This window comes from Balaenoptera borealis, assembly GCF_965194805.1.
Source record: "Balaenoptera borealis genome assembly, chromosome: 7".
Classification (NCBI taxonomy): Eukaryota; Metazoa; Chordata; class Mammalia; order Artiodactyla; family Balaenopteridae; genus Balaenoptera; species Balaenoptera borealis.
In genome coordinates, this window is record NC_138864.1 from 106,689,441 (window position 1) to 106,819,658 (window position 130,218).

General features: G+C 39.2%; 1 protein-coding gene across 6 annotated transcripts; it reads right to left on the reverse strand.

Moving 5' to 3' along the window:
• Window positions 1-999: 999 nt before the first annotated feature.
• TNPO3 (transportin 3) lies at window positions 1,000-83,773 on the reverse strand. Of its 6 annotated transcripts, XM_082399154.1 has the most exons (25): window positions 81,422-83,769; window positions 69,704-69,864; window positions 68,836-69,029; window positions 55,816-56,016; window positions 54,732-54,805; window positions 53,279-53,435; window positions 43,143-43,286; window positions 40,494-40,669; window positions 39,823-39,961; window positions 38,466-38,612; window positions 35,962-36,069; window positions 34,164-34,255; window positions 32,062-32,201; window positions 29,489-29,680; window positions 27,725-27,816; window positions 26,759-26,835; window positions 25,202-25,262; window positions 24,189-24,329; window positions 21,363-21,479; window positions 20,401-20,495; window positions 18,661-18,817; window positions 16,959-17,126; window positions 10,903-11,015; window positions 3,030-3,121; window positions 1,000-1,402 (listed from the first exon to the last, which is right to left on the reverse strand). In XM_082399154.1, exons 4-24 carry the CDS (start codon window positions 55,936-55,938, stop codon window positions 3,061-3,063), a joined length of 2,574 nt encoding a protein of 857 aa, XP_082255280.1. In that variant the 5' UTR covers window positions 55,939-56,016; window positions 68,836-69,029; window positions 69,704-69,864; window positions 81,422-83,769; the 3' UTR covers window positions 1,000-1,402; window positions 3,030-3,060. The 6 variants fall into 6 exon arrangements, with proteins under 6 accessions (XP_082255280.1, XP_082255281.1, XP_082255283.1 ...); XM_082399155.1 differs by lacking the exon at window positions 68,836-69,029; XM_082399157.1 differs by lacking the exons at window positions 68,836-69,029; window positions 69,704-69,864 and adding an exon at window positions 73,045-73,096 and having other exon boundaries at window positions 81,422-81,552.
• Between the last annotated feature and the right edge of the window lie 46,445 nt (window positions 83,774-130,218).

A 130,218-nucleotide genomic window follows, 5' to 3' on the forward strand; every position in this document is an offset into this window, starting at 1 on the left:
ACCAGAAGGATAAAAGATGCAGAAAGAGCCACTCCCCTGAAATATGAAGGGTCTGGGGCAGTAAGGGCAGGGGCCTGAATTTCAAACTCTGTACCCAGACGTCTATTAGAGAACAACTAAGACTATTCACTTAGGAGGTTTAGCCGTACCATTTCAGATCTATAAGGCAGTAAAATGAAGTAAAAACAAACACTGATTAAATTTTTTAAATTTATTGGTTTTTTTTTTTTTTGGTTGCTGTTGATTTGTTCTTGTGATGGCTACAACACCAGACAGAACAGTGCCCTAATATCTAATGCCTGTGCAGGGCTGCAACTCCTTTAAAATATTAGGACTTGCTTTGGGCCTCCCTCTTCTGCCTCACTCCCCATGAAGTCAAATAATTTCTGCATTTTTTAGTAAAATACAGTTAGCCCTGTAAACACTTTCTTCCATTCCCCCACCCTGTTTTCCTCTCTCATGTCTATGGGTGAAAAATTAATTAAAAAAAAGAAAAAAAATCTTAAAAAAACTACAACTTAGAATATATATTTATATCCCATTCACCCTAATTTTGGCTCTTCTCTCCAAAGATGACGACAACCCAATGTAGGTGGGAAGTGGACTTAAGAGACTGAATAGGGTCAGGATGGGGATATACATGAATTTTGGCCCTGGCAGGTCCTAGTATCATTGATGTGACCATGATATAAAACAGAACAGGCTCCTTGCTTATTTCTCCTTGTCTGAAGAACTCTAAAGGTGAGAAGAAAACAGTTGGGACAGTAGGAAAAATTTCTACTCACTTTCATTAAAAGAGGAGAGGGAAAGGGAAAGAAGAGAGGGTGGGAGAGAAGGAAAGGACAAAACAGCAGAAAACCTTAAGAGATGATCCTGACCCTTTCTTTCCAATTGCAGTTATTTAATTCATTTGAATTCCCATCTTCCCTAAGTAAACGTTTTTGTTTCACAGAAAGTTTTGTACTTTTATTTTTCTGTGTGCACACATGCGTGTTAGCATGTGTGTGTGTGCGTGCGTGTGTGTGTAGGTACGTATGTGTGCGTGTCATTTGCTACCAGGAGAATGTTTCAGTTCTGATTTCAGTTTAGTTTTCCTTTTTTTTTTTTTTCCTTTTTTATTTCTTTAAAATTATTTTTCCTTTTAGAAACAAGTTCACCAGGAAACCAGCTCACCTCCCACCACGCTGCACAGGCTGCAGCCATCTTTTTTAAACCGCGCTGATTTTCCCTTACACCCCCAAACAGGAACTCCTCAGGATGGCCTTGGAAGGCTGGAGTCTCTCCCTGTCTGGCGGGAGGCCCTGGTGGCGGTGAAGGCCCCTCTGCCACAATGGAGGTTTCTGATTGTGGGACACAGTCTGGTTTTTGTTTTCTTCCTGTCTTCTAATTAAAAAAGACATTCCTGACAAAAGAGAGAAGATAGTCAATAACTGTGGTCCAGGAGATAGCAAATACTTCAGAAAGTCAACCTCAAGACAGAAGTTTCTATACTTGCTCAGGCACCTCATTCTGGCCTCTGCTGTAAGAACTCAGTTTAAAAAAAAAAAAAGAAGTTGGATTTTTTCACTTGGATTTTAAAGGAGCTACTGTTTTAATGAAATACGTCTGTGGTGCTTTTCCAATTCTGAGTGTCCTCAGTGATAATATGTGGGGGTAAAGAGTAGGCCAGCAGGTCCAGGCTGCCCACTCCAAAGTCAACCAGAAAACCTCCACTTAAGTCTTTTTAAGTATTGGGGTTTCATGCAAGATTTTATTTTGAAAGAAGGCTTTGCCTACTAAGAAAAGGTTTAAGAGCCACTGATTTACACTCTATGTAAAGGGTACTATGTAAAAGTATTAAGTAGAGTGGTTAAAGGTGAGGACTCTGGCACCAGAAAAGTGAATTGTGGCTCTATCAATTACTGACCGTGACATCAAGCAACTTACTTAACATCTTCGAACCTCAATTTCCTCATTTGTAAAATGGAAATAATAATAGTAACTAATCCAGAGGACTGTGTGAGGACTATCTTATAGCTAATACATAACGTGCTTTGTACATAATACAAAGCACTCAGAACAGTATCTGACACACAGTAAGGGCTCCATAAACATTAGCTATGAACATCCACAGCTATGCACAAACAACCCTATGTGTATCAACGTTAGCTATTACAGACACTGCAAAACCTGAGGATCCCAAATGATATCACTACTCATCAAAGAACCAAAGTTTAAAAATAATTTCTGGTATGGTGAGGCATTGCTCAACAGCATCTTCACCCGCAAATGCATTTAATCACAAAACCACCAGTGAGAGGGCTGCACATTCATCGAGAATTGCCTCCAGGGAGAATAAATTCTGCTTAAGACGTCAAAGGGTGGGCTTACAGGAGAGATGCCTTTCTTCTCTCAGTCAAGAAACTGGCACCCAAACCCCACCACCCAGTCCTTTCCTTCCTCAGCTAAGCTTCTTGCTTTACTTCAGAATCAGAAGCAAACGGAGAAAACTGATGATCAGGGGCTAGACAAAGAGGCTAGCTCTTTTCCTTTACCTCCTGCCTTGGTCAAAACCCTAGCATTTCAGCGTTAAAATTGTAAAAAATGATAAGAACAAGCATCTTTATTTATCAAATCTGAAAGATCAGTTTTAGGAAGGCAGTGCCATGTATCACGGTCTACTTTAGGTCAGCACTGTTTTCACCAAAGTTGCCAGGTTGAAAAATATTCATTTGTTACCACACATACTTACCATCCTAGAGGTATCTGTAAAGAGAAGAGGGGAGGAATTTTCTTTTTGAGATATTCTGCAACAGTAACTTTCTTATGGGGGTAAAACTGGCATCCAAAAGAAGCTGACAATTATTTGGCTGCCTTGACCCAAGAAAATCAGGCCTGTGCATTTCTCAGCTGTGCAGCAGCGTTCAACTGTTAAGTCCTTCCCTGACTCTAGCTATAGTACTAGTCCCATGATGGGCATTAAAAACCTATGCCCATCCCCAAGTACTCCCGACAGCCAGGGGAAAAGCTGGGAACTATATACCACTCACCTGGGTGACAGGCACAGTGCAGGAGTATGAGCTATCGAAACAACCTGGTGAAGTCTCGCAAGGCCCAGCAAACTTGTTTACATTCCTCAGCACTAGAAAAGAAAAGGTAGGTTGGTCCCTGACTGATGAGAAAGATATAATATGTTGAAAAGCAACCACAACCTTGAGGTATACCGAGAACTGTCCCAGCTCTGCTCTCTCCATCATCTCTTGACCCCACTTTCAATCTTTCTGTAACTCAAGAGTAAATATTAACTATTGTACATGAGAATAATTATAAGCTGTGTGGTTGTTAAAGAGTAGGCTTTGGAGAAAAATTGCTTAGGTCTGAATCTTGGTTTCACTGTGTCCTTGAGCAAGTTACCAATCTGCCTCAGTTTCCTCAACCATTATCTACCCCATGATGTTTTGAAGATTAAATCAATTCCTATATGTAAAGTGCTTAGGATAATAGAACAGTGAATAAAATAGTATTTGACAATTGTAGGCTGCTACAACAAGAAAACCTGGCTATTCCCTGGCGGTCCAGTGGTTAAGACTCTGCGCTTCGGACTTCCCTGGTGGCGCAGTGGTTAAGAATCCGCCTGCCAATGCAGGGGATATGGGTTCGAGCCCTGGTCCGGGAAGATTCCACATGCTGCGGAGCAACTAAGCCCGTGCGCCACAACTACTGAGCCTGTGCTCTAAAGCCCGCGTGCCACAACAAGAGAAGCCACCACAACGAGAAGCCCACGCACTGCAACAAAGAGTAGCTTCTGCTCGCCGCAACTAGAGAAAGCCCGCGCACAGCAACAAAGACCCAATGCAGCCATAAATAAATAAATAAAATTAAAAAAAAAAAAAAAAAAAAGACTCTGTGCTTCCACTCTAAGGGGCACGGGTTCGATCCCTGGCCGGGGAACTAAAATCCCGTGGCCAAAAAAAACCCAAAAAACAACAAAATCTGGTTAAAGTCCTTGACATAAATAAAAGAAAGCCAGAACCCTCAGAGTAAAAAAGCAAGCATATTCACCTAAGGTTGATCATTTTAACTCTATGAGCTGAGCTAACTTAGGTACCCTGGTTTCCTCATTCTTTCCCAAGAGCAGATTTTGTTTATAAAGCCCAGTCCAGAAAGTGAGTCTCAATCAGCGATTTTCTAGTTGAACAGGCTGCTCAAGGTTTCCTCCTGTGGGAGGAGGAGGGAGAGGAGAGAGGAAAGGGTTAAGGCATGAAGAAAGGGAGGAGGAGGAAGCAGGTCTTGGTCCTCTGGCAAGCAATGAGATGCCTAGGTGGCATGAATAGCCCAATATTCATTTGACCCTGTTTTTTCAAAAGGCTTCCTTTATCTAAGATTGTCACCAAGAAACCAGCTGATGCCAGCTTCATTCTTTTGTGTCAGTCTTCATAATAGTTTTTGGTAACTGAACATGAGGCTAAGCTAAAAACAGTGGAAAAGAAAGCACATCCTGGGCTTCCCTGGTGGCGCAGTGGTTGAGAGTCTGCCTGCCAATGCAGGGGACGCGGGTTCGAGCCCTGGTCTGGGAGGATCCCACATGCTGCAGAGCGACTGGGCCCGTGGGCCACAACTACTGAGCCTGTGTGTCTGGAGCCTGTGCCCCGCAACAAGAGAGGCCACGATAGTGAAAGACCCGTGCACCGCGATGAAGAGTGGCCCCCGCTTGCCGCAACTAGAGAAAGCCCTCGCACGAAACGAGGACCCAACATAGCCAAAAAAAAACAAAAAACAAAAATCCTTCCCTAAAAAAAAAAAAAGAAAGCACATCCTAATAATATGCTCACCCTTCTGTGGCCCTCTCTTTGGCTCAGAAAAACTCAGGGAGCACAGCCTATAGCCTAGCATTCAATGTCAGAAGAAAGCTCTCTCTCCTTCTTGTAATGGTTAAAAGTCAGGGAGGGAACCACTAACAGTGATTCAACATAAAAGAAGGTAATGAGAGCTATCTTCTTAAGAGCCTACATCTGGATTTCCCCAGCTATTATAGGGTCTGAAACATCACTAAGAACCTTGATTTAGACTCTAGGACTTGATTCAACAGAGGCTTTCTTCTAGTCTCCCTCCATCCTAAAAATGTAAGGTAAGTAAAGAACGTCTTCTAGTTTTATTGGAATTCTGCCATTTGCTCTGTGAATTTAACATGCCTCAATAAAAGCATTCCATTTCTCTATTTCCAAATCAATACTGACTATAAGGAGGCACCCTTGGTGAGTGAGCCCGATCACTCCTGCTTCCCAATGTCATGAAGGAGGAAGATATGTAACCCCAGAGAAGTCACTGTGTGGTGTATTATTATAAGGGACTAAGACGACAGGAGAGAGATAAACTTAGGATAATGCTAGAGACTCAAGATTCTTCTGCTATCTTAATGCCTTACATGTTGTTCAATACTACCCTTCTTCAACCAGAGATCGTGGTTAAATCTGGAAAAGAAATGATAACTCCACTCTTAGCCTCTTTCGTAACATGAGAAAAAGTACTGAAACCAAAATTCTAGTACAGGAGAACTGTGGTGAGACACGGTGAATGAAATGAGCGATGGGCCACAATCTCTCAAATCAACTCAGCTTCTGCTCCCAATCCTGTCAGCAACTGCTCTGGTGTCAAGCGCTTTAGCCAAATGTTTAACTTAAGTGTCCCTGGTGATTAAGCCCAAAGAAATGGATTTTTAAACAAACAAACAAACCTCCTTAAAAACTAGAACTATTTTCTGTTTCTGCCTCAGTCCTCCTGGCACTTAATATTTCTGGGTTGTTTTTATATTCATTTACACTTATTTATTTATATTCATTCATTCATTTAAAACTGCCACTATTTTTGTAAGTTCTATTTTCTGGCTTCTAGTCCCACCATCCCAATCCTTCCTATACTTTTTTTTTTAATTTTAAATAAGCCAAGTATAGTTGATTTACAATGCTATGTTAGTAATTTATCCCTCCCTGATCCCCTTCCCCTTTGGTAATCGTAAGTTTGTTCTCTATGTCTGTGAGTCTGTTTCTGTTTTGTAATTAAGTTCATTTGTGTCATTAGATTCCACACATAAGTGATATCATATGGTATTTGTCTTTCTCCTTCTGACTTACTTAGTATGATAATCTCTAGGTCCATCCATGTTGCTGCAAATGGCATTATTTCATTCTTTTTTAAGGCTGAGTAGTACTCTATTGTGTATATATCACATCTTTAACCATTCATCTTTACATGGACATTTAGGTGGCTTCCGTGTCTTGGCTATTGTAAATAGCGCTCCTATGAACTACTGCACTATTGCATGTATTGGGGTGCATGTATCTTTTCGAATTATAGTTTTCTCCAGATATATGCCCAGAAGCCTTCCACTACACTTTTGAGTAATTTTATGGTCACTATTCCTCAAGCCCCGTAATCCTAGTGGTGCGCTGAGAAATGCAGCCCTTTTCCTCTGATGTGCATAATGGAGAGTAACCAAGCTCTAAGTAATGACTTCAGCAAGAAGACACTCCCATACTGGCCCATTCTAGTGTCAATGCTCCCTATGCATGTCTTTGACTTTGAGATCCTCATGCAAGTGACAGTCACAGAATAAATACCAAGACAGAAAAATGGGAAATGATGGCAAAATTTCTTCTAGACATAATTAGTGGTATTTGGAAAGCAAGAATGATATTTCAGAATGTAAAATTCCAGCTTTCTTCAAGTTAGCCAACTAAAAATGCCAGGGAATTAATTAATTACCAGTACCATTTGAGAAACAGGCTTGGACTTGCTGAAATGACACTGAACCAGTTTACCCTCCCTGCTAGGATGGCAAACAAAGTAGCATGTTGAGGCAGGAGTAACAGGACCTTAAAACCAAAAGGGAGACTGAGTCATGCATGGAACAGAAGGTTCAAGGGCAATACACACACCAGAGAAAGAGAATTACTAAGAGGAGGTGAGCAATCTCAAATCCTTTCTCTAGCACCTCAACATTTCCTCTTACTTCTGTTCATTTCCCACCATTATGTCACAGCTTACTACAGGAGGAGCTGCAAAACTTGTTTAGTGGTGAGAGATCAAGTAGGCCAGGATGGTAAATACCTTATTTTCCCATATCACAGGACAAAGATCACAGATATCTTTGTTCAAAGCAATGCATTATTTGGGTTCATTTTCCTAGCCTCAAGATTTTCCTTACACTATGGAATGTCCATGACTTTTATTTCAGACTTACACTTTGTTTCTACCTGTCATATATTAGCCTGGATGAGGAAATATGAGCTTGGTGGAAACTTATTCCAGAATGTGTGGGTGGTTGCCTTACAGCTGAAGGAGACATGCTCTAGCTAGTTTTGCAAGTATGTAATGACATTCTGGCAGGTTCTTCTGCAAGGAAAAAGTTAACATTCACTGATCACCTACTACGTACCAGATCGTCTTTAAATTTCCACTTGGTATTTCACAATAACCCTATGAGATAGGTATTACTAACCCTATTTTACAGATAAATAAGCTGCAAAGTAACAGTAAGTGGCAAGATTCAAACCAACAGCCTTGACTCTAAGCCCAGTCCTCCTTTGAGGGTTCTCCTCAGGCTCTCATTCGCTCTAATCTAGAGTCAATATGATCCTGCCCTTCTAATGAACAACACTAGATAAAATAGAGCAAAACAGAAGCAGGGAGAAACAACTGTTATACTTCTTTCCCCTGAGACAGTTTGTAGGTAGAATATTACTTCTACTGGGAAGATTCATAGTAAAAAAAGATAAAATAGTTTTTTAAGGTCATCCCAATAAATATATGTCTACCTAGTAGAGGGGAAATCCCCTCTTTTGGCAAAATGTGTCATGAAGGCAGTCACATGCTATTTTAAAGTCATGCATGTCACTTGATCTATGGCCCAAAGTCAGTTACTTCCAGGACATGAAGTTAGACCACTTAGTAAACTACAAAAAAACAGCACTCAAAGATTAGGGATTATACCATTAACAGAATTATTGGAAACTCTTGGGAATAAGAAAGTAAACCATTTTGGAGAGTGACAAGAAATCAATTCTCAGAAAAAAAGATTAGCATTTAATTTTCTCTCCCTTTTAAAAACTAGGTCTGGTTTTAATTGTAAAAGCATACCATGCTCATGAAAAAAATGCAAATAGCACAGGTTATGAAATGAAAAGTTCTAGTTATATATCTTTCCAGAAATTTACTATTCATAATAAAGTAGCTTGCATATATATATCACATATAATAGAATAGCTTTTAAAAGTACATGTTGGTTCATTTACAACAGCATCAAAAAGAATAAAATACTTAAGCTATAAAATGTTGCTGAAAGAAATTAAAGATACCAATAAATGGAAAAACATCTCATGTTCATGCACTGGAAAGCCTAATATTATTAAAGGTGTCAATACTATACAAAGTGATCAGATTCAATGTAATCCCAGTCAAAAATCCCAATGACATTTTTTTGTGGAAATAGAAAAACCTATCCTAAAATTCCTATGAACACAGTTCTCCCAGTTGTGCTGGTATTCACTGTGGTCATGCAGTTACCTTGGCAACGTGTACATTGCGTTTTTGGCTTTTATTGTATAGTCAGTACTATAAATTTTCTGTTTTGAGTTTTGTAACTTTGTAGCATTTTAGATAATGTCGTGTTTGTACTTTGTTGTGTAGAGTAAAACGATTGTGTTGAATAAACCTAGGATTAGAGTGAAAAAAAAAAAAATTCATATGAAATCTCAAGGGACTCCGAATAGCCAAAATACTCTTGAAAAAGAACAAAGCTGGAGGTCTCAATTTACCAATTTCAAAACTTATTACAAAGCCATAATAATCAAAACAGTATGGGACTGTCATAAAGACAGATACATAGACCACTGGGATAGAATAGAGAGCCCAGAAATAAATCCCTTACATATATGGTCAAATGATTTTTCAATAAGGGTACCAAGACCATTCAATGAAAAAAGGACAGTGCAGGGAAAACTGCAAAAGGATGAAGTCAGACCCTTAACATACATCACATACAAAAATTATCTCAAAATGGATCAAAGACATAAATGTAAGACCAAAAACTATAAAACTCTCAGAAGAAAACATAGGGGAAAAGCTTCATGATATTATATTTTGTAATGATTTCTTGAATGTAACACCAAAAGCACAGGCAACAAAAATAAAATAGATATGGAGAAATTAGAACCTTGTGCACCGTTGGTGGGAATGCAAAATGGTATAGCTGCTACTGAAAAGAGTGTGGCGGTTCCGCAAAAAAAATTAAACATAGAGCTGCCATGTAATCCAGCAATTCCACTTCTGGGTATATACCCAAAAGAACTGAAAGTGGGGTCTTGAAGTGACATTTGTACACTCATGTTCATAGCAGCATTATTCATAATAGCAAAGAGGCAGAATCAACCAAATGTCCATCAAAGGATGAATGGATAAATAAGATAGGATATATACATACAATGGAGTGTTATTCAGCCTTTGAGGAAGGAAATTCTGATACCTGCTACAACATGAGTGAACCTTAAGAACATTATGCTAAGTCAGTCACAAAAGGACAAAAACTGTATGATTTCACTTATATGAGGTATCTAGAACAGTCAAACTTAGAAAGTAGAATGATGGTTGCTAGGGGCTGGAGGGAGGGAGATATGGTCAGTTGTTTAATAAGTATACTTTCAGTTTTGCAAGATGAAAAAGTTCTGGCGATTAATCCCACAACAATGTGAATGTACTTAACACTACCAAGCAGTTCACTTTAAAATGGTTTTAAAAACAAGGTTAAGACAGTAAATTTTGTATTTTATCAAAATTAAAAATTAAAAAAAATTTTAAGTACAAGTTGGGTTATACAAAATTGTTATTTTTTTCCCTTTATAATATATCTTATATATTTTTCTGTATCATCACATGCATTTTTTTCCTTCTTCTTTTTCACCATTACCAAGCTCACTGCAACAACTCATTCTTGGACCTATAAATCTTTCCACAATTGTATGAATATAAGCCATTGCCTAAAATTTAGTCAAAATTCTAAAGACTCTACATAGAAAAAGGAATATCAGAGGAAGGTAACACACAGTTACAAAATCCAATTTAAGTTGCTGTCATTAATACTATCAAGGACCATAAAAGTCTCATAACTTCTCCTTCAGTGATTGCATTTTAAGGAAAATAATCAAAAGAAGGAAAAGGCTAGACATTCAATATTATCCATAATACTGAAAAAATGAAAATTAATAGAGGCACTGTAAGGAAATCAATCAACACCTTATAGCTATAAAACTGTAATTAGGAAGACTATGTAGGTATATTTTAAATGTTTATTATGTTTACAGTAAAAAAAAAAAAAAACAACCCACACATGTACAACTTAACATTTTAACTAAGCTGTAAGCAAGTGGCTCATGGGCCTAATGCATCCCAGAGAGATGTTTTAGTTGGCCTGAATTAAATTAGAATTTGAATATCTTTAGGCACAGCAAAAATTTCCTAATTCACTGCAGTCCACATCACTCTATAATATTTTACAACCAATGCTTCACCTATTCAGACACCTGCATTCTTGACCCCTGAATACGGATAAGAACTGGGAAGGAATTTAAAAAGATACAGACAGATTTCCTGAAGGGTAGTGGGCTGTTCAACGCACTGTTCTTTTGGAAGAACATCAGGATATGTATAATACATATGTACAATAAAACTGAGGCACACATGTACAGCATGGTGATACTTTCCCCCAGATTGGTTTCCAATGCCAATTTGTGCAATTCAAGGCTAAACAGACACAAAACTTTGAATTTACAAAGACACACAAAAAAATACTCCTGGGTACATCTATAACTAAGGTGGTATAAGAAACAAAGATATTTTTTCTGCATACCTCTGCTGCTGATCATCACTCACCTAGTGACTTGTTTGTGGAAATCTGTAAGTTGTTTGTGTGTCACTGTGACAGCTCCCACGGTTGTCTCCTTTGGCAAACCTTTCAAGGAATTCTCTAACCATCGACAAAAAGTCTGTACAAAGAAGAGGGAGAAGCGTTTTAAAAGAAGGCAGGGCTTACTCAACTGAGATCCTACAGGTGATAACCAAAACCCACAGGTTTTCCTTAGTAGCATTAGCTCCCCAAACTTGGAAGCAAGTAAAGGACTTAACAGAAGTACTATTTCTGGCCTTCCAACCCACTGGGGGTTGGAACAGCCTACAAAGGCATGCCTAGACTCCCTTCAAGGGGGCAGCAGGCATCATTTCAAACAGAGCCTTTCAACCTTGGAAGTGAAGTCACTTCTGGATAAAGCTATTGTTCTGTTTCTGTCATTAAACTTATGTAATATTTTAAAAATTAAACAGCTGCCAGAAAACTCTTGAGCTTAGAGATCAAAGGCAATCCAAAGCAAAAGTTCAGGTACCAGAAAGAGCAGGGACAAAAAGTAGAGTAAGTAAACATTTTTAAAAGTGTATACACGTAATATGAATCCAGAATCTAAAGGATTTTAAGGTCACTTCTCTCAGTAGGAGTCATATCCAGTCAGTTCCTTTGTGATACCTGCCTGTTCTGTGGGTTAGAAAATTCTTTTTTTTTTTTTTTGCTCACTCTTGTTGCTCTTTTTTTCTTTTTCTTTTTTTTTGGCCACATGGCACGCAGGATCTTAGTTCCCTGACCAAGGATGGAACCCATGCCCCTTGCAATGGAAGTGTGGATGGAGTCTTAACCACTGGACCACCAGGGAAGTCCCTCTTGTTGCTCTTTAAAACAATTTACTTACATCTGAGCATAGTCTCTTTATGTCTTTCATGTGTACAAAAACTGTTTGCTCCCATTCCCCTTCCTCTTCAAACTTAAAAATCAAAATTCTAGAGACTTCCTCTGGGTTCTTATTTTCATTTGAATTGTTATTCTTTGAAAAAGCTCTAATTTTTCTTCATGCCTTTCTTAAGTAGGATGTATGCCTTGGTCACAGTTTTCAGTTGTAAAATAACTTTTTTATACCTAAATTTTTTACATTATGTGTTTTCCCATTGTTAATTTATGAACACGATAGACTAGAGCAAAAGTAAATATTCCACTATAAATGCTTAAAAAGTACTGCATAATTCTCCAAGTGTTGCCCCTTCTCAGCAGAAGACAACATTCTACTCAGACAAAAACAAGCAGAGGCAAACAGCATGAATGAACCCTTAACTGACAAAGCTTTGGCATCCAAAACGACCCACGAGTTAACTATAAGTATCCCCCCAAACAAAAACAGTAAGAAACTAAACTATATACTGTCAACTAATATTTGACAAAGGAGATGAGAATACCCAATGTAGAAATGACAGCCTTTTCAATAAATAGTGCTGGGATAATTGCATACTCACATGTAGAAGAAAGAAACTGGACTCATGCCTTTCACCACTCACAAAAAGTAACTCAACATGGATTAAAGACTAAATGTAAGACCTGAAACCATGAAACTCCTAGAAGAATACAAAGGCCTAAAGCATTCTGACATGGGTCTTGATAATGATTTTTTGGCCATGACACCTAAAGCACAACCAGCAAAATAAAAATAAACAAGTGAAACTACATCAATCTAAAAGCTTCTGCACAGCAAAAGAAACCATCAACAAAGTAAAAAGACAACCTAAGGAATGGGAAAAAATATTTGCAAACCATATATACCTGATAAGAGGCTAGTATCTAAAATACATAAAGAACCCATACCAGTCTAGCAAAAAGCCAAATAACTCAATTAAAAAATGGGCAAAGGACCTCAATAAACGTTTCTCCAAAGAAGAAATACGAAAGGCCAACAGGTACCTAAAAAAAACGCAAATTAAAACTATAAAGAGGGGCTTCCCTGGTGGTGCAGTGGTTGAGAATCCGCCTGCCAATGCAGGGGACACGGGTTCGAGCCCTGGTCTGGGAGGATCCCATATGCCGCGGAGCAACTGGGCCCGTGAGCCACAACTACTGAGCCTGCGCGTCCGGAGCCTGTGCTCCGCAACAAGAGAGGCCGCGATAGTGAGAGGCCCGTGCACCGCGATGAAGAGTGGCCCCCGCTTGCCGCAACTAGAGAAGGCCCTCGCACAGAAACGAAGACCCAACACAGCCAAAAATAAATAAATAAGTAAATTTAAAAAAAAAAACAAAAAACTATAAAGAGGTATCATCTTAACACCTGTTAGAATGGTCATGATCAAAAAGATAAGAGATAACAAGTGCTGGTATGGGTATGGAGAAAAGGGAACCCTTGTACACTGTTGGTGGAATTGTAAATTGATACAGCCACTATGGAAAACAGTTTGGAGGATCCTCAAAAAATTAAATATATATACCATATGATCCAGCAATTCTACTTCTGGGATATATCCAAGGGAAACAAAAACACTAACTCGAAAAGATATCTACACCCCATGTTCACAGGAGCATTATTTACAGTAGCCAAGACATGGAAACAACCTAAGTGTCCATGGATGGATGAATGGATAAAGAAGTTGCAGTATGTGGTACACACAATGGATATTATTATTCAACCATAAAAAACGAGGAAATCCTGGGCTTCCCTGGTGGTGCAGTGGTTAACAATCCACCTGCCAATGCAGGGGACACGGGTTCGAGCCCTGGTCCGGGAAGATCCCACATGCCACAGAGCAACTAAGCCCATGCACCATAACTACTAAGCCTGTGCTTTAGAGCCTGTGAGCCACAACTACTGAGCCCACATGCCACAACTACTGAAGCCCGTGAGCCTAGAGACTGTGCTCCGCAACAAGAGAAGCCACTGCAATGAGAAGCCCGCGCACCACAACAAAGAGTAGCCCCCGCTCACCGCAGCTAGAGAAAGCCCGCGTGCAGCAACGAAGAGCCAGTGCAGCCAAAATAAATAAATAAATAATAAATTTATTAAAAAACCAACCAAACGAGGAAATCCTACCATTTCTGACAAAATGGATGACCTTAAAGGCATTATGGTAAGCAAAATAAGTTAGACAGAGAAAGACAAATACTGTATCATCTCACTTATATGTGGAATCTAGAAAAACAAAACAAAATTCATAGAAAAAGAAATTAGACTTGTGGTTACCAGAGGCAAAAAGTGGGGGGAGAGAAACTGGAGGCAGTGGTCAAAAGGTCAAACTTCCAGTTATAAGATAAATAAGAACTAGTTAAGTAAGTAAATCCTATGAGTTTTCAACAAAAGGAGAAAATTTTTTTCCTTTTTTCCTTCTTTTCTTTTTATTGTGTCCATAGGAGAAGATGAATGTTAGCTGAACCTACTGTGGTAACCATTTCACAATATATGTAAATCAAACCATTATGCTGTATGCCTTAAACTTACACACTGATGTAGATCAATTATTTCTCAAAATATTCAAGTCAAGAGACAAAGCTGGTACGTCATCTTCTACTGAAGAATCTGTGTTGAACTTTGAAAATGTATGATTGAGAATGTGCTCAAGAATGTTAATTTTCTTCAGACTTATACCCTTAGTTACGATTTCAATCAGTTTACAGAGTACAGACAACCTAAATTTATGTATGAGTTCCTTTACAAAAACTCAGTTTTAAGTTGGTGTTTATAGAAAACAACCACTTTTTAAAAAAATTTTTTTATTTTACACTGGAGTATAGTTGATACTTGATTAACAATGTTGTGTTAGTTTCAGATGTACAGCAAAGTGATTCAGTTATACATATACATGTATGTATTCTTTTTCAAATTCTTTTCCAATTTAGGTTATTACAGAATATTGAATAGAGTTCCCTGTGCTATACAGTAGGTCCTTGTTGGTTATCTATTTTAACAATCACTTTAAAATTATTTAGCAGGGCTTCCCTGGTGGCGCAGTGGTTGAGAGTCTGCCTGCCAATGCAGGGGACACGGGTTCGAGCCCTGGTCTGGGAGGATCCCACATGCCGCGGGGCGGCTGGGCCTGTGAGCCACAATTACTGAGCTTGTGCATCTGGAGCCTGTGCTCCGCAACAGGAGAGGCCGCGATAGTGAGAGGCCTGCGCACCTCGATGAAGAGTGGCCCCTGCTTGCCACAACTGGAGAAAGCCCTCGCACAGAAACGAAGACCCAACATAGCCATAAATAGGTAAATAAATAAATAAATAAATAAATAAATAAATAAATAAATAAAAACAACAACAAAAAAACCCATTCATTTGGCCCACTATCCCCTATTAAAAAAAAAAAAAATTATTTAGCAATTCAGTGGGTACACAGTAAACTTAAGAGCACAGGGCTACTTGGTTTCTATTCCTGCCCCAAATTGCTGCTCTCATTTTCTTCTTTAGCCCTTACCTGTATGCTTACAAACCCAAAATTTTTTGTAAGGTTAAATGTACATAATAAGTTTTTTGCTACCTGGAAACCAAGTATATTTATTTAAAAGTAAGAGTATGGAAATTTTATTTCTCTTATCAATGACGTTTGGAATAAACTTGTTGGTCCCCAGGGGTTCACAGAATACTTTTTAGAAAAACAAAAAATACTACTGTATTAGATTGAAATAGAACAGGTGTCGTGAACAGCCAGCAAGGGAACTACAGGTACTATTCATTCCTGAAGCACTTGAGCTAATGGAAGAACTGCAGAGCTATCTGATGAAACCAAAGTCACACAGGAGCCTCACAGAGTTTGATGAGTAAGAATTAAGGTTCATGGAGGGGACTTCCCTGGTGGTGCTGTGGTTAAGACTCCGTGCTCCCAAAGCAGGGGGCTCGGGTTCTATCCCTGGCCAGGGAACTAGATCCCACATGCATACCGCAACCAAGAGTTTGCATGCCGCAACTAAGGAGCCCATCTGCCACAACTAAGACCCGGAGCAACCAAATGAATAATTAAAAAAAAAAAAAAAAAGTTAAGGTTCATGGGGCTGTTTCTGAAGTAGAAACCTAGAGAAAATGTTAGAAATCCATTACACATCTACCATCTACCCTACATGTGATTGTTTTTCATTTGAGTGAGCTAACGATCAAGTAATGCATATGCCTAAGACAATTTACACTAATCATTGAATTTTGGAGATGAACACACAAATCCAAGACTAGGCAGAACTTTTGGCTCAGTAACATTAGGGCCTAAGAGTGAAAGTGTACTCTTTTTTTGTGAAACTGCTGAAATTGAGGCTAAGAACTGCAATCAGTGATATAAAATAGGAGATAACATTAAGATGTACATGGACTTAAAAGTTATAAGATACTTATGTATCTGGATTTCTGTGGTTCAATCAAGTCAGCTCACGTTAGGTCCAACTGTGTACTTTTCTGAACTGCTTTTATATTAATATTACAAATTATAAACCTCATTTAAAAAATAATTTACAGGCTATACACTATATGCTACCATTATGCTCAAAACTTTCATGTAGTACACACAACCTGATTTATAATCATGCGGCCCAGTACTAAAATTAGTTGGACATTACTGGATAGCCTAAAAAAAACTTGCATGCTCAGGTGATAAAGAACCTGGTTCAAGAACTGAAACAGGATATAAATAAATCCAAAGGGGAAACAAATCCAGCTATAGATTGTAGGCTAGTTTTATATGCATATGCCTCCAAACGCTCTGGCTAGATTTATTACCAAGGAACCATATAGTGAGTGCTATTTAAGGAACCTGAAATGAATTAACACTTCTTGAATAACCTGTAATATGGGCATCTCTCACAAGTGAACAAATTTCCCACTGGCCAGCCACATAGCTGAATTCAATGCTTAGTATTCACTTTTGGTAATAAATAAACCCTATGACAGTGACACAAACATATTTTCAAGAACCCTTCTATAGGCCCCTTCATTTAACAATTAAACTTAGCAATATACCTAAATCAGGTTCCACAAACATACAACAGGACTGGTTTCAAAGTTATAGTCAGCCTCTCAAGGAACTGTTTAGGACTTGTTAGGGTTAGGGACTAACCCTAACTCTAACTCTTTAAAAAGATTATGAAAACAATCTTACCGGTCTGTCAACCTGCATGATCTCCCAGAGCACTTCGGCCACATCTGGTAGGGTGTATGGGGGGAGACAGAAGCAGCACGTGTGAAGCAGCTGGCTTACAAGTTGCTGTCCAAGCTGGTTCATCACCTGTCCAATCAGTTCTTTCCGTAATTCAAAGTCTTCTTCATGCTGTAAGAAAACAGGAACAGGAAAATTCTAATTTCAACTTTCCAAAGAGCAAGTACTCTTTCCCCTTTAGTCTAGTAATCTCTCTTTCCCAGGGAAGAAAATATATATAACAGCTGGATTCACAAGGTCCACTAAATGTTCTGTCACCAGGAAGAAAACATTAAGAGTTTAGTTTCAAGGAAATGGGCATGGGCTTCAGCAGAGATTAACTTTAACCCTTAGGTTTTTTTTAAGTTTTTTTTTTTTTTTAAATAAATTTATTTATTTTATTTTTGGCTGCATTGGGTCTTCATTGCTGCGTGCGGACTTTCTCTAGTTGCACAGCGAGCGGGGGCTTCTCTTTGTTGTGGTGTGCGGGCTTCTCATTGCGGTGGCGTCTCTTGTTGTGGAGCACGGGCTCTAGGCACGCAGGCCTCAGTAGTTGTGGCACTCGGGCTCTAGAGCGAAGGCTCAGTAGTTGTGGCGCACGGGCTTACTTGCTCCGCGGCATGTGGGATCTTCCTGGACCAGGGCTCGAACCCGTGTCCCCTGCATTGGCAGGCGGATTCTTAACCACTGCACCACCAGGAAAGCCCAACCATTAGGTTTTTCATGAATAGAACACAGAAGAGAAACAATGGTTAGAGATTAAGGGTAGCAATTTTCTTAACCTTTTTTTTCTGTTAAAAAATAATTTAAAGTATCTGTATTTTCTTTTTTAAAAAGCAACTGAAAAAAAGAAGACTTCTATCAGGTATCTAATCTCTATCAAAAAAAATCTTACTTATTTTCTTCCTTCTTAGTCTTTGAATATACATATTTCTAATATGTTGAAAAAAAAAAAAACTTTTAAAGTGCCTTTCACGTCTAGTTATTTTCTTCTTTTCCCTCTCTCTTTTTACTGTCAAAATTCGTCAGTAATTAGCCTAGTCACATACTTAATTCTTCACTGCTCTCCCTTACCTTCAATTCTACTCCACATCTAGTCAAACCTACCTTTGAAAATTTTGTGAACCACTTTACTCCTCCAGCCAAAAAGGTCTCTTAAGTGTCTACTAGTATATTTAATACTATCCTGACTTTCTCTGATTTTGATTTATACCCCAGTTAGATTTTCCTCCCCTCTCCAATCCATCCAAATAGCTCCACTGAGGTCCTTCCTCTTCCAGAAAGTTATCCCAACCTACTTCTTTCCAAAGAGTTTTCCCTCCTCTGATCTCATAGCAATCATGACTTTTATCACTTATCTGACAATCAAATACTGCCTTGTTGCTGTTGTTTAATTCTTTATAACCGTATCTGTTTCTCTCTTCAATTAGACACCAAATGGCTTGGGAGCAGAGATAATTTCAGACTAGTTGATACAGCTTACAACACTTAGTACAGGTTGTCTTAAATCTACTAGTTGATATTTTGGTTACTGAATGATCCACTATGGAATATGCCTACTAACACAGATCAAATAAGGAGATGCTGGTTTTCCCCTAAGGAATGAGAAAGAGATATGAGAAAACAATGAGCTACAAAGTAGAAAGACTACATTGTTTATACTTACATCATTGGCTACCCCTGTGTGGATGAGGTCTCGTAGGAACCTCATGACACTACAGTTGGCATCCCGGTGGTCCAGGGTAGTAGAGGCAATGGCCCATTGTAAGATAGGGATGACAACCTGGCTCCTCAGCAAGGTAACAGGGCTGCGCTGAATAAACCTGGTGTGGAAAGACAAGCTAGGTATAAATGACAGGATTAGGCTATAAAAGCAGCCAGTGTAAAAGGCAAAACTATGGAGACAGGAAAAAGATCAGTGATTGTTAGGGATTGAGGGAGTGGAGGGTAGGGGAATGAATAGGTGAAGCACACAGGATTTTTAGGGTAGTAAAACTATTCTGGGCTTCCCTGGTGGTACAGTGGTTGAGAGTCTGCCTGCCAATGCGGGGGACATGGGTTCGAGCCCTGGTCTGGGAGGATCCCACATGCCGCGGAGCGACTGGGCCCGTGAGCCACAGCTGCTGAGCCTGCGCGTCTGGAGCCTGTGCTCCGCAACAAGAGAGGCCGCGATAGTGAGAGGCCCGCGCGCCGCGATGAAGAGTGGCCCCCACTCGCCACAACTGGAGAAAGCCCTCTCACAGAAACGAAGACCCAACACAGCCAAAAATAAATAATAAATAAATAAATAATAATAATAAAAATTTAAAAAAAATTAAAAAAAAAAAAACTATTCTGTATGATACTATAATGGTGGATATATGTCATTATGTCATTACACATTTGTCCAAACCCATAGAAAGAACACCACCAAGACAGAACCCTAATGTAAACTATGGACTTTAACAATGACGTGTCAATGGAGGTTCATCAATTCTAACAAATGGGCCACTCTGGTGGGGGATGTTGATAGTAAGGGAGGCTGTGGGGAAGGAGGGGGGAAGCTAGGGGTATATGGGAACTCTATACTTTCCACTCAGTTTTCTCAGATCCTCTAATGTTTACAGAGAATCTCCAAGAAAAAGATAAAACACAGTTCCAAATTTATTTTACCAGGCAACCATTTGTGTAAAGAGCATCTCTAGAGATTGATTTTTCAAGGAACACACCAGGAAAACAGGTTGACAACCCACCCAACAATTCTCTCATACCAACACACACACACACACAAAGAAAAAAAAAAGAAAAAAAAAAAAAGGGTTTTCTAACTTGTCCAAAAATTAACAAAAAAACCAGTGTTCATTACTAACTGATCTGGTTCAAATTCCTGAGCTAAGGACTAAGAATGAATATAAATGTCAGTGTTACTAGTAAAAGGAATTTAAGCAAAAAGTGGGGTGGCTGGCTAGGGGTAGAGGTGGGAAGTACATACCAGATAACTTCTAAGGCACATTAAAAGCCTAAGGATTTTTTATTCTGAGATATGATTATATCTAAAGGATGCTAAGCTTCTCAAGGAAAAAGTTTAAGTAAAGCATGACATCATAGTACCATAAAATGTTAAAACTACATGGGATTCTACAGACTGTCTAGTCAAATATTCTTGCAAAGCTCATTTTTATTGTCTTGGGCATGCTCCCTCCTTCATACAAGGAAATCAGTTATTTTCCCCTGTTCTCATCCAACTCTTCTTCATTTATGGGAATATTCTGGTTCACGATTTAACTTTGGGTTATGAACCATTAATCTACCTACTCCTCTTACCTCACTTTACAGAGAAGGAAACAGTTAACTGTTAGGTGACAAGATCAAGCAGTGATGAGGATGAGCAATAAAAAAAAAAGGGTTGCTCTTCAGAAGGACTGACCTGGTGGCTAGCCTGAATAGGTCGTCCACAGTGTCAGGGTGATTCTGGAGCCCATTCTGCTGTTCTAAGAGCTGAAAGGTGGGCATGCACAGTGCCTAGAAAAGAAGTGATTTTAAAACAAATGCTTGTAAATTAATGCCATGGGATTCAGACTTGCTAAATATCATAACATATACAAAGAGAACAAAGAGGGAAAGCACAGATAAGTAAGAAAAGAAAAAGACTTTGATGAGAGATCAAGAAAGGGAAGATATAAATCTTTCTCAGTTGACAAAAACAGTCTTCACATATGAAGTCCACATTTCAGAAGGGGTTGAGGGTACAGATTTCTGTTGATGAAACTGGGTAGATGTCACCTCAAATTTTTAGAAGCTTCTGAAAGTGAAGACTGTGCTTATGTACTAGATATGGTCTGGTCCACTAAGGGAGTAGTTGATGTTTTAATAATAATAACTATGAAATGTCAATTTTAAAGGGAAAGACGTCTTGGGAAAAGGAGCATTATGATTTAGCTCCCTAATATATTTCCCCGCCCTGTGAATAGGAGAGGGTAAAAGCAGTGTATCAGGAGACTTTTCCAATGCCTGCTATTTACCCTAAGACCATCCCTCCTAAGTAAACTAGTTCATTGGCTGTTCCAGGCAAGAAATTAAAAACAGAATCGTGCTTGCGCTTAGAGATCCTTTATTTTAAATCCACTTGCCCACCTTCCCACCCTCCAAAAAAATCCTATCTCTGGATAGCATAAATCAGACAGTAATAACTGTAATGACCAGTACATTTGTGTGGTCAATCTCTCTCTCATTCTCCCAAGCAGGCCTGTCCAGAGAACAACTAGGAAGTTCTACCTCCCTATTATTAGGACATCATCATGCCTGGGAAGGAAATATGAAGAAGCAACAGAATTAAAGACATGGTGAAGAACACACTGCTAGGCCTTTAGACCCTCCAAGAAAACATACCTGGAGCATGTCTAGTAGTCCCTGCCGACAGCCCTCTTCCATGCCATACTCATCCACAAGGATACTACCAAGGTACAGGAAACAGGAATGCTGATGTACATGGTAAACATTCACCATCTGCCAAGGGAAAACCCAATTAGTTCAATTCTTTACCCCTCAAAAAGTATCAGCTTAGGACTTCGCTGGTGGCGCAGTGGTTAAGAACCCGCCTGCCAGTGCAGGGGACACGGGTTCGGGCCCTGGTCTGGGAAGATCCCACATGCCACGGAGCAACTAAGCCCGTGTGCCACAACTACTGAGCCTGTGCTCTAGAGCCCGCGAGCCACAACTACTGAAGCCCACCTGCCTAGAGCCTGTGCTCCACAACAAGAAAAGCCACCGCATTGAGAAGCCCGTGCACTGCAACGAAGAGTGGCCCCTGCTTGCCATAAGTACAGAAAGCCCGCGTGCAGCAACGAAGGCCCAACGTAGCCAAAAATAAATATTAATTAATTAATTAATTAATTTTTTAAAAAAAGTATCAGCTTAGGTAGCTGTCTGGAGGAAGAAATTCTGAGATACACTGGTCTCTTCTCTTTAAGACAACGTAGTAAAGCTTGTTGGCAACATTTTCTAAAACATAGGGCTCAATTCCTCAATTATTTTCAAGTACTCTATTTAGAGTTCTTTCAAGCCTTTGACCTTTTTTTATCTTTCCAAAACAATGTTGTAGGAGAGTTGTGTAATATTTACTTCAAGCTGGAACCATTAAAGAGTTATTATCCAAGGCTTGTGTAATATTTACAAAACCCTAACAATATACCTTAATTTTCCAACCTACAAGTTGCTCTTATTTGCATCAAAGATAATTCTTTTTTAAAAAAACAACCACAGCAGGAACAAAATATCCAATGCCCTTCATATTAGAGGAGACTCTGAAAGCATTGTTTAAATTGGCTTCTAAACCCCTCTATTTAATCTTTTGAGTAAAAACAGCGTTTCCAATCAAGATATCTGAATCTCTACAGAATAAAAATTTTAATATAATATAAATATTTAAATTAAATTATTTGTTTAGGATTTTTACCCTACTATCCTCCAAAAATTAAGAGGCCACCGTACATTCATCTATTTAAAATGCCATCACATGGGAATTCCCTGGCAGTCCAGTGGTTAGGACTTTCACTGCCATGGGTCCAGGGTTTGATCCCCGGTCGGGAAACTAAGATCCCACAAGCTGCGTGGTACAGCAAAAGGGAAAAAAAAAAGCCCATGCAACACGTATGTATTCATCTTATTATAAATTCAATTCTTTGAGCTTGGTGGGAGCGGAAGGGTAGAGTAACGGGCGCTTATCAGCATATACCATGAAAAGAACACGAGATGGGAGCTATGAATCTGTTCAGTGTTGTATACTCAAAACTATATGCTGTACTTAACGAACGATATAAGTTACGGGTGGGCAAACTTTTTCTTAAAGGGCCAGATGGTAAAAGTTTTAGGCTCTGCCGGCCTTACAATCTTTTGACTACTTAACTTTGCCACTGTAGCACAAAAATGGCCAATAAGCAATAATTAGATGAATAAGCATGACTATCTCTCAGTAAAACTTTATTTACAAAAACACGTGGCAGGCCCACTGGCTGCAGTTTACTGACCTCGAATTTATGGGATTTTTGTCACATAAGATGCTACCCTATGCTACTGGAATAAAAGAATAACATAAAAGTCATGAAGGTATCCTCCAATAGCAAAGGGGAGTTAAATCACATTGTAATGGACCCAGAACGTATTGCACTGAAGGGGACACTTGACCAGAGGTGGACACAGCCTAAATGCAAAACATATACTGTTGTACTCAGGGTACAGTAAATGCAGAAAATCACTAAAAATTAAAATTCTGTTAAAATATTTACCTGTACAAACTTTAATCAAATCTACAATTTAAGGAGGCATGGTCATGTAAGTACCAACTGACACTGCAACAGCATGACCCTGGCTCGGGGTAAGAGCTTCCTTAAGAGTGAGGCAGAACTTGAGGGGGCACTCACTGTCAGAGTCAGCCTGATAGATGCCCAGGTGGAGAAGGGTCACTTCAGGTTGGCTGGGTGGGGTCTAGCCTGAAGCCCTGTGGTAGTTCTCCTCACAGCATGAGTGCAAAATTTGAGAAGGTACTTGCTCAGAGTCCTGCAAATGCAGGACTGGCACTTTGCCTCACCTCCGTCAATTTTGTGCCCATGGCACCTCACTTGCTTAAATCTAGTTCCGGCCCTGCTGTAAGGTTAACACCAACATAAATTACTTAGTGAATTAAGTCACTAGTCATAGGTGTCTCATACAGAATATTCTAGACATGAATATGATCTCAGAGAGCCATGTACAGTGAGGCACACCATCATAATTACATACCAATCTTGGTGACTGAAAGAGTCAAATTTATTTCTCGACAAATAAGACTTATGTAAATAACTAACTATGGTGAAGAAAGAAGAAAATCTCTTTGGGCCAGAAATAGCAAAGTTTGACTTGCCACATTTTTAAAAAGGAAATTAACATAAAATGCTTAACATGGGTATGTAAGAGCTGAGCATTAAAGTCATTCCCATTTCTGAATTCCACACTGAAATGTGCTGCTATTTAGACTATCACTATACAGAACAGATTACAGGCTATTTGCCTTATAAATAACATACTTACCACAGGCACTACTTATCTCTTTCAAATATATTTTAGTTTGTATTTAAGAAATACAAAAATGTTTCATTTCATCAGCAGAGTTTTTGTTCTAAAAGGCTCCTATTTCAAAATTCTGTATACTCTACATTTTCCCTCTTGTAGAGAACTCACCTGTGTGACTAGTGGCTGCAGCAGGGCTGCAGATCCTTTGCCTACACAGCGAACAGCAAAACGGAGGCACCTGCAACAACGTTCTACAATCCGATTATCAGCCCGGTGCTTATTTAGAGTCTCAGATAAAACTGGCCATATCTGAGTCAAAAGTGAAAAGAGCACAGAAAGAAAATGAACAACTAAGTGCTGAAAAAAATGCTCCCAAGTTGGTAACAACTTATTTGGCTTTTAAATAATTTGGAAAAATCTTTCTTTATAGAAACACACATGGCCTGATTCTGGTCAGTGGGTGTGTGTATATGTGCTGAGGTTCAATACACTACCCATCACTGAAACAACCACTTCTTAACGGAAGCACAATGACTCTTTACAACACAAGAGGAGCATGTCTAACTTTACGAAAAGACAAAGATACATATTTTCCTAAATTCTGGACTTCCTGATTTAGGATGGGAAGAAGCAGAATGAATTATAGAGGAAGAGATATTTAAAGACAGTTCCAAGAAGTTGGAAGACCTTGAACAAAAGGACTAGAGCTAAGGAAATGGCAAGATTTGATATCACTGAACACTTAAGGATATTTGGTGTTTCCCCCCTGAGGTCTGAAAAGCACTTCTCAAAACATGTCCTCTGATCCTCACATTACCCTCAGTTTTTAAAAAAAGTACAAAGGAAGTACCTTATCAAAGAGGAAACTAACTATGATGGCTAATTGGCTTTGTCAAAAACATTTTGCCGGTAATGATCACGCCTCCCAGCAACAATAAGATTCACACAGTTAATCTCTCCCTACTTTGGCCTTTCAGTGCATTTCCCCACAGCCTGTTTTCTTACCAAATCTAAAATCAAAAATATTTATCTGGATGGTTCTGTTCCTCTTTTCATTGATATTTAAAGCATATCAACAAATTGAATCTTCCTGTGAACCTAGAAGACAGTACCTTCTCACTTTAGTTACCCAGAGCCTTATAAGGAAAAAGGAAGCTCCACGGGCATACATTAGCACTTACTTCCTGTATGACTTTTTGGCACGGATGAGTCTGTCCATTTTCCACAATGGGATTGGTGTGCCTGGGGAAAGACAATGGCCCAAATTAGCGAAAGAAGAGCAATTTCATCAAGGACCCAGGGCCCTAATCCCTGTTAGTTTACTTAGTATCATTCTCACCAATTAAAGAAAACCAGAGTATTTTTAAGACTCAATACCTTTTTCTCCCACTCTGTTCAAACACAAGCACAGTTTTAATCATCCCATCAATTTTTTCTCACCTTTAAGCCTCTTCTACTGTAACATGTAAATTCAATCCAACTCTGGCTACGTGGCTGTGGGTGTGGGGCACTACAACTATCCTTTCCATCTTTTTTCCCTTAATAAACCTGAATATGTAGTTTCTTCCAAACTAATAAATATATTCAGATTGTCTGAATCCACTATGAGAAACCAAGTACTGCTTCATTCCCAGCATTAAAAGGCAAAAGCATTAGGAACCCTGGTCTACCAAAGATGTTTCTCATGGTTCTAGACTAAATCCAATGATACACAACATGGGCCCACCCACAGTATATCCAATCCAACTATTTGTCTAGTTCTAGAATCCACTAATTTGAAGGAAAGCAGGAAAAAAACAAAAAACAAAAAAACACTACGATTAGCTACCTACCTCTTCAAAGGAACAAAATTCTTTAATTTTAAAAAGCTCAATAGCAACTCAATAAAAATCTAATTTTTTAAAAATCAGGGCATGTCCACCTTTTGCAGATTTTCTTTCATTTATTGTGAAATAGGAGTTATTGTTAATAGGCTCTCAGAATGGTATGCAACAGGGCTCCCCTAATTATATAAGGAAAGCATTATACCAACTCAGAAAAAGATACTTGTAGACAAGAACTAACAAGCTAAAACAACAGCTCAGTTTTAATTTCTTCCACATAGGTTTTTATGCAACTATTAACTGATATTCCAGTTATACCTACAGGACTCGCAAATTATATTATGCAACTAAGAAAGGATCACTCTTTGAACACTGTCACTCTAATGCTGTTTTAATCATTACGCTCCTCTTGACTTCAAAGAAAGTTTAATTTCACCTGGTTACTGAAGAGGCTTCATTATTTTTTTGCACCCATACACTATATAGCAATGACTCTGAAAGTGTAGTCCTTGGAATAAAAAGCAACAACATCTGGGAACTGATTAGAAATGTAAATTCTTGGGTCCTATCCAAGATCCAATCCATCAGACACTCTGGGAATGCGACCCAGCAATCTGTTGCCTTGGTAATTTAAGTACTACAGGCAACTTTGATGCATGTTAAAGTTTGAGAATCACTGATCTAGAGACCTAGAGAATTAATTACATTTTAAAGGGTCTTTTGACAAAGGTCTACCAAAAATAAATTCTTAGAATTTGCCTTTGCAATTTTAATAGGACTAAATTAGTCTCCTGACAGAGGGAGTTTATAGGAGGTACTCGGAAGTTGGAGGAAAAAACACTTCCTTACTTCAATACATAATGGTCTCATTTGAGCTTTTAACCCAGGGCAGGAACCTGGCATCTCTCTTCTTACCTAAATATCACTGCAAGGCGATCTAAAAACACAGTGGGATCTGAGGATATGCCGTTGCTGGGCTCCTGAGACAACAGCTGAAGAGACAGATATTAACACCCAGTCATTACACATACAAACCTACAGCAAACACTGCAATATATATACCCTTGTACATCAACCTCTGTCTCAATCTCTGATTATTTCCTTATAACAGATTCCTAAAAGTTACTCAAAATGGTAAAAACTTTAAAATTCATATTAGCAAATTATTTTCCTCCATCTTACTGCATCCTGGCCAGGAATGCATATTAACTTTTACTATATGATCATTGTGGAGTGGAAAACAGTATCATTTAATTTTTTCCCATTTACTTTTACAATGATTAGGATATTGTAGACATTATACATTATAATATAGATTATATGTATTATACTATATAATATATATTTATATTATACTTTTATAATATAAAGCTTCAAAATCATTATAGCTTTATAATATATTTTAAGAGGTAAGGCAAGTTGCCACCTCTTACTCTTCTTTCCTAAAATTTCTTAGATACTTCTACCAGCATATTATTAGAGATAAACTTTAGAGTCACTTCGTCAAGTTCTCCTAAAAATCCCACTGGTATGTTCATTGCTATTGTACCATAAAAGTAATATGAGAAGAGCTGACATTTTTACAATACTCTTCAAGGAAACATGGTAGGTTATGGTTTTAGTTGTTAACTTGAATGGTGTTTTTCCCACTGTCATCTTGTAAATGGTATTTCTGATACAGTGAAAATCTACTGATTTTGGAATACTTATTTCATATATATAGCTACTTTGATAAACTTATTAATTTTAATAACTTCTCAGTTCATTCTCTTGGCTTTTCTGGTTAGATAAAAGATCACCTGCAAATAAAAAATTTTGTCTTTTCCTTTCTAACATGTAAACATATTATATTTGTTTCACCCCTTACTTAATTGGACTCACCTTTTTCAATGCCATAACCTGAACAGAACATAGTTCACTAAGACATTCAGTAATCTTATCCAAAGGTAATCTGGCTAGGACAAGTGCTGTCCCTGAAAGACAAAAGAAGATACAAATGAAGAAAATAAAAGCTGAACTGAGGTAATTCATTGGTCTACATCATATAGCTAACAGAAAAGGATGACTGGTTCCATTCTTTCAAAAAGATCAGCACTGTTTTTAAATTATAATAGTTTGTTATTTATGGTTGGGTTTTTCTTCATTTGGCTTAGAAGACCATACTGACTTTCACATTGACATTTACAACTGAAGTTAATATTAAACTATTTCTCCTCAGCAGCCATTGGTTTAAAGATGTTTAAATACATAGCCCCACTTCCAATTCTTCAAAGACTTAAATGAGTGCTTTGAACAGAAAAGTAATAGTTAAGTTTGTCTTTCTTTCATTTTTAAATAGTTGCAAAAATCTCCCCTCTCCTTTTTTCCCCCAAATAAACAGTAATAAATCCATAAACCTTCACATTTGAATAAAAAACTGAATGATTTTTCTTGACAGTCTATAAACCATGGACGAATTAGATTTTTTATTTAAAACTAGGGGGAAAAAATCTAACAAATACAATTTTCTCCTTTTAATTCATCTCTATAGAAAAGAATGTTACTAATAAGTTTCCTATATCTAGAAGATACCACTGATATAGCTGGGATGCCACATTCTATTATAAGTTAGACGTCACATTAGCATCAAGGTTAAATTTCACTAGAAAATGACAAGATGGCAGCGATACCCACTGGCAGTAGTTAAGAAAAATCTGACCTGATTTAATGCCAGAAAATGTGGCAAAAGAAGATTGAAAAGAAAAGAAAATCTGTCTTGAAAATGCATAGTTACATTCGCTGGTAGGGAACCTGACCGTAGAAGTGAGAAAGAACAGTTAGTTGACATTTAACAGTCATCTAATCTGGACAAGGCTGTCTGCCACTCACAGAGACTTAAAAGATGCTGCACAGGCCGTATTACCCAATCTTTTATTTGATATACCCCAATAAAAGATTGCTCAATCTTTTATTTGATATACTAGCTTTAAGGATTTCACTACCTCACAGGACACCCCAATTTGTTTTCAGAAAGTATGGTTACAAAGCATTTTCTTTCTAGGAGCCAGTAAACTGTCAACAATCAATTCCTCATAAAATAAATCTGTTCCCTCTTTTCTAAGATAATCTTTCAAATATTTAAAAATAGCCACTATGTTAAAGTCTCCTCTAAGTCTTTTCCCCTAGCATAATATCTCTAGTTCTTCCATTACTCTGAGTTTCACCACCACCCTGGCTGTTTGCCTCTTGATCAGTGTAAACTGATCAGTAATGGTTAAAGACCATTAAGCGACCAGAACCCTTGGCTTCTAGTTATAGGACTGAGCCAGGCACACTACCTTTAAATTTCCACTTACTTCTTTGGTATAGCAATGCTTATTTGGTCTCCATTTTTATTCTTTGCCCCAACTCAAAAAGGAACTATGTTTAGTTCCAATGTGTTGTCTCCACCCAAAATCTAGGTTCGTGCTATAAATACTGTAAGCACTTTGTATTAGTTACATAGCCTTAAAATATTCTAAGAATGCATGTACACATAATCAACACCCTCCCCTCTGAGTGACCTTCCCCATAACTGAGTAAACTGCACTGAAAAGTGGGATACAACTGATATAACCCCTAGAATTGGCTTAGAGACTGTTCCTTCTTAATATCTTAAGTAAATACCTTTTAGCAAGCCCACAGCAGCTTCTGGAGACAACATGAAGGAATCAAGGGAACGGGCAATCTCTAGGAGTCCATGAAAGTGCTGAGCCATGTGGTCTCGGCAGACAGAGCAAATGTTATGAATGGCTTTGGCTGCAGCAGAAGCCAGAGGTTTTTCACACAGTCCTTTCATCAAATAGCCCAACACAGGGTCTAAGGAGAAAATCCATACGTAAAGATTACATTATTTGAAACTCAAGAAAAATTTCTATTTGTTAGAACAAAGGTTTTACATTCACTTTTTAAGCAAAAGAACCATTTTTAAAAAATGAAATGTGTTTAAACTCCAATGTTTTTACATATAAAAATGGAGCTGATCTCACTGACAAGTGGTGTCAGAGAGAGTCCTATCTATTTATCTTCCATTTCTTTCCTTGTGGAACTCAACTGTTGCTTGTTGCTAGGGCTTCACAGAGCACGGTTTGAAAACCACTGATTCAGTCTGAAACCACTGGTGGATATAACCATCAAGTATTAATAGGGTAATGTAAGAAAGACGATAAAGCTCAGAGAGTACCATTATACTCAGAGATTAGTCACTTTGTTAAAAAAAAAAAAAAAAGCAGTCTACATTAATCAGGACAATGACAGTTATCTAAAGCTGACACTTTTATACTTGCTTCTTTATAATTATAAAAGGCCCCCAAACCACACAGATGGATCTTTACCACTTCTAAAAGAATTAATTCATTATGTTTTACTTTCTGCCAAATGTAAGTGTTCTAAGAAAAGTGATTACAATGGCGAATTCCTATAAAGCAAATCCTAGTTATCCTTTACCTTGCTTCATAAAAATCAGAATGTTTTTCTATGAAAAAACCCTAAGAAAAATCATACATGGTTAAAGAGCATTTTATGTGTACTACAGAGTAACCGCATACCAAACCTTATAAAAGAAGTAATCTCTGAAAGCCCATTTAAAAGTTATCTCCATTTCTAGTCTAATGACAAAAACAATGCACCAACCCAGCATGAACCTGCTCCCCTCCACAAAAAAAAAAAAAAAGGTCTGTTTAGCATGGGAATCAGAACTAGAATCTAAAACCTAGCCCACACAACTCTAATACTATAGGCTTCAATGATTCTCAAATTAAATATTTGTGTTTTTGACTATTCTAGAGTAAGTATGAACACTCAGCAATTTGTCTTCTAACTGAGGCACAAATTTGAATGAGATACTACAGGTGGTACTGAATGGTAAGTCTTAACAAACAGATAAACCCACTTAGTTTCTTTGTGGAAAAAGTGTTCAGAAAAGAAAGCCAAATTTTGAGACAGATAATGGAAGTGAAGAGATTTAAGAATTAGAAAATAGGTATTTTGAAAAAATTTTTAAATGGTATGTTGAACTTGAAAGTGGCTCAGCTATGATGTAATAAGCCTATCTATCTTATATGCTCTGTATACAGAAACAAGAAAATAGGAACACACACCTCTTTTTAAGTAAGAGTTTCAGTCAATAAAAAAAGATCATGTGTAAAATAAAATCAAGTCGAAAGGTGGCAATAAAGATTAGTACAGCACAAACTTAATGATATTCACGAATTTGAGAATTCTTAAAATTCTCAGAATATATCAGTCTTGAATATCAGGTGGACTTAATATATATTAACCTAGATAAATTATTTAGTCTCTCTGGATTTCAGTTTCCTCATCTGCAAAATGAGGGGATTAGAAGAAATTATTTCTAAACTTACTTTCAATTCTAAAGTTATTTTATATGATCTTTAGTTATTTTTTCAAGTCAGTAAAGGCAGCCAGAGGTTATATAACACAACATTCTTCATTCTAGTTTGTACTTATTTATTTTCAATAATAATTCTTGGGGCTTCCCTGGTGGCGCAGTGGTTGAGAATCTGCCTGCCAATGCAGGGGACAGGGGTTCGAGCCCTGGTCTGGGAAGATCCCACATGCCGCGGAGCAACTGGGCCCGTAACCGACAATTACTGAGCCTGTGCGTCTGGAGCCTGTGCTCCGCAACAAGAGAGGCCACGATAGTGAGAGGCCCGCGCACTGCGATGAAGAGTGGCCCCTGCTTGCCACAACCAGAGAAAGCCCTCGCACAGAAACGAAGACCTAACTCAGCCAAAAATAAAATAAATAAATAAATTAAAAAATAATAATAATAATATTTCTTAGTTTTTAAATGGAGCATGTATTTAACACTGAAATAACACCCCCCACCCCTTTGCTTTAGCCTATTAGCAGCTTCTAGTTTAGAACTACAGGACAGTCTGATTAGCTCAAGCCTATGCCAAAGCCTAACAAAGACAGAAATAGTTATGTTGAAGCAGAGTACTAGTAGCAAACTGTTTCCCTATCTAGAGATCTAATCTTTCAAAGGTCCTTTCTCCAAAGTCTGATCAGATTATAAAATGTTGTATCAACAAAGCAATAACTCATATATTTAGTCTCAGTGTCTAGAAACATTCTACCTATCAATAAAAGAGAAAGTAGGAAAACAAAAGCAAATGTAAGAGAGAGAAAGAAAGAAATCAGAAGCAGCAGCTGCAGAGGGGAGTGTTCACACATACCAAGGAACTGAGGATTTCGATCAACCACTTCGCTCATCTCTCCAACCAATTCAATGCTGGTGTATCGCACAGCTGTATGTACGGTCTCTGGGAGACGGACAACTCCTTCTAGGACCTCCACAAGTGTTGGATTGTTCTCCCTGAGTTTAGAAGGCAAGTACTCAGAGTTACCAATTTCAGAGGTTAGGTTCTGGCTAAAAAACAGGCTGCAATGACACAAATCATTGCTAAAGGGTTTCTTTCTAAATAAATAACCATTTGGATAAAAGTGCTTAACATCTGGTATGAAAGTTTTTTAACCCTCAAAAAGGGGGAAAAGACAGAAATGGAAGATATCATTGTTTCAGTTGAGAAGCATACTACTGCTCCTTAATCTTCTGAATGTCAGTGAAGTGTCTAAAGACACATCCTGCTATCAAATAAGGCTCTTCAAATTGGAGAGGCAGGCAGTTACTGTGGATCAATGTCTTCTTTTAATGAATCCATTTTATTTATTCCTATATCTGCAGCACCTAGAACAGTGCCTGGCACACAGTGGGCACTCAATAAATATTGCTGAATGGCTAAATGAATGAATAAATAATTCTAGACCACTTGCTATTAGTTGTTATTCTCCAAAAGATTTCTTATAGCTGGATAATGGATACTTTAAGAACAGGTAAGCATGGGTAGGCCAGCTCACTAATTTAAGAAACAAGAACACAAGCTGTAGGAATAAAGGTGCCCTGACTTAGAACATGAGGGAAAATTAAAGTTATCCAAATACTTTCCACAGCTCCATGAATTAACTTTTTCCCTTTCCTTCTCTTTTTTTCACTCCCCAAGAATACTGGCTGAAGTTCTTTAAGCAGAGTGGAGGATGCCCCCAAAGTGGTAGAACGTAATCCAGAAATGAAAGATGTTTAAAACGCAAATAAATCCTGGATTAGTGCAAGAGCACTCCTTGCTGATACACTAAGTCTATTAAGTCCTTCATACACTAAAAAAAATTGTAATCATGCAGTTGGCTTGAAATGTGGATAAACAAAAAACAAAATAAAATCTTCTCTCATTTATGCCTTATGCTTCCTATGGGCACTAAGCTAATTATTGAGACTCTCTTCCCATCCTTTCTCATACCAACACAAATCAGTTAGATTATTAGTGTAATAATCTTCAGACTGTTACTGAAGGTTCCAAAAGATACCAAATGGGTTTAAGAGCAAATAGTATGATATGTGATTCAGGACCAGAACTTCTTAATAGAGAAAAACAAACCTACTCTATCTCCTTAAATATTTACTGGATTAGAAACAACATAAGATTTCATTGACTAGACCCTGTAAGACAGCTAAGAAAGAAGCACGGTACATTTTATGAATACATGCCTTAACCATCTCTCCAACCAAGGCATGGACAGAGAGCTCAACTGCAGACATCTGATTACAATACAGGAAAACTTGACAGATACTAGCATCGATTTATAAACTCACAGAACAAAGTAAATTGTTTTTAAGGATTCATGTTGAAATAATAAATAGAATTTCTATGCTAAGCAATTAGAAATCAAACTCTAATAATTTAAAATTTTCCAATGACAATAATAAAAATAATAATTGCCCTTTAGAGTTTGCTATTCTTTTAGGTGAAATGGTACCTATGCCTTGCCTCTCTGAAACTTACAAATGACTCTCCAAGACAGGAAAAAAGGAGAACAATATAATTAAATATTTGTAAGGATAACTCACCCAAGGTCACAAAAGCAGGTGAGAGCCAAATTAATGCCTATTCAAATGCTTTTAAGCAAGTGCCAACAATTTAACAGTCTAACAAATTTTTGATTATACCAACTTGCACAAGGGAGCCTAGGTTGGGAAGATAAATCAGCATTCTTTTCCTAGCATCAAGAACAAAATAATTTTAACTCTAGGAAATGTGGTTAAAACATGGATATCAGCAATGCATGCTACTCTGGACTAGACTCTAGAAGTCAGAAGACTAGACAGCATTATAGAAGTAAGAAGTTCTAAGAGTTTCCAAACATATCCCATACGAGAAAAATGTTGTAATTTTCCTTCCTCTGATATTAAGAGTTCCCAGCAAAAGACTTATTAGACACTCACGGATCAACACTCTTTGCTATAGCAGCCATGATAAAGAGAACCGCTTCTGTCACCTCCCAGGGTGGGTTGCCTTCTTTCAGAGTAGAATATAACTAGAGAAGAAGAGGTGGATTATGGATCCATTAAAAGGAAAACAGAATAGAATTCCAAAACAAACAAAACAAAAAACTCTGTTAGTTAAAATAAATCTAGCCCCTTGTTTCTGAATTTATCTCTCAGAGCCAGGGAAAAATAGTATCTTCATTTCTCAAATCTTCACTAACTCTAAGTAATACTATTTTAATATTTGAAACAAACTCATTTAGGTCCCCAAGAGTATATCAAGATTATCGTCTACCCCCACAAAATGCGTATTATGGAGAAAACAAAACATATTACACGAGTGTCTTTTCCTGGTCCTGATAATAACTCATAAATACATAAACACACTTAAAAATGAGATATAATGTAAAACCTTGGCATATGCATTGGCTTTACATTTCTATTATTTTAACTACTTGTCTGCATCAACGCTAGTAGCATAGATTAAATTCCTAAAAAGTAGCTGTTCTGAAGCACCCATCACAATACCATGTCCAAGCAAAGGGAGATGGGGAGAGACCAAGCAGAATACTCAGAGATGTCCAGAAACTTCCCAGGGTATATCCATCAGTGGAATGTGACTGGGTGTTAGTCTAAATAAGATTTCTGTAGTCAAATAACACACTGCTAGTTAAGATAAAATTAAACAATTCTCTTGTACGACTTCACAGAGCCTTTAAATATACTATTTAAGTCATTTTCCAGTTTTAATTGACAGAACTGTTTTTTCTGGCAAAGAACATCTCATGAGACTGGTGTCCCACAGTTCACATCTTGGACAAGACTAATAATTTATGTAAATTTGTAAATTGAGGTCTGGAGAAGAACAAGTAACTTGTTCAAAGCCGCAGAGCCAGGGAGAGAAGAGTTGAAATCTGAGCACAGGTCATCTGCCTGTGATCTGGGGATCTCACTAAATCTGCTTTCTAAGAATCCCCAACCCTTTCTAGTTAGGTCAAGAAACATACTTTGTTTAATATAAAGAAATATAGTTATAATTTTATTAACACTTTCTAGATCAGATGATGCCCCAAAATACACAAAATGCCTGGATTACCCATCCCCCCAAATTAGGTTAGTTCAGTATTGCTGACAAAGCATTAAAACTAGTATTTCAGGATTCAGAGCATGATCCAGCAATATGAAAACCACCTGACATTATGCTAATGTTAAGTGATGTGGAATGGTGATCACTGCAACCTTATGATGTAAAATGTTACTCACTGATTGTCAGGAAAACCACAGGACTATGATTCTTCTACTCTAGTATAGTCACCTCTGGGATGAAACTGCAAAGGAATCTAACCATAAATGTGAATAAAGGAAATGCCAAATAACTAAGAGTTGCCAGGAGTTGATACATAATTATTAAAGCAGAAAAACTTGTCTATTTTCCTGGCTAGGTCCAAATTCTCTGTAAGTATCTTGGGGGCTTTAAGGCTTATCCATGATCTTCCATTTCAACTGAACAAGTGGAACAACTCTCACTAGCAAGATTATAGTGTAAACCATAACTGAACTGTTCACTGCAATTGGCTTGTAAGATACTAAACAAACATAGCTACTATATGCCAGGCAGTGTGCTAGGCACCTGCATATCTACTGTCCCATTTAGCCATCAAGATTGAAGAAAAAGATGGAACACTTAGAGAAGACATAGAAGTTAACACAATTAAAGTGATTGGTCAAACTGCTAAGAATCTCCAAACAGGCTTACCTGAGCAAAACACTCCATAGACCCAATCAAGAAAATCAAGTCCTTCACCAGGTCTGACACCCTCATCCGAAACTCCCCAAAGTCATCAGTCTCCTCAGGAACCCCCTCCTGAAATTTCAAATCAGATAACATTTGTTTTAAACCAAGGCTTTCATTTACTTTATAAAATCAAGAATAAAAAAGCCATTAAGCAGTCCAGTCCCAATGAATAAAAAGATGAATCGCCTAAATCACAAAGACATTTTACTATAGAGGGTATCCCAAACTTTTAGGTGTGTCAAGTCAATACAACCTATCCTCTGCCTTGACTATTAGAAACGCTTCTCTTTTTTTGCATGTCCCAGCTACATCTTGCCTGCTGTTGGAAAAATCTGGAGTGATGGGGGTGGGAAGTGACCTAGAAGATGTGGTAACTTAAGAGTTTATTAGGGCTTCCCTGGTGGCGCAGTGGTTGAGAGTCTGCCTGCCAATGCAGGGGACACGGGTTCGAGCCCTGGTCTGGGAGGATCCCACATGCCGCGGAGCAACTAGGCCCGTGAGCCACAACTACTGAGCCTGTGCGTCTGGAGCCTGTGCTCCGCAACAAGAGAGGCCACGATAGTGAGAGGCCCGCGCACCGCGATGAAGAGTGGTCCCCGCTTGCCGCAACTAGAGAAAGCCCTCACAGAAACGAAGACCCAACACAGCCAAAAATAAAATAAATAAATAAATTAATTAATTAAATAAAAAACTGATTAAAAAAAAAAAAGAGTTTATTAGCGTATCTAGATAAGGTCTAGCTTTTTATTACTGAATAAGCCTCTGAAGCTTTATGGTTCAAGATCTACCAGAATCAACCATTATCACAAGAACTAGACACAGAATAGAATATTAGACTTTAAAAAGAATTTTATATAGGTGGACAGATACATAATAAGACAGGTACAATAAAATATTAATGGTAGAATTTAGGTAGTAGGTATACAGATATTCACTATAAAATCATTTTCCCTTTGCTGTATATTTGAAATTTTTCATTAAAAAATACAGAGATCATTTACATTTCATGCTTAAGTTTTTCTTATTCCAACACCCTCCTGTGAGTAAACTAAGGCTTACCAATTGTGAGATGGTTATGGGCATGTATAAGAATCTTGGACCATGGGTATCTGGGAAAAGCCCTTAGTATTATTGCCAATTGCTGATCTAGTTCAACCTCCTTGCTTTAAGATGAAAAAATTAAAGTCAAGGAATGAGGAGGAAACAATGGCTGTCTCAGATGAGATAATGAATTATAAAGCACTATACACCTACAAGTGTAAGGAATTACCTGCCAGGGAAATGGTGTCACAGAACTAGCAAAGGGAAGAAACAGATCAAGCAAGCAGAGCCATTTAAACCAGAGTAGCCCGGCTTTTATTTACTTATCAGGCTTCCAAGCAATATGTAGTTGAAGATAAGATTCCTCAGTTTAAAAAAAAGTAGTGAAAACCACTAAACTAAATCATCACTAAGGTTCTGTGGAAATACAAAATACCATAACTCAAATAACAACATTAACATTAAAATGAATAGACAGTTTTCATGTCAGATTTAATAGTAAGCAATAGGGAAAAAAACCCACTCCAAGTTATAGGTTGAAGGACAGGGGTATTAAACCAACCAACCAAAAGAATGAAATAAATGCTACAAAATTTGAAGTGACTAAGCAAAGAATGAGATTGAAGAGTTTTCCAATGGACTGTTTTATAATATTTCTAGTATATTTTCTTCTAAGCAAATGGATTATATTTTATTTTAACTTATAAAATTAGTATAAGTAATATAAAGAAAAATGTGCACATATGTGTCAGGGGGGAGTCATAAGTTATTTTCCACATCCTCACACAAATATTTCACCTTTGTGTTAGTTTTAATCCAACCACATATTTTATGCTATTATAAATACATATTATAAAATCTGACATTATTTTTTCATTTAGCATACCAACTATTGCTACCTCAAGTTATTATTTTTAACTGCTGCATTATGATCCATCAGAATGCTACATAATAATATATGTAACTCTTTTTCTTTTTTTGTGTGTGTGGGGGGGGCCCATGCCACACAGCTTGCGGGATCTTAGTTTCCCGATCAGGGACTGAACCTGGGCCGCCAGCAGTGAAAACACCAAGTCCTAACCACTGCACCACCAGGGAATTTCCTCTTCTAATACTCTTGTACGTGGGTTTACCATTTTTTACTTTTATAGATAATGCTTTGTACATAAAATAGCAATTTTTTTCTTCTGCAGAATTATTTAAGGTGAATTCCCAGAAGAATTACTGGCTCAGCAGGATTGAGTTCTTTTTACATAGACCTAGCACTCTTCATTATACTGGTACTGACTTCTTCAGTGTAAGCTAGAGTGACAGAAAACCTGCAGATTCCATTAGCTTTATTCTCTATCTTTTCAGTTCCTTTTCAAGTTAGCATTGAAAAGAAGAGGAAATCAAGACTTGATTAAGTAGAGAAGAAAACTTACATGGTCTGGTTCCAGCTGGCAGTGGCGAGCCAAGGCATGAAGCAGCCTTTGAATGTAAGCTTTGAAGATGCCATGAATAACTTCATCATTAGTTTTGTATAAATGCTCCCCTAGTCGGTACCAAAAGTTAAAGGAAATTTCTACTACCTATCAAATTAAAAGAAAGAGAAAAGATGGTTTATTTGAACAAGAAAAGAAGGCAATTTTATTATTACTAGGGCCAATAGGAAAGAAACACTTTAAAACAATATGAGTGAAACCAGTTAAGAAGCCACCTTTTTTCTAGCAGATTTATTATTATCCTCCCAAATTATCTTTCCATGTTAGGCCCAAAACTCCATTTAGGATGACTGGCTTTACATTCTCTGTCTAGCCCTGGGATAACTTCTCCAACAGTATATTGGATTCTGAATTTAGAGAAACAGATACAGAAATGGAAGTCTCTTTAAAAGTATTTTTTCCTAAATTCTGAAATTATTCCATTTTATTTTTGAGATTAAAACACTTCTCACCAGATAAACCATCTACAAATACCTGTACAAACCACAGCTCATCTTACATATGGCACTGTTCAGAGGAATGATAATTATTAGGTAGTACAATATTTCTGCCCAAAAATGTTTTAAGTTTCAACAAAATCTAGATATCCTCATGAGATTACGTCAAACAAATACGCATTATCTTTTATATGATCAAAGAAAAAGGATTGAGACTCACAGGACTACTGAGCCCCTCCCTAAGAGGGGCCCTACCATCCTTTCCCATCAATAATCTAAAATGGAGCAATTTAAATAGAGCTAACCCAGCTTGGGAGTTCTTTCTCACTTCTTATACTATTAAGAGGAGATAAAGCTTCTTGAATAAGAGGAGGGTTTTTTTCTTTTAATCTAGCAAACTTAAAAGAGGCAGCATGTCTTAGAAATTTTGGGATGAAGAAGATTCTTTAAGTCCTTTCAATGCCATTCTCATTTTCATCCATAATTTGGAGAAAACTTTTTTATGTTAAAACTTGTGGAGGTACAGTTAAGATTTGGTATGCTTTCTTTAGCTGTAAAGCTCTAAAGAATAACTGATGCTAGAGAGGGGGCCTCAGTGGAAAAGTAATAGGCTTTTTTTCTAACAGGTTCCTATACCAGTCAGCCCAGCTAACCAAGTAGGAAAATAGAAAAGAATCAAAGCCGAAGCCCAAATATATATTTAAAAAAAAATTCAAAACAGAGGAAACTCCCCATCACATTAATTAAAAATAAAACTATAATTTCCCACAAATAAAAAGCTGGACAGGAGAAAATGGAATGCAGATAATATGTGACAAACAACTTGGAAAATAATGGCATTAGCATAGAATAAACACTACCTCATATTGAGGGTGTCCTGCACAGATAAGAAGCAGTTCTAGAGTTCGTAGGTCCCCAAGGCCTTGGCCTGGAGTACAAACAATTTTTTCAAGAAAAGTTTCACACAGTTCAGTGAAAATACGGCAGTAATTCAGAACTCTGTAAATGAAAGAGGAATGAGAACATCAAGTCAGAAATCTGGATATTATGTGTACATACTCACAGACACAGTTAATCAAATAAATAAAAGCAATCCTCAGCCTAAGGGACATGTAGTGATTATTTGCCATGTTGTATCACAATTTCCATAACAAACATCTTTCCTTAAATCACATACTTTTATACATATAAGCAAATGACTCATAAGTCAGTTAAAATTCTCAATTATTAAAACATCTGAATAAAATTCCCATCAAATCAAACTTGATACTTCAAAGGTCATCCCTAATTCTTAGAGCCTTACCCTTTTAAGTGCAAAAACTTACTACTACCCATGATCACAACCTCTCCCTCTGCATTTGATTTGCCACTCTTGGTTCAGATGAGAATAGCAGAGCATCTTGAGGATGCAATGTATATATTTACACAGAGTCACGAAGAATCACAAAGGATAGATAAATAATAAAAGGTGACTTAAAAGAACACCAGACTGTATATGAATCCAGGTCTACTGCCTTTAATAATTACTCACTTGTCTAAATCTTCACGTGCCACAGCCATATGATAGGCAGTCTCCAATGTCAGGACTCCTTGAAAAAGTTGCATGGCTAATGGCAAGTTGGTTTCCACATTCTCAATGGCGTACAGAGCTGAGCATACGCAGTCTGAAGCAGCTTCATGTAGGTTGGATGAGGTCTTATCCTGTTGCTGGGAGGTAGCAGGAGTAGGGAAGTAAGAAGTTTGATCATTAAGCTGTAATCCAAGTAACAGGAAAGCAATTATAGCCTGTTTCTGAACATGTACTTTAAATACGTAACAGCCTAATAGTCATGGCCTTCAACGAGACAACATCCATCAATCTTCCTATTTCTGACTATTATTTCCTTATATGCCAAGCAAATCAGCCTTTTTGTACCTCAATCATGGTCATATGACTTCTAAAATTCATATTTTCTTCCATACCAGTTCCTCCAAATGGAATTCCATGTGTTCCCTGCCCTATTTTAGTCTATGGAAATTTTCTCCATCTTTTTTCTGATATTCAAGTACTATCTAAAATGAAAGGGCCCAACAAGTATCAACACATCATTGTGCTATTTCAGAATACTAAGGTTAAACAGAGATTCTTAAAGCTTCGGGGGAGGAGAGGAGAAGGTAACTTAGAAAGGAGCAAAAATCAGTTTATCCACCTTCTTATTAGCAATGATGCCTGCCAGTACCATAAGAAAGCAAGGTCTTAGAAATTTTGAAGAAAAAAGAATAGTGAACCTAGAACTCTATACCTGGCTAAATCATTGTTTAAGAATGAAATAAAAACATTTCTCAGGAATGCATGCAAAAACTCAATATTTATTTCCCACATATCCTTCTGAGGAAGGTATTTGAGGTAGGTCAAAAAAAATGGTTAAACCAATCCAGAGGCAGAGTAAAGAGAAGTCCCAGGGTGACAGCTGGGGAGCAGATCAAAAGAGCAACTGATACAAATTAGAGAATATTAGAAGGTTCAAGGAGGGAGGCCTCCAGGGTTTCTATTAAGGACAGTACAGTTGAGAGGTTGGATAAATTTAGTGAAGGCATATTGGTCTTCTGTGAATAATAAAAAAAACAAGGACATTTAGAATCTCTGCGGGGGGGAGCGGGGGGGCGGGGGGAGCTATAAAAGCAGGGTTGGGAAAGCACAAAGACACAACTTATTCATTAGGTTATTCTTAGATTGAGTGACAGTGAATTCAAAAATATTCACTGTATTAACTATGTTTCAAAAGTTAAATGTTCAAATTTATTCTTTTGTATATATCAAGTATTATTTTAAAAATATTTTTTAAAAAAGAACTATAGGGGAAAAGTTATATAATAAGGTCGTGGTCCAAGCATAAAGCAAACTAAAATATTTAGTTTTATGTGGCATGATTTCGAACCACTGAAAAAAATGTAAGAACGAGAATACATTTGACCCTGACTCTAGAAACACTCTTAAGTAACAGAGGACCTAACACTGGATCAGTAGAGAAGACAATATAACCCTAGCACACTCCTTAGCTTGTTCCTTACCCCGATCTCAGTTCCCAAGAGTCACCACTGTTTTAAGTTTGAAGTGTATTCTACACTGTCCTCCATTCATATGTAAACTTATTTACACACTTTTTAAACAAAAGTGGGACCTGAATTTTTTAATACTGACTACTCTTCACACAACTTGGTGAGATGAGAATCAAAATTACCATTATTGAGGTATGGCATCAATAGACATGGAGACAAAGACAATGATTAGCAAAACAATTATTAGCATCCTAAGTTTCCTGAATTTTAGCTTCTGATCCAAGAATGACAGCAGAAATACATGAACAACAGTACAATACCAAAAATGTCTCCTTGAACAATGTGTTTTCCTTTTCTTTCTTTAATTCACAGTGATATCAATCTAGTATCATGCTAAATCTTCTAAATTATAGTGCACCAGCACACAACCAGTATGGAAACACAGAGTTTCCATACTAATATGTGTTCATGGAAGGAAAACCATCAGGGAGAAAAAGACAAAGTCACACCCACCTCCAAAGACCTGTTTAACATTTGTGCTTGAGGTATTGCTGTTTCTTGTTCTAAAAACTAGTCTTATTCTAAGCACTCACTTACTCTTTGTCTACCAAGACAGAGGAATTTATTACTAGGCAATGTTACTTTTAAAGTTTAAGGAACAAATGCACAAGTATATAGAAATACATTACTTCTGATCTCAAAAACACAAAATTCATCCTATACATACCCTGATGTTTAAGTAAACTACCTCAATTACAAAGATAATATTCTGATTTGTAATTGTCTCAAACATCCAATGGCCATTATTAGAAACACACAACTTAACACTTTTAAAATAAGAAAAAGAGACCTATGGTTTTTTTGTTACTTGAATTTTAATATGTAAATCATTGATCTATACATATCTACATATAAGACTGCTTTCCTCTTAAACCTAACTACATTTTATTCTGAGCACTAAAACTAATATCTTAATTTGGTACTTAGCAACAAGGAAGTGACAGTGTTGCTTTCTTACCATACACTTTCCACTCTCTGCAAAACTCTGAAAACACTCTTATATCCCAGAAGGGCAGTTACACTAAGTGACTATGTGCCAGAAACAAACAAAAACCATTTCATAAACAAAGCCATTACTTACCAAAACCTCAAAAAGGAGTGCTAGTAACTTATTGTTAGCCATGAAGTTACTGTCCAAAACTCCTAAGTTAAACCAGCTTCCCAAACAGCGAAAGACCTTCATAAGCATTTTCTCTTCTGTTCCTGCTTTTTCTACACAAGTCATCTGAAAAGAAGGAAAAAAAAAGTTACAACAAATAATGTCAATCTTTATATTTAAAATATTATTACAATCACCTTACAGGTGTAATGATGAGAAGGATAACAATAACAGCTAACAGTTAAAAGTGCTTTTTAATTGCCAGACACTGTCTCATCACTTTTTTTTTTTAATTAATTAATTTTATTTATTTATTTTTGGCTGCGTTGGGTCTTCGTTGCTGTGCACAGGCTTTCTCTAGTTGCGGCGAGCGGGATCTGCTCTTCGTTGCGGTGCACAGGCTTCTCATTGCGGTGGCTTCTCTTGTTGCGGAGCACAGGCTCTAGGCGCGCAGGCTTCACTAGTTGTGGCACGCGGGCTCAGCAGTTGTGGCTCGCGGCTCTAGAGTGCAGGCTCAGCAGTTGTGGCACACGGGCTTAGTTGCTCCGTGGCATATGGGATCTTCCCAGACCAGGGCTCGAACCCATGTCCCCTGCACTGGCAGGCGGATTCTTAACCACTGCACCACCAGGGAAGCCCTGTCTCATCACTCTTAATTCACTTAATCCCCACTAAAACTGTATAGGTATGTACTATTATTATCTCCACTTTCTCAACTGGGAAGCTGAGGTACAGAGAGGTTATAGACTGGTTCAAAGATAGATATGTTTCAGAAACAATTATCAGTATATTTCTTAGATCCAACTTTTGCATTAATGTAATCTTATCAATAGAATTGTCTTTAAAGTAATACTCATCATCTCAGCCATGAAAAAGAATGAAATTTGTCATGTGAAACAACCATGGATGGACCTGGAGAGGGTATTATGCTTAGTGAAATAGGAAAGAAAAATACTGTATGTTATCACTTATATGTGGAATCTAAAAAATGAAACAAACAAATGAATGTAACAAAACAAACAGACTCATAGATACAGAACAAAGTAGTGGTTACCAGTGGGGAGAGGGGAAAAGGAGAGGGGGGAAGATAGGGGTAGGGGATTAAGAGGTACAAACTACTATGTATAAAATAAATAAGCAATAAGCATATATCGTACAGCATAGGGAATATAGCCAATATTTTACAACAACTTTAAATGGAGTATAATCTATAAAAATTCTGAATCACTACGTTGTACACTTGAAACTAATATTGTAAATCAATTATATCTCAATAAAAATTATTAAAATAAATAACACATCTATACACTCAATTTTATAGAGTAGAAATAAGCTGGTTGTACTATTGTATATTGCTTCATGAAAAGCTGGTATTTCAGCTTCAGCACTGGAATACTCTAGCAAATATACCATCCACAGAAAGTGATATTACTATAAATATGATAGTTTATAAAAGATAAAATGAAAAGTCAGACTAAAACTCACCATTGTTTCTCTTTGTAAACTGCTTTTGTGATGTATACTTTTTCCAAAGTAAGGTGTAATGCAACTTTTTCTGGATAAAGAATGTTTAAAAATAGGGACTTCCCTGGTGGCGCAGTGGTTGAGAACCCTCCTGCCAATGCAGGGGACACGGGTTTGATCCCTGGTCCGGGAAGATCCCACGTGCTGCGGAGCAACTAAGCCCGTGCGCCACAACTACTGAGCCCGTGCGCCACAACTACTGAGCCCGTGCGCCTAGAGCCTGTGCTCTGCAACAAGAGGAGCCACTGCAATGAGAAACCCACACACCACAACGAAGAGTAGCCCCCGCTCACTGCAACTAGAGAAAGCCTGTGCGCAGCAACGAAGACCCAACACAGCCAAAAATAAATAAATAAATTAAAAAAAAAAAAGAATGTTTAAAAATAACTTTTGCAGGCAATGGATTAGAAATATCATAACTGCCATGGCATTTAGAATGCATGGGGGTGGGTGGTAGTGGTATGTAATCCCATAATGATCTAAATGCTGACAATTATACTTCCAAGTAGCCATGTTCCCCCTATGTTTGCAGTATCAGGCAATAATAATTACATACGTATTAATTAGTTTGAATTACACTGAACTGAACTGAAATGAATGAAGAAAAAAGAAAAGATTCAAGTAAGTGCATGGCAACCACACACCCACATCCACACCAACACACACACACACCTAAATCTTTGAAGCTCTTGCTATAAACTCATGACACAATTGCTTGGCCTTTATGCTTCCTGAATGACATTTCAATTTTAGTAAGGCGTGATGTTTACAAATGGAAGGACTTGATTATACATTCTAACTACTGACTCAAACTTAAGACAGAATTTTGGAAAAACCCTACATCTAAAACTAGCTGCTCTGAAGAGAAGAAATTCTATTAATTAAATCAAACACTCACCACAAAGCTTCAGAACTAAGAGATGCCTTCAGTTTCTCTTTGAGAACTGTATTATTAAAGACTCTTATCTCTTACTAAAGTTAAGACCTCAAAAGCTAAAAGATAAATACCAGAAGAGCTCACCAGTAAAAATATAGCAGAGGTAAATAATAATAGATCTTGAATTAATGAAATGGAGAATAAATGGAGAAAAATATTAGAGGCCAGGCTCAGTTTAAGAGCAAGAAGAAGAATATTTTTAAAAATTATAGAGTTCAATACAATGTTTAGGAATAAGTCCATTCGAATAGACCACAAAAGTATAATACTGACAAGAAAATAAGATAGAATAAAACCATTAAAGAGAACGTGGGGGAACTGAATGAAAAGGTTCTAAGAAGCCTTTGGTATCTATTACAGCGAAATACCTATTTTTCTTGGTAACTGTGGACTAATTTCATGCTCTAGGTTCTATAACATGACAAGCTTCACGGCAAAATTATAGACCTTATTAAGCACCACAAGGATATATTTTTCAGATTTCATGATGATAAATCAATCTTAACACCTGTTGCCAATTGTGATAAAGTGCTAAGTCAAGTCCAAGTGGCTAATTGCACTTGCCCATCGTGGCAGTAATGATGACTGTAAGGACTACAGTGGCCACTGAACTTTTTTTAGTTCATTTGAGTGCTTACAAAAAATGACAAGCTCGGGTCGGTTAACCCAACTCAAGTCACAGTCTGAGAACTAGACAGCTTCCACAGCAGCTCCAAATAAAGCTCTTATTTTTTGTAGCTGCAGGGCTAATACTGCTGGAACTCATATACAAAATTTAATTGTGTGGCTTGCTGAATTACAAACAACAGTTGAATTTATAAGTCTCACCAAGTTTCTCATGTGAAAGTTCTGAAACTGGTAAAGAATGGACTTCTGGGGGCTTCCCTGGTGGCACAGTGGTTGAGAATCTGCCTGCCAATGCAGGGGACACGGGTTCGAGCCCTGGTCTGGGAAGATCCCACGTGCCGCGGAGCAACTGGGCCCGTGAGCCACTATTACTGAGCCTGTGAGCCACTATTACTGAGCCTGCGCGTCTGGAGCCTGTGCTCCGCAACAAGAGAGGCCGCGATAGTGAGAGGCCCGCGCACCGCGATGAAGAGTGGCCCCGCTTGCCACAACTAGAGAAAGCCCTCGCACAGAAACGAAGACCCGGGCTTCCCTGGTGGCGCAGTGGTTGAGAATCTGCCTGCCAATGCAGGGGACACGGGTTCAAGTCCTGGTCTGGGAAGATCCCACATGCCGCAGAGCAACTGGGCCCGTGAGCCACAATTACTGAGCCTGTGCGTCTGGAGCCTGTGCTCCGCAACAAGAGAGGCCGCGATAGTGAGAGGCCTGCGCACCGTGATTAAGAGTGGCCCCCGCTTGCCACAACTAGAGAAAGCCCTCGCACAAGAAACGAAGACCCAACACAGCCATAAATAAATAAATAAATATTTAAAAAAAAAAACAACAACAAGAATGGACTTCTGATGCATGGAATGGAGACATCTGGTTGGACCCTAATGAAACTGATAATCCTGAAACCCCAAGTCACTCTGAGTCTACCTTACCAATAAAAGTGGCCTGCCTTCCAGTGTCTGAGACTAGCCTTCCTCAGCTTGAAAGCCCTGTAATAACCCCATCTGAGACAGATGCCTTGAAAGAGGATGCCCAATCTCTTCAATACCTACCACAACCATCCCCTGTACCACTCATAACTAGGATCAAATCTCAGAAGGTTCTAGGGGAACAGGTACATGCAGGAGGAAATAACTTATACACCAAGAGAACTGTAAAACTTTGCTTATATGTGTCTGAAGAAAGCTGGGATACATGCAGGAGTGTATTCTAAAGGCGTTAGACCAAGGAAGGCTGGAATATAACACTAGATTGAGCCAAACTCATTGATACGAGTGTACTTCCTTGAGATTCTGGATTTAATGAGTATATGGAGTCTCTGGGAAGTACCAATAGGAATGTTGTAGTGCAAATATCTAGGATTTTGGAACAAATCTATGCTCTCTTCTGCAGGTAACTATTTTCCTTTTGAGAAGCAGCTTCTGGTTTGCTACTGGGCCTTGGTAGGCCTATCCATAGGACACCAATCTCATCAACACCTGAGATTCCCATCATGAACTAAGTATCATCTGAACTACCTAGCCATAAGGTTGGGCATGCATAGCAGCAATCTGTCATCAAATGGAAATGATATGAGACTGAGTGCGGGAAGGTTTGGAAGCTACAAAAACACTGCATGAGTAGGTGGCTCAGATTCCTTTGACACCCTCTTCTTGCACTGATTCATCCCCTTCAATCCATGCCTGTGGCCTCCTGGGGTGTTCCTTACAAACCAGATAAGTGAAGAAGAAAAAATTCAAGCCTGGATTACAGATGGCTCTGCATAATATGCTGGTACCACCTGAAGGTAGACAGCTGCAGCATTACAGGCCCACTCAGGGGCTTTAGTGAAGGCCAGTGCTGAAGGAAAACCCTCCTAGTAAGCATATCTTCAAGCAATACGCATGGCTGTCCACCATGTCTGGAGTGAGAGATGACCAGAAATATGGATCTCCACTTACTCATGGACATTTGTCAATCATTCGGATGGATGATCAGGGATTTGGTAGAAACAGGATTGGAAGATTGGTGACAAGGAAGTCTGAAGAAGACGTATATGAATGATATATTTTTTGAATTTTTGAATTTATTTTTTTATACAGCAGGTTCTTATTAGTTATCCATTTTATACATATCAATCCCAATCTCCCAATTCATCCCACCACCAACACCCCCACCCGCCACTTTCCCCCCTTGGTGTCCATATGTTTGTTCTCTACATCTGTGGCTCTATTTCTGCCTTGCAAACCGGTTCATCTGTACCATTCTTCTAGGTTCCACATACATGCGTTATGAATGATATTTAAATGGGCACAGTCTGTGACGATATATCTGTCCTATGTGAATACCCACCAAAGGGCATCCACTATAAAGGAATCTCCCAATGACAGATGGACAAAATGACAAACTCTATGATGTCAGCCTCCTTCCCTAGCCACCCAGTGCTTGCTCGATGGGCTCATAAACAAAGGAGCCATAGTAGCAGGGATAGAGGCTAAACATGGAGTTAACATGGATTTCCACCTACCAAGGCTTAACTGGTAAACACTACTGATGAGTGTCAAACCCATCAACAGCAGAGACCAACACTGAGTCCCCAGTGGCACCATTCCCCATGGGGACCACGTTCGTTGATTATACTGGACTTCCAACATGGAGGAAGCAGAGATTTGTCCAGAGGATTAGACCCATATTCTGGATGTAGAGTTGTCTTATCTGCTTGTAATGTTTCTGTCAGCACTATCATTCATGGACTCACAGAATACCACATGCAACCATCATGGTATCATAGCTAATCAAGAAACTCGTATCAGAGTAAGGGAAGTACAGCAACTTTGAGCTCTACTGGTTTGGAGATCTTGGTCCCAAAGAAGGAATACTTCTAACAAGAAACACAAAAATAATTCCAGTAAATTGGAACATAAGATGGCCACCTGGACAATTTGGGCTTCTTATGCCACTGAACCAACAGGAACTTTACAGGCTGGAGTGAAAGATCCCAATTACCAAGGAAAAACTGTGTTGCTTCTATATAATCAAAGCAAGGAGCTCTAGGTCTGTAACCCAGAGGATTTTCTAGGGAGCCTCTTCGTACTTCCATGCCCAAAAAGTTAATGGAAAACTACAGAAGCAACAATCCACAAAGGCAGGATGATTGAGGGCTCAGACTCTTGGGGAATGAAGGCTTGGGTCACTTCACAGAGTAAAGAACCCCAAGCAGCTGAGCTTCTGGCTAGGGCAGGTGTCTTAGTCCATTCAGGCTGCTATTAACAGAATAACACAGAATAGGTGGCCTATAAACAACAGAAATCTTTCTCATAGTTCTGGAGACTGGAAGACCAAGATCAAGGTACCAGTATCTGGTGAGGACCTGCTTCTTGGTTCACAAACAACTATCTTTCTACTGTGTCTTCACATGGCATAAAGGAGAAGGGAGTTCTCTGGGGCCTCTTTTATATGGGCACTAATCCCATTCATGAGAGCTCCACTGTCATGACCTAATCACCTCCCAAAGGCCACATCTCCAATACCATCACCTTGGGGATTTGTTTTCAACATATGAATTTCCTGGGGCAGTGGGGTGGGGGGTTTGGACACACAAATGTTCAGCCTATAGCAGCAGAGAAAAGATGAAATGAGTTGTGGAAGAAGAAAGCTGTCGATACCAATTATAGCCTTTGTTAATCAATATATACTTAAGGGCCGTAGTAGCTCTGCATATTTCCTATTTGCTTATTACACCACTGTACTGGAGTTTAAATGTATGTAAAAGAGTACATATGGAGCTTCCCTGGTGGCGCAGTGGTTAAGAATCTGCCTCCCAGTGCAGGGGGACACAGGCTTGAGCCCTGGTCCGGGAAGATCCCACATGCCGCGGAGCAACTAAGCCCGTGCATCACAACTACTGAGCCCGCGTGCCACAACTACTGAAGCCCGTGCTCCTAGAGCCTGTGCTCCGGAACAAGAGAAGCCACTGCAATGAGAAGCCCACACACCACAATGAAGAGTAGCCCCCGTTCGCTGCGACTAAAGAAAGCCCGCGTGCAGCAACGAAGACCCAATGCAGCCAAAAATAAATTAATAAATAAATAAATTAAAAAAAAAAAAAAAGAATGTGCAGCTTCTTCAGCCCCAGACTCCTAGCTCCTCTGGTGCCAGCTCTTGCAGTGCACTGACCAGCAGTTTCTCCAGCAGCGCCCTCCCTCACCCCCAAGAGTTTTATAGCAAAGTGCTTCTGGCTCCTAAGAAATGTGCAACTTCTTCTCCAGCACCAGATTCAGTGCACTCAGAGTCTCCAGTGCCTCCAGTGCACAGTAGCCAGCAGCTTCCCCTGGCACTCCCACGCCCAGGTGATTTTGTGGCAGAATGCCTCTGGTGAGACACCTTCCCTAACAACTTTCTTGGGCTTCCTGGAAAGCAGATTTCCAGCAAGCTTGAGAGGACAGATTTTCAGCGGCATGCAGCACCACGATGACTTCTTTACCATAGCTATACCGTCACCAACAGGGTCTGAATCTCAGTCCTGGGAGGGGGGTGAACTCTTCCTTCCTTGGAAACTCTATCTCAGCGTTAATGACTGCTCCTTGTATCTGCTTTATTTCTATATTCTTTAGAGCTCTCTTTACCTCTTACTAGACAAGCCCTCATTACTACAGATGCCTGTTATAGTTAAAGATTCTTTATATTAAAAAGCCCCAACAAATTACTAAGTGGTTTCTCTCTCCTGACTGGACCCAAACTGATACTAAAAGGAACTAAGGATTCTAGATCTGGGGCATGAAAGTAACTAGATGAATACTAGTCATCTTTTTCTGTTAGGAAATAAAGAAGTGCTCCAGTAGCCAAAGTTACAACATTTAAAGCATCAGAAGAATAACTTAAGCGGACACCCTGAATCAATGAAAATTGGGTCCATGGGTCCATAATACAGCATAAAGAGAAAGCCAGGGAAAAAAAGTAACATTTAAGGCATCTTTAAAACAAAACTCTTATATTGAAAACAGGAAATTTAAAAGTTAAGATTCATCCTGCCTTTCTAGTGGGTACTCAGAAGAATGCTAATATATATGTAGAAGGAAAGACAGAATTAGCAAAACATTATTTTGCAAACCACAATGAAATTATTAAGGCAAGGATTATAAACTAGAATTTAACATTCGTACAAACTGCATTATATTACAAGGGGGGGAACAAACTTTATAAATGGAAGAATCAGACTATCATCATCCTAATCCAGTCAATCCTAGCATCACTAACAGAAGGTCAACCAAAAAGTATAACTTCTGATAAATTGCAGCATGAAGTATCTAACACGTTTTCTGGCCAAAAATGTTGAACCTTTTAAAATTAATCCATCAAGCCTTTCAGTCTTTCTTACCAGGGTTCTGGGAAAGAATTAAGTCCTGCAGAAAATGATCTGAGTGCCTATTTTCTCAATCATCCTATGGATGGTATACAGGAGAAAATTCATTACAAACAATGGGTGCCTTAGGGCATTTGAGGCTTAGTTCTCTTGAGGAATTCCTACTGAGTAGGGCTGCTTTAGATATAACTTCCAATTAGAGGAATTACAGAGAATAGAAAAACAAACTAAATGAAACAAAGACAAGGCAACAGAAAATCCAGGAGGTAAGAAGATGCTTTATAAAACTAGTCCAATCTCTTCAACAAATCAGTGTCATTTTGAAAAAGAAGAAGGGGGACTGTGATTAAGTCATAATAATTTGATACAAGGTATGGTTCTAGACTGGATACTGATTTGGAAAAATGCTGTAAACGCTATTTTAGGACCAACTCAGGAAATGTGAATATGGTTTAGGTATTTATTAGATGATATAAAAACTTACTGAAATAGAAAGATGAAGCTGGATGACTGGAAAAGCAGTCTGCAGAAGGGTAGAGCATATTTTCATTTGGATATTCAAAATCTGTATATATGTTCACAGAGGATATGTGCTAAAGGATTAATAAATAGTGTGATCCCAGGTGGTTTGAATGTAATTTGCTTATCTATATTTTCTAATTTTCTATTACACTATTTCTTTAATATAAATGGTTAATTGAAAAATACATTTAACTTAAAAAAGTTTCCAATGAATTTCTAACACCAAACTGAACACAATTTTAAACAAAATTTGGTTTTTTCAAATAAAAAGTTCTATGATGCTGAAGTACTGAAACACATTCCTGAAAAATAATCTATTATAAAGCACATTGTTGAGAAAATTGAGCTGGACAATAAAGACCTAAAAATGAGATGTGAGCTAGATAATCAATTTAATACCATCTAGTAGTTCAGAAATCAGCAAAATTTTTCTATAAAGGACCAGACAGTAACTATTTTAGGCTTTGCAGACCATATGGTCTCTGTGAAAACTACTCAATTCTGCCGTTTTAGCCCAAAATTACAGACACAGACAACGTGTAACTGAATGGGCATGACTGTGTTCTAATAAAACTTTATTTACAAAAATAGGTGACCAGCCCATGGACCATAAATTTATCCACCCTGGCCTAGGGCATTAAAATTTCCACCTAATCAAAAATTAACTCTTTTTTAAAGGATGGTGTAGTATTAGCTAATCTATAATTGTGATATGGCTCAAAGGTTAAGTAAAGTCCTGTACCACCACCCTATCAAAAAATCTCAATTCACCCCTTAGAGAGGATCCTTTCCTTAAGTAAAGTAAATTTATACACACTTCCCTTAGCACAGTCCTTGATCAAGAGCCTACAGTCGGTGGCATGAAGAAGCAGAAGAGCAAGGGACATGTAATCAGAAGACCTGAGTTCAAACTCTGAATTAGCAGTGGTGTCACTCTAAAGCCTGTTTCTCATTCATAAAATGGAGAGAACACCACCCTGAAAGCATTACTTAGAAGCTCAAAAAGTACAGCTTCTGAAAGTACTTTTTAACTGTAAAGTATTATATAAATGCCACCGTATTATCATTGTCAAATTTTGCTAAGAAAGCTATTTCACAATAGTGCAATTGAATTACTAAATAACCACCAAGGCTTTTTGCCCCTAGGCAGCAACTCAGTATTTCAAACATACTCACCAATAGAGATACCACTGTACTAGAATAGAAGGCCAAATCTTCTATAATTTCTGTACGCCGGTTAGCTCCAATTCGTAAGGAACGACTATGTACTTCTTCAGGTAACACTGTAAGGATCTCCAGCAGAAAAGGCAGAGAAGTTACATCATTGCTATATCTAGGAAAGAAAAGAGGAGAGATATAAGTTATTCAGAATGTGCCCCACACTCACAATCACAGCCCCACACAATCACATAAGATAACAACAGCCATCAGAACAACCACAACAACAAAAGTAGAATTCTCACTACTGTTAAAGGGGAGAAAAATAGATATACTTTTTTGGAAAGATATCTAGAAATCAAAATTTCAACTTGCATAATAATCTTTGACCCAGCAATTCCACTTCCAGAAATTTATCTTGTCAGAAAAATCTCACATACACATGCAGATGTATATGCACAAGTATTTTTTTATAATAGCAAAAATACTGGAAAAATATAAAGGTCCTCCATAATTAGACAGGATAAAAAAGGTTACAGATATCATACAATGGAACATATACAACCATTATAACAAGTACCTATGTCGTAACGTGAGATGTCCACAACATATTAAGCAAAAAAAAGGATATGAAACATATTTTTACATACAACTGAAAAAAATACATACGTATATGCATATTAATATATATGCACTTATTTATTTTAAAATGCTTAAAGGGAAGTCTAGAGGGCTATACAGTCAATCACCAATAGTGGTTACTTATAAAATACAGGAATAGGAAGAGGGGAAGGTATTTACTTTTTACTTTGAAAGCTTCCATACTGCTAAAATTTTTTCAAAGAGCATATATTAATATTATTAATAAAAAGTTTATTAAAACAAAAAATAAATTATCCACGTAAAGGTTTTAATGACACACTATAGTTGGTGGTAAAAAGGACATCCACTTTGCTCAAAAATAATTTCCTAACCAAATGCCAAAATGCAAGCAAATATCAAGATTATCTTGCCAAGACCATGAGGAAATACTTTACTCGAAGCAGCAAGATCCATATATCTAAAAATAATACTGTCCCTTTTATAGACATGAAATAAACCCCAATTAGTAAGAATGTATACTCATAACAACTTTTAATTTAATATAATCTTAAACATTCTGACAATGTTTTTTATAAAAACCACTGATATGACAGTGGGAGTGATCCACAAGGCAATGAAATACGTTGTTGTAGTTAATTCAAGAAGCGTGTGTGTGTGCGTGTAAACTATGAAGTTCTTTTAAGTCCCACATGACATATTTCTGTAGTATTTAAATTTTAAATGATTTTCTTTTAATCTAACAAAAGTTAATAAATAATTCTACATTAAGAGTTTTGGGGGAATAGTCCAAATGTCTAGCTATTGCTAACAGATTTCTCTGTGTAGGTTAATGGTAAACGCTAGCATATAGTCAATACAAGTTACTTACTTTTCTACCAATGTTTGTACACATCCCTTCCAGGAAGGCATCTGTAGAGCAAGGTCTGCTATTGCTAAAGCCAGCTGAGTAAAAAGAGATTAAATAAATGAATAGACAGATGAACAGAAATAGAGTAAGCATCAATATTAACTGGAAAGCAAAGAAGCTAAATTTCTTCCAAAAAATATGACAACTAAGACTGTGACACCACCCTCCTTCTCACCCCCACAGCTACATATCATGTAAATTCTTCTGGGTTAACTATAAATTGCTGGGACTTAAAAGTTAACCTTTAAAAATGAAAAACCAAACCAAAAAAAATAACAAAAAGAAGTCAGAAAGAACAGACTCTAGATTTTCCTCAGAATATATCAATACTTACTTTTATTTGGCAATACCATAGAACTTCATGGACATATAAATTATACTCTGCCAAAAAGCCAAAGCTACTGACAAAGTCAGCCCTTTGACTCACTCCTCAAGTAATGGATTGCCATTTCCCTTCTCTTCATGTCTTATCTTGAAGGCTTATGCAAAAGCCTACTTCCCCTTCAAGGACACTTCCATGACAGGCAGAGAACACATGTGAGTATGTACTCACTGAAGCTTCCAGTTTTCCTTTCTAATGTATTTCCCTACCTAAGGTGGAAAGGCCAGATGCTCTAGTTCACCACTTCATTCATGAGACTTTTACTAGCCAATCAGTCTAGAAAGGATTTTTTTAAAAGACAGGAATGTAGACCTCTGACCCAGGACAGTACTTTACCATCTACAATTTTAACAGCGGGTGTGTGTGTGTGTGTGTGTGTGTGTGTGTGTGTGTGTGTGTGTGTGTGTGTGTGTGTGTGTGTGTGTGTGTGTGTGTGAGACCTCCTCCACTTTTTGGTATTCAAGTTAGTTTGGTATCAAATGAATTCTAAGATGAATACAAAGATTTAAATATTCATTTTCTATTCACTTATAAGAATATAGCAATGAGTCTGTAAAAAAGTTAACATCACTTCACATGGGTTAGCAAGCAATGTCAATCAAAATTAACTTGATAAATCCAAATGGTCTTACAAATTTTCCTAATGAGAAGCATAGGATTTACCTGAGTTACAATGACAGGTGACAAGTCTTTCAAGTTCTGGATATGGGTTAGTAATGAGTCCCGTAAAGAGGCATGAGAGTCTGTGGGGAGCTCATAAAATGAGGTCTGAATCTTCATTTTCATGGTCTGTGCAGCAAAATAGCATGATTCCACATCTTGCCGGATCTGTAACAATTGGTCTGAAATCTCCCATGCATGAACCTGAAAGTAGATCAGACAAAAAAAAAAGTCTTAAAAACTACTTTTCTAAACAACGTTTATGCCATACAACCTCAATACATATACAAACTTATTTAGACCAAAGTATAATGAAAGAAAAATCTGACAAGCTAAATTGCCCACTAATTCAGCCAAAACTTCAAACTACGGTATATATTTATAGGCCATGCTCAACAAAAGTATTACCTAAAATCTTCTGATTGTAGGAAGGCATGAGAGTTATCAACTGAATAAATAGATCTAATCTTGCTGACTAGAATTATTAATTGTGTAGGGGGGAGAGTATAAAGAATGTCCCAAAAGTTTCTACTAAAACTAAAATGTCATTGTATAGCTTCCAACCCTAATCTATAGGTTGGATGTTTCTTCTCTTTTCCACTTAAAATAAGTAAGCTTTTGTTCACTCTAAGAATTGAGTCTGGAAGCTATTTTAATATATCTATAAATAGGAGAATATATTTCATATTGGTCTTAATAGGCCTACATTTCAATCTTTAGTTCCTGACTAAAACAGTACAAAAACTATTTCACATACTTCAATTATTTTCTAATGTTTTTATATTTGGCACAGTGCTGTATATGCTACTAAAATCATTTCCACAGGAGCATCTATGGAAATAATAAATAGAACAAAAGCATAGAATTTGGTCTCTAACAGCTAGTCACAGTTATAAAACAAAGCCTTATTTTGAAAGATAACTTTCGGAACAAACTCATGCAGTATAAAGTAGGCAACTAATCAACAAGTGATAAATTCTAATCCAATTCTATACCAAACTGCCTCTTCATGGGAGTGGGAGCAGGCTAAAATGGGCTGTTAATAATGGACTGAAAATCTTTTTCAATCCCAATTCAGGAACAGAGCCAACTGTAAAGAAAGATCACATAGATTTACCTACTCAATTTCTTATGAAGATAGAGCACTTCACAAGTAATACACAATGATTCTTCAAGATCTTTCCAAAGATAAATGGCAAGTCAAGGAAATGGCCTGTATGAGTTCCCAAAGTAAACTGAAAAGAGACTCTAAAACTCACAATGATATGTCTATTGACATAAAACTTAGCTTTAATCAAGTAATAAGTTGGTGAAAAAACAAGCATGAAACATTAACTTCCTTCTAGATAAAATGTATTTATTAATTTTTTGTACTTTTTACCCCAGCATACTGTCACAAAAAATCTTCCAAGCCACAGTTTTTAGCCATTCATTATCTAACCAGTAACCCAAGCACATCTACGATTTAATATGCCATCAAAATATACCACCCTCAAGTTGATATTTTAAAAAATAGTAGCAAATAAGCAGCCTTGGAATCACCATAAATGTCCTCATAAAAACAGAGCAATTAAAGAGCAAAACCAAAGCACTACAGACATTTACAACAAAACTAGGTATTATCTAATTATCTCCAGGAACCCCAAAATATAAGCGGATGGGGACAAGCCAGTGACATCTGTAAGACCTGTTTCAACTTCAGTAAAAGGCAGAAGCAGAGGGAAACAATAGGGTATCTAATGGATCTAAGAGCAGAGGATACCAAAAGAGTCAACAGGTATTCACTAGAAAGCACAGGGAACCAATCTGAAGACTGTAGTTGAAAACAGAAAAGGTTTTGCCCAATCCAAAAGCAAATGAGTTAAAGAGGCCTATGTAAGGTCTAAGGAGATGGAACAATCTAGCCTCTATGCATTCTTAAAACTGAAAAGCCAGAGCAGGGCCCCAAACTGAGGAGAAACTGCTGTGAAAAGAGTCAATACTATACAGGACAAGTACAACAGAGACAAAGGAAAAAAAGGAGAAGGTAATAACAAAGCTTGGAAATCTTAGAAATCAAACCACCATATCTGTAAATACTATCTGAAAACAACAGAAAAGGAAGCTCTATGAAGTTGGAAATACTATCCTTAATTATGCCTCCTTCCAAAAGTTCAAAAAACTAATTTCACAAGAAATAAGCCATTGAGCTCAAATGCCATATATATAGCAACTGGGGGTGGGTGCGGGTGTCGATAATGAGCAGAATAGCATGCTTACAAAGAAAGTAGGCCAGAAAAACATTTTAAAAACTAGCCTAGGAGCTTCCCTGGTGGCACAGTGGTTAAGAATCCGCCTGCCAATGCCGGGGACATGGGTTCCAGCCCTGGTCCAGAAAGATCCCACATGCCGCGGAGCAACTAAGCCTGTGCGCCACAGCTACTGAGCCTGTGCTCTAGAGCCCACGAGCCACAACTACTGAAGCCCGCGCACCTAGAGCCCATGCTCCGCAACAAGAGAAGCCACCACAATGAGAAGCCCGCGCACTGCAACCATGAGTAGACCCCGCTCACGACAACTAGAGAAAGCCCGTGTGCAGCAATGAAGACCCAACACAGCCAAAAATAAATAAATAAATAAAAATTATAAATAAATAAATAAAAACTAGCCTAAAGTCCAAAGGACATAGGAGCCAACTGAAAAAGCTCCCAGTGGCCTAAACTAGAAAACCTGGGAGTAACAAATTATGACAGTATTGGATTATAATTCAAAAACAAAACAATATCCATGAGTCCATACTGATGTGAATAACAACTGAATAAATAACTGGGGAAAGGTTATTTGCAGGATATAAGACATCTTTTTTAACAGAACAATGTTAGTTAATAAATGTGGAAGGAATGAGGGAAACAGAAAATCACCACCATTAGAACACACCAGAAATAACTGCTACAAGCAAGATTCATGGATAAATGATAAAATACAACAAACTATCTCCCCAAAATATTCATTGGTTACTGTGGTGGTTTTAATATATGTCCACAAATTCTTTAACACTTACCATTAAGAACTCTGACTACTCTAGTGGAGAGACAACATGGAGACTTTGCTGGAGAGATAATGTAAAGAGACCTAACACTACACGGAAAGCAAGTGGAGCCCAGTTAAGTCAAGCCTTCCAGCCATTCCTACCAGAGTGTCAGGCATGTAAGTGAAGCCATCTTAGAACCTCCAGACCACCCATCCACCAAATGGATGCCTTTTGGAGCAGAATCATTCACAGAGCCTTGCTCAAAAATTTCCTCAAATTCATCACCACAAAGACAAGAGGATCAAATCTGCATCTCATTAAGCCTCTGGATCTAGCAGGCCATTTGCAGGAAATAAAGAGGAAAGCAGAACTGCATCCTAACTATGTAATCAACAAAATCAAGACTGTAGGAAACTCAACAGGTCAAAAGGCCCAGATTCCTCAACACAACAGGGAGAGAAAGAACCTGCAGATTAAAAGACACTCAAAGACCTACCTTAATTCACCAAGTTACACATTTGTTTTGTGTGGTTTTTCTGTATCTGTGTTTAAAAAACAAAATAGAACAAAACAAACAAAACTCAATATTGCCTATTAAATTAAACTAGTATGAAGTCTTTCTCCCTAGTGAAATCTAACTGTCAACCCACCAGGTCAGAACCCTTGTGAAAAAGTTCATTGATTGTACAGTGTCATGTTGTGCTTTAATTTGAATGGCAGAAACTAGCAAAAAAATACCAATTATATTATTCTTATTATCTGTACTTCTGACAAACATTTCTATCTCCTTAAAAGTAAAGATCTCAAAAATGAAGGGCAGAACCAAAAGTCAAAACAAAACAAAAAAAATATTTCCTTCTGCGGAACTGTTAACCTGGGCGTAGGGATGCAAAGAAGATTTCTTTTTCAAGCACCTTTGACGATGTTTGAATATTTTTTAACATGTCCTTTGGAACTGTCTTGAAAAATAAATATAGATTTGTAGTCCTAATATGGAAGTATCTCCAAGATATACATTTAAAAAACAAAGATGCAGATGATATCATAAAATCTTTTTTGTAAAAATTTAAATTACACTTTTTTTTTTTGGAAAGCATAGTGAAGCTTTTTAACATACAGGAATTAGTTTTATACCTGAAGCCTTAGCGTTCATAGCATTCATCAAGTGTTTCAACTTTGTTTTTACCACACTAGCTGGCTGAACACCAATTTTCCAGCCAAAAAAAAGTAGAAAAAAATTGATTAAATATCAAAAAGAACTTGTTTGAAGACATCAGAACTACCAAGACATCTAGAACATGAGGCCACAGATTCCAGAGAGTTCAGCCTAATATGTGGCTCCACCTTTCCCCACAGGCATTTGCTTGTTTGAAAGTAGAAGACAAGAGGCTAAAAAGCTGAAGAGATTTGGGCAGTCACACAAGACTGGGGAGGTGAAAAGTAGAATTCAGAGCCCACCAAGGAAGAGGGGGCCTGGAAAATAGTCCAGATTTTCAGCTAGGACCCAGTGCAGGAAACAGGAAATGTACCTCAAAAAGGCTGAAACTTCTCCAGGATAGACCAGATGTTAGGCCACAAAATAAGTCTTAATAAATGCAGAAAGACTGAAATCACAGAGAGTATGTTTTCCAATCAAAAATGAAATGCAACTAGAAATTAACAGAAGGAAAACTGGAAAATTCACAAATATGTAAAAATTAAATATCAATTCTTAAACAACCAATGGGTCAAAGAAGGGAAATGAGAAAATATTTTAAGACAAATGAAAATGGAAATACAACATACCAAAACTTGTAAGATGCAGTGAAACAGTGCTAAGAGGGAAATTTATAGCCATACATATACACTTAAATTAAAAAAAGAAAAATTATCTCAAATCAACAACCTAACTTTATACCTTAAGGAACTAGAAAAAAAGAAAAAACTAAGCCCAAAGCTAGCATAGGGAAGCAAATAATAAAGATTAGAGCAAAGATAAATAAAATAGAACACAGAAAAACCATGATTTGATTCTTCAAAAAGATCAACAAAATTGACAAACCTTTATCTAGATTTTAACCAAGCAAAAAGAAATGAAACAAAGATGGGGACATTACTACTAACTTTACAGAAATAAAAAAGATTACAGGAAATACTATGAACTGTACACCAACAAACTGGATAATCCAGATGAAATGGACAAATTCCTAGAAACATACAATGTACCAAGACTGAATCGAGAAGAAACAGAAAATGTGAATAGACTAGATTACTATACTTAGTGAACAGACTGAATCAGTAATCAAAAACTTCCCAACAAAGAAACGCCCAGGATCAGATGGCTTTACTGGTGAATTCTACCAAACATTTAAAGAAGAATTAACACCAATCCTTCTCAAATTCATCCAAAAATTGAAAAGGAGGAGGAAACATTTCCGAATTCATTCTATGAGGCCAGGATTACCCTGATACCAAAGGCAGACAAAGATACTACAAGGAAAAAAAAAAAAAACCCTACAGACCAATATCCCTTATGAATACTAATGGCAAAAAAAACTTCAAAAAAATAGTAGCAAACTGAATTCAACAGTATATTAAAGAATTACACACCATGACCAAGTGGGATTTATTCCTGAAATGCAAGGGTGGCTCAACATACAAAAATCAAACAATGTAATGCACCACATTAACAGAATAAAGGGGGGAAAACCACATAAATATCTCAATTGATGCAGAAAAGCATTAGACAAAAGCTATCACTCTTTCATGATAAAGACACTCAACAAACTAGGTAAAGAAGGAAACTGTCTCAACGTAGTAAAGACTACATATGAAAACCCCACAATGAACATCATATTCAATGTTCAAAGACTGAAAACTTTTCAAAACTCTATAAGATCAGGAACAAGACAAAGATGCCCACTTTTGCCACTTCTATTCAGCATAGTACTAGAAGTTCTAGCCAGAGCAATTAGGTAAGAAAAACAAATAAAAGGCATCCCAATTGGACAGGAAAAGGTAAAATGATGACTGGTCACATATGACATGATCTTATATGTAGATAAACCTCAAGATTCCCCAAAACCTGTTAGAACTAATAAACGAATTCATCAAAGTTGCAAAATACAAAGTCAACACCCCCAAATCAGTTGTTTTTATATACTGACAATGAACGATCTGAAAACGAAATTAAGAAAACAACTGCATATACAACAGCTTCCAAAAAGAACAAAATACTCAGGAATAAAGCAAGCTGTACACTGAAAACTACAAAATACTTATGAAAGAAATTAAAGAAGACACTAATAAATGAAAAGACATCCTAGGTTCAAGGATTAGAAGACTTACTACAGTTGTTAATACTATCCAAAGTGCTCTACAGATTCAGTGCAATCCCTATCAAAATCCTAAGGACTTTTTTTTGCAGAAAGAGAAAAATCCATCGAAAAATTCATATGGAATCTCAAGGGGTCCCAAACAACTAAGACAATCTTGAAAAAGAACAAAATTGGAGGTCTCATATTTCCTGATTTCAAAATTTATTATGAAACCACAGCAATCAAAAGAGTATGGTACTGGCATAAAGACAGATATATAGACCAATGGGAAAAAAACAGAGCACCAATAAATAAACCCTCGAAAATATAGACAAATCATCTTCAACAAGGATGAGAAAACTACAAGATGGGGAAGGGAGAGTCTCTTCAATGAATACTGTTGGGAAAAGGGATATCCATAGACAAAAGAAAGAAGTGGACTCTCATTTTACACCATATACAAAAATTAGCTCACAATGGATTAAAGACCTAAATGGAACACCTGAAACTATAACTCCAAGAAGAAAGCACGGGGGACAAGAAATATCATGACACTGGATTTGATGATGACTTCATGGATATGACACCAAAACCACAAGAAACAAAAGCAAAAATAAAACAAATGGGACTACACCAAACTCTAAAAACTTCTGCGCAACACAAAATCCAGAGTGAGAAAGCAATTTATGGAATGGGAGAAAATATTTGCAAACCATACATCTGACAAGGAGTTAATATCCAGAATATAGAAAGAATTTCTACAGCTCAACAACATAAAAACCAATAACCCAATTTTAAATTGGGCAAAGGGCTTGAAAAAAACATTTCTCTAAAGACAGTATAAACATGGCCAACAAGCATAAAAAGATGCTAACATGACTAGTCATCAGGGAAATGTAAATCAAAAGCACAATCAGATATCACTTCATACCTGTTAAGACGGCCACTATCAAAAGAAACCAGAAAATAAGTGTTGGTGAGGATGTGGAGATATTGGAACTCTTATGCACTGTTGATGGTAATATAAAATAGTGCAGATACTATGGAAAACTGTATGGAGGGTCATCAAAAAATTAAAAATGTAACTACCATGTGATCCAGCAACTCCACTTCTGGATATATACCCAAAAGAATTGAAAATAACATCTCAAAAAGATATTTGCACACCCATGTTCATTGCAGCATTATTCACAAAAGCCAAGAGGTGGAAGCAAACTAATTGTCCATCAATGGATGAATGGATAAAGAAAATGTGATATATACATGGAATGGAGTATCTATTCAGTCTTAATGGATTATCACTTAGTCTTAAAAATCCTGTCATGTGCTGCCAAGGCATAGATGAACCTTGAGGGTATTGTGCCAAGTAAAATACGTCTGTCATAAAACGGCAAATGCTGCATGATTCCATTTATATATGAGCTATCTAAAGTAGTCAAAATCAGGGGCTAGGAGGAGGAGGAGGTGGAGAGTTGTTCAGTGGATGCAGAGTTTCAGTCATGTAGGATGTGGGGGATTCAGGGGGATCCGCTACACAACATGCATGTGGTCAACAATATTGCACTGTATGCTTGCAAAATATTGCACTGTATACTTGCAAACTGTTGGGAGGTTGAATTTCATATTATGTGTTTTTGCCACCAAAAAAAAAAAAAGTTTAGTACTGGCATAAAGACAGACACAAGACCACTGGAACAGAATAGAGAGCCCAGAAATGAATCCGTGCATATATGGTCAAATGATTTTCAACAAGAACAGGACATCATATACAAAAATTAACTCAAAATGGATCAAAACTTAAATGTAAGACCTAAAAAGAAAGAAGTGGACTCTAAAACTATAAAACTCATGGGGGGAAAGCTATATGTGCATTAAATTTGGCAATGATTTCCTGGATCAAAAGCACAACCAACAGGGAATTCCCTGGCGGTTCAGTAGTTAGGACTCTGTGCTTCCAATGCATAGGGCACGGGGTTTGATCCCTAGTCAGGGAACTAAGATCCTGCATGCCACGGAGCAAGGCCAAAAAAAAAAACAAAAAAAACCCCACAAGCAACAAAAGTAAAAACACATAAATTGGACTACATCAAAATTTTAAACTTCTATTCATCATTAAAAGATATAATCAGTATGAGAAGGCAACCCACAGAATGGGAGAAAATATTTGCAAATGACGTATCTGATAAGGGGTTAATATTCAGAATATATAAAGAACTCCTACAACACAACAACAACAACAAAACCAAACAACCCAATTTAAAAATAGGCAGAGGTACTTCCCTGGTGGCGCAGTGGTTAAGAATCCACCTGCTGACGCAGGGGCCATGGGGCCGAGCCCTGGCCTGGGAAGATCACACATGCCACGGAACAACTAAGCCCGTGCACCACAACTACTCAACCTGCACTCTAGAGCCCGCAAGCCACAACTACTGAGCCCGCGTGTCACAACTACTGAAGCCCTCACACCTAGAACCCATGCTCCACAACAAGAGATGCCACCACAGTGAGAAGCCCACGCACCACAATGAAGAGCAGCCCCCGCTCACTGCAGCTAGAGAAAGCCTGTGTGTAGCAATGAAGACCCAATGCAGCATAAAATAAAATAAATAAAATAATTTAAAAAAATAGGCAGGGACTTCCCTGGCAGTCCAGCAGTTGAGACTCCACACTTCCACTGCAGGGGGTACGGGTTTGATTCCTGGTCAGGGAACTAAGATCCCACAGGCTGCAACGTGGCCAAAACAAACAAAACAAAAAATAAAACAAAACAAAAAAAACCAAGTGTTGATGAGGATGTAGAGAAATTGTTAACAATGCACATTGCTAGTGGGAATGTAAAATAGTGCAGCCAATATGGAAAAGAGTATGGCAGTTCCTCAAAAAATTAAAAATAAAATTACCACATAATGCAGCAATTCCACTTTTGGGTATATAGCCAAAACAATCAAAAGCAGGGACTCAGATATTTATACACCAATGTTCATAGCAGCATATTTCACAATAACCAAAAGTTGAAAACAACTCAAATGTTCATTGACAGAAGAATGGATAAACAAAATGTGGCCTATACATACAATGGACTATTATTCAGCCTTAAAAAGGAAGTACCATTACATGCCATAACATGGATGAACTTTGAGGACATTATGCTTAGTAAAATAAGCCTGACACAAAAGGACAAATATTATATGATTCCACTTACATGAGGTACCTGCAGTAGTCAAATTCATAGAGACAAAGTTAGAATTTTGGTTGCCAAGGGTTGATGGGAGGGAGAATGGGCAGCGTTATCATTTAATGGGTACAAAGTTTTACTTGTAGAAGATTAAAAAATTCTGGAGATTGCTTGTGTTGGTGGTCATAAAACAACATGAATATACTTACTCTCACTGAGTTGTACACTTTAAAATAGTTAGAATGGTAAATTTGATGTCATGTATATTTTACAAAAAAGAAACACACAGTTTAGAATCTGCTCAATCCCTTCAGACTAAAGGAATCTGGTCCTATCATAAAGACCTGCCAGAAGCAAAAGAAATTACCTCAGGGGAAAAACATCATTTATTATCTCTTCAACTTTTCATAAACAATATATCCAGTATTTATCAAACGAAAGCAAAAAAGGGAGGGTTGGGGGTGGAAACAGACAATAGAAAATAACCTATCTAGATAACGGAATTATCAGATGAGGACTAAAATAACTGTGATGTCTCAACCAAAATGATAAAACTTAACATCACCAATAATGGAACAAACAGATTTTAAGTGACTCTTGATGTGATTCACTGAAAACAACAATTTTGCGTTCATGTAGTATTCTTCCAAAAACTGTTTAAGTTGAATACAATCATGAGGAAACAACCAAACAAAGCAAAATAGTGAGTGGGTCATATTAAAAACAAAGACAAAATGGGCCTGGATTTGTTTTTTAATGTCACTATCATAAAAGGAAAAAAAAAAATATCCCAGGAAACTAAAGTGACATAACACCTAAAAGCAATGCATTATCCTTGATTGGATCCTGGATTAGGGAAAGAAAATTTTTTTAAAAGCTAGAAATCTGTAACTGAAACACCTGGGAAATTTGAATATGGACTGTGTATTAGATAATATTATTGTATATTAATGTTAAATTTCTTTAATGTGACAATGGTTTTAGTTTAGTAGAATGTCTTGTTCTTACGAGCTATACGTCAAAATGTTTAGGGGTACAGCATGATAAAATCTGCAATTTACTTCCAAATGGTTCCAAAAGGGAGAGTAAGAAAGAAAAAAGAGAGAAAGCAAATGGAACAGGCAATTTGAGAAGGACTTACCATGAATCAGTGTTCACTATACAATTCTTTCAAGTTATGAATTTTTCAAAATAAACAGTTGGGAAAAATTAAATAGCTGATTAACGTATTCAAGAAATTAGAAGACGAATTGGAATTTGCATTAAGAAATGGAATCTAAAAAAAAGAATCAAAGGGAAATTCTAGAACTGAAAAATACAGTAACTGAAATTAAGACCCAAATGGAAGGCTTGAATAGCAAATCAGACAACTGAAGAAAAGATTACTATGCTAGAGAATAGGTCAATAGAAAATAAGACCTGAAGCACAAACTCAAAAAAAGAAGCAAAAGAAAAGAATAGAAGGTAAAGAATAGGAAGAATGCAAGTGACACATGGGACATAGTGAAAAAGTCTAACAAACATGACTGAAATCTCAGAAGGAAAAGAAAAAAATGGGGCACTATTTAAACATAATGGCTGAGGAATTTCCAAACTGATAAGACACCAAGCCACAGTTTAAGAAACTCTGTAAACCCTAAGGATAGAAAAACCAGACCTAAGCACATCAAATAACACTGCTAAAAAACTGCTAAAGACAAAAAGGAAAATCTTAAAGGCCAGAGGAAAAAACATGTATTACCTTTAAAGGAACACTTAGACTGATAGCTGACTTGCCAAAATAAAAAATGGGAATCAAATATCTTCAAAGTACTGGAAGAAAATAATTGCCAATTGGTTACTTGTACCCAGCAAAAAATCCTTCCAAAATGCAACAAAATTAAGACACTTTGGGACCAAAAGAAAAAAAATAAAAGGAGAGAGTTCATTACCAATAGAACAAAGAAGAAAATACTAAAGGGTGTTCTTCAAGCAGAATGAAAATAATTCTGGATAGAAACATGGAAATCAGGAAGGAATGAAGAGTAATGGAAAGGCTAAGTATGTAAGTAAATCTCTGTGAACACTGACTATATAAAGCAACAGTATCTTGTAGGGTTTAAAATAAATGAATCTATACACCTGAGAGGAATTTCACATTCTCCTAAGATGCAGAAAGTGGAAAAGATCATTGCTTTGGAGTTAATAAACAAAAGCAAATAAACTACAAAGTAACTTTTCTTAAATGCATCAGAAAGCTGAGGTCCCAGGACAACCAAGTAGACTGAAATTTAAAGAGACCTCACCAAGCGTTGGCTCACCTGTGGCAGAACAAAGAAAAGAGATATGGGGCACCAGACGACCAGGTAATAAAAATTCAATTAAAATTATTAACAAATTGATTAAAAAAAATGTATATGTGTGGGCTAGTATGAACATATAAAACCCATAGGACTCTTGGACACAAAGGGAATTCACAACCACCTACAGGCTCTTATCCACACACCTCCACCAAATACTCAGGAGAAAGAATGGGGGTAGGGCAGGAGACCAGAGAAAACCTCTTTGGTGGTACAGTCTTGGAGGACAGGAGTAGCCACAATAGCAGAAAGGACACAAAAAGCTCTGACTAGACCCTTCTCCCCTACTGAACAAAAGCCTTAACTGGTATGGGAAGGGCAGCAAATCATGTTACCCTCAAGGCTTATAGGTTAAGTGAGACCCATTGCTGTTGCAGTAAGGGTAAAAGAAAAAAACCTCTACTCCTACAGGACAGGGCATAAAACCGTCTTGAGCCCGTGATACTATAACAATAACACCACAGAGGTCTCCTACCACTGAAGGAAGGGCAAAAAAAATTTATCCTGCACAAGATCTGCCAGATGCAAGGCAGAGCATGAATGCCACAGGGGAGGACAGAATCACTGAGAAAGCCCCACCAATGAGAACACTGGACACTGGAACTGCTAAAGACTACAGTAGACAAGGGCAACAGAGACTATTACTGTCCCCCACCCCCCCAAACAAACAAACAAATGCTAAACACATCATATTCAAACTCCTGAAAGCCAGAAATAAAGAGAACATATTGGAGGAGTAATCCTTTTTCCTTACTACCAAGGTACCCTTGACTGTAACAGCTCAATTGTAGAACTTTATATTGTAATTATTTGGGCTTTTGTTCATCTTTTTCAATAGACTGTAAGCTCTTTAAAAGTAAAAAACAACCTTAATTATTTCTGCCTCTCTCAAAATCTCCTGGCAATAGAGCCATTTAAGCAAATATATGTTAAATTATTAAATATGAAGCAAAATGACAAGATACTATCATCTCATAAATCTATAACACCTCTTTGTTTTCCCAAACATGAAGCCCATTCTTTTACTAGGTAGCTGAGATACTTACTGGATTGGCACTAAGCTATAAGAACAGAATCCACAATGTTTAGAGAAAGGGCAAGAGAAAACAAGCAAACCAGTTTACAGATAAAGAAAACAAAGGCCCTGAAAGGACCTTTTTCATTCAGAGTCCTTATTTGTAGAACTTTGCTTGCCTTACTTACCCAGTTGGAGCCTTGGTTCTGTTTTGTTTTAAATATATATTTTGCTTTAGCAATGAGAAGAAGCTCAATATTTTCCTAGCCAAAATTGGAAGATTTAAGAATCTCAGAAAAATTTCAGTGAAGGGAAACTTAAAGTCTCCCCAAAATGGGAGTCTTTTCTGGAATGACCTTACTTTAAAATATTACCAGTATTTCTGAAATAGAAAAAAAGGAGAATAGCAGTTAACCCCAGGCAACTAAACCAAATATAAACTTTGCATCTTCTAACACTCATTATGTTATCATAGTTTTCTGTTTTTTAACTAAACTAAAATATAGATGGTAGCTATATGTATTTCCTAGGACAATTCTATGAGGAATCGGTCTTAGGAAAATTCCCATACTGCTCCTTGTGTAAATGTGTCAAGTAGAACCGAAGTGAAAAAAGAACTGTCTTCTCATTTCAAGCATCCTTATTTATCTTGACGCTGCCTCACCCACTGGTCAAATGTGCCTCTCTTTTCAAATATTTGTCTTTTGGAACAAGAACGAAATACAAAACTGACCTCTAAAGAAACCTGGGAAACTTGAATATCACAGTCTACTAAGTAAACTGTCAGTGAAAAATTACCCAGGATGATACTGCCAGTACTATATATATTAAGGGGTCATAATTTGTCCCTTTATTTTGAATTCCAGGAGGGTTTAAGAATTGTTGGCATCCAGAAAACAAGTAATCCTGTTTTGATCACTGAATCATTAAGAAAATGCAACCAAATCCTGATACCTCAGATACTACAGTACATTGCTCACTGTTCTTCCCCTCTGCTAAGCTGCAGAAAGAAGAAAGGAAAAGGGATTCTTTACAAGGAGAGAATAAAGCACTTACACTTCATAGGACTTTCTAGCCACAGATGCCAGGTGCTACCCACTGAAATCCAGGCTTGGACTAAGCTCCACATTTCTGAAAGGACCATCTCAACCGAAGCCTGGGGCTCAGAGTCAGCAGGAGGAAGCTGCAGCTCCCACTAGCAGCACATTTCAAAGAGGCTGCAACAAGAGAACATTTTCCATTTAAGCAACTAATTCCAATCTTCCATTTCACAAAGCAGTAGCAGAACAGGCCTTTATATCAGTCTTTTCAAAAGATATTTCCATGACTATGTGATGAATATGAAGCAGGCTATGGCCCAGCAATCCTTTCACTAACATGCTCTAAGTCTTTCATTATACTTCACAGCAGATCCTAAAAGTACTTGCCCTTTTTTCTTTAACGGTCACGACTGCTCCAAGACTCACTTCTACACTAACAGTTCTAAAACTGCCTAATCAACGGAAATCACTGAGCAGACCCTTAACATTGCAAGTACACACCCAGATAGGGGGCCTAAGGATTCATCAGCTGCCAAGAATCAGAAGCAGACTAGAGCTGCTAGTTAATCCTATACAAAAACTCCTCAAATTAAGCAGCATTACCTAAAAATACTTCACTGAAAACAGAAGAGCTCTGGCAAATAGAAAATTAGGTTCTGGAAATACAAATATTTCAATGAAATTTGATAAGTAAGAATAAATGTGTAAGACTGCTGTACTTTTTAAAAACGTTTCAATTAGTGAATAATACATCTATTAAATAAAGATTTATAGTATACTGGAAGGAGGGGCAGACCAGGCAAGAGCACAGTAAAAAGAACCCCTAAAAAACAGTCAATCAGACACTGCAACATTATAGACACATGCCTTGTACCAATATGGTATAGAGCTAGAAAATCAGAATTTCCCAAATCAAGAAAAAGTCATTTTCATGAGACAGGTAAAGAACAAACTAGTCTTTATTAACCTGAAAAAGAGAAAGGAATTTTTTGTCAGTCAACTATCTTAAGTTTTTGTATCTAATCCTTTATGAAAATTTTACAAATTTAAGATAAATTGCTAGGTCTGTCACAAGTTACTTTCTGATGGTTTTCTTAAACAGCGAGGAGAGAAAATGATACGAATGGATATTAGGAAAAATATAAGCTATAGATCTCAAAAGAAAACCATCACTACCTAAAACTGTTATCTTTCAAAATAATTTGTTTTGCAAGATGGTCTGAAATACAGAAACTATGATGAAATGAAACTTAGCTAATACCTTCACCACAGCAGTGATGAGTAAACAACTCCCAACTCCAAAAGCAGAGTGTAAGTGAAAAATAATCATAAAGCCCCAAGCAAGCTCCCAGAACCATAGACTACCCATGTATGCATAAACAAGTTTTCTAGAAGCAAAAAAGCTCATTTATAGAGATAAGTTCAGCCAATTTACATTTTCACAGCCATCCCCATAATAACTGAATAGATAATTAAGAGGGAGATATTACCAGAGATTCCTGGCTAAAAATAATTCTTTAAAACATCATAGGCTATTCAAATTCCAGGAGAAATACTCAAACACTCTTACCTTCAAGACAATGTTGGAAGATGGTAGTGCCCATATGCATTACTCTATCTTGATCTCAATGAAAGGAATCAGTAAGACCAAATGACTACAGCACTGCACGCTGTGGTCTCCTGAGTTTCTGATGAAATCCCAGTATTTCTGGGACAAGCATTTTCAAACAATCCTGTGTCATAATGGCCTCTATCAAATAAACTTTGGCTCAAATCTGTAGCTGTTGCTCACACATAATATGATACTAAGAAATTTTGCCAAAATTTTTCCTCAACAACTGTAAAGAATCCCTATCCATATTAAAAACCCTCAGCCACATATGCATGTGAATATTAACCTCAAGAACGGTCCTGAAAAAAGATAAATAAATCTGGATCCATAAGGTCAGCTTGGGTCTGGAGTGACTGAAGCATGCATTCCTTGATAATCAATTCACTGTGGGCCTTACTAATTATATTAGGCAGCCCTGCTTTAAAAGTAGAAAATGCCAAGCTTGAAACCATTTCATTTGAAGCAAATGGGTAGTCCATGTGAAGGCTTCCTGAAAGCCAAAATATAGAAAATGGATTTCCTTTAATCACCGGTCTCTATTCCTGCCTATCTGAGCAATTTTTATAACAACTCGTATAAACCTGGAGAATGAGAGTACTATCAGACATACTAAGCATACACTAACACAATGCTGAAGATTCAAGTTTCTTAATTGTATAGAAATATAAGATGTCTAGCTTAAGGTTTAATAAAAAATGCATTATAGTGTCAGAAAACTCTGAGTGCTTATGTAAAAACATGTACCTTTTTAAGACTAGTTCTAAGTGTATTCTTCTGCTTTAGGGCCATCTGTATAAATGGTATTAACTATGGCTGAGACAGAAAATACAAGTGAACAGTTAATACGGAGAAAAACTGCAGAGGGGCTGTGGGCTTGAAAAAAAAAGTAAAAAATATAATGTAAACTCTGTTAACAGAAAATTTCTTACCAAAAGAAAAAAAAAATACAAATTTCATAATATTTTAATTCTGGGAAGTCTAACCAGAAAGAGGAAAATTAAATTGGTACTTTCAAGGGGTTCTACATGCCAAACACTACAAAATTATCCCCATTAGCAGTACTGTGAACTTCCAGTAAAGAGAAATAAAGCTTCTCTCTGGAACTTCACCTATATAACAGTACAACACTCTCTGGTAATATTTCAGTACCAGGGTACAAGCTAGGGAAACACAGGAGAGGTAATCTGAGCAAGCGCAACTTTCTAAGAATTAAATGTTTTTAAGTTCAACAGAGCTTATGGGACTTCTCTGGCGGTCCATTGGTTAAGACTCTGCGCTTCCACTGTAGGACACACAGATTCGATCCAGGTCGGGGACTAAGATCCCGCATGCCACATAGCTCGGCCAAAACAAAACAAAACAAAAAAAACAAGAGCTTAAAATTCTGTAAAATCTAGAAAATAGTATGTCAGTTCCTCAAAAAAAAACACAGAATTACCATATGATCCAGCAATTCCCCTTCTGGTGATATACTCAAAAGAATTGAAAGCAGGGACTCCAACAGATATTTGTACACCTGTGCTCATAACAGTATTCACAACAGCCAAAACGTGGAAGCTACCCAAGTGTGTATCAACAGATGAATAGGTAAACAAAATGTGGTACATACAATATTATTCAGCCTTAAAAAGGGATGAAATTCTGACACATTCTACGACATGGATGAACCCTGAGGACATTATGTTAAGTGAAAAAAGCCAGTCACAAAAGGACAAATACTGTATGATTCTACTTATATGAGGTACCTAGAGTAGTCAAGTTCATGGAGACAAAAAGCAGAATGGTGGTTGCCAGGGGCTGTAGGGAGAGAGAAATGGGGAGTTAGTTAACTGTGTTTAATGGGTACAGATTTTCATTTTTACAAGATGAAAAAAGTTCTGGAGATGCATGGTGATGATGGTTGCACAACAATGTGAATGTACTTAAAGCCACTGAACTACACACTTAAAAATGGTTAAAGCGGGGCTTCCCTGGTGGCACAGTGGTTAAGAATCTGCCTGCCAATGCAAGGGACACGGGTTCGAGCCCTGGTCTGGGAAGATCCCACATGCCGCGGAAAGACTAAGCCCGTGAGCCACAACTACTGAGCCTGCGCGTCTGGAGCTTGTGCTCCGCAACGGGAGAGGCCGCGACGGTGAAAGGCCCGCGCACCGCGATGAAGAGTGGCCCCCGCGCACCGCGATGAAGAGTGGCCCCCGCTCGCCGCAACTGGAGAAAGCCCTCGCACAGAAACGAAGACCCAACACAGCCAAAAGTAAATATAAATAATTTTTTTTTAAAAAAATGGTTAAAGTGGTAAATATTATGCTATGTGTATTGCACCATAATTTTTAAAAAGGAATGTAATTCTGACATAGTCTACATGATGAACCTTGAAGATATTATGCTAAGTGAAATAAGCCAGACACAAAAGGACAAATATTGTATCATTCTACTCATAAGGTAATAGGAGTAGTCAAATTCCTAGAGGAAAAAAAAAGTAGAATGGTGGTTACCAGGGGCTGAAGAGAAGAGGGAATGGAGAATTATTCTTTAACAGGTAGAGTTTTAGTTTGGGAAGACGAAAAAGTTCTAGAGATGGGTGGTGGTGATGATTGCACAACATGAATGTACTTAATGCCACTGAACTGTACGCCTAAAAATGGTTAAAATGGCAACTTAGAAAATGTAGCAGTATCCAGATCATTTTATATCCTGTTTCAAACTATTGACTCTGGTCCAAGGCCTGGGAAGATGAGAAATAAACTAATCCAAATACAGATGAATGCCACCAGATAACAGACTATCATGCCAACAGAAATACCATCACAAATTCTCATTCATAAGCTCCAATACAGCAAGGACATGAAATGACTATATTTGCACTGTCCAAGACTTGGAATGTGGCAGTGCAACTAAGGAATTGATTTTAACTTCATTTTAATTAACTTAAATTTAAACAGCCACAATAGCCATGTGGGTAATGGCAATCATATTAGACAATATAGCCAGAGTGGTATACTATTCAGTTGAAAGGTCTTTGGTTTTCATCATTTACTTACACACTCCCATTTTCCAGCAATGCAAAGTATACAGTATTCCTATGTTCACTGAACTAACTGACCCCAAAGAAGTTGTACACAAACATTTTCTATTTTCTAGAAGGCTTGCCCTTCAAAAACATGTCTATGTTTTAAGAGTCACTTGACTGGAGGATGAGAGCAGAAACATTAAAAGATGTCTAGATTTTCAGGTAAATCAAATCAATGACTGCATTACTAGAGCAAAAACAAAGACTCTAGGTTTCAGAACTAGGCTAAAGAGTCAAGAAACTCCAAAGAGAAAAATTACTAGGAAAGAAGTCTGAAGCTGATACTCCATGACCCATGACCTTCTTGATATATTTAGAAGAAGAAAATTCTCAAGGATATGTGATAAACCAAACACTACAATGCCATCAATTCCAGTTGATTTATGCTTTTTTTTTCTTTTCATCATTCCTTTTCAGTTTACAGACTGAACTATGAAACTTTTGAGATAACCTCTAACCCACAGATGGTCTCTGTGAAAGTAGTCTCCTTCTTATAATCTAAATTACAAACTTAGAACAAATGAGTAGCACAATTAATTAGCCCTATAAAGAGATGGTCTTTCCTTCCATTGGTTTCTGCATTGTCTACTAATTTTGGTTACTAGAGGTGGACAAAGGAAACTACTAAGTATTCAGAGTAGTCCACTGTTAAATAGGCTTCCTTTAAGATCTGTCTCAAAATAATTTTTTCTTTTAAAACACTTTGAAGACATCAGTGATATCCGCCTATCCCATAAAACAAAACCATGGCTGTAGGCTGTTTCCAAGAATTTTGGTGGAAAAAAAGTTTAATGAATATAGATTCTTCAGAAAATGGCTGTTTTATACAAATACCAGAGAAAGAGAAAAGATGCTAACTCATAGCATGGGCTGAACCATGTCCAAATTATACCGTTATACCAAATCTATTGTCACCAGGATCATTATAACTATACTAAAAGACTCTAAGATTAGTAAGTATGGGGAAGAGGGAAGTAAGGATAATAGTTTTTCAAAACGTATATTATTCAAAGTGGTTTTGAAACAAACCAGGCAAATTCTGTTCCTTACCAATTTCATTTTTTTGTTAAGTTTCTTAGGGACTGTACAGTTTTGGATGCTACTTTATATGGCATAATTTTAGTTACTACATTTTCTGTTTTCAACTAAAGTAGATTTTTTTTTTTTTCCCAGCCACGGTGCGCGGCTTGTGGGATCTTAATTTCCCAACCAGGGACTGAACCTGGGGCCCTCTGCAGTGAAAGCACAGAGTCCTAACCACTGGACCACCAGGGAATTCTTTACCAATTTCAAATTGAAAATTAAAACACTATGCTACTACACTGCATGTTTTGTGACTATTCTAAAACAGATTTTTGGTTTAAAATGTCACTTAGTGACCACTTCAAGAAAGGCTTATTGTGTCAAAAAGTTCCTCTCCTTTTCTGTACTCAAGTCGTTCAAAGCATAAAATGAAGGTAATAAAAACTTATCTCATAAAGACTGCTTTTTAAAAAAAGATTGGAAAGACTGAAAACAGAGCATCATAGGAGGCTGAATAATATTGTTTATTTTCAATCATCCATGGATATGTTAGAGAGAAGCAGCAAAAATAAATGAAATTCATAGAAAAAGACAAATCTGAGTCATCCAACTGCCCCTCTGGAGGTGCTACAAGCAGCTATGCATTCAGGAACATTTTTAAGAAACTGTGTGTCTACAGACTGCCAACAAACACATGAAAGAATGCTCAACATCACTAATCATTAGAGAAATGCAAATCAAAACTACAATGAGGTATCACCTCACACCAGTCAGAATGGCCATCATCAAAAAATCTACAAACATTAAATGCTGGAGAGGGTGTGGAGAAAAGGGAACCCTCTTGCACTGTTGGTGGGAATGTAAACTGATACAGCCAGTATGGAGAACAGTATGGAGGTTCCTTAAAAAACTAAAAATAGAACTACCATACCACCCAGCAATCCCAATACTGGGCATAGACCCTGAGAAAACCATAATTCAAAAACAGTCATGTACCACAATGTTCATTGCAGCTCTATTTACAATAGCCAGGACATGGAAGCAACCTAAGTGTCCATCGACAGATGAATGGATAAAGAAGACGTGGCACATATATACAATGGAATATTACTCAGCCATAAAAAGAAACGAAATTGAGTTATTTGTAGTGAGGTGGATGGACCTAGAGTCAGTCATACAGAGCAAAGTAAGTCAGAAAGAGAAAAACAAATACCGTATGCTAACACATACACATGGAATCTAAAAAAAAAAAAAAAAAAAAGGTTCTGAAGAACCTAGGGTCAGGACAGGAATAAAGACGCAGACATAGAGAATGGACTTGAGGACACGGGGAGGGGGAAGGGTAAGATGGGACCAAGTGAGAGAGTGGCATTGACATATATACACTACCAAATGTAAAACAGATAGCTAGTGGGAAGCAGCCGCATAGCACAGGGAGATCAGCTCAGTGCTTTGTGTCCACCTAGAGGGGTGGGATAGGGAGGGTGGGAGGGAGACCCAAGAGGGAGGAGATATGGGGATATATGTATATGTATAGCTGATTCACTTTCTTATAAAGCAGAAACTAACACACCCTTGTAAAGCAATTATACTCCAATAAAGATGTTCAAAAAAAAAAGAGAAACTGTCAGACATCTTGATCATTTCTTAATAATCATGGTTTATTCCTTCAACTATGGGTATCAGATTATATAAACATCTGAAAGGATCCTACTGTCTATTGGGGGAGACAAAACAAATTTTCAAAAAGTTTAAAAAAATGATAAATGCAATTAAAGTGCTTTCGGTGTTGGGGCAGGGGCAGAAATGACTTTCAGCAGAAGAGAATCTGTTAAGACTTTAAGGAGAAAGAATTTAAGCTAGCTAGGCTTTGAAAAGATGGGCTAGTTTCTTCATTTGAAGACAGGAGTGGGAAAAAGTAATAGTAAAAGTACAAAGGTAAGAAAAAAATTAAAAAATCATAAAACCAGACAAAGGCTGCATCCTCTCCCCACACAAAACCATTTGCTTATTCTGGGAGATACTACAGCTGTGTGAATGCTGATGGGAAGGATCCAGTAAACAGGGAGTTTGAGGATACAAGTGAGACACAGGATAACCAAAAGATCAAGGTTCCTGAGAATTCAGATAATAAGATGCAGAGCACTAAAATCGGACAGGAGAAGCAATTGGATACACATGCTCAAGTTCTACCAAATCAGAGGTGAAGGGTTGGTGGTATATTGAAGAAAGGGATGAGAACGACAGTCCCTGGAAAAAGACAAGACCTAACAAAGAAAAAGGGCCAGTCAATGGAATAAGGTTTTGATGAAATTCAAGAACTAAGACTTCTGTTTAACACAATTTAACTGATTGAAACATCTGTTTGCCCTCAAATTCCCTCCAAAATCAGAGTAAAAAGATTTTTTTTTCCCCAAGGATGAGGGAACCCACAAGGACAGAAAATGGAAACACGAATGATATTAACAAAACTGTGAAAAGGAGAAAACTGCTGGGCGAGTGTTAACTCTCAGAGCAGGTCTGAGAAAGCTAAAATTTGCCTGGTAGCAGGGAGGAGGAAGGGATAAGAATGGGGGAAGCCAAGAGGCAAACTAATTCATTTGCAAAATCCCAGTAAGGCTCAAGAATTAGAAGTACTGAGGTACACCTGAAGACAGATGCACAGATAGAACAAAAAACAAAGGAATGGCTTCAAAATCTGTGTAAGCAGTTTAGTTTCCTAGATTTTCTCCCTGACTCTGAGGGGCCAGGCTACTATCCTCCCACCATCACAGAAAACTCAAGGTTTACTTTGGGGAGACTGAAGTAGAGGGACTCTGGACTCTTGGACAACAGACTCACCTAAGGACAGGAGTATCATACTGAAAACAGATTAAATAAACTAAAGTCTACATACTTAGCGGTTAGATTCACCCTCCAGTTCATTCTCCTACCTGCCACTGGCAGCCTAGTCATAACCTCCAGGCAGAAGACTAGAGAACTCTCAGGGTAAAAGTGGTCCAAGAAAAAAGACCAACAATGAGAGAGAAGAGATGAAGGCTCCCCTCTCAATTATCTGTCAAATGAGGGAGTAATTCAAGAAAAGATCATGGGATCCAGGATTCAGCACATCCAATACAAGAAAGAAAAAGGAATTCCCTAGGACAGTGAGATCCCAGGATAATAATTATGCAAGAGACCTGGAGAACAACCGGGCCAGATTGGAGCAGGGAGATGGAGGGCTCTCGGGAGAGGTTTCCTTCCACCAAAAAAGGAAACGGATTACCAGTGTGAACATACTAAGAGGATATTTACACCTACTAACAGAGAGTTTGGGATGAATTACTGTAGATATATAGAAAATAAGGCAAACGTGAAAAAAAGAAAAAGGTAATGATTACCACCAAAAAAAAAGTTGCACAAAAAAGAAATTATCATGGTATACACACTTCATGATTCACAATGTGTAATGATTTAACCAGAAATGTGGTATACCTATGTTAACCAAAAATGTGGTATACCATAGGTATACCTATGAGTGATGGGGTGTGAGGAAGCGGAGGAAGCCTAAATCCTCATCTTTCATAGGAGAAATGATGAAACTGCTCTTTTTCTTCCTAAATCTTGTAAAACTATTCCCATTTTATAACTTTAGAAAGTTTTTAAAGTTTGGCTTAAATCTCTAAAATTTTAACAATAATAACTTTTATTACTAAATTAACAATAAATTAATAAGTTGTTAATTTTGATAAAATTAAAATTATGTAAGATTTCAAAAAAGTAAAAACTATTACATGACATTACTTGAGATTCCTGAGCCAGCAAACTAGAAGAATTTCAGTTGGTTGTGTGATCAGAGCTCAATGCGTGAATTAGTGATTTAGGGGGGGGGTTGGTGACTTCTTAGCAATGACAAGATCCAAGATGTGACTGTGTGACCAGGTGGCTTAGAAAAAAGTAAAGGAATTAAGAAGCCAAAGTGTTAGCTGAATTGTCAATCCAGATGCTGAAGTTGCCTAAAAATGATAATGTGTGACTGTGCTATTTTCCAGGTCCACTTTTCCACTCTTCTCTACCATGTTTTCTGCCCCAGTATGCTGACCTCTATGGAACAGATCAACAGGTTCTTGAGTCCCCTAGATTAGGGTTAGGTTTGCCCAATGGGGAATCCCAGGAGGAAGTTAGGAGAATAAGGTGTAGATATTTATTCCTCCAGCTTCCACCCTGCAGAATCACCTCATGCTGGCTATGTCCCTTCAACAGAAAACTACAATTCCTCTCAAGGCAGCCAACTCCATATTTCTCCTGAGAGTCCAAGAAGTAACCACTCTCTCTCTTGCCTCTTCTGGTTTAGGGCTGTTAACAGTTTGGCTACAGGGTACTACACTATCTTTTGTGGCACCCCATTATATCCACATCTTTATAAACAGTACCTTTATAAAACAAACCCTCCTCAAATTAGCCTATTTCAAGTGTGCCATCTGTTCCTGTTGGGACCCGACTGTAAATAGTGATGATAATGATGATGGTGATGATGTAAGGCTGTAACAGAGACTAGTGGAAACTAAGTGACTAATATTTAAATAACAATTACTAACATATTTTGAGTTCTAGGTTCCAAGAACTTTGTTAAGCTCTTTGTAGGTATTAACTCGTTTAAACATCACAAATATCCTGTGCCAAGCAAAGATTTTTTTTGTCTGGTTCATTTCCATATACCAACACCTAGCAGTTGCTGGTACATGGTAAGCACTAAAATACTGATTTAAAATACATACAGCAATAAGCAGGTTTAGTAGGGAAGGCTGACTTTTGGTATGGTGTAGCATTTCTCCTATTTTTACTCTGAAAACTTTAAGATCAGGGACGTGTGGCTCCCCAGATCACAAAAACTAACTAAACACTAAGACAGACCACATATGAATGATTTTCTCGTGTAGCTTACAGTGAGTCCTATTCCTTTCCCTTCCCATGAGGTCACCCAGGACTTGGGTTCCCGATTTTTTTTTTAAAGTATAATATTCAAAGTTGCAAATTTTTAAATACTTATTATGCACTCACAGACTAGGAGCTGATTCAAAAGGGCAGAGCATCTTTAAGTACTAGTTATGAGTTTAAAAAAAGAAATGGAAGGGGAGGGAGCAAATTTTAAAACATACTTAGGCTATAAAATGCAAAAATAAGAAAGGTAAAGTCAGCAATATGACCAAGTACACATAATCACACTGAATTAAAGAACTGCAAGGGTAAGTAGGAAAATTAGAGGAGGAAGCATAATACACGAGATTCAAAGAACGCAGAAATACAATAAGTATAATAGGTTGCAATTAACCCCCTCATTGGATGCTGACACAATTATCTGTAATAATCAAGGCAGCTACGATACCCGTATCTTATAAAGAAGCTAAAAATCAGGGGAAAGAGAAGGTTAGAAAACCAATATGCAGCAAAATGAGAACTGCAAAGATTTTCTGAAACGAGAACTGATTTTTTTTCTTTACGTTATGTTGCACTCCAAAACACGGGGAAAACTCACGTGTATAAGGATCTAGAAATCTGAGAAGTTTCGAGAATAATGTACTCAAACTAGAGAGAAAAGCAGCAAGAAACAGTGAGATGTAAGGCTATGAGTGGGAAGGAATTGCCGGAGTAACACCTGGACACCGAAGAGAGACGGATAAAACATCCTTAAGTGGAAGACAGAGAAAGACTGGGATTGGATTTGGTTGAAGAAAGACAAAACGGAAAAGCAAGGCCTAAGAAGCAAGTAATAGCAAGGGTGAAACTTAGAGGACCAGATCGAAGCCACGAGCGAGAAGTACAGGACCTACAAACCAGATTCTACGGGGTGGGGAAAGGGCCACTTCGCGACCGACCAGCCGCAACTAGTTTCCGAAAAGCCGCGTAGATGTAGCTTCGCAGCCCCACCCCGCGGCAGCAGCTCCTCCCCAAGGAGGACCTCAGGAGGCCAACGGCCGGGCGCCGGCTCCAGCCGAGGTCCCACCCCGCCCTTGCCCCGCGGCGCAGAATGGCCTCTCTCGGCCCCTCACCGAACGCTGCAGCTCCCCAAGCCAAAACGAGGCGCGCTCCTTTCCGCTGGGATCTGGGTCGTGGTAAAGCGCCTGCACTGCCTGGTACACGAGCTGCAATGTCGGCTTTGCCCCTTCCATGGTGGTAGCGGTGGTGGCGGCAGCGATGGCTCCGGTGTTTTCTCCCGAGGCTTCTCCGGCTGCTCTGCCTTCGCGCTTCCTCACTTTGTCGGCCACGGCCGCTCCCTGACTGGCGCCATCTCCTCTTTGGCCGTTACCAGGGCAGAGGGGTTCCCCGTGGAAGTTACCCCCTCGGAAACAGAGGTTAGATCGTATTCAAGTTCCTGGTTGTTTTTCCGATCTTACCACTAGACTCCAGACTTCTGAGTCTACACGCCGGTGCTCGCCTCTTGACCCGCTGACTTGCCCTCAGAAAGCTGTCCCGGCCCGACACAGACCATGCAGCGTACCTCAGCAGCCTTTACCCGGACCGGAAGTGGCAGCACCAAAACCTTCGGCACACTTCCGCCTGGTGCAGCGTAAACTGCCTCCTTCCCCGCACGCCTCCTCTTGTCTCGCCGCCCCCTCCCGGAAGTGACCCTACCGGGCCGGGAGAAGGGAAGAAGTGGTTCTCTACTTCCTTACGTCGGACCGAAGCTCTAGGACCTTCGTGGCTCCCACACCTGTGCAGCTCTCCTCTCCTTGGCAATGGATCCGAGGTCTTTCCTACCCCTTCCGACTTCTCCATTCCTCTACATACACTCCTTTCGGACCCCCGTGGACAAGGCGCATCAATTCAACCATCTGTGGAGTGTCTACTGTACTGCAAATTCAAAGATGATTTAAGACAAGATTTGTATGCAGACCCTAATGGAGGAGACAGACACGTAATCAAATAACTATTGTACAAACCTGAAAAATGTGCCACACTGAAATAAATACAAAATGCCTAGAATCCCCTTTCCACTAAATTCTGACACCCAAAAAGGTATTTCATTCTATTGCCCAGGACGCTCTGACTCCAGAGTATTTGCACAAACACACTGAATTGTGTTTTAGTGTATGCTTTTCTTTCCGAATCAAACATCGATGGTATAACAATTCTCAATTCACAAAAGAAAATATAAATCTTGGAATCTGTACTATGGAGAAAATTTCCAAACATTGCTGCTTCTCCTTTGCAATAATAAGTAACTACTACTGGGACTTCCCTGGTGGCACAGTGGTTAAGAATCTGCCTGCCAATGCAGGGGACACGGGTTCCATCCCTGGTCCGGGAAGATCCCGTGTGCTGCTGAGCAACTAAGCCCATGTGCCACAACTACTGAGCCTGCGCTCTAGAGCCATGAGCCACAACTACGGAGCCTGCAAGCCACAACTACTGAAGCCCACGCGCCTAGAGCCTGTGCTCCGCAACAAGAGAAGCCATCACAATGAGAAGCCCGTGCAATGCAACGAAGAGTAGCTCCCGCTCACCGCAACTAGAGAAAGCCCACATGCAGCAACAAAGACCCAAGGCAGCCAAAAATTAATTAATTAATTACTTAATTAAATAACTGCCACCGTTTGATGAATGCTTACAATGTGTAAAGCACTGTAGTTATGAGGTCTTATTTGATCCTTTTAACAATTATACAAAGTAAATCCCCATTTTAAGGAATAAGAAATAGGTAATTAATCTGCCCAAGGTTACACATTTCTTAAATGAAAATCAGGATTTGAATCCAAATGTTTTGCTCCAAAGCCTGTTAAGTTGTACAATCCCTGTCATCCTGTGTATTAGTTTGTTTCTGAATTGTTATTGTCAAAAGATTTTAACTACCAATATCACAATGAAAACAGTGTTACTGTACACAGTTGATATAATTTATGACAAAAGGAAAGAAACTTGATATTTTGGTTGTCTAATTCATCCATTCATTAAAAATTTAGTAAGACCACCTTGGTGTCTGCCCTCATGGAGTTTACAGACCAAATGCAAAGAAAGACAAGTAACTCAGTACAGCTTAAAAGGTCTATGAATATCCACAAGCAAAAGAATGATGTTGGACCTACCTTGCACCATATACCAAAAATAAAAAAGAACCTAAATGTAAGAGATAAAACTATGAAACTCTTAAAAGAAAACAGGAGTGTATCTTCATGACCTTGGATTAGACAATGGTTTCTTAGATATGGCACCAAAAGCACAATTAACAAAAGGGAAAATAGTCCAATTTATCTATTTTAGTTCATCAGTTTAGTTAATCAAAACTAAAAACTTGGGCTTCCCTGGTGGCGCAGTGGTTGAGAGTCCGCCTGCCAATGCAGGGGATGCGGGTTCGAGCCCTGGTCTGGGAAGATCCCACATGCTGCGGAGCAACTGGGCCCGTGAGCCACAACTACTGAGCCTGTGCGTCTGGGGCCTGTGCTCCGCAACAAGAGAGGCCGCGATAGTGAGAGGCCCGCGCACCGCAGTGAAGAGTGGCCCCCGCTTGCCGCAACTAGAGAAAGCCCTCACAGAAACAAAGACCCAACACAGCTAAAAATAATAAAATAAATAAATAAATAATAATTAAAAAAAAAAAAACTAAAATCTTTTGTGTGTCAAAGAACACTATTAAGAAAGTGAAATAACCCACAAAATGAGAGAAAATGTTTGCAAATCAAATATCTGATAAGGGGTCAGTATCTAGAATATATAAAGAACTCTTATAATTCAACAATGAAAAGACAAGATAGGGGTTGGTCACTTGAAAGACTAAGCATGTGATTAGAGAGTTGCAACTTTGGACCAGATTAAGTGCAATCACTTAACACTGGGATAATCATCCATGCCTAGTAATGAAACCCTGATCAAAACTCTGGACATTGAAGCTCAGTAGAGCTTTCTGGTTGATGAACAGGTTAATATGCCAGATGGGTGATATACCCTGACTCCACCAAGAGAGGGCATGGGAGTTCTGTCTTCTTCCCAGACCTCCTGCTATGTATAGCCTTTTAAATAAATCTTTAATTATACGTGTAGCACTTAACTGAGTTCTGTGAGTTGTTCTAGCAGATTATCAAACCTGTGGGGGTAGTGGGAACCCCTGAATTTGTAGCCAGTTGGTCAGTAGTGCCGGTGGCCCGGGGACCCCTGAAGTAAGGCTGATATTTGAAGTGAAGGCAGTCTTGAGGGGGACTGAGCCCTTAAGCCTGTGGAGTCTGATACTAACTCCAGGTAGTGTCAGAATTGACTTGCCCTTCACCCCACTGGTGTAGAAACAGAACAGGTAAGATGTTCACGAAGTCTGTAATTTAGTTTAACAGATATAAGCCTTTCCCCCCCAAAAACAAATGAAACAAATATGTTAACAATTATTAAATGTAGGAGACAGGTAATTGTGGTCACTATACCATTCTCTCTACTTCTCTGTTTGAAATTTTCCAAATAAAAAAAAAGTCAGAACTGGAAAAAAATTTTGTCAATTTTTATTTATGACATGAAAAGATGTCAGAAAATATTATTGGAAAAAGAAACAGGTTATGACTCAGCATGTGAAAATACTCATTGACATGAAATTATATCTATGTTTCTATATAGGTAGAGAGGTGTCTGGAAGGATTTTCAACAAATTGTTAACAAAGGTTATCTCCAGGGATGGGATTTTGAGTGGTTTCTACTTTCTTTTTTGTCTGTGTTTCTTCATAACATTTATCACCCCTTGACATATTCCATATTTTTATTATTTTTTGGCTACTCCCTACATTAATGTGTAGACTCTAGGTCACTGTCATATCCCCAGTGCTTTGAATGGTGCCTGACATATGGCAGGGACACGATAAATATTTGTTAAATGCATTAATAAAGCTATGATTTGAATTTTTCTTTATAATGATTATTTTCACTTTTAAAAAACACAGGTGTTTTTTTCCAAACAGTGACACTATAAACTTGAAGTCATAATTGTCAGGAGCCAGTGTTGACTGAATCTTAGTGGCTGTTTGCCAAAAGGCTGCACAGCACAGACCTCTCCTGGCCCAACTTCAACCCATAGGGCACATATTCTATACCATATTCCTCCAGCTGCACAACCTGAGACGGCCATAAACCCAGCATTGAACAAACCTCTTTCCTTCAATTAAACCCACATTCAGGGCTCACGTGCTGAGGATATCGCCTTCCTTTGTCTGGTTCTTCAGCTCAGAACTGCCCTCAGTCGTGGCCAGATTTCCCCCCAGTTTCACTTGCAAAGCAAATTCAAACTGGTGAGAGGGGCTGGGAGAGTAGGATGGTGAATAGAGATCATGAATTTCTATGGAATACGGAGAGCACAAATTAACTGTCCACAGTCAAAAGGAGCCTTTAAAGTTTAAAGACGGATGTCCTGAGGGACAGTTCTGATAAACAGAGATGGGAAAACAGAATAGGTTTGAATTTTTCTGAACATTAACAAAGTGAAATTCATTTCAGAAAAATAAAAAAATACTGTACAGAGAACCCAGGGGCAATGGTAGAGAAAAAACATACACAGTTCAGTAAAGGTCCAAGCTGCCCCGATTCCTTCTCCTTAATCCCTCACAAAGTCTTCCTTCACCTGTTGAACTCTTCTGTTTGGAAGCCAGACATAGAGGAGGGGAAAAGTAGCTTTCTCCCAACAAGATTAATTTCTATAAGTCATATTATATCCATAGGTTTTTGACTTTTAGTCCAGTTTTACTTCAGGGTATTAAGCAATACATTGGGGTTGGTATGATATGGGTCAAACTGTAACCCACCCAGGCTGACAGATTACACTTCCCTCACAAATGCAGAAGACTCCATTTGGCTGTAGGGAGAAAAAAAATAACTCTCTCTTGTACGGCATGGTGGAAAGAGGGCTATCCTAAAAATTAGACCTCCTGGTGCCAGTCCCAGCACCACCACTTTATGGCCATATGACTCTAGCCAAGTAACTACCTTCATAAGCTGGAAAAAGGGGCATGATACCTGCCCATCCAACACACAAGGAGGACCAAGTAAGATCACGTGAAAGTGCTTTGGAATTGGCTCATTGTAAACAACTGTGAAGTAATTACCGTTTTACAAAAATATGGAGTCAAACTGTCACTTCTGGTCTTATTGAGATACTGGTAAATATTGAGATACTGATAGCTTAATGAGCTACCCAGGCTGTAAACAAGCCAAAGGCTTGGCTACTCCACCAGCCAAGCACCAGTAAACACTGTCACACCTGTCACAGTGCCTGCATCTCCCTGATTCCTGGGGTCAAAGTGTTTACCAGCTGGCTCTTGCTTCTGGAAGAATTTAGATATTTAGATCCACCTTCCCTCCCACTCTACTCTTAGTAGACACTGAGCACGCACCTGCTCTGGTTCCATGCTGCTGGATCCAGACTCCAGGGCCTCTTTCCATGAACAAACCCAACGCCCTCATCATTGTCCTCCAGCCTTCTAGATCTCTCTACATCCTCAGACATCCCAACTTCCCTCTTCCCCCTGTGCCCCAATACTTCACCTCCCAAGACTTCAACTCCCACAGCTCAGCCCTCCCTGATGTCACTTTGATTCTCAATGGTGCCTATCAACCCAGCTGCACATTAAAATCACCTGGGTGGAGGGAGGGGGAACTTCCCTGGTGGTCCAGTGGGTAAGACTCAGTGCTTCCAATGCAGTGGGCCCGGGTTTGATCCCTGGTCGGGGAACTAGATCCCCTAAGAAGTCTGCATGCCGCAACAAATACCCCACGTGCCGAAACGAATATCCTGCACAGCCCCCCCAAAAAAAGAAAAAAGAAAATCACCTGGGGTGGTGATGCCGGGGTACCTCTCTAGACCAGTTAAATCAGAAACCCTGGGGCTAGGTCTGGGGCTCCAATCTTGGTACCTTAAAGCTCCAGGTGATTCTAATGTGCAGCTAGGTTGCTGGTCGTGCCTTCATTTTGTCACAGAAGGGTTTCTCAACAGGAGAGCTACTGGCATTTGGGGCAGGACGATTCTTCCTTGTGCAAGTCTGACTCAAGCATTGTGGAGTGTCGGTAGCATACCCCAGTCATGGCGACAACCAAAAATGCACCAACATCTCTAAATGCCCTCACTTGAGAATCTTACCAGCTCCTTCTCTTCCTTTTGTGCCCACCCCCAAGTGAAAGCCCCTCCCTTCCCGCCCCACCCTTCAATTCTCAGGTGACCAGTTCTAGTTTGCTCAGGACCCAGGGTTTTCCCAGGACGTGAGGCTTTCAGTGCTAAAACTAGGAAAGTCCCAGGCAAACGACAATGGTTAGTCATCCTAGATTTTCTTCTCTTGCCTCCCATGAGGGATACCCCTTGTTTTTTCTGCTTCCCTCACCTCTTTTCTGGGAACTGGCCCTTCCCAATCCCAACCTTCCTCCATTCAAAGGTTACACTGGGAACAACCTTGAAGAGGTTGCTTACACAAACTGGGCCCCCTGAGTTCCTCCCCCAGAATTTGCAATTGGAAGTGGATGCTAGTCACAATTTGGCTAGTGCTCCAAAAGAGATTTAAATTCGGGAACGGTTGGTGGCCATTTCCTATCATGAAGACTGCTGTGAGGTGTGGGAGAGGATGGGCAGTGCAGAAAATCTGTCTGTAACAACAGAGGATACACGTGCCCTGAAAGAAACACATACAGAGGTGAGGTAGAAGCTTCCTGGCTTCTGCACAGCGCTCAAGTGATTCTCAAACTTGAGCCTGCATCAGCATCCCTCATGTAGAGGCGTCCTTAAAACGCTGTTTTCTGGGCCTCGCCCCCAGAGCATGTGATTCGGTAGGTCTGCGTGTGGCCCAAGGATCTGCTTTTCTAAGGCACTCCCGGGTGCTGTTGATGCTGTAAATTAGGGATTATGTGAGGACCCCTCCTCTGGGCCAGAGTTCCGGGGCCTCTGAGGGCCCCGCAGGTTCAGCCCCACCCTAGGGTTACATGAGCCTGTATCTTTCTAATAAATTCCCCCCCCCCTTTTTTTTCTTAAACAGCTTTATAGAGATATAATACATATAGGGTATAATTCACCCACTTAAAGTGTCCAATTCAATGATTTTTAGGAGATTCACAAATATGCACAGCTATCACCAATTTTAGAACAATTTTCATCACCTCAAAAGAAACCCCATCTCCTTTAGCTATCACTCCTCTCCCCATGCCCTTCTCTCCCAACCCTTGCCCTAAGCAACCACTAATCTATGTTCTCTACATAAAGATTTCGCTGTTGTGCACATCTCATATGAATGGAATTATATATTACGTAGCCTTTTTTGACTGGCTTATTTCACTTGGCATGATGTTTTCAAGATTTATCTACACTATAGCATGGATCAATACTTCATTCCTATTCAGATGCTTTGCTCATTTTAAATTGGGTTATCTTTTTTATTATTGAGTTATAACAGTTCTTTATATGTACTGGATACAAGTCTCTTATCCAATATGATTTGTAAATATTTTCTCCCATTCCGTAGGTTGTCTTTTCACTTTCTCGATGGTGTGTGCTGAATGTTTGTGCCCCGTCGAAATTCATATGTTGAAACTGTAATGCCCAATGTGATGGCATTAGGATATGGGGCCATTGGGAGGTGCTTAGGTCATGAGAGTGGAGCCCTCATGAATGGAATTATGCTTTTATAAAAGAGACCCCACAGAGCTCCGTAGCCCCTTGTGCCATGTGAGGACACAATGAGAAGTCTGCAACCCAGAGGAGGGTTCTCTCCCAGCCATGCTGGCACGCTGATCTCAGATTGCCAGCCTCAAGAACAGTGAGAAACAAATTTCTGTTGTTTATAGCTGCTCAGTCTGTGGTATTTTGTTATAGCAGCTCAAATGGACTAAGACAGTGTCCTGTGAAGCACAAAATTTGTAAATTTCGATAAAGTCCAATTTATCTATTTGTTGTTTTTGCTCCTCATGCTTTTGGTGTCAAAACTAATCAAAAAATGGGCAGAAGACCTAAATTGACATTTCTCCAAAGAAGACATACAGATGGCCAAGAGGCACATGAAAAGCTGCTCAACATCACTAATAATTAGAGAAATGCAAATCAAAACTACAATGAGGGATCACCTCACACCGGTTAGAATGGGCATCATCAGAAAATCTAGAAACAACAAATGTTGAAGAGGGTGTGGAGAAAAGGGAACTCTCTTGCACTGTTGGTGGGAATGTAAATTGATACAGCCACTATGGAGAACAGTATGGAGGTTCCTTAAAAAACTAAAAATAGAATTACCATATGATCCAGCAATCCCACTACTGGGCATATACCCAGAGAAAACCATAATTCAAAAAGACACATGTACCACAATGTTCATTGCAGCACTATTTACAATAACCAGGTCATGGAAGCAACCTAAATGCCCATCGACAGACGAATGGATAAAGAAGATGTGGTACATATATACAATGGAGTATTACTCAACCATAAAAAAGAACGAAATTGGGTCATTCGTAGTGACGTGGATGGACCTAGAGACTGTCATACAGAGTGAAGTAAGTCAGAAAGAGAAAAGCAAATATCGTATATTAACATATATATGTGGAATCTAGAAAAATGGTACAAATGAACCGGTTTGCAAGGCAGAAATAGAGACACAGATGTAGAGAACAAACATATGGACACCAAAGGGGGAAAGCCGTGGGGGGGTGGGGATGAACTGGGAGATTGGGATTGACATGTATACACTAATATGTATAAAACAGATAACTAATAAGAACCTGCTGTATAAAAAAAAAAAGAAAAAAAAAGAAAAAAAAAAGAAATGTGGCTAGGACAACAGTGGAATTTATATTTTAATTTTATTTAAACATTAATTTTTAAATATGACACATTTAAATGTTTGGAAAATAAGCATGTTTGGAAAAAATCAAGTATATGAGTCAAATAATTTGATTATAAACTTTATGAAATCTAAATACAGATAAAGTCTTTCCAATCAATATTTAACATGTGTGCAGTAAGTGTAAAATGCACAACAGATTTTACAAACTTAATCTGAAAAAGGTAAAATATCTCATTATTAATATGTTAATTAATTTTAAAATGACAATATTTTTATATATTACATTTTAAAATATATTATTATAAGTAATTTCGCCTGTTTCTTTTTACTGGTTAAAGGGAAAATTGGAAAATTTCAAATTACATATGTGACATTTTATTTTCATCAGAGAGCTAACTCAAGCTATTATTTAGATATTAAAGAGCAGATTTGACAAATCCCCCTATTCTGTAGGTACATGAATATAATTCTTAATGTTATTGACTTATGATGCTTTACATTAAAACAGAATAGAGTTTCTGGAAATAATAAAATAAAGCTGCTGGGGACTTCTCTGGTGGTCCAGTGGTAAAAGAATCCACCTTCCAATGCAGGGGATGCAGATTCAGTCCCTGGTCAGGGAACTAAGATCCCACATGCCGTGGGGCAATTAAGCCCAGGCACCACAACTACTGAGCTCGCTCGCCCTGAAGACTGCATGCCACAACTAGAGAGAAGCCCGAGTGCCGCAACGAAGACCCAATGCAGCCAAAAAAAAAATAAAGAAAATAAATAAATAAAATAAATAAATATTTAAGAAAATAAAGCTGCTATAAGGAACTTCCCTGACGGTCCAGTGGTTAAGACTACAAGTTTCCACTGCAGCGGAAACTAAGATCCCACATGCCACAATCCCTGGTGGGGGAACTAAGATGCTGCATGTCACATGACATGGACCAAAAAAATAATAATAATAAAAATAAAGCTACTATGAACATTGAAACATAAGTTTTTGTGTGGACACATGCTCTCTTTTCTTTTAGTTTAATATGCAGGAGTGAAATGGCTAGATCATGTGGTAGATGTACTTAACTTTTTAAGAAACTACCAAACTGTTTTCTATAGTGCTTGTACCATTTCACACTCCCACCAACAATTTATGAGAGTTCCAGTTCCTCGACATCCTTGTCAACTCTTGGTATGATCAGTCTTTTTAATCAGGCATTCTATACAATAATGGGTATGCAGCAATATCTCTTTGTGATTTTAATTTGCATTTCCTTAATGACTAATGATGTTGAGCATCTTTTCATGTGCTTATTTGCCATCCATATATCTTCTTGGAAATGTTTGTTCAAATTTTTGCTCACTTAAAAAAAATTGAGTTGTCTCTTCTTATTATTGAGTTTTCAAAACTCTTTATATATTTGAGACACAAGTCCTTTATCAGATATGTGTTTTGCAAATATTTTCTCCCAGTCTGTGGCTTGTTTTTGCATTCTTCTCACAGTGTCTTTTCAAAAACAGAAGTTTTAAATTTTGATGAAATCCAATTTATCAAAATTTTCTTTTATTGATTGTGTTTTAGTGTCATATCTATGAAATATTTGTCTAATCAAAGATCACAAAGATTTTCTCCTATGTTTTCTACTAGTAGCTTTATAGTTTTAGATTTTGCATTTAGGTCTATGATCTATTATGACTTAATTTTGTGTATGGTATGAGGTATAGATTGAAGTTCATTGTCCAGCCTCATTCATTGAAACAACCGCCCTTTCTCCATTGAATTGTCTTGTCTTTGGATATTTTTCAAAAATAAACTCTCTCTCTCTCTCTATATATATATATATGACAATGTATATATATATGTGTGTGTGTGTGTGTGTGTATACTCTCTATACATTGTTTTATAAGAAGTCTTAAAACTCAATAATGTTAGTCTTCCAACTTTGTTATTCTCTTTCAAAGTTGTTTTGGCTATTCTAGGTCTTTTGTGTTTTCATATGAATTTTAAACAGCTTGTCAACTTCTACAATTCTTTTTCTGTAGAGCAGAGACAGAAATATGGCATATTAATGAAAAACCCAGTGCTCTGTGGTCAGTCTGCCTAGGTTCAAGACCCAGATTTACCTCTTCTTAGCTGCTTGACTTTAGGCAAGTTTCCTAACTTCTCTGAAACTCCACTTCTCATTCATAAAGCTGAAATAATGTTGCGATAAAAATAGAAGACAGGGGGCTTCCCTGGTGGTGCAGTGGTTGAGAGTCTGCCTGCTAATGCGGGGGACACGGGTTCGAGCCCTGGTCTGGGAGGATCCCACATGCCGCGGAGCAACTGGGCCCGTGTGCCACAGCTGCTGAGCCTGCGCGTCTGGGGCCTGTGCTCCACAACGGGAGAGGCCACGACGGTGGGGGGCCTGCGCACCGCGATGAGGAGTGGCCCCCGCTTGCCGCGACTGGAGAAAGCCCTTGCACAGAGATGAAGACCCAACACAGCCATAAATAAATAAATTTAAAAAAAAAAAAAGAAGAAGAAGACAGGGTTTTTTTTTTCCCCCCCCTCTCCTGAGAACAAGGAAAATAAAGGGAACAGTGAACAGGCTAGAGAAGAAACATAACCTGGCCTGAAAGAGTTAATCGCTCCTAGTTTTATTTTAACTGTCACTAATCTATAGTGTCTGTAACTAGGTTTGTACTTCACCAAGCTAACCTCACTCCCTGACACTATGTAAATTACTTTCTGCACCTATCACCGCTGACTCTGTGTGAGTTACATCCTGTGCCTATCACTCCTTAACCTATTGCATCCCAGCACCATACATTCCCTACGCCCCCTTGTAACAGATCACCCCCTGTAGCTTTTGCATTTCAGAAAGAAGGTCACCAGCCAATAAACCAGACAAACGGACCCAATTACCAAGCTGCCGGACCCCAATTACCAGGCTGCCTGACGCCAGCTATGACTGTTTTGAAATAACGCAAGGGAAAAAAAGAATGCAACACCTTCACTACTTTGATCCTTATCATATACCCCGGACTGCGAGCCCCACAAATAAAATCTTGTCCGTTTCCCCAAGAAGGGGGGCACAGTTCTTCAGGCGCTAGCCTGCTGTGTCTTCCCTTCTGCCTGGCAGAAAAATAAAGCCATCTCTCTCTTCCTCCAAAATCTCTGTCTCCGTATTTCTGTTTGGCATCGGTGCACAGGGAAGCCAATATTTCGGCAACTATAATAATATTAACAATCTCATGGGGTTGTGATGGGACTTAAGTGAAACACGGCATATACTGCTGAAAGACTGAAAATACAGACAGACAATGGCCAGACCTTATATGATAACTGAACCCTGACCCACAGCAATCAGTCTAGGAAGTCAAACCACAACCTCTGCAGGGATTGGCCCAGAACAGTCAGGACTTGACCAAGTCAATGACTGCCAACTTCTCTAATTTTTGCCCTGGCTTCCAACTCAGGACCAAGCAGAGAAAGCCAAATTTGCTCCCCAAACCAATCACATAGGACACCCCATATCTAGTCAGCCCACCTCCAGCTTTCCCAGGCCAACAACCTCCTATCAGGGCTTCCCTGAAGGCTTCCCTTTTTTACTATAAAGCTTTTCCACTCCCCTGCCTGCCTTTGAATCTGCCAAATACACATGATGGTGGCTGACTCCCTAGCTACAGCAAAGCTGTGAGTAAATAGCTTCTGTTTCTTCTCATTTGGGTGGTCTTTATTTATTTCCACAGTGCTTAACACTGTGTTTGTGGAGTTTAATGAGTGCCCAATAAATTTCATATAGAGCAGCAGAATTGTTTGTCAAATGAAATTTTACACAGAATCCCAACATATAAAACAGACGAAAGTGGCATTACATAGTTTATTTTATTTAAGCCAGTTAGTACTAGCAGTGGGACTTTTTTAAGTTTTTTTTTTTTTTTTTAATTTTTTGGCAGCATTGTGTCTTCGTTGCTGCACACGGGTTTTCTCTAGTTGCAGTGAGCGGGGGCTACTCTTCGTTGCGGTGCGCGGGCTTCTCGGTGGTGGCTTCTCTTGTTGCAGAGCGCAGGCTCCAGGCGCGCAGGCTTCAGTAGTTGTGGCGCCCAGGCTCCAGAGCGCAGGGTCAGTAGTTGTGATGCATGGACTTAGCTGCGCGGCATGTGGGATCTTCCCAGACCAGGGATCAAACCCGTGTCCCCTGCATTGGCAGGCGGATTCTGTTGAGTGGTTGCACTGCGTCACCAGGGAAGTCCCTAACAGTGGGCCTTTTGTGGTGATCTCAGTAATATTAAATAGGAATAAAGGATACAATTGCTAACATGATTTTTTTTTCAACATCTTTATTGGAGTATAATTGCGCTACAACGGTACGTTAGCTTCTGCTGTATAACAAAGTGAATCAGCCACACGTATACACATATCCCCATATCCCCTCCCTCTTGCATCTCCCTCCCGCCCTCCCCATCCCACCCCTCTAGGTGGTCACAAAGCACCGAGCTGATCTCCCTGTGCTACGCGGCTGCTTCCCACCAGCCATCCATTCTACATTTGGTAGTGTATATATGTCCTTGCCACTCTCTCACCTTGTCCCAGCTTACCCTTCCCCCTCCCCGGGTCCTCAAGTCCACTCTCCACGTGTACATCTTTATTCCTGTCCTGCCCCTAGGTTCTTCAGAACCACTTTTTTTTTTGACATAATATTTTTAAAAATCCTGATTCACACTATAAGAAGTCGCCAATGGTAACAGGTTTTTGTTTTTGTTTTTTTCTTTTAAGCAGGTTACCTTACAATCAAATATTTGTTGAACCCCCATGGCACCGCTTCAAAACTCTAGGGCTCTCAGAAAAGTGGAGCAAAGGCTACTAGTGTGAGGTCAGGGTTCAGGGTCTTTATTTAAGTTGTAGGGATGATGCAAACCAGCTGGGTAACCTTGGGCAAGTCACTTGACCTTTGTCTGAGTTTTGTTTCTTCCTCTGCAAATTGAGGAGAGGGAACTAAATAAGAACTTCTCAAAATTTAGTGTCCACCACCACCTGCGTGTAGTGGAGGGGGCATCAGTGCATGTGCCTGTTTTAAAAATGCAGGTTTCTGGCCCAACCAGTGGTTCTAACTCAGTAACTCCCGGGTAGGGTCCTATCTAATTTTAAACAAGCACCTAGCTGATTTTGGTGCTGGCAATCCTTGTGCATAATTTGAGAATCACATGAGTAAATGATCATTTAGGCTCCTTTCGGCTCTGGTGTACGTAATTTAGGTGGAGTTGGAGAGGAGAAGTCACAGGGCTGGAGCGTTGGGGAGGGTAAAATCTCTCAACAGGGAAAATGTTGATGAGGAGTCTTTTGTATCAATATTCCGCTTTTGAAAGCCCCCATGAATCTAGTCCAGAGAGGCTTGGGTTCTGCGAGGAGTTCTTGCAAAGGCTATTCTCCTCTAGCAGGCCATAAAAAAGCACCCCTGAACTTCCCAGTCCCATGCTATGCATTTGAATACACCAGAGATGAAATACGACGTGCAAAATGCTTCCATGCCCTCCAACTCCACAATTTCCCCACGACTCGCTTGGGGTAGGACGGGACAAAGGAGGATTTGCCCAGTTTGCGGTCTTGTCCTCAAAACCGGATTAAACCCAGGCCACTCCCTCAGCGCTAACGGTAAAATCCTCTTAATTCTGCAGTTGAGACCCCAGCTCAGTGTAGCAATACCGCCCTCTCGCGGCAGAGAACGGGACTCCACCTGGCGAGGAGAACAAACGCCAGGGACGGATACAGCCCCAAAAGACTCAAAGTTCGTCCGGATCTGAGGGAGAGGGAAGAGAAGGAGGAAAATAAAAATACCACCAGAGCTATTCGTTGTCTCTTTCTAATTTACCGTTCTTTTCTGCCTCCCAAAGCCAGTCATCCCACTTACCCTTGCCCTCTATTAATAACTTTTTTCCTAATGCTTCCCAGTGTACAAGGTGTTTTCACAAACATCTCGTGTGATACATTCTCACTTTTCACATCACCCGCCCCGCCTTCCAGAATGAGAAGGAAAAACTGAAAACTAACAAACTATGTAAATGCCTTTCTAGTATTTTGCATAAGGGTGGACCTGACCTCCCCTTATTCTTGGATTGCAGGACCTTGAAGCTGACTTTGACCCCTGTAGGAGCCCATTAAATTTGTTCTGCTGTGTGGTCACAAATGGAACCTCAAACATGCCAGGGCTTGGTCACAAGGAGAAAAAGCAAAGCATATGACCAAAGCAGCACAAGCCTAGGTACACACTATTTTTTTCTTTCATCAACTCTTTAAAATTAATCAAATTAAAATAAACATAGAGGAGACCTTCAAAATGGAAGAGGAGTAAGACGTGGAGATCACCTTCCTCCCCACAAATACATCAGAAATACATCTACATGTGGAACAGCTCCTACAGAACACCTACTGAACACTGGCATAAGACCTCAGACTTCCCAAAATGCAAGAAACTCCCCAAATACATGGCTGTGTAGCTGACAGGGTCTTGGTGCTCCGGCTGGGTGTCAGGCTTGTGCCTCTGAGGTGGGAGAGCCGAGTTCAGGACATTGGTCCACCAGAGACCTCCCAGCTCCACGTAATGTCAATTGGCGAGAGCTCTCCCAGAGATCTCCATCTCAACGCTAACACCCAGCTCCACTCAATGATGAGCATGCTACAGTGCTGGACACCCTATGCCAAACAACTAACAAGACTGGAACACAACCCCACCCATTAGCAGAGAGGCTGCCTAAAATCATAATAAGGTCACAGACACCCCAAAACACACCACCAGACGTGGTCCTGCCCACCAGAAAGACAAGACCTAGCCTCATCCACCAGAACACAGGCACTAGTCCCCTCCACCAGGAAGCCTACACAAGCCACTGAACCAACCTTAGCCACTGAGGGCAGACACCGAAAACAACAGGAACTACGAACCTGCAGCCTGCAAAAAGGAGACCCCAAACACAGTAAGTTAAGCAAAATGAGAAGACAGAGAAACACACAGCAGATGAAGGAGCAAGGTAAAAACCCACCAGACCAAACAAATGAAGAGGAAATAGGCAGTCTACCTGAAGAAGAGTTCAGAGTAATGATAGTAAAGATATCCAAAATCTTGGAAATAGAATGGAGAAAATACAAGAAACGTTTAACAACGACCTAGAAGAACTAAAGAGCAAACAGACAATGAAGAACAACACAATAAAAGAAATGAAAAATTCTCTAGATGGAATCAGTAGCAGAATAACTGAGGCAGAAGAATGGATAAGTGACCTGGAAGATAAAAGAGTGGAAATAACTACCACAGAGCAGAATAAAGAAAAAAGAATGAAAAGAATTGAGGACAGTCTCAGAGACCTCTGGGACAACATTAAATGCACCAACATTCGAATTATAGGGGTCCCAGAAAAAGAAGAGAAAAAGAAAGGGACTGAGAAAATATTTGAAGAGATTATACTTGAAAACTTCCCTAATATGGGAAAGGAAATAGTCAATCAAGTCCAGGAAGTGCAGAGAGTCCCATACAGGATAAATCCAAGGAGAAACACGCCAAGACACGTATTGATCAAACTATCAAAAGTTAAATACAAAGAAAAAATATTGGGCTTCCCTGGTGGCGCAGTGGTTGAGAATCTGCCTGCCAATGCAGGGGACACGGGTTCGAGCCCTGGTCTGGGAAGATCCCACATGCCACGGAGCAACTGGGCCCGTGAGCCACAATTACTGAGCCTGCGCATCTGGAGCCTGTGCTCCGCAACAAGAGAGGCCGCGATAGTGAGAGGCCCGCGCACCGCGATGAAGAGTGGTCCCCACTTGCCGCAACTAGAGAAAGCCCTCGCACAGAAACGAAGACCCAACACAGTCATAAATAAATAAATACGTGAATTTCTTTAAAAAAAAAAAAAAAAGAAAAAATATTAAAAGCAGCAAGGGAAAAAACAACAAATAACACACAAGGGAATCCCCATAAGGTTAACAGCTGATCTTTCAGCAGAAACTCTGCAAGCCAGAAGGGAGTGGCAGGACATATTTAAACTGATGAAAGGGAAAAACCTACAACCAAGATTACTCTACCCAGCAAAGATCTCATTCACATTCGACGGAGAAATTAAAACCTTTACAGACAAGCAAAAGCTAAGAGAATTCAGCACCACCAAACCACCTTTACAACAAATGCTAAAGGAACTTCTCAAGGCAGGAAACACAAGAGAAGGAAAAGACCTACAATAACAAACCCAAAACAATTAAGAAAATGGTAATAGGAACATACATATCAATAACTACCTTAAATGTAAGTGGATTAAATGCTCCAACCAAAAGACATAGACTGGCTGAATGGATACAAAAACAAGACCCATATATATGCTGTCTATAAGAGACCCACTTCAGACCTAGGGACACATACAGACTGAAAGTGAGGGATTGGAAAAAGATATTCCATGCAAATGGAAATCAAAAGAAAGCTGGAGTAGCAATACTCATATCAGATAAAATAGACTTTAAAATAAAGACTGTTACAAGAGACAAGGAAGGACACTACATAATGATCAAGGGATCAATCCAAGAAGAAGATATAACAATTATAAATATATATGCACCCAACATAGGAGCACCTCAATACATAAGGCAACTGCTAACAGCTATAAAAGAGGAAATCGACAGTAACACAGTAATAGTGGGGGACTTTAACACCTCACTTACACCAATGGACAGATCATCCAAAATGAAAATAAATAAGGAAACAGAAGCTTTAAATGACACAATAGACCAGATAGATTTAATTGATATTTATAGGACATTCCATCTAAAAACAGCAGATTACACTTCCTTCTCAAGTGCGCATGGAATATTCTCCAGGATAGATCACATCTTGGGTCACAAATCAAGCCTCAGTAAATTTCAGAAAATTGAAATCATATCAAGCATCTTTTCTGACCACAATGCTATGAGATTAGAAATGAATTACAGGGAAATAAACGTAAAAAACACAAACACATGGAGGCTAAACAATATGCTGCTAAATAACCAAGAGATCACTGAAGAAATCAAAGAGGAAATCAAAAAATACCTAGAGACAAATGACAATGAAAACACGATGATCCAAAACCTATGGGATGCAGCAAAAGAAGTTCTAAGAGGGAAGTTTATAGCTATACAAGCCTACCTCAAGAAACAAGAAAAATCTCAAATAAACAATCTAACCTTACACCTAAAGGAACTAGAGAAAGAAGAACAAACAAAACCCAAAGTTAGCAGAAGGAAAGAAATCATAAAGATCAGAGCAGAAATAAATGAAATAGAAACAAAGAAAACAATAGCAAAGATCAATAAAACTAAAAGCTGGTTCTTTGAGAAGATAAACAAAATTGATAAACACTTAGCCAGACTCATCAAGAAAAAGAGGGAGAGGACTCAAATCAATAAAATTAGAAATGAAAAAGGAGAAGTTACAACAGACACCACAGAAATACAAAGCATCCTAAGAGACTACTACAAGCAACTCTATGCCAATAAAATGGACAACCTGGAAGAAATGGACAAATTCTTAGAAAGGTATAACCTTCCAAGACTGAACCAGGAAGAAATAGAAAATATGAACAGACCAGTCACAAGTAATGAAATTGAAACTGTGATTAAAAATCTTCCAACAAACAGAAGTCCAGGACCAGATGGCTTCACAGGTGAATTCTATCAAACATTTAGAGAAGAGCTAACACCCATCCTTCTCAAACTCTTCCAAAAAATTGCAGAGGAAGGAACACTCCCAAACTCATTCTGTGAGGCCACCATCACCCTGATACCAAAACCAGACAAAGATACTACAAAAAAAGAAAATTACAGACCAATATCACTGATGAATATAGATGCAAAAATCCTCAACAAAATACTAGCAAACAGAACCCAACAATACATTAAAAGGATCATACACCATGATCAAGTGGGATTTATCCCAGGGATGCAAAGATTCTTCAATATATGCAAATCAATCAATGTAACACACCATATTAACAAATTGAAGAATAAAAACCATATGATCATCTCAATAGATGCAGAAAATGCTTTTGACAAAATTCAACACCAATTTATGATAAAACCTACCTCAACATAATAAAGGCCATACATGACAAACCCACAGCCAACATCATTCTCAATGGTGAAAAACTGAAAGCATTTCCTCTAAGATCAGGAATGAGACAAGGATGTCCACTCTCACCACTATTATTCAACATAGTTTTGGAAGTCCTAGCCATGGCAATCGGAGAAGAAAAAGAAATGAAAGGAATACAAATTGGAAAAGAACAAGTAACACTGTCACTGTTTGCAGATGACGTGATACTATACATAGAGAATCCTAAAAATGCCACCAGAAAACTACTAGAGCTAATCAATGAATTTGGTAAAGTTGCAGGATACAAAATTAATGCACAGAAATCTCTTGCATTCCTATACACTAATGATGAAAAATCTGAAAGAGAAATTAAGGAAATACTCCCATTTACCATTGCAACAAAAAGAATAAAATACCTAGGAATAAACCTACCTAAGGAGACAAAAGACCTGTATGCAGAAAACTATAAGACACTGATGAAAGAAATTAAAGATGATACAAACAGATGGAGAGATATACCATGTTCCTGGATTGGAAGAATCAACATAGTGAAAATGAGTATACTACCCAAAGCAATCTACAGATTCAGTGCAATCCCTGTCAAACTACCAATGGCATTTTTCACAGAACTAGAACAAAAAAATCTCACAATTTGTATGGAAACAGAAAAGACCCCAAAGAGCCAAAGCAATCTTAGGAAAGAAAAACGGAGCTGGAGGAATCAGGCTCCCTGACTTCACACTATACTACAAAGCTACAGTAATCAAGACAGTATGGTACTGGCACAAAAACAGAAATATAGATCAATGGAACAGGATAGAAAGCCCAGAGATAAGTCCATGCACATGTGGTTACCTTATTTTTGATAAAGGAGGCAAGAATATACAGTGGAGAAAAGACAGCCTCTTCAATAAGTGGTACTGGGAAAACTGGACAGCTACATGTAAAAGAATGAAATTAGAACACTTCCTAACACCATACACAAAAATAAACTCAAAATGGATTAAAGACCTAAATGTAAGGCCAGACACTATAAAACTCTTAGAGGAAAACATAGGCAGAACTCTCTATGACCTAAATCATAGCAAGATCCTTTTTGACCCACCTCCTAGAGAAATGGAAATAAAAACAAAAATAAACAAATGGGACCTAATGAAACTTAAAAGCTTTTGCACAGCAATGGAAACCATAAACAAGACGAAAAGACAACCCTCAGAATAAAGAAAATATTTGCAAATGAAGCAACTGACAAAGGATTAATCTCCAAAATTTACAAGCTGCTCATGCAACTCAATATCAAAAAAACAAACAAGGCAATTCAAAAATGGGCAGAAGACCTAAACAGACATTTCTCCAAAGAAGATATACAGATTGCCAACAAACACATGAAAGGATGCTCAACATCACTAATCATTAGAGAAGTGCAAGTCAAAACTACAATGAGGTATCACCTCACACCAGTCAGAATGGCCATCATCAAAAAATCTACAAACAATAAATGCTGGAGAGGGTGTGGAGAAAAGGGAACCCTCTTGCACTGTTGGTGGGAATGTAAATTGATACAGTCACTATGGAGAACAGTATGGAGGCTTCTTAAAAAACTAAAAATAGAACTACCATATGACCCAGCAATCCCACTACTGGGCATGTACCCTGAGAAAACCATAATTCAAAAAGAGTCATGTACCACAATGTTCATTGCAGCTCTATTTACAATAGCCAGGACATGGAAGCAACCTGAGTGTCCGTCAACAGATGAATGGATAAAGAAGATGTGGCCCATATATACAATGGAATATTACTCAGCCATAAAAAGAAACGAAATTGAGTTATTTGTAGTGAGGTGGATGAACATAGAGTCTGTCATACAGAGTGAAGTAAGTCAGAAAGAGAAAAACAAATACCGTATGCTAACACATACATATGGAATCTAAAAAAAAAAAAAAAAAATGCTCTGAAGAACCTAGGGGCAGGACAGGAATAAAGACGCAGACGTAGAGAATGGACTTGAGGACACAGGGAGGGGGAAGGGTAAGCTGGGACAAAGTGAGAGAGTGGCATTGACATATATACACTACCAAATGTAAAATAGATAGCTAGTGGGAAGCAGTTGCATAGCACAGGGAGATCAGCTCAGTGCTTTGTGACCACCTAGGGGGGTGGGATAGGGAGGGTAGGAGGGAGACGTAAGAGGGAGGGGATATGGGGATATATGTATACGTATAGCTGATTCACTCTGTTATAAAGAAGAAACTAACACACCATTGTAAAGCAATTATACTCCAATAAAGATGTTTGAAAAAAGGAAAAAAAATAAACATAGAAAAATGCACAAATCATAAATGTACAGTTCAATCAATATTCACAAGGTGAGCACACCCTTGTAACGAGCACCCAGATCAAGAAACAGAACATTATTAGCATTTCCCTAATGCTCCCGTCCAGTCACATCTCACCCCCACAGGTAACCACTATTCTGACTTTATTTTTTGGCCGGGCAGCATGCTGGATCTTAGTTCCGCAACCAGGGATCAAACCCGTGCCCCCTGCAGTGGAAACGCAGAGTCTAAACCATTGGACCACCGGGGAAGTCCCACGCTGTTCTGACTTTTAACATCATAGATTAATTTTGTCTGCTTTTGGATTTCATATAAAAGGAATCAAACAATAGGTACTCGTGTATATGACTTTTGCTGAAAGTTGTGAAATTAATCTATGTTGTTGCATATGGTTCACTCTCATTGCTTTAATATATATAAACATATATATGTATAAGTGAACCACTTTGCTGTACACCAGAAACTAACACAACATTGTAAATCAACTATACTTCAATTTTTGAAAAAAGAATGCTTCTATTAACATTCTTCTATATAACTTCTACATAGCTTTTGGGAAATGTAAGTACACATTTCTGGGTACTTCTTCTGGCTTTATAACTAAAAGTGGAATTGCCAGTTTGTAGGGTTGTTTTCACTGATACTGCAAACAGATTTCCAAAATGTTGTAGGTACTAATTTACATTCCCATCAGCAGTGTATGAGAACTTCTGTTGCTTCATGTTCTTGGCAACGTTGGTATATTGTTTTTCATTTTAGTCATCCTGGTGGGCGGGTAATGGTATTGCCTTGTAGTTTTAATTTACATTTCCCTGATGACTAATGAAGTTGAGCACCTTTTCAGGAGCTTATCAGACATATGGTTTGGATATCTTCTTTTGTCAAGTGCCTATTCAACGCTTTTAGGCAAACAATTTAAGCCTAAATTTACTTACCCTGAGTGATAAGAGCATTGTTCAGTATTCAATTTAATTTCCAAAAAGCATGTTCTATTCATGGGCTACATTGGAAGATGATCCTTATACCTGTGTGCTATTTACATGATGTCATTTGGTTAATACAAGCACTCTGAAAAGTAGAAGGCTGAGGTTATGTTTGTTTTACAGAAGAGGAAGCAGTCTCTGGGAGACTGTGACATGCTCAAAATAAGTGGCAGGACCAAGATCCTCGATAAAGGTTTTGCTGTTTCCTGGCCAAGTGCTCACTCCACTATAGTGGTTTAATCTCCCCACCTATTATAACAAATATTTTGTATCACCGCCCCCCTTTACTACAATGAAATTAAATCTACAGATAATTTCAAAAGATAATCAGTCTGTTGCCCCCATGGTATAAAGGAGAAATAAAAGAATAATGGTTTATAGTAAATAATTACTATAATTACAAATAAAATAAGAATCTGATAATAGTATAATTGCAAATGAAACAAATGCTCAAGTACAACTATACTAGAACATGTAATGAAATAATAGATGCTTAAAGCAGACTCACTATAAATTCAAACAGCCACAAATAAAGACAAACACAACTGGTTGTACTGACAACTCTAATCCCATACATTGCTGTCCCTGACACGATGTTCCAAATCGGTGAACAACTTCAGACAAAATTCTGAACAAAACAAAGTACCATCATCCCTTAACTTACATAGTTGTTGTATTCCTGAGAAATTCACTGTACTTTTAAACCATGTAAAAAATATTTTGTGTTTATATACAAAAGAGAGTTAGGCTTTAGGCTCAGAAACCTTTGGACAGTTTTTCACCTGCATGAGTACTGATACATTCAAAAGTTGGACAGGATGCAGGACACTTCTTCATTTTGCGGGATTGTCACGTTCATTGCAGGATAACTTAGCGGGCCTGGCCGTGCCCTCTAAATGGCAGTAGTGTCCCCGCAACCATTGTGACAACCCAAAACTTCTTGGAGCAGTACTGCTCGTACTGAGGGCATTATACTACATGCTCTGTACGGCACAGCCCCAGCCTGAAATACGGAGTGTGACCAAAAAGCTGGGCTTTGGACTGGGAAAGATCTGAGTTCAGTGGTCAGCCATTCATTCTCTGTAAGACGCTGAGCAAAGCCACTTAACATCTCTGAGCCTCGAGTCTCCAGCTATGGGGCTGGTCTCTGCCCCCCACAGCAGGAGCGGCAGTTGCTACGTCTCCCTTGAGCCTGTGGCAGGATGTGTGGAGAAGGCTTCCATCCCTCACACCCCATCACTCAGCCCTCCAATCGGCCCACCACCCCGCGTTGCAAGGTTGACCAGTTACTTCTGCGTGTCGTTCTTTTTTTTTTGGCCATGCCGTGCGGCCTGCAGGACATTAGCGCAGAGTCCTAACCACTGGACCACCAAGGAATTCCTATGCATGTAGTGCTTTTGATCTTCCCGGTCCCTGTTGATAAATACATTCAGCAGTAGATGCTATGGAAGATATTAGCATGTCTCTCAAAAAGAAATATCAAAATACATATCTATTGCCTCAGTAGAAAATACTCCTTAAGGCTTCAGCTATGAAAAAAATACACTGTTTGACACTTTCCCAAGGCTAATGAGTTACCTCATCCTGGTCAAAATCTTGGTAAATGTAACCCCTTCCCATGGAGATCCCAACCGCAGCCCTTGCTAACACATGCCTTTTTGAAATTGGTGATAATTGGCCTACTTGAAAAATAGAAATCAGATTAGTGAGGGATATCACAGTGGATTCAAAAGTATTACTAGAGCTTAAATTCAAAGGCACAAGGTACAGCGTATGAACATAAGATGAATGTATATGAATTATACTGGAGTATAGATTTTTTAAAAATTTAATAACATGGGCTTATGCAAATATAAAATTAACACGTCAAAGACTTTATTCAACTTATTGATGAATGAAAAAAACCGATAGGATGTTAAAATTCAAATGAGAATTTAACACGGTAGACAGCATATTTTTATAGTTCTATGAACAGAAATCATTTGCATAACTATGGACAGGAAGCATTTGTATTTCTCTCAATTTTCTACAATTTAACTTCAACCTCTACAGGTTGTAAAACCAACCAACCAACCAAACAAACAAAAAAACAAAACCAACCCTGGTGTTAGTTTTCTGCTGCTGCTGTAACAAATTACCAACAACTTGGTAGCTTAAAACAACACAAATTATCTTACAGTTTAGTTGGAGTATCTTACAGTTGGAGGGCAGAAGTCCAAAATGGGTTTCACTTGGCTAAAATCAAGGTGTCAGCAAAGCTATGTTCTTTCTGGAGGCTCTGGGGGGAATCCGTTTCTTTGCTTTCTCCACCTTCTAGAGGCCACCCCAACTCTTTGGTTTCTGGTCCTCTTCCTTCATCTTCAAGGCAGTAATGGTTGGTTGAGTTTTTTTCACTCTGCAGCACCCCAGGTTCTCTGATTACATTGTCACATCTTCTTCTTTGACTCTGACTCTCCTGTCTCCTTCTTTCACTTTTAAGGACCCTGGGGATTATACTAGGCCCACCTGGATAATACAGGATAGTCTCCCCATCCCGAGATCCATCAACGGTGCTAACTCCTACGAGAATCAGATGATCCCTGAAGAGTCCACAAGAGACCACACCCTGTGGTCCACTGGAAGGATGCAGTTCACTGAAAGGACACAGTCCACTGAAAGGATGCCCAATAATCTCTTTTGCCCTTTTCCCAGTCTTGGAAAATTTTTCCTGATGATGCCAAGGCTCATAACAAGGGTGACTATGCAAAACACAAAATCAGGCAACCCTGGAATCATGTCCCTGAGCAGGGAAGCAGCTGCCCCTTTAATCAGGCCGTGGTCATTGCTCTTGCCCAGCTGATTTGGCTTGTTTCCCTTGGCCTCTGCTAGCGTTTGAGCTTTCTAATCCTGGTTACTGATTGATCAAATTTCCTTTCCTCAGCCCTGGAACAGAGCAGAAACATTTAGTCCATAAACTGGGAAAAAGTTAGAAGGCGACAAAGAGAGAAAAGAGGCATATAGGTAGGGCACAAACAAAGCCAGACCTTAACCACTTTATGGTTTTGTGTCGACCTGCATTGTCCCAGGGCTGGGACAGGGAGTGGATGCAATGGAGAGTGGGGTAGAGATGTCTCTCCACACTGCCCTCCTCCTCCCACCCATTTGGCTCTCATGGAATAAGGGCAAGCCAAGAACTCCCCTGTAGTAAGTCCAAGATGCCTTCATGCTATTAACTAAATGGTCACAGTGAACAGGAAGTAGCCGGCCACTCTTGATCAATCCAACAATTTTCCAACTACTCTTGATCAAACTCCTGCTTAACACTGAATTTTCACATTGCTCAGTTAGTTATTCATCTTCTCTCTCTAAAGAAAATCCTCTTAAATAAATGGCAATCAACCAAGACAGAATGAGAAGCTGCCTGATGGAGGCCAGAAGGTCACTTCAGTCAAAGCCAAAGTAACTCATTCCTTCCCTGAGCAAAAGCTGATTGAGCCTTTGCTGAGTGCAAGGTCCCGGGTCAGGCTTTGCTGGGAGTACAATTAAGTCCTGCCTTCAAGGAGCTTCCAATCCAGGGGGTGGAGAGGTAAGGGTGAAGTCGCATGTCCAAAAGCATAAAACGGGAAGAAAAGGATTCCAGAGTGAGGGGACAGCAGCAGGGAAAGCACGAAGATGTGGTCACAGCAGATGCATTCTTGGCTGGGAACTTCAGATAGAAAGAAGTTCAACCTATTCGCTCAAGCTCGGGAGGAACGGAACAATGTCATCAGAGATGAGACTGAAGAAAGGGAGGAGGATCAGATTATTGCTTGTGTACCCTCAGTCTTGGGTTGAGTCCTTCATTCACTAGATATTTATTTAGCACTTTCTATGCTCCCAACACCAAGTCAAGCACTTCTAATGGCTCTACCTCCAATAAGCCACAGTCTAGGGAGGGGAAAGAGCTATGCAAATAAATACTCTCAGTAGAGCGAGATACATGCAAAAAAGAGGTGTGCTTTAAGTGCTGAGCAAGAGACCCCCAAACTCTGCCCACAGGATTGGGAAGAGGAAGGAAGGCCACTCAGAAGATTTTGCAAAGGCTATATAATTAGTAATATACTTCCTGGGTGAAAAGCAGAAGATGAAGACTCATGGAATGACAGCTCATAGTCTGCTCCAAGGCTCCATGCTCATAGTCATTCTAAAGGCACAGAACTCATCGCGTCCAGTCGGATCAGGTCCCTGATGGCTCCGTTCCCATTGCATCAAGACAGTCGAAGCCAGATTTCAATCCTGCACAAATTCACTTCTCTCCTGCTCCATTCACCTGCCTCCTGCATCACATTCCTTGGACTGGTTTCTCTCTGCCCTGTAGCTCTGCAATTTAGCCCAGGATTTGGTTTCCTCCAGTTTTTGACCTTGGACTCACTGTCTGCCTGCAGCTCTTTAAACTGCTGATTCTATGAAAGGCCTTAGGGTCACATCAACTGCCTCTATCAGTTACTCAGTAACTAACTTGCAAACTCTGAGATTCCCAGTCAGGCGAGAAGGAAAAGCTTACAGGCACTTTGCATTCGCTCCGCTTGGCTAACTCGGCATTATAAAGAAAGTTTCTCCTTCCAGAGGTGAATTCCAGCTTTCACAGCCAGTGGAGCCCACAGTTCTGAGCCCATAAGCGCCATTGCCAGCCTTCCCCAGTGCTGGCCGTGTCCAGGGTGTTTTCCCCTTACCTTCCCAACTACACCAAAGACCCTGCAGTTTCGTGGCATTCTGCTGTAGCTGCCTAATTTTTTTGACCCTCCAGGCCCCATGTTTTTTGGGCAAGGATCATCAGAATTATTTCTGTTTTCCTGCCTTACTGGGAAACTCTGAAATGGCAGAGTGCAGCCAGAAAGACCCTGTACGGAATCCACTTTGCTGGATTCCTCATGGGACGATTTGGAATAAAAAATACCCTAGCAGGCATTGGCCGACGACCACTGCAGCTAACAAAGGGGTTAGTGAGCCTGTCTTTCATGGAATTGGCTTCCTAGCTCTGGATTTGACCTGTGTGAAAATTTCCAGGAAGGACTACACATAATGATGCTATAAACCAGCTTGGATGCTGAAGGAGATGGCCTTACAGAAATGGTGGCCCCGAAGGTAAGGCCCAGAAAGGCAAGCTGGCTAACTGCCTACACCTGCTCACCAGTCTGGCCAAGCCCAGAATCTGGCTGGGGCCTGTCCACAGCACAGAGTTCCAGGGGGATGATTATAACTGTGTGCACATAACTGTAGAGACATATGTCATTGATACTGCAATTGGGACTTGCTGCATGCATCTCCCCAAATAACCTGACAGTTCCAAACCTGTTTATACCTTCCCGCTTTTCTTCATGCCTCATTATTTATCTACAGGAAATTATCCATGGTTCAAGCTACACAAGTTTCTAGGTATTGAGTCACCTTATCAAACAGAGCCAGTCCACTGGGTCCAGATACCAACACACCCAGACTTCTGATTTTGGTGAATGTCAATTCCGTATGTGCTCTACTAGGGATGAGAGGTGCAAAAGGGGTTCGTCACACATGAGAACCCCTGACAGCTAACCGTGGAACTTGGGAAGCCACTGACATTTTTATCATCCACTTGTCATGATGATATCAGCACTTACCTGTTTTAAGATCCTAGGGTCGTGCCCTGAGACCTCAGGTGGCAGCCACTCTTAGCTACCTGCTGCTTGTCAGCACTGCTTACAGGCTTTGTAGTCGAGTGCGCGACCACCCTCCCAGTCCCACCTCACTTCCTGATCCCTGCTCTCATCTGACCCATCCCAGACCGCTGGCCAAACACATAAGGAGTAAATAACTCCTCATGGGACAGCGACTGTCTGTGTCATCACCCTTATGCCCACTGCTGCTTATATTTATATATACTGTCCAGCACAAAGGAAAGCACTGTGTAGGCTCTGTATAAACACTATGTATTTTCATTACCATTATGCTATATGATGATCCCTAAATAGACAGTTTTTCAATTCTGGGACCATCTTTCTCCTAACTATCAGCCGCACATTCCTAATGTCTTGCCATGACTTCGAGTTCAGCATGATTAACCTATTCCTTCCAAATCAGGTGTTTCCTTCCAACTTCTCTATTTCTGTTAACATTCTCTCAGTCTTTGGGATCAAAAACCTGAGTCCCCCCTCCAAATCCTCCCTAACAATCACATCTCATATTTTACCTGTTACCTGATATTTCAGATTCCTTTCGAATGCTTCCCTAACCCAGCAGTTGTCAACCCTGCTCATGCATTAGAATTATTAGAGGAACAGTCTTAAAATAACAGATGTGGGTCCTGCCTGGGGTCACCTCTCTCATACGGTTGTGCAGATCATTCGGTGTAGAAGGGTGGGTGGGTGGCTGAGGCAGTTCATGTGCTGCTTGCTAAGCCATTGACCCTGGCATGGAGCTACATTTGATGAGAGGAAGAGGAGCCTTTGAATTCACACAAAGGCACAGTACAGACCAAGAAAGCTCTGGCCATCCTCTGAAATTCTGATTCAGCAGACCTAGAGATTTATATTTTAAATAGTTCCAGTGAAATATGGAGACTTCATTCCTAAATAACTGCATCCCCTTCTCTCTCTTTTTTGTTTTATTATTGTTACATCTATGTATGTTATAAACCCAATAATACATTGTTATAATTATTACTTTTAAAGAGACTTAGAGAAGGAGAGCAAGTATATATTACAGAGTTTGTTCTACTAACCTTCTGTTCTACTATATCTACTATATAGATATAGTAGAATGTCAGAACAAACTGATATTCCTGTTTCTCTTTATTTCTTCCTATGGATTCGAGTTTCCATCTGGTGTCATTTCCTCACTCCAATACAGCTTTGCTCCCACCAGCTTCCTTCACACTGTTATTGTCAAACATGTTACATTTTTACATGTTTTGGCCCCAACAATACAATTCTATACATATTATTTTATTCCATTACTTTTTAAAACGATATATAACTCAATACCGTAAAATTCACCCTTTGATGACTACTAATGACTAGTGCTTACTGACCATTTGTGTATCTTCTGGGGAGAAATGTCTATTCAGATCCTTTGCCCATTTTTAATTGAGTTATTTCTCTTTTTATTGTTGAGTTGTAGGATATTCTAGATACAAGTCCCCTACCAAACACATGATTTACAAATATTTTCTCCCATTCTGCAGATTGTCTTTTCACTTTCTTGATGGTATCCTTTAAAGCACAAACGTTTTTAATTAAAAAATGTTTTAAATTTTGATGATTCTAATTTATCTACTTTTTTTTTCTCTTGTTGTTTTGCTTTTTGTGTCATACTTAGGAAATGGTTTCTTTTTCAATTTATGTCTTTCCTCTTGCATTTGGCTATGAGCTACAAAGAGAAACCAGGCCATGCCTTGGCTATGTCAGCTAGTGCTTTGCATCAAATCTGGGAAGTTTTCAACCATTATTTCTTTGAATATTTTTTTCTATCTCTTTCTCCTCTCCTTCTGGTGCTACCATTACCCATATGCTGGTGCACTTAATGGTGTCTCACACTTCTCTAAGGCTCTGTTCATTTTTACTCATCCTTGTTTCTCTTTGTTCTTATAACTGCATAATCTCTATTGATCTACCTTCAAGTTCACTGATTCTTACTCCTGACAGATCAAATCTACTGTTGAGCCCCTCTAGTAAATTTTTCATTTTGGTTATTGTACTTTTTGACTCCAGAATTTTCATTTGATTCTTGTAGCTTCTATCTCTTTACTGATATTCTCTATTTGATGAGACATTGTCATCATAAATCCTTTAAATCTTTAGGTATGGTTTCCTTTAGTTCTTTGAACATATTTATAATCAATGCTTTGGAGTCTTTGTCTGCTAAGTGTGCCATCTGAACCCCTCAAGGTGGTTTCTATTTCCTGCTTTTTTTTTTTCCTGTGTGTGGGCCACACTTTTCTGTTTCTTTGTATGTCTCATACTTTTTTATTGAAAAGTGGACATTTTTGATAATAGATTGTAGCAACTATGGATGCTGATTTCCCATCCCAGAGGGCTGTAGCTACTGTTTGCTTCATCATTTGTTTATTTGTTTAATGGCTTGGCTGAACTAATTTTGCCAAGTCTATTTCCCCTGTGGTGTGCAGTCCCTGATGTCCCTGCTCAGACAGTTTCCCCTTGTTTTTATCTTTTACCCTGGCTAGCTGGGGTTGCCCGGGGTTGGCCTCAGGTACTTATCGGTCACAGGTTGTACTTAAGGCCCCTTAAGGCCAGTTATATTTTTACCCTTTGTCATTGGATATGTGTTTGGCTTGGAGGCTGCTGTCACATTCAGGGAGTTTACTTTTTTGCCCCATGTTTGTCTAGCACCTAGCAGCTTAGATGTTCCCTCTCTGATCACTCCTGACAGGGTGCAGCCTTAGGCATGCCCACAGTCATCCCAACTGCCAGGGATGAGTGTGATTTTACTTTTAAGACTAATTTCCGAGGAGCTGCCCCTGGTCGGAGTAGCTTATTGTTCAGTCAGTGTTTGGTCAGAGGTTGTGTTTAAGCCCATTGTGCGATAAGGGGCCCTGTGTTAACAGCCAGTGTGTGGCTTGGGGAAGTTTTCCAGTCTGCCCCATCCCCTGCCCTGATCGCCCCTGAGTGGGAGCAGCTAGGCACGTGTGCTCAGCCTGCTTGATCCCTAGTGTCGAATGGGCTTCCAGGAAGGCTCTTATGGGCTTCTTCTTTCCCTGGTTCTCTATTAACTTTCTAGCCACTCTGCCGTTTTGCTTGTATCATGGAGCAACCAGCTCCTCTTAATTGCTCTACATCAAGATCTCTGTTGTTTTCCACAACACCATTAGGCAGAGTTTTCTCCAGGCTCTGTTCCAATACAGTCTCAAGCGGAGTTCTGAAGCTCTTTGTCCTTCTGAGTTGCTTTTCCTCCTTGGCAGAACCTGTGTGCCACTGCATCAGAGCTGGGGGTGGGGCCCCATTTTTCCTGGAGCAACATGCTGCTCTGTGAGGGGGTGGGGTGGGGGATGGAAGATACTGATCTTCTCTGCCTGTTCCTCCTGGTTTAGAACCCCACTCTACAAACTGGCTTGGGGGAGGGATGGAGTGATGGGGCCCCAGTATTCTCAGCCTGCCATGCCTGTAATAGAGTTTCCACAACAGAGAACTAGGGGCATGGAAGTTCTGACAGTCTGCTTCTCCCGGGGTGAAACTGTAGCCACAGACTGGGAGCTGGGATGAATCTTCTTGTTAAGAGCAGAGCTCCCTGGGAGAGCTTCTGTAACAAGGGGCTGGGAGAGGCAGGCTAAGGAAATAATGGGTCATGGCTCAAAGGCCATAGACTCTCATCATTCTTCCTAAAATGTGGGTTTCTTGTATAATATTTTTCTGTTTGCTCTATGCTCTTGGAACAACTTCAAGTGATTTTTAAATGATAGCGTGTGTTTTGTCTTACAGTTTTTACCAGTTAAGTTGTTGTTTTGCTGGGGAGAGGATCCACCTAACTCCTTGCCCTGCCATTCTGAAAGTTCCACCCTCTATATGTTATATTTAGAAGAGTGCCCACCAGGGTAAGTGCTTGACAAATGATAACTGTTATATTTTGTTTCTCGCCATTTATCTTCAAGATTCAGTGTTTTCCATTCTCAGCGAAGCCTTCCTTAGGGTGCAAAGCCTGTGACAGCAAGCCTGCCTCTGAATCCAGCAGCATTTATTATGTTCTGCTTTGCCCAGTTACTTACCTTCCGTGTACAGGTGCTGCCTCCTTGGCTGGGGCATGAGATGCTCTTCTGCTTTTTTATATTCCCAACACATCTGATGCTCAGTTAATATTTGTTAAATGATAAGAAACACAGAGTACTATAAATAATAGAGGAACAGTTTGTACCTGACAACTATGTAAATAATCCCATTGACACAGCCACTCAATAGGCTATTTTTTAAAATAACAGTTTTATCATAATTCTCATACCATACAATTCACCCATTTAAAGTGTCCAAGTCAATGGTTTTCAGTATATTCACAGAGTTTCACAACCATCAGTGCAGTTTTAGAACAGTTTCATCACCCCCATTAGCAGTCATTCCCCATTTCCCTTCAATCTCCCATCCCTAGGCAAATCTACTTTCTGTCTCCATTGATTTGCCTATTCTAGACATTTCATACAAATGGAATCACACAATATGTGATCCTTTGTGTCTGGCTTCTTTCACTCAACATAAAGTATTCAAGGTTCATCCAATTTGTAGTGTTTCAGTACTTCATTTCTTTTTATTGTTGAATAATATTTCACTGTATGGATACATCATATTTTGTTTATCCATTCATCAGCTGATGGACGTTTGAGTTGTTTCTATCTTTTAGCTATTATGAATAGTGTTGCTAAACATTCATGTGCAAATGTTTGTGTGGACATGTTCTCATTTCTCTTGGGTATATACTGAGGAGTGGCATTGCCGGGTCATATGGTAACTCCATGTTCAAACTTTTGGGGAACTGCCACACTATTTTCCAAAGCAACTTGTACCATTTTACATTCCCACCAGCAGTATATGAGGGTTCCAATTTCTCGACATCCTCACTAACACTTGTTATTATTTGTTTTTTTGATACAGCCATCCTAGTGAGTGTGAAGTAGTATCTTGTTGTGGTTTTGATTTGCGTTTCTCTATTGAGCATCTTTTCGTATGCTTATTGGCCATTTGTATGCCTCCTTTGGAGAAGTGCCTATTCAAATCTTTTGCCCATTTTTAAATTGGGTTTTTCTGTCTTTTTATTATTTAATTGTGAGATTTTAAAATATATTCTAAGGTACAAGTCCCTTATCACGTCTGGGATTTGCAAAAAATTTCTCTCCCATTCTGTGGATTATCTTTTCACTTTCTTGATAATGTCCTTTGAAGCACAAAAGTTTTAAATTTTGATAATGTACAATTTATCTATTTTTTCTTTTTGTTGCTTGTTGCTATCGTTTATCCTTAAAAATTATGGACATGAACTTAATTAATATTTTTTTGGATATGTCTACTCAGGCAAGGGAAACAAAAGCAAAAATAAATAAACAGAATGCATCAAACTAAAAAGTTTTGCACAGTGAAGGAAACTATCAACAAAACAAAAAGGCCACCTACTGAATGGGAGAAGATATTTGCAAACAATATACCCAGTAAGGGGTTAATATCCAAAATATACAAAGAACTCACACAACTCCACATCAAAAAAATAAACCACCTGATTAAAAAATCGGCAGAGGAAAAAAAAAAAAAAAAAAAAATCGGCAGAGGATCTGAATGGACATTTTTCCAAAGAAGACTTACAGATGGCCAACAGGCATGTGAAAAGACGCTCAGCATCACTAATTAGGGAATGATTAGTGCAAATCAAAACCACGAGATATCACCTTACACCTGTCAGAATTGCTATTATCAAAAGGACAACAAATAACAAGGCAAGGATGTGGAGAAAAAGAAACACTTGTGCACTGTTGGTGGGAATGTAAATTGGTGCAACCACTACAGAAAACAGTATGGAGATTCCTCAAAAAATCAAAAATAGAGCTACCATATGATCCGCCAATTGCACTTCTGAGTATTTACCCAAAGAAAATGAAAACACTAGTTCGAAAAGATATATGCACCCGTGTTCATTGCAGCATTATTTACAATAGCCAAGATATGAAAGCAACCTAAGTGCCCATCCATACATGGACAAAGAAAATGTGTATATGTGAGTGTGTATATACACATATATATACATATGTACATATACACATTGGAATATTACTCAGCCATAAAAAAGAATGAAATCTTGCCATTTGCGACAACACGGATGGACTTAGAGGGTGTTATATTAAGTGAAATAAGTCAGAGAAAGATGAATGAACAAACATAATAAAAGAGAAACAGGGTTATAGATACAGAGAACGAAACGTGGTTGCCAGAGGGCAGGGAGGTGGGGGGAGAAAATAAATAGGTGAGAAAGATTAAGAGATACAAATCTCGGTTGCAAAATAAATGAGTTATGGGCATGAAATATACAGTGTGGAGAATATAGTCAATAACTATGTAATATCTTTGTATGGTGACATTGTAACTAGACTTATCATGGTGATCTTTTTGAAATGTATAGAAACATGGAACCACTATGTTGTGTAACAGGAACTAACATTGTGTTGTAGGTCAATTATACTTCAAAGACAAAAAAACAAGCAAATAAACAAACTCATAGAAAAGAGATCAGATCTGTAGTTACCAGAGGTGGGGAGTGGAAGGGGAGGCGGGAATTGGATGAAGGCAGTCAAAAGGTACAAACTCTCAGTTATAAAATAAATAAGTACTAGGGATGTAATGTATGATATGATAATATAACTAACACTGCTGTTAATGTTAATTATAATGTTATATATGAAAATTGTTAAGAGTGTAAATCCTAAGAGTTCTCATCACAAGGAAAAATACATATTTTTTCTTATCTCTTTAATTTTGTATTTATATGAGATGATGGATGCTCACTAAACCTATTGTGATAATCATTTTATCATGTATGCAAGTCAAATTATTCTGTTGTACACCTTAAACCTATACAGTGCTATGTCAATTATATCTCAATAAAACTGGAAGAAAAATTATGGACATGAAGATTGTACAGAGAAAGAAAAATGCTTATGATGAATTGCTAATTTGTTGACACATGACATCTACCCAATTCAAATAAATTTTAGCAGACAGGAAATTTATTGGTCATGAACTTTGAGAAAGGTCAAACTATTAAATCATAGGAAGGCCAGGGTCATGGATCAAGCTCAGAAAGAGCTACATCCAGAATTCCTAATAGCACCCGGGCTCTCTCTACAGTTCTTTTTGTCTCTTATTTTAGTTACATGTCCAGAAACACCATCCCTTGCAGCTCCCAAATTTTACATATTACAATTCTGACACTAAGGAGGGGCTGCTCACATGGTTCAGGTGCCCGTACTCCAAATAGGAGCAAATCTACTGCTTACCCCTAGCCCCGCACAGCACATGCCAACCCAGCCACGCACCCTATATAAAAAGCTATTTCCTGAAAAGATATATAAGAGTTGACAGCGGTCACTGGGGATAAAGCTGGAGGAGAGAGATTGTTACTTTTTACTTTACATTTTTTATCATGTACCTGAAGTACTTTTTTTTTCAAATTTAAAACAAAACAATCCTTTTAATGTTTAGAAGGGAAAATGTGTATAGGAGAAAAGATAAGAAAGAAAATCTCTAAATGCTAGCATGTGATAGATCATTAAGAGGGTGGGGGGTCATGTAGGATTGTTTCCTTTTTTCAGTTTTTTCCCAAGTTTTTTGTAAAGTGATTATATAATTTTATACCAATGACAATCTTTAAAAAAAAAAACAGAACCACACAGGGAACTATACTCAATATCCTGTCATAAATCATAATGGAAGAGAATATGAAAAAGAATATATATATGTATAACTGAGTCACGTTGCTGTACAGAAGAAATGAACACAACATTGTAAATCAACTATACTTCAATAAAGTAAAAGAAAAACAACAACAACAACCAAAAAACCCAGAACCATAGAAAAGCTGAAGAAACACTTCAGAGTGTTTCTTTGAGGAAACACTTCAAAGCATTTATTTGCTTTTGTAAATAAATAAATAAATAATAACAAATACATAATCACCTCCAAAATTAATCATTTGAGGAAAATATCTGGATTTCTATATTTTATTTTTGCATGAAGCAAAGCTGACCCAGAGTCACTCTGCCCTTTTGGTGCTGGCAGTCATAGACTGTTGCTGGCAAGTGTGTGAGTCAAAGAACTGAGAGAAGACTCTTTTCCATAGCCCATGTTAGCTCAAGGCTGGTTCTGGGATAATAAGCTGGGAAAGAGTGGTGAGGTTTTGGAAGCCTAGAGATGATGATAAAGCTCCTTTCGTATAAAATAAGTGGGGTTAAGAAGAAAGTCGGTTTGGCTGCTCCAGTTTTATTGCTGGGCAAGATCTGCCTGGATCCACCCAGGTGCAAGAATCTACTTCAACCACAGACACAGCTGAGGGATGACCTTTCTCAGGTGATGATTGGACTTCACTGGTTGGTAGATTTCCTTCAGCCTCAGCCCTAGCCTTCCCTCTTTCTCCTTTCTTTTCAGTAATATCTCCTTTTACATGGACCCCATAAGTTTCTTCATCACTAATCATTAATGAGGCTAATCACTAATCTCTACATTGTGACCTAACAAAGATCTGTGGTGCTTCTCCTCTCCAGAGGGCTCACCATGGCTTTTACTGTGTCGTCCACTAAATCAACATCAGGAAGAAGAGAGGGCAAGATGAATGGACAGGAGATAACTGAAGTGACCACATTTCTAACCAACGAGTTTAGGCATGGGCCATGCAGATCCAGGCAGGATGAATCAGGGACTGGAAGAGAGCTGGCTCTTTCCCTTCTCCTTGGCTCCAAGACTCACTCCCCAGGCTGTGGAAGTGGGAAAGGACAGTGGATGGGGTGGTATTGGTTTTCCCATGGGACTCTGTGTTATTTTAGAATTCTAAACTTAAGAGACATTTTAACCTTCCTTATATTTGTTTATTTGCATTATTACTTTAGCTTAGCCACCACATTTTATACATCCGTGCAAACTCTTTCATAGTTTGCCTATGTTTGTATATTAACACCAAAACAGGCCAGCAAAACTCTGAGCATCTGATCACTTAAGGATGTCCCCAAGCTGGGTCTGACCCTTCTAACCCTTCCCCTCAAAGAATCAAGCTGACTTCCAAGTTGAGGGAACTGGCCAGCTCCTGTTCACAGGGACATTCTCAACTTTGTTATGGGGAGTGGGGTGGGACAGAGGTGAGTGGCAGAGAGTACTGGCCTGGAGCCAAAACTCACAGTCGGCAAACAACTGGGATAGAAAGTTGTCCCTTTGTAATGCAGAACTGGAAGCTCTGGCAACTCAGCTGGTCTCCTGGGATTAATACAAATTTGGTTTTACTTAATGGAATCATGGTCCCTTTCTCTGGTCCCATTTTAAGCTCAGGCCATGATGTCCTGGGATTAGGGGAGCAGGAGAGTCTATAAAGGGCATAGGATTGGTGTGTGGAGGGGCACAGGGCAGAGGAATCTGAGGAGTCCTCAGAGGATGCCAAGATTCCACATCCCAGCATCAGGAAGTACAGCCCATACAGAGCCAGGGGCATCTGAGGCTGGGCCAGGATTTAAGGAGAAAGACGGAAGATCCCAGAAACAACAAAATAACATGATGAAATGCAGGGAGGCTGGCAAAGGCAACGTGGCAGATTTTGTTCTGGGTATGAAAATTGCAGGTCTGATTATGTATAGGATGACACTGCTGGCTCAGGGCAAGTCCTGACTGACCAGGCTGCCCTCCAACAGCGCTGACCTCACAGTACCCAGCCTCCTTTCGGTAATTGGAAGGACTGAAAACGCCCTTCCTCAAGCACAAAAATATCTCCCATCATAGGTCTGATGCTGGACCCTGAAACAAGTTGTTCCTTTAATGGGATTGTTTCTGACAAATTGGATCCAATGTCCCTGTTAAAATGCAAATACATATTTGGAGCAGTGACAGGGAGTGGGTAATTAATAAGCCTTAGCAGCTATCAGCACTTCAGCTTGAAAATTAGTTTTGGGAACAAAGAAAATTTTCCTGAGGACGAGATACAGAGCGGGATGGTTAAGGGTTTTGCTGTTGTTCGTGGTGGTGGCAGCTGTTTGTCTCGTTTTGTCTTTTTGCTGGGGGTGGGGGACAGGCTGCAGGCAGGCTTAGAGCCAAAGCCGCGCCGAGTAATGGAGGAGGCACTCTGATGTACTGCAGTCCTTGCTCTCAAAGGACGCATAATTCAGGCACGGGGGAGATAAATCACTGACATCCCAGTCTCTCAAAGCCGTCATTGGAAAAGGAAGGATGAGCCAGGATATATCGGAGAGCAGAGTCATACCGCAGGGCCCACGGGGGTGAGGGATCCGTTCACCTCCCCACTGGGCAGAGTAGTGTTTGCTGGAGGAAAGGGTTGTAAAGAGAAGGTTGAACTCAGCAAGAAAAATTCTTGGGCTGGTCTCTGTTTGCTAAGTGGGGCCTACCACCCTGGCTGGCCAAGCCCTACATGGGCCACGTCTCTAGGAAAATACCAGGGCTCCACTTCCTTTCTGTTCTAAGAATCATACTGACATCTGTGGCTCCACCGGCCACAGGGTTTCCTGATCAATCAGGAGGCCAGCACTTTGTGAGTGGTAGTCAGGGGCTCACCCTTCATTTAACCAACTAACCACCACCAACCAACCACCACCATCAGAGGCTGTCGTGAGGGAGGCCTTGGGGGTCTCTGGGGACTCAGCCCTGTCAGCTCTATGTCGTACTGTGCTATGGGTCCTAGCACCTTGGGTAGGGGCTTTCTTCTGCACATCCCAGAAGAGCAGCTGGCCTTATTAAAATGTGCCAACTTGCTTATAAATTAGTCCCTTTAGGCTCTTCTATTCCCCAAGAGCTATATACGCTCAGAGCCTTCAGGGAATATCAAGGCCAACCTCCCCAGAAAGGCTCAATGCCACCATTTTACAAAGGAAGAAACTGAAGCCCAGAGAGATTAAGGGGCTTGTTTAAGTCACACAGCTTCTTAGTGGCAGATTTGGAACTAGAACCCAGGTTTCAACTCCCACTCGGTGTTCTTTCCTCTAGAATCTAGCCTCTGCCCTCTTGTTATTTTTGGCATGAGAGAAAAGGATTATATTTGCGGCTCTAGGAAAGCTTTGCTCTTGGATTAAATTCTTATTTTCTCCTCTCAAGGCTCACTGAAAGCCACATACAGAATTTCTCCACTGGATTTGAGTTAAAAAAAAAATGAATCTAAAGGAAAAAATAGCAAATCTGGTATCCTAATGAGATAATGAATGCACAAGTACTTTGAAAGAGGTACAGCACTTCAGGGCTTTTCAAATATAAGGTATTATCCTGCTCTTGAAAGAAATGCATAGCCCTTACTGGTGTAGGGGTGGGAGTGGGGGCCTGGTAGAGATTGTGAATCACAGACTGTGGGAAGGAGGGTTTTCTACAGAAAGCTGACTCATTTCTTGGTTGTCCCAAACTTAGAAAGCCAAGCTTCTCGGGGTTATTTCCCACCTCAGTAAGGAACTGGTGGTGGGTTCTTTCTGGGGTCTAGCACTGCAGGAAAGCTGCCCTCAGTACAGGGGTGGGTCATCTGCCTCTGGACTGCCCTGGCCAACTTTGGTTACCACAGTTAACTGTGGTTAGCTGTTGGCATAATCAGCCTTTGGAATCTATCTTTTAAGCAGCCCCGCTGTGCTTCTCTCTGCTGGAGCTGCTGAAAGAAGGTCATCAGGCAATTGCCGGAGTTAAAGAAGTCAATGGCTAAGCTATAAAGACAGGCATCCACAACTACCGAGCTTGCACATCGGGAGCCTGTGCTCCGCAGCAAGAGAGGCTGCAATAGTGAGAGGCCCGCGCACCGCGATTAAGAGTGGCCCCCGCTTGCCGCAACTGGAGAAGGCCCTCGCAAGGAAACGAAGACCCAACACAGCCAAAAAATAATTAATTAATTAATTAATTAATTAATTAAAAAACAAAAAGACAGGTATCCTAGATCTGGCTACATCATGGCGATTTTTTTAAAAATAGTTATTTATTTATTTATGTATTTGGATGCACCGGGTCTTAGTTGCGGCACTCAGGATCTTTAGTTGTGGCATGTGGGGTCTAGTTCCCCGACCAGGGATTGAACACGGCCCCCCTGACTTGGGAGCGTGGAGTCTCAACCACTTGCCCACCAGGGAAGTTCCCATCTTGAGGGATCTTGCATATGGGCTGGATTCCTGAGAAAAGGTGAACGTTTTTCGTATCCACAGCACACAACAGGGTGGAATGCTGGGCCACTCAGTACTTGTCTTTGTCCATTTGGCTGCTGTAACAAAATACCACAGACTGGGGTAGCTTACAAACAACAGAAATTTCTTTCTCACAGGGGAAAACAAGATCAAGGCACCTAGCAGATTTGGTGTCTGGTGAGAATCTGCTTCCTGGTTCCTAGATGGCAGTTTTCTCCCTGTGTCCTCACAGGGCTGAAGCAAGGAGCTTAGCTCTCTGGGTGGTTCCCGATTAGGTCGGGCGACCTGATCACCTCACAAAGATCCCACCTCATAATACCATCACAATGGGCATTATGTTTCAACATATGAATGGTGTCGGGCCACAGATATTCATTCTATAGCAACTCTTTTTCAGTTGCAAACTGACTGGAAATCCATTTCAATCTGACTTAAGCAAAACAAATTAATTTATTGACTCACCTAATTGAAAAGTCTAAGAATAAGGCTAATTTCAGGCACTATTAGATCTTGGGACTCAAACAATGTTATCTGGACTTAGTTTCACCCCATCTCTCAGCTCTGCCTCCCCTCAGTGTTTCCTATAATCCGTGTGGTGGCCCTTGGTGGCAGCAGTTCACCTGGAATGCTAGGGGTTCCACCAAAAGAGAGAGGAAAGCTCTTTCAGTAATGTTCCTCTCCTCCATCAAATTCATTCTGATTGGACTAACTTGAATCACACCCACCCCTGTGTTCATGTTGGCCAGAGCAGGGTCATATGCTCCAACTCCAGGGCCCAAGAGTAGATGTCCCCCTTAGACACTTAGCCTGAGAGGGAGGGTAGGGTAATTTCCCAAAGGAAATCTAGAATGCTGTACCAGCAGGGGGAATGGACGCTGGGCTTGGAAAAATAACGGACAGGGATTTAGTTCTACTCACATAAGCGTCTGAAACAGTTTCTCCCCCACGTCAGCATGACCAAATTTCAAACTCCAGAGATTCTATCTGAGTGCAGTCATTCTCTGATTTCTGGATGGTTGAATGGAAGGTATACAGAATAAATGTTTTCAAAAATGTATGACATCAGGGTATCCCCTGGCGGTCCAGTGGTTAGGACTCCGTGCTCTCACTGCCAAGGGCCCTGGTTCAGTCCCTGGTTGGGGAACTAAGATCCCACAAGCCCCACAGTGGAGCCAAATATATATATATTGTTTGTTTCTTTGTTTGTTTCATGTATGACATCTATGGTATGAAGTGCAGATATCGGGCTGTGTGTCCTTCCCAGGAATATTTGCATTTAATAAGCGATTCAACACCTTAATCTAAAATAAGATGAGATTATGATTGGATTAGAGAGCAGTGGGAATTTCAGGCAAGCTGGTAAGAGTGAGAAGCAGGGGAAGAGAACCTCTCAACTGACACAAAAATGAACAGTGCTCTACCACTATATGAGAGTAAGGCTGCTCCTGATAGGAAATGGTCCCATCGCCTTGTCTGCAGTCCACAGCCTCAGTCCCCTCAGTCCCAACTCCCGAATCATTAGGCCTTGAGGGTATTGCTCCTTCTCAATACCATCTGTTCTGGTTTTCAAGGTCTCCCTATTTCTCTGGCTCTTCCTTCCTCCAAAGGCACACAGTCTTACCTCTTCACCTTTGCCCGGAGGCTGCTCCGTGCTGCCTCACTGAGTTCTATGTTGTCTCTCCTTCACTCTCTGTGATCTAGAAGGATGACACTGTCAGTGGAAGTTGAGTACAACTGGAATTTTGCAATGAATTCTAACAGACCTCAGTGCTTTTGACTTCTTGAGTGAACACAAAAGAACCTGAAACTTCTCCATTCATTTGCTGGTTTACAGTCTGTCTGCTTCAAAAAGAACTCCAAAATCTCCCAGGATCTTTTGCCAATTCACATGTTCATTAGGATCATCTTTTATCACTCCTACAATACGTTAGAGTTTTTAGATTCCCCTACAACATGTTCCTTGCAAACCTTACCTCTAGCTAGTTCTATCCCCGTTACCAACGTGCCCCTAATTCTTTGAATCATTCTTTGTTGGCTACTCATTGGCTGTATTACTCTAGCAGTACAGATTCTCTGTTTCTCTGTCTCTGTCTCTCTCTCCTAGGGCTAGAGAGGTAATACAATTTTTGAAGCTGGCTGAATATATAATTAGGAGTGGTGGAGACTGTGGCTAATTGGAGAGGGTAAGCCCAAGCTAAAGGCATTCAAATTTTTTAAAAATTTAAGAAATTGTGGGACAAAGAAAAGTTTTCACCTATTTTCCAGAGAGGCTAATGTGCAAACCACTGTTTAGACTTGTCTGGAAGTTTTTCTGTTCTACAGGACTCTTCCTGAGCAGTGCATTTCACTCTTACCTGGTGAGGTTAGAACATATTGCTTAAAACTCTTGCAGGAAATGGCAGTAATTTGAAACAGAGACTGAGGAGGAGGTTGATGCAAATATTAGAATATCATTTCTTAACCATTTTTCATTAGCAATATATTTGCAATTATGAGGGAGCTATATGAAGACTTCAGCACAACTTGGAAATATTACATATTTAATATCAGCCTCCTTTCCCTTCCTTAGAATCAGGAATCCTATATGGACTCAGTCAGTGCCAAGTCACTACTTCTTCAGAACTTTTTCTGTAAGAGGCAGTAAGGTTCAGTGGTTATGAGCACGGATCTAGAGGTAGTCTAGGTGGGTTTAAACCCAGACCCTACAACTTCTTGGCTGTGTCTGCGTCTATAACATTGGGCAAGTTAGGCAACTTCTCTTTGCCTCAATTTCTTCATTTGTGAAATAAGGATAATAACACCTACTTCATGTCATCATTGGAAGGATTAAATGAATTAACACTTATAAAGTACAAGGTATTTGAAAAATCGAGAAACATAGGATAAATTAGTTTTTAAACATTATATTAGCTTTTCAAATAACATCATCAGTATCTTTTCTTCAACTTTTGGACAACCCCAGTTTAAAGCAACAGGTTCAATTTTAATCTATAAAAAGTACAATAAATACACTAAAGAGTGTCTAAAAATTCTAGAAATATAAGGAAAATTATATATACAGTATATATATGCAGTAGGCACGGCTGTTAGCGAGTGATCCGTAGCGGTCCCTCTCAGCCATTGGTTGGCATCCCAGTGAGCCCCTCCCCTTCCCCTTCCTCTGTATAAAAGGAGGCTGAATTCAGACTGAGGGAAGATGGTATTTTTGAGGCACTAGTTTGCCATCTTCTTGGTCTGCCGCGATTCCGATTAAAGTCATTATTCCTTGCCCCAACAACTCGTCTCCTGATTTATTGGCCTGCCATGTGGCGAGCAGAGCAAGCTTGGGCTCCGTAACATATACATATGAAATAAACTTTTTTTTTCACATTAACAAATGTATCCATTGCTTCAAAATTAGAGATATTTCACTGAAAAGATGTCCTGGAATTTTAAAAAATTGAACATATTATTTGAAAAGCTAAATAACGTACAATTTAAAAATCAATTTATCCTATGTTTCCTAACTTGTCAGAAACGCTGCACTTAGAACAGTGACTGACACATAGTAAGTTATAAATGTCATTTTCCTCTGGTTAAGTCCCATTACCTTCACAGGGAGGGTCCCCTCCTCAGGCTGAACCATTCTGGTCCTACATCCCCACTCTGGAAACTCTTAAAGTAGCATGTTTCCAAAGAGCTTGGTCTGCCTACACTATTCCTTGCTGTTCCTAGAGGGTGAAGTGATATGTATAGAAAGAATATTATAGACACAGCCAAAGAGAGTAAATGAGCAAGCCATACTAGAAACCACTGATTTGATAAATAACCAGAAAGCTAATTGTAGCAGATGCTGACCACTTTTTTTTTTCAATAATTTACTATATTTATTTTATACAGAGGAAATTTGGTCTCATGATTCATAGCCAAAAGATGCAAAAGGATGTGCAGTGAAAACTCTCCCTCCTACCCCTGCCCTCCAGCTTGTTTACTTCCTTGTGTGTGTGTGCGGGAAGAGTATGGGTTTTTTTTGTTGTTGTTGTTTTTTTAAAAATAAATTTATTTATTTATTTTGACTGTGTTGGGTCTTCGTTTCTGTGCGAGGGCTTTCTCCAGTTGCGGCGAGCGGGGGCCACTCTTCATCGCGGTGCGCGGGCCTCTCACTGTCGCGGCCTCTCCCGTTGCAGAGCATAGGCTCCAGACGCGCAGGCTCAGTAGTTGTGGCTCACGGGCCCAGCTGCTCCGCGGCATGTGGGATCTTCCCAGACCAGGGCTCAAACCCATGTCCCCTGCATTGGCAGGCAGATTCTTAACCACTGCGCAACCAGGGAAGCCCGGGAGCGTGGTTTTGACTCATTGCTTGTGTCTTCTTCTGGAGATAGTCTATATACACCTAGATCCACAGTCCCTCATCCCAAATCCTTAGGGACAAATGGGTTTCAGAATCCAGAACTTTTCCGATTTTAGACTGTAATAAGTGTGTACAGCACAGATTCTGTTACACTCCAGGCTCTGTCTAGGATGACCAGTCATCCCAGTTTGCCCTGGACCGTCCTGATTTTAGCACTAAGTCCCATACCCAGGGAATCCCCTCAGCCCCAGGCAAACCTGACCACTTTTTAATTTTTAACCAAGTTTTTATGAATGGCTTCTTTGCCTTTGCTGCTTCTTAGCATAAATTCAAGATTGTTTTAAGGTCACTTTACTTTTCCTTTTCCCTTGGTTTTCAGATTCCACCTCTCTTTCAAACCACCAGGCAAAATGCTGTGACAAACATACCAAATTCCACATAAACAATTTTAGCACTCACTAGGAATTAACCTCAAAATTGCTATATAAGTAAAATTAGCAGGATTACCAGGGGACAGTTCAAAAGGCAATTACAGAATTCTTTCCCCTGTTCTTTAAAAATTCTAGATATTCTCCTGATGTTGTCTAGGTCTCTGGAAAACATTAAATATCAGACTTACTTTTGTGAAAAATGTCTGTTTGTATTATGTGCATGCATGTGCCCAGAGAAAACTCTGTAAGACAGTGGGCTTACAGATGATTTTTATTGTCTTCTTTTTTATTGTTTGTATTTTTTATAATGAATGTGTCTTAACTGTGTTGCAGTTTGAAGTATTTTTTTTTCTTTTGAAAGAGGTGCTGGTATGTTGTTTCCAGAATTATCTTGATTCTTTTCAAATTTATTTTCTGTAATCATTAGTAAAGCAGAGCCAAATTCTGTTTCAAATCTGAACAAGTTAGCTGAGTTTGCAGCTAGATTGTGTGCTCCTAAAATTTTGCCTAAGGCTGTATTTTTTTCATATTTGTACCCCAGCACTCAGCACAATGTTTGATGTATAATGAGTGCCTACAGCATGTTTGCTATACTGTGTCTGAGCACTCCTATAAGCATAACTTCATTCTGGATACAAGGATGCAAATTCTTTTCACAGGTCAAATAGTTTAAACCTATTATCACAGATTTTTATCCATGGTGAGTACCCACAAAAAGTACAGTATCCTATTACACATACATCTCCTTGAAAAGGTGAGTCACAACTCTCCTTTAATCAAGGTGACAGAAAATCTAAGACTAATAGTAGTCAAAACTGCCAGCGGTGATCTCTACCTGAGCAATTGCCGTCACAAATACGTGGATTTCAAAATAGAATGAATGATGAATGTAGTCTATGAAACCCAATTTATATCCAACCTCTCTTTCAAAAAGAGACAAACGCCATCTGTTTTAATGTAATGAAATCAAACCTGGAAAGAACTGATAACACTTGAAATGCAAAGTTCAATTATACTTCAATATTTTAATTTATTTTTTCGATATCGTTCCATTAAGAATTTGTGACAGACTCCCCTTGCTTGAGGAACTCATAATGGCTTTCTCCTTGCAAGGACTGCAGGTCCTCCTAAGACCCATCCCCATTAATTCTCACTGCTTATAGACCTATAAGATTTAAGTTACAGCAAGTCAGGCTTCCCCAGTGGCGCAGGGGTTAAGAATCCACCTGCCAGTGCAGGGGTCACAGGTTCGATCCCTGGCCCGGGAAGATCTCACATGCCGTGGAACAACTAAGCCCATGCGCACAACTACTGAGCCTGAGCTCTAGAGCCCCTGAGCCACAACTACTGAGCCTGCGTGCCACAACTACTGAAGCCCGCGCGCCTAGAGCCGGTGCTCTGCAACAAGAGAAGCCACAGCAAAGAGAAGCCCGTGCACCGCAATGAAGAATATCCCCTGCTCGCCGCAGCTAGAGAAAAGCCCGTGTGCAGAAACGAAGACCCAACACAGCCAAAAATATATATATAATTAAATAAAATTTTTTTTAAAAAGTTACATTATGTCCCAGAGGATGAGGTAGAGAGAATAACCTGAAGAAGTGAGATACATACTAAAGAATTACATTATTTTACCAATTTATATCAACCAATTCCCAAACTGGAGAAAGTTCACAGACCCAGAGCCTCTTGGGTGGATTTACCAATTTATATCAACCCAGGAAATACATGTAGGAATAAATCCCAAGAGTATGGGATCAGGGTGAAAGAAATATAAATTTGAACCAGGCCAAACTTATTGATATGGGCTCCCTAAGTAGCGATTCTGATTTAAAATGTTAGCTCAAGTTGCTGGAAATGGCTCTTGTAGCTTGTTTGGTTACTTAACTGAAATCTGGACCTAAAGATGGCCTAGACTGAATGAATTTTTCTTAGCATACTATAGAGCAGGGCTTCTCGACCTTAGCAGTATTAACATTTTGGGCTGAGTAATTCTGTTTCGTGGAGGGCTGCCCTGTACATCGTAGGATGTATAGGAGCAGAGCCAAGACGAGGGTGAAGTGAGGGAGGCAGCTAGTTCTGTGCCCTGGGAGCATCATTCACCTCATCTTAGTCCTGGCCCTGTTTAGCAGTATTCCTGGTCCCTATCCACTAGATACCAGAAGCATCCTCCTAGTTGTGACAACCAAAATTGTCTCCAGACATTGCCGAATGTCTCTTGGGGGCAAAAATAGGAAAGGTCAAGTGGAAGCTTTTAGAACTGCTTCTACCTACCAATATAGTAAACAAAAGCAACACCACATCCCTAAGATTAGTGCCACTATCAAAGACTTGAGCAGTGCAATGTCTTATGTATGTATTAGTGTCCTGATATATCCCCATTCAACTTGCTTATTTGGCCTATGAAGACAAGTGAATCTTGGAGAATGGAAGCAGTTTCATGTAAACTTAATCATGGGGTGACTTTTACTGTGGCTGCTGTTCCAGCTGTGGTTTCTTTGCTGAAGCAAATCAACCGATCCCCTGCACCTGCTAGGCAGCTACTGACCTGGCGCATGCTTTTTCCTCTATGCCTGTTAGTAAAAGCCATCAGAAGCAGTGTGTTGTCAGGCAACAGGACCAGTATACACCTTCACTCTCCTACCTCAGGGCTGTATCAGTTGTCCAGCACTATGTCATGATCTAGACTGCAGGGACCTTGATCACCTCTTCATTCCACAGAACATCATGCAGGCCCATTACATTAATGATATCGTGTTAATTGGACCCAATGAGCAGGAAGTAGCAACTACGTAGACACATTGGTAATATACATGTGTGCCAAAGGGTTGGAAATAAATCCAACAAAAATTCTGGAGCCCTCCAAAGTAAAATTTCTGGGGGTCTAGTGGTTTGGAGCATTTGAGATAACACTTTCAAGATAATGAACAGGTTGTCTCACCTGGTCCCTCTTATCTCCAAGAATGACACAATGCCTAGTGTACCTCTTTAGATTTTGGAGGCAACATATACCTCATTTGAGAGTGCTACTCTGGCCCATTTTTTGAGTGACCTGAAAAAGCTCTTAGTGTTGAGTGGGGCTCAGAACAAGAGAAGGCTCTGCAGTAGGTCCAGGCTGCTATGCAAGTTGCTCTGCTACTTGTCATGAGACCTAGCAACTATGATGGTGTTGGAAGTGTCTGTGGGCAGATAGAAGTACTGCATGAAGCCTTTGGCAGATCCCTATAGGCAAAACACAGCATAGACCTTTAGGATTTTGGAGCAAAGCTGTGCTATCCTCTGCAGATAACGACTCTCCTTTTAAGAAACAGCTCTGACTTGCTACTGGGCCTTAGTAAAGATTGAATGCTTGGTCATGATCCATCTGATCTGTCCTGAGCTGTCCATTCAGTGCATCCTATAGTTTTCTGGTGTGTTAATAAGGATTATTTGGTTGAAAGAAAGGGTAACTTAAACTAGCTTAATAAAGGGAATTCCCTGGCAGTCCAGTGGTTAGGACTCGGCGCTTTCACTGCCGGGGCCCAGGTTCAATCCTTGGTGGGGGAACTAAGACCCCACAAGCTGCGCTGCGCCGCAAAAAAATTTAAAAATTAAAAATTAAAAAATTAAAAAAAAAAGACTAGCTTAATAGAAAATCGATTTTAAAAATAACAAAGTAACTCCTAGGACCCAAGGGCAAGCAGGCCACTGGGCCTGAGGAAGGGACTCATACAACCATCTCTCTGCTCTTGTCCAAAGGTGATTCATTCACCTGCTGAAGATCAATTCTCTTTTGCTCTGTGGTCCTTATGGCAAAAACATGGCTGTCCCTCAGCTACTGAGTTTACCTGTTAGAGTTTTAGCCACACAAAGAGAGAGTGGCTATCCCTCTGTTTTGAGTGGGAAGGAATTGGTTGACCCAGCTTAGATGTCAGGAGTGTCTGGGTAGAATGGATGGTGGGTGGATAAGATCACATGGTACAAAATGGCTGCCACCTCAAAGATGAGATGGAGCACTTGAGGGTAACTGGGGGCGGGGTAGATGATCCAAAGGTTCCATTTAGAGTTACATACATGCCTGATTCCCCAGCTA

What these genes read in the sequence shown, in the direction of transcription:
- TNPO3 (XM_082399152.1), bottom strand. Translation starts at nt 81,541, where the DNA reads ATGGAAGGGGCAAAGCCGACATTGCAGCTCGTGTACCAGGCAGTGCAG. An exon ending in CAGGACACCCTCAATATGAG is followed by an intron (nt 38,613 to 39,822) that starts GTAGTGTTTATT and finishes TTAATTTGATAG; the next exon opens with GTAGTAGAAATTTCCTTTAA. An exon ending in GCCAAAAAGTCATACAGGAA is followed by an intron (nt 24,330 to 25,201) that starts GTAAGTGCTAAT and finishes CTTTTGACTCAG; the next exon opens with ATATGGCCAGTTTTATCTGA.